This window comes from Mytilus edulis, chromosome 8 (assembly GCF_963676685.1).
Source record: "Mytilus edulis chromosome 8, xbMytEdul2.2, whole genome shotgun sequence".
Lineage (NCBI taxonomy): Eukaryota > Metazoa > Mollusca > Bivalvia > Mytilida > Mytilidae > Mytilus > Mytilus edulis.
This window is the reverse complement of record NC_092351.1, coordinates 38,476,962-38,613,511: the sequence shown is the minus strand read 5'-3', so window position 1 is coordinate 38,613,511 and position 136,550 is coordinate 38,476,962. Positions and strand designations below refer to the sequence as shown.

The following is a 136,550-nucleotide window of genomic DNA, read 5'->3' as shown; positions in this document are numbered from 1 at the left end:
TTTAAATTATGCAACAATATGCAATAGTGTATTTATTGTGCTACCACCGTACCTCAATAATGCACTATCAACAAGAAAAGAAACTTTTACGCCAATCAAAACTTATATAACCAAATGGAAAGATACCTTTATAGACAGACATAAAATCACAGTCCTTATTATAGACTGTACAATTTTCACACATATATTCAGTGAAGTTTAGCTCAAAATAGAAGAACTAGAAACGCTAACAAGAGGTATGTATCATTCAACTCAAATTGTAGGTGACTTTGATTGATTTATTTGAATGTTTGTGTGTAATTTTGCTTTCATTTATATCGTGTTTTTTCCAAGGTTTTAGTTCTTTTTTTGGTACTAAATGTATGGTATGTTCGTGGTGTATCTTTTATTTCTGAACTGATTAAATGAGCAGGGCTGAAACATGAAACAAAATAGTTTAATGTACTTTATATCAACGACCTGTAATGAACCAAGTCAGCGGTTGTCTTGTGTGATAACATGATGTGTTCGGATGTTTATTTATTTGGATAAATTGAGGTTGATGGCAGTTCTTGGATAAGTTTTTAATTACAACAAATCATGAGGACTTTGATTACTGTATAAATGGTCAACGGTCTTTTGTTAAAGACTGTATGTCGCCATCCAGATTTTTAATTTATTTGTTTCGTTGGGTTACTGTCTTAACGGGGTATCTCATTTTTTTTTTACAAATAAGCATAAAACTTATGATCTAATGGGTGTCATGTAGTACCACACATATTACCGTTCTCATGATTGCACACCAGTTTATACATCTAAAACAATTTATGAAAACTTCCTTTAAAAGTTCGATTTCAATTGTTTAATTGTTTTCCACCGGAAAAACAAAAAAATGGTATATGGTACTTAATAACATACTTGACAAAAAATATTAATACCCATTTTTTTTAATTCATCTAGATGCTTATACATCCCTTAACATGTCATGTGTCTCGTTTAAATGTCCTTAATTCAGGCCCATATCTCACTGTTTATAATATTAAACTGGATGTAAACAAAATGCAACAGAGCCCGAGAATTACCAATGATTACCTCTGACTGACACCATTTAAACATGTTAAAAGTATAAATGACAATAAAGCTGAACTCCACGGAAAGTCCTTTATCAAATGAAAAAGTGATAAGGTCAAACACGGCTAATGAAAAATTAGAAAAACAACTGTCATATTCCTGACTTGGTACTGTCATTTTCTTATTTAGAAAATTTTCGAATAAATTAATTTTTGAAAACTGCCTTAAAAAGTTCCTTTTTAATTGTTTTCAGCCGGAAAAATAAATAGTATTTCATCATTATTAATTTTTTTTTACATCACACCATTATCATAATTATTTATGACATAATACTTGATAACAAAATTGATAGAAAATGTGATACCCTTTTTATATTGAATTTGATGCCTGTACATCACTTCAAATCAAAGTATCCTTATTCCGTGTCACTATTTCACTGTTTACATGCTACAAAGGATCTTAACTTAAAGCAACAGAACATGAGATTTACACATGGATCAATGTCACCAATTTGCAACGTCGGGAAAAATTTCAGAACCTAAAGGGAAAATGAAAAATTATCAGTCACTTGACGAATTACATTTAATGAGTGAACATTTAAAATGTGGTGGATAAATAGTTTTTTGTGTGTCGTATTTTAGAAGAAAGAAGTATACATGGATATTCTTAGACCTATACATGATCATAGTCAATAAGAGTACGATACCATAATTCTTAAAGACGTAGCACTGTCTGCAGTATTATGAAGGAAGTGTTTGAAACAATACATTTTTATAAAATTTCTCCTTAGATGAGCGTCGAACTAAATTGGGAAGTGTTTTTTTCTCATCGTTTATCTGTATTACTAGTATATGCCTTACTAACAGCATTCATTACAGGTCACAATGATTGTTTTCTGTGGGATTATATTTGTACAAGTAACCATATATGAGGAACATAAATGCAGATATAGATTTAGACAAAACAACTATACATACATAACAAATATATAGCATTATTAAATTATAACATAGCTGGTGGTGTCAATTAATAAGGTGTAATTTAGTAACAGTGCAAACGAATACGAGTAATTAAATAAAGAAATTTTTGAAATCACGCAAATAGTCCCCTACTATCCAGGAAAAATCTATTTTACCGCTTGTCAGAGCTTTTAAGGATTCGTTTGTAGCATAAGTTTTTTTCTGAATCTCATTCTGTATAAACCTGTGCTGGTAAGGTGTCAAATTTTTGTCATGATAAACAATGAATAAGATCCCCTTGTTAATGCCAAATTGAAGCTTGCCATCATCAATGTTTAAAGTCTCTGGGATATCATAACCATCCTGAATATATACTGGGATCATTTCTCCAGAGTGCATTTCATAGTTGTATAGTTGATAACATTGAGATTTGTCGCCTCCTATTCCAAAAAAGCTTCCTTGTTTCCATTTAATTGTTTCCCTTCGTATGTAACTTTTCTTCTTTAGTTTCTTTTTGTCCACTAAAACAACAATTGACGAATTGAATTTGCATCCTTAATGTAAGAACAGTGATACAAAACAAGCTTATAACATGTACTGGTAACAATTCATTGGTGTCAATCTTAAACAATAAAACAGCATAATCTAAAGGTATGTTTTTGCGAGTAGTTACTAGTATATAGTTCTGTAATATTGTAATAATATCGGCAAAATGAAGGACAACAAAAGCAACGTATATACAGCATGGTTAAAAATAAAAAAAAAGATTTTATTAAAATAGGTAGCTTAATTGCACCAGCCAAGTTGTCAGCACGCCGGTGAATATCAATTCTATGGTCATTTTTATAAATTTCCTGTTGAAAAAAACTTTTTTTTTCGAAAATCTAAGGATTTTCTTATTCCAGGCATAGATTACCTTAGGCGTATGTGGCACAACTTTTGGATTTTTTGGTCCTCTATGCTCTTCAACTTTGTACTTTTTTGGCTTTACAACTATTTTGTTCTGAGCGTCACTGATGAGTCTTGTGTAGAAGAAGCGCGCGTATGGCGTACTGAATTATAATTCTGGTACTTTTGATAACTATTGAAACCCGTAAATATCCTTGTTTTTTTATGTATTTAATTAAACAATTACCAGAGTTTTGACCATATGTTTACACCACTTTAAATAAATCAATACTAAAATGAACAGACAAACAAACAAATATGATACATAAATAAATAAATGATACACACTTATCAATACTACTAAAATTGTATTGGTGTTTATATTTGTTTCTTTTTATTAAATTATCAATGATTAAAATTCGTCTTATTATTTTGACTTGAGAGTTTTGCATTTCTCTTTTTACTTCATAGTTTGGGAGAGATGGCATAATGCAATGACTTTAAGCTTGAACATTTTGATAAATCTAAAATCCATATAGAACAGGATTACATTCAAGGTGTCCTGAAGCGTGAGTAACATTCTCAAAACATGTTGTCTACTCTTTGGTCGAGTTGTTGTCTCTTTGGCATATTTCCCATTTCCATTTTCAATTTTATTATTAAACAAAAAACAAAAAAACTGAAATGTCCTGAACACTTACATATTTCAACTTCAAAATCTCTTCGTAGATGGCGAATATCGCTCTGAACATCAGCTACTTCGCCTTTCAGTTGAACTTCTTTACTAATTAATTCCTTCAAGTTATCAAGGTACGTTCGTTCTGTTTCAATATCCATACAACAAGTCTCTAGACTTTCTATCTGTGATACAAACTCATCTTTCCGTTTGCCGAGATATGTCTCAAGTCTACCTGCTATTTCCTTAAATCTGCACATATAAACTGATAATACGTCTTTATGTACGTCTGCATCTCCGCGATGTAATATTTCATTTCGTAATCGTCTTATGCGTTCTACATCATCACCAACTGTCAATTCAACCGGAGTAGGATCATTCTTGTCCCATCCTTGTGTTGGTTGAGGAACTAATTTCAAATTTCGGATCAATGTGTACATTAAAGGTATATCAAACCCGTTATATCCATTATTATTGGCAACCTGCTGTATTTTCAACTTATCTCCATCTCTTAATCTTCTTTTGAGATCATCGTTTTGCATCACGTGGCTTTGCAATAAATTTGGAGGTTCTTTGATAAGGAGAAGCTCGCGTAAAATATTTGGAAGTTCATTTTGAGCAGCTTGGCCGATTCTAGCATAATTTGTTTTTCTATTAGCGTGAACTGTAGCTGAAGCCATACCTCTTTGTTATGTTATTTGTATGAGATATCACCGCTGTTTGTTGAATACTCACTGGAGAAACATTTCTTTATACCTAAAAAAAAATGTTTGTAGTTCATTATTAAAGACTATTCAGTTCAATAAAATGAAAGAAAAAAAGAAAGGTTTTTGGAAGAAAGTGTGAAAGGCTTGGCAAAAAGGGGAAAGGTAGGTAGGGGTGATTATCGGGCACATATTGGAAAGTATTTGAATCAGAAAGGGAACATTGATTTGAAAGTTCAATCTTATATGTTGTGCTGATACACCACTGTCCTAGGTCATAGGGGTGGTTGAACGCTCACACACATGTTATTGGCAATTATATACCTATATAGAGTTATTTTCTTTCAGAACGATAGGTCATTCTTTTTCAGAATCAACCAGGACGATACCATGTTTCAATGAAATATGCTCCAAGGCACAAAATAATGACCTGTGTGAGGTCATTATTTTCCTATATAAAAATGCAATCTATAATTTACTTCAAAATTTTATTCGTCTGATAGTTTTTTGTTGCCGATTTGGAAATTTATTTTTTAAAGTTCAATCGATGATAGGTGTAAAAGAAACCGTCATTGTCCGCATTTTAATTTTAGAAACAAATAACGTGAAGTTTTGTTAATTTATCGTCACAATAAAGAAACATTATCATATATGTGAGATGAATTTTAATGTAGACTTTAATAAAAATAAGCCAGATTTAACATAATCGTGTGTAAGATTTTGAAAATCTTATTGAGTCACACTGAATAGGTTGATTGATTTTTGGTTGCTTGCTTAACGTCTAGTGGCAAATATTTCAAGCATGTTCAGGACGATACACACTGAATAGGAAATCATACTTTGATAAAAATGTATTGCTATTCAAAAGACAATCTTTCTGAATTTTTCATTCGATTCAATTAAAATTGTTAGAAAAAATAACCACTTTTCCGCGATAGAAATGACATTACAAATAGAAAAAAACACCATTAAAAACATACGCCCTCCCCCTTTTTCCATAATCTAAGTGGTACAATAAATTACTTACAATGTGTCTTGTATTTGTCATACACCGTTATCAGATTGTAACAATACATTTGTGTCTTACTTCATGCAGTTAGAGTAATATTTCTATTTTGTATGCATAATAAATTTTAAAAGTTTTATATCTAGATTAATTAGAGAGTTGTATTTCACATTCTACCTGAGCCGTAGGGCGTATTAAAACCTGAACGCATTAGAAAGGAATATCCCACTTTAGTGTTGTCGGTAAAAAAGAATATTAAATTTTGCAAATCTTCATCAAAAATAATATTTTTTTGACGGTATATAAGTCAGATAATGCATATTTTAAAGTTTTTCTTGTCGCAGAACACACCTCGGGGTGTCAGGATTGCTCAAAGAAAGACCTCCCTACGGTCGGTCTTTCATTTGATCAATCCTGTCACCCCTCGGTGTGTTCTACGACAAGAAAAAACTTAAAATATGCATTATGTATAACATAATAATTTTATTTGTGAATAATTGTACTAATTAATCAACATTCAAATATATTTGTTTGGCATATGTTGTTATTTATAGGCACTTATATTTAATAGTTTTTATTACGATAAAAACACAATTTTAATTATGTAAAGGCATACAGTTTAATTTGTTCATGGAGAAAATAACAAGGACAGAGGAGAATCAATAAATAAATGAATAATGATAATAAGAAATAAAATTCTTTTTTTAACGAAGAAAAAATATTTGAGAATAACATGTTAATCTTCACGAGGCCTTCAAAGACTATTACAGTGCTTATCCAGTGACCTTTCGTGTATCACAATAGCAATGGCTAAAACAGTTTACCAAATTGCAGTTTGATTTCTTCTCCCACAAACTGATCAACTGGTAAAATATTTTAGCAGACTGCCCAAGTGAAATATAACGGTACTTTTTTAGATACCAAAAAGAAACTTATTGATCAAGCACATAAATCGATGCATTTTATACATAGAATTGTTAAAAACGAAAACATTTCTATAGATTTGCAACTGAAATTATTTGATTCCATGATAGAACCCATTCTTTTATATGGTTCTGAAGTTTGGGGTTTCGAGAATTTGAAAATTATTGAACAGATGCATTTGGAATTTTGCAAAAGAATTTTAAAAGTTCGAAATACTACACCCAATTTTATGGTGTATGGAGAATTGGGAAGATTTCCTCTACACATTCGAGTTAAATGTAGAATGATTTCGTATTGGTGTAAAGTTGTAAACAATAGCAGTAAACTCAGTAGTTCTTTGTACAGGCTGATGTTATCATTGAAGAATCATGGTCATTATGTTTTCAAATGGATTGATTCTGTCGAATCAATATTTAACAACACTGGTCTAGGATATATTTTCATGAACCAAATTTGCTTTTGTGATAAAAATTATCTCGATCGTATATTGAGTGATCAGTTTATTACCTCATGGTTTGGCGATATAGAAAATTCATCCCGGGGACAATTGTATGGGACATTTAAAAAGGACTTTGGATTAGAAAAATATCTGATCAGACTATCTGAACAGAATAGGGGGTGGACATCGAACTTACGTATTCCAATCGAGACAGGCCGTTGGCAAAATATACCTAGACCAGAGAGAATATGTACTTTATGTCATAAATTTATTGGTGATGAATTTCACGTTTTATTTGTATGTCAACATGATTCTATTGTTAATTATAGAAACAAATACTTACCTAAATATTATACTATTTATCCGCAATATATTAAAATGGAAGGATTATTGTCCATATGTAATATAGAAGTCTACAAACGATTGTCATTTTTTATTAAGAAAATTGCTTGTTTATTCTAAAATATCTACAATTGTATTTCTATGTGTTTAGATAGTACTGCATGCTCATTTCGTCATTCAATTGTTTATGTATTATACTTTGACCTCATGTTACACATTTATGTGTCTGAGCGTTATCAATTAAATCTTGAAAAATCTTGAAATGTTGTTAGTATGAAGTGAGTGCTTTAAAATCAAAAGTAATACTTACCATCAAGATCCAGTTAGTTGATATCTTTGTCATTCTTTTCAAACAAACAAAAATGACTTGCTATAGTATGAGTCACTGAATAAGAAGGTCTAATTTTGACAAGGAAACTTCTATCATAAATAGATTTTATAAATAAATAGTTCAAACCATTGTTTTATAGCTTTGTCTTCTAAGACAAAGTTATTGTGTAATTATGATTCGTATAATATTTTCTATACAAATTACTGATCTGCTGGCATTAAAGGGAAATAATTTTTATTGAGTTATTGTGCACTAAAAATTAATCAATGATACCAGGCTTCTGGTTTTGCCTACAAAAAAATCATCAATACGACTTGAATAAAAAAAAAATGAATTGCCAAATTAGGAGGAAGTTGAAGGGCATTTAGGACACAAATTACAAAGGTTTTGCCAAATACTGCTTATAAGTTATCTTGTGCGCCATGGTAGAGAATCCTTAGTACTTTGAACAATGCAAAGTTTGGCAAAACAGCTGTTAATCTATAATTTTACCATATCAATAAAAATTCATGTCAAAATAAAATTACTGACTACTGGACTGGTGATACTTTCTTAATTTACAGGGGAATTTGTATGATTTATAGAACTTTGAATGTGTTCAATAATAGGTTTTTAACAGTTTTTATTTCAAAATTTTAATCATCTTAAAAATAAATGTCATTGTTCTGTTCAAAACAGAGGATAAAAGTTTAATAATCATAAAAGTAATGTTACAAACAAATTAAATGAGGGAAGTTGATATTTGTCAGACAAAAATTGTGACAACATTTTGCTGATTTTCAGTAAGGTAAATGTTTTCCCTTTAATGGTAGCAGATAAGTAATTGCTTTAGAAAAAAAATTCGAAATTACAATTATGCACTAACCTGTTGTATGAAAACGGAGCTATAAATTATAGACTTACAAAACAATGTTTTAAACTATTTATTTATTAAATCTATTTATGATTGAAGTTTCCTTGTCAAAATCCTTGTCAACTAACTGGATCTTGATGGTAAGTATTACTTTTGAATTTAAAGCACTCACTTCATACTAACAACAATTCACTTGAGCAATCTGCTAAAATATTTTTACCAGTTGACCAGTTAGTTGGAGAAGAAATCTAACTGCAATTTGGTGAACAGTTTGAGCCATTGCTATTGTGATACCCCAAAGGTCACTGGATAAGCACAGTAATACAAATAGAAAACAATCATGACAATAGTAAGCTTTGATTTTCCTTAATGAAATTGTACAACTTACAAATAATGACATATTTACCTAAAACAAAAAAGTTTACTCTATCTATATATATCATGATTGCAGATTAATATGTTTAGAAACTTACTACTTACGCATGTTATGTTATCATGTCTGTGTTCGCACGGTGACAATCAGATATTATAGGCATATAGGAACTCACCTAAAAATATCATCCACGAAAGAATGTATTACATGATAACGTTTAACAGGTCATGAGATAAAAACTAATTGGTCACAGAATCTTTGATACTAGCATATGAACTAATGCACCATGATTTAATAATTTGTTATTCATTTATCATGCTTTTCCAAAGTTTTAATAGCTAAAATACCGGATCCTAAATATTTGAATATTTCCTTTTTCATTAACCTTCGGTTTTAGTTATTTTCATTCAGGAAACTAAAAACACTTATTGGAACGACAAAAAAATGTATTTTCAACCGACAGAAATGTCATCTGACGGTATAACATAATTGACGAAAATATTTTATAATGATCCAGATACATATACCAGAGACATAGTTTACATGTCCCTACATATAGATAAACTCATCATATTTACCAGGATTAAATTGTGTATTTACGCCAGACGCGCTTTTCGTCTACAAAAGACTCATCAGTTGAAAAGACCAAATAAAGAAGGGAGTTGAAGAGCATTGAACACCAAAATTCCTAAAAGTTTTGCCAAATAGATTTCTTAAAAATTCCGAGTACTCGTGCATGTATCCTGATTCACCAATATCACCGGCTAGTCATGACATTACTCAGGATCTAAACTAAAAGCAAATGAACAATAATTGATTCTGATTGGCGTAAATCTTATTTGGAGCCCCTTTTTATTAAATTTAACTATGATTGATATCATCAGGAAATATGTTGGAGAATATAACAGGACATTTGTTCTATATACACAGTGTGGGAACGGAACTGTACGGTTTTCTAATAATTTGGTCATTCGGGAGACTGTCAAGCGGTGCTCCGACATTCGCAAAAAAACAAGTTGCTTGATGGAAACTTTGACGAACTCTTATGTTACTATATAACGTTTCTGCTTCAAAATTTGATAGCTAAAACATTCTTTATGTAAATATAAACCAATAAAATAATTAGAAAGATATATGCATCAAAACGTTTTCCTTAGAATTGTGGAGCTCCGTGTAAAACGATCAAAATTTTCACACAACAGCGATCAAAAATGTCAAATAAACATCGAAAAATCAATGTTTGCTACCTGAATTTTCAAATGTACCTTTTCTGATATATAGTCTTACCTGTCTGAAAGTTTCAAAGTCATTGTCCTAGTAGAAATCCAAATATATTCATTTTCCCCATGTCGGATATTTTTATTGACTGTACAATCGCTCGCAAGTTTACTGTAATATCACTCGGAGCCTTCCTGTACAATCGTTTGGAGCTATTCTTTTCATCGTTTGGCCAATTAGGCTACTCCGAAAGGAGAGTAACATACTTTACCTTGTTATGACTTTACGGTCCAGCTAGCAAGCAAGCTAGTCTGAGGTATTAGGGGGGGGGGGGAAGGGGGGGAGGCTATGGATTTTTTTTCTGGCAAACCTATTTTTTCGAATGCGTCGTAAAACAATCTATTATTTTCGCGACAAGTCGAAAATTATTCCTTCTTTCAATTTTAGTATTACATAGAGTGGCAGCTCAGAATCAAAAACAAATTATTTTTTTCTCCCAAAACTATAAACAAACTTTTTTTCTCCAAAAAAAATCCATAGCCCCCCCCCCCCCCCAAGAAAATCAAATGGTTGATGCCTTACTGCAATCCTAATACCACATATGTCTGGCATGATTTTTCTCTCCTTTTTCTGTTACGATTTAATAACAGTTAGTTAATTGGTATTGTTATCATTTTTGTCGAGCCTTCGACTTTAGTCGAAAAAGCGAGACATAGCGATCCTACATTCCGTCGGTGTCGTCGTCGGCGGGGTCCATAAATATTCACTCTGTGGTTAAAGTTTTTGAAATTTTAATAACTTTCTTAAACTGTACTGGATTTCTTCCAAACTTGGACAGAAGCTTGTTTATGATCATTAAATAGTATCATGAAGTAAATTTTGTAAAAATAAAATTCTATATTTTCCGTAAGTTTCCTATGAATGGACTTAGTTTTTCTGCCGGGAAACATTACATTCACTCTGTGGTTAAAGTTTTTCAAATTTTAATAACTTTCTTAAACTATCCTGGGTTTGTACCAAACTTGGACAGAAGCTTGTTTTTGATCATAAGATAGTATCCAGAAGTAAATCTTGAAACAAAATTAAGTCCATTTTTTTCGTGTTTTACTTTTGAATGGACTTAGATTTTCTGCCAGGAAACAACCCATTCACTCTGTGGTTAAAGTTTTTAAAATTTTAATAACTTTCTTATACTATACTAGTATTTGATTTGTACCAAACTTAGACAGATGCTTGTTTATGATCAAAAGCTAGTATCTAGAAGAACATTTTGTTAAAACTTTGTACCTGTGTATCTACATTTTACTTATAAATGGACTTAGTTTTTCTTCCAGTTAACATTATATAACAATCTGCAGTTAAAGTTTTTTTTACCTTTATTAGATTCATTAACTATCCTGGACGGAAGCTTCTTATTTACAATCAAAAGATAGTATCAAGAGGAATATTTTCATTGATTTGTTTCCTCTTTTTTGTTGAGCCTGCAATTAACAGCCAAAGTAGGCGAGACACTGGGTTCCGCGGAACCCTTACAAATTTTTTTAAACCTAGTAAATTACACACTCAAAAGTGTTAATGATGTTTGACGCTCAGTTTTATTTGAATGGATGCAGCCTGCATTAGCGGATCTGGTATGCGGGTAGAGGGAGTTTTGGTGGTTGAAACCCCATTTTTCCGATTTTTTTATATTGTGGACGTTTCATGGTGTTCCGTGGTTTGGTCTTTTTTGCAGAAAGGCGGGATCCGCACTTGGTCTGATATCGTCAATGATAGTATGATGATCCGATCATTCATCTGATTTTTTATAGTTTGGTCTTATGCTGTGCTAGTTTTGGAGAGAAATGAGCGCACACAGACATTTTTAACCCTGCCAAATTCTTTATGTACCTGTTTCAAGTCAAGAGTCGTTGTTTCATGTCTGTCAAATATGTTTTTGGTAAATTGTTTTATTATGAATTAGGCCGTCAGTTGAGTTCGAAAAGTATTGATTCTTATGTTTCATGTTGGGACTTTTTATAGCCGACTGTAATTGCTTAAATCCATTTATTTTTTGAACTTTGACAATCATATCACATCTCCTTATTTTAATATTGAAGATATAAATGTGGTTTGATAAACCAACTGTTTCGTTCATTTGTCGGATGCTATAGTTGGGAATATTGAAAAGTTCCTTAATCGTGACATTGATATAAAAAAAATATGTTGAAGGATTTTGTGTTTACTCTGTCTTTCAGATATCAAGTCCTCTCTCAACCTTGATAAAATTTAATTTTACTGGAGCTTTTTCTACCAGTAGCTATAACCTGTAATAAACAGACATCTCATTTAAAATTATACCACATCTTCTTATTCTAATATCATGTTAATTGACATATACGTGTCTTTTCTAGGATCAGTGGTTAGCTACCACCCTTCTACATTCGAATTCCTTGTTACAATATCCCGATCCTGTGATGAAAAATTCTTTTTGTTGTATAATTCTAACATGTATTTATAATTTTTTTTTAAATTGCTGGTAAATAATATATTAAGTAAAATTCAAAATATGATAATTACCCTTCCAGAGAATCTAGTCACCTTTTCGGAATACATAAATATTTATTTTGTACGAGGATTCTTTTCATTTTCATTTTAAATTAGATTCTTAACATATTTTGTACTGTCCTTTTATTTTTGTCTTGTATTATTACTTATTCAGTGGTTGTTTGTTTATGTGTTACATATTTGTTTTTCGTTCATTTTTGTACATAAAAAGTCGTTAGTTTTCTAGTTTTACATTGTTATTTCGGGACATTTTATAGCTGACTATGCGGTATGGGCTTTGATCATTGTTAACGACCGTACGGTGACCTATAGTTGGTAATTTCTGTGTCATTTTGGTCTCTTGCAGAGAGTTGCCTTTTTGGCAATCAAACCACACCTTCATTTTTATATCTATTGTACACATTTTATTTTTGTCTCTGATATAGTCACAATAAAAGGGTTCTTTGATAGAATCTTAATTGTCAAAATAACTGGTTATATGCTTATTTTCACTTCAAATACCATATATGAATATAATAGGACAGCAATAAACAACCAATGCAATGCATATACAATGAATTTAATAAATTTGGCCAAGCAATTCTACAGGAAAGCTCCGAGTGAGTGTACAGGAAGGCTCCGAGTGATATTACAGTAAACTTGCGAGCGATTGTACAGTCAATAAAAATATCCGACATGGAGAAAATGAATATATTAAGATTTCTACTGAGACAATGGCTTTGAAACTTTCAGACAGGTAAGACTATATATCAGAAAAGGTACATGTGAAAATTCAGGTAGCAAACATTGATTTTTCGATGTTTATTTGACATTTTTGATCGCTGTTGTGTGACAATTTTGATCGTTTTACACGGAGCTCCACAATTCTAAGGAAAACGTTTTGATGCATATATCTTTCTAATTATTTTATTGGTTCATATTTACATAAAGAATGTTTGAGCTATTAAATTTTGAAGCAGAAACGTTATATAGTAACATAAGAGTTCGTCAAAGTTTCCATCAAGCAACTTGTTTTTTTGCGAATGTCGGAGCACCGCTTGACAGTCTCCCGAATGACCAAATTATTAGAAAACTGTACAGTTCCGTTCCCACACTGTGATATAGCAAACTTTAATCGATGTATTAATTTGTCACTTTTATTCAACGATGAAGATGTTGTTATATGTGTGACTTCTTTCATCATTAGTACATAACTATTTTGGCAGATGTGAAATGCTAGTGAACACTCAGGGAATCTGATCGACAACTGAATAAACCGCTAAAGATATTTAGTAAATCTTAGATAATCATAATTCATTTAATTTCTAATCTACGTGAGTGTTCAATACGTGACGAAAACCCAACTGTCTACAAAAGTATAAATTTTTCGAAATACTAAGGATTTTCTTATGCAAGGAATAGATTACCTTAGCAGTATTTGGCACACACAACCGTTTTGTAATTTTGTAATTTTGGGTCCTCAATGCTCTTCAACCTTGAACTTGTTTGTCTGTATAACTATTTTGATCTGAGCGTCACTGGTGGGTCTTATGAAGACGAAACGCGTGTCTAGCTTAAATATTAAAAGCCTGGTACCGTTGATAACTATCCATACCAGTAACAGTCATCGTACGACTGTCTTAGTCTGTGGAAGACTGAAAATGACTGTCAAATCATTTCATAATAACTGTAAGGGTTGCGACAGTTTCCTTATTTGGTTGTAACTGTTAATTTATGTCTGTCCCAACACTTTTAAGGGTTGTGAAAAACAAACAAAAATGCAATCCACAGTCATTTGAGGACTGTTGCAGTGGTTTACGGCGTTGTCACAGTCAAAATATATTTATAACAGTCTTTTCAAAAGTTGTTCTAATGACCAACGAAACAGCTATGAATAACAAAGTATAGTCGATCCCTAGGCCTTTACTAAAGCGAACCCACCCAATATGAAACTGTATCAACAAAATTATCTATCATTGCCAAATGTCTACAAAAATGTTGTGTAACTGATATTCAAGTAGGAGGATTCTGAAAATCACCTTGTAGCTATCTGGAAACAAGAAATGCAGAAATTGATGAGAAATTATTTGACTTCTACAATTCAAGCAATAAAGACAACCAGATGCTTCACAGGGCACAGCTTTATACGACCGCAGAGGTTGAACCCTGAACGGTTGGGGCAAGTATGGACACAACATTCAAGCTGGCTTCAGCTCTAAATTTGGATTGTGATTAAATAGTTGACACAGCATAGGTTTCGGACACAGAATGAATGTGGTCTAATGAACTTAAAATATTTTTTTGCCTTTGAGCAATTTACTATGCTGTTGAATATTAATCCTCTCAAAAAAATGTTTGAAGAAATTTTCTTTATTTATGAAATCTGAAATGAGAAAAATTTAACCCCCCCCCCCCCATTTTTTTCACATCCCCTTTCCCTTTTCCAAAACTGATCTCAATTCAAATTTCTAATGGAGTTTGCAACAATAACTACTCATTTAAATACATCATAAAATATTAAAATGTAACAAAAGGTGCTTGTTATCACTGAATGGTAAAGATTGTTTTAATTTATCAGTTGGTAGTAAAGTGAATATACATTGTATATTGTATAAAACAATGATTTAAGTTGATTCAACTACTATTCTGGACAAAGAAAGATAACTCCAATCAATTGAAAATTTCTTGCTACTGCACAATATTGTGCAATTAGATATTTCTTGCTATTGCGCAATACTGTGCAATTGAAATATTTGCTATTGCACAATACTGTGCAATTGAAGATTTTTTGCTATTGCGCAATACTGTTCAATTGAAAATTTCTTGCTATTGCACAATACTTAATATAATAATTTTGGATCCTGATTTGAACCAACTTGAAAACTGGGCCCATAATCAAAAATCTAAGTACATGTTTAGATTCAGCATATCAAAAAAGCCCAAGAATTCAATTTTTGTTAAAATCAAACTTAGTTTAATTTTGGACCCTTTGGACTTTAATGTAGACCAATTTGAAAACGGGACTAAAAATTAAGAATCTACATACACAGTTAGATTTGGCATATCAAAGAACCCCAATTATTCAATTTTTGATGAAATCAAGCAAAGTTTAATTTTGGACCCTGATTTGGACCAACTTGAAAACTGGGCCAATAATAAAAAATCTAAGTACATTTTTAGATTCAGCATATCAAAGAACCCCAAGGATTCAATTTTCTTTAAAATCAAACTAAGTTTAATTTTGGACCCTTTGGACCTTAATGTAGAGCAATTTGAAAACGGGACCAAAAATTAAGAATCTACATACACAGTTAGATTCGGCATATCAAAGAACCCCAATTATTCAATTTTTGATGAAATCAAACAAAGTTTAATTTTGGACCCTTTGGGCCCCTTATTCCTAAACTGTTGGGACCAAAACTCCCAAAATCAAACCTAACCTTCCTTTTATGGTCATAAACCTTCTGTTTAAATTTCATAGATTTCAATTTACTTATACTAAAGTTATGGTGCGAAAACCAAGAATAGTGCTTACTTGGGCCCCTTTTTGGCCCCTAATTCCTAAACTGTTCAGACCTCAACTCCCAAAATCAATCCCAACCTTCCTTTTGTGGTCATAAACCTTGTGTTTAAATTTCATTGATTTCTATTAACTTATACTAAAGTTATTGTGCGAAAACCAAGAATAATGCTTATTTGGGCCCTTTTTTGGTCCCTAATTCCTAAACTGTTTGAACTAAAACTCCCAAAATCAATCCCAACCTTCCTTTTGTGGTCATAAACCTTGTGTCAAAATTTCATAGATTTCTATTTACTTAAACTAAAGTTATAGTGCGAAAACCAAGAAAATGCTTATTTGGGCCCTTTTTGGCCCCTAATTCCTAAAATGTTGGGACCAAAACTCCCAAAATCAATCCCAACCTTCCTTTTTTGGTCATAAACATTGTGTTAAAATTTCATAGATTTCTATTCACTTTTACTAAAGTTAGAGTGCGAAAACTAAAAATATTTGGATGACGACGAAGAAGCAGAAGACGACGCCAACGTCATACCAATATACGACCAAAAAATTTTCAATTTTTGCGGTTGTATAAAAATGGTTTCAATGACAAAAAAAGGTCAATCCGTGATAAAAAAAAAGTGTAGTTTTATTTAACACAACATGATGATAAGATATATTTATATAACATAAAAACTGTTATACCAGAGAACAGTTGATAATATGCTCGAAATTCTGAAGGACGTTTATACTGTGTTCGGTTGTATCCCTTAAAAGTAATAGCCAGTGCTATAGGTACCCTTCGTGTTCCTCTCTCTGTTGTATTTTGTTGTTGTTATTCCGTATGAATCAGAGAATTCGTACTTCCTTGAGCATAAGAAAAGAAGTTTGAGTGAACAATAAAAAAAGGAGATTTGGTATGATTGCCAATGAAACCACTATCAACCAAATTTGAATGAGTGGATGCTAGCAATTATAGGCAACTGCACGGTCTTCAGCAATTAAAACCTATACGGAATGGTTGATTATAGAAGTCGGACCTAATATTATAATAGAAAAAAAATAATGGCCTAATTTATAACAAAACAATTTACGAAAAAACAAATACGATAGACTTGAACCAACGCCAACCACTGAACAACATGTTCCTGGCTTGTGATAGATCTGTCCTTAGTCTGATGTAAGTAGATGTCGTCTGTTTATGTAGTTCATATGTGTTTCTCGTTTATATAGATTAGACCGTTGGTTTTCCCGTTTGAATGGTTTTACAATAGTAATTTTTGGGTCCCTTTATAGCTTGCTGTTCGATGTGAGCCAAGGCTCTGTGTTAAAGGCCATACCTTGACCCATAATGGTTTACTTTTATAAATAGCACACCCAACACCCTGTTGTAGCACCCAATTTCAAGACAGAAAAAAAATTAAAATCAATACTACATGACAAAAGCTGAAAGATAGGCTGCATAATTACTATAGAGGAATCTAATAGAGATTAATCTATATATGTTCTAAGTGATATGAATTAAGATTGTCACTAAGATCCCAAATTAACATTTAATATGTTGAACACATGTATGTATTAGTATAAGTTATCTCTGCATTATTTTATTAATTTAATTGTTCTCTGTATTCTGTCATATTAGTCATATTTCTAAAAATAAATTGACAGCTAATCACCTCAAGACAATACACCATTCCTTTATACACTGCTTTTAAATTATGTATTGTATTTAAGTCATTGTCCATTAACCAGAAATCTCTTGTTTTTACCCCTTTTTGCAACTAATTCCTAACCAGTTTGAGTCATAACCCCCAATGCTAATCCTAACCATCCCTTTGTGGTATGGAAACTTGTGGTATAATTTCAGAGATCCATACAGCATTCCACAAGTTATTGTCTAGAAACTTGAAAAATGCTTATTTGGACCCCCTTTTTCTAAACTGTTGAGAGCAAAACCCCCAACCTTCCTTTTGTGGTTATAAACCTTGTGTTTAAATTTCATAGATTTCTATTTACTTAAGTTATTGTCCGGAAACCAAATGTCTTCAGACGTCATGATGACCTGATACCAAAATATGACCACAAATTTTTGCTGTCGTATAAAAAGTTTAAAAGGCCAAATAAAGCTTGAATTTCAAGTGCATTGAGGACCTAAAGTTCCAAAAGGTTTTGCCTAAAAAAAATCATATCAAATGAAATAAAATCAAATTTGTTTAATCCCCAATTAAAATATAAAATACAGCTAACGTAATCTATAACTTGGATTGGTAATCCTGAGTATTTCAAAAAAAAAATTATCAGTTTTATAAACAGTTAATTTATATAGAAGTGCTGACTACTGGGCTGGTGATACTGTTCAGGGAGGAAACCTCTAATGAAATCGGTATTGATGGCAGTAGTCTGTATCTTGTAAGACTTGTGGTGTCTATTGTTGAACTGTATTTTGACCTGTTACATGTATTTGGTTTGATAAATACTCAACATAGATACCAGGATTAAAATTGTGTATGTCAGGTAAGTGTTACATATACAAAAGATTTAAACCCAATTAATATATAATTGTGAACCAACTTCTGTTTGCAGGTTCTTTTTGCTTGAGCCTTTTCTGTAAGACTTTATTTTTTGTGATTTTCTTAATTTCTTGATATATTTTATAAGTGAGAAATCCAGTTTTACATATTTGTATTATTGTTCTACTCACAATATAAAACGCCATGAAAAATTAATTGGTTTGCAATAAACCCCATATATTTTAATCATGTGAACTGTTTTTAATTCTGTGATTGAACTCGGAATATTATGCATGGCGTATTATGCCTCTTAATTCCAAAATGCATTCTCAATGCACTTAAAATCTTTCAAACTAAAAACTACAACACTAGATAAGTTTAAAAATTTTATTTGACTTTTTATTATAAAGTACAAAACAGGAATGAGATAATATGTACATACATTTATGGAGGGATTGATTAAACAATAATATGGTAACACAATAGGTGTTAGGCTACTTGATGCAAGTAGCTTTTGTAGACTCAATTATTTCCATGATTGAGGAAAACTCGTATTTTTCATGGATATTTGATTCCAGGGTTTTGCCAAATTTTACATATAAACAAACAGAAAACTTATACATCATTAAACATTCAAATTCTTGGTTTATTTTCATCAACAAAAACAATTTAAAGTTAATCAAATTGGTAAAAATCTTTGATGTTGATCAATTAAGGAGCAATTCTATTTGGTATAAGTGAAATTTAAAATGAACTTATTTGGTCTACCTTATAATTTTACTGTATATAATTCAAGAAAGTTTTAAAGAATTGTGTATTTTGAAAAAAACCTCTATCAGATCAAAATTGAATAGCATAAAATGTGTATCTCTGTCAATATTAGCTTAATTTACTTATTTCAGTGGATTTTTAAGAATTGTTTTTAACCATTATATTTTAGAAAAATTTCCCAACAAATCAATATTTTTTAAAATCAATTGAATCAAACCTTTATTGGAATATTTTCCATTTTTTTTAATAAAAATTTGACAAAAGAATATACAGCCGATAAAACAATAGGAAAACAGATATTTTATGAAAATGTACAACTAGAATGAAAATATGTGATTACTTCCCCTTGTAATATCTGAACAGAAAGACAGAGACTGAGTTGAACACATGAGACAATTTTGACATGTAGCACTTTTAGCACTGTGATTTCACTTTTATATAAGCAAACACTTATACTAACTATCATATGAAATCTATCCTAACCATGCATTTGAAAATATTTATCTTAAGTATGATATTTATTGATTATGATATAAAAATAATTTATTCCTTATTTACATTTTTTACATACTTGTAATTGTAGAGGAAGACGATTTGATAATGGAAGTGATTTTTGGATTAGCTTAACACTCTAACTACAAATGCACCTACATTCTATTCATTCCAAAATGAAATTAAAATCATATAAAAATAAATCAATGTAGATTGAAATGCCAAGGATAAAATGCCTATATATGTGGCCTAATTATTTTGAGATTTTTCATTTTTTAAATATTTTCGGTTGAATATTTTAATGAATTTGATAAATGTAAAAGGTTCATACATTTATGAATATGTTAACTTTGAATTGTTGTTTCACTTTGTGATTGATTCAAATTTACAATTGTTTGAAAATTGTTAAAAATTTGATGCAAATAAAGGATTTTACATTTTTTATCGGTCTTACAAAGTGATCCCAAACTTTCCTAATCATAATACTATTGTCATATCTTTATACTGACCAATAGAATTATTGACTAAATCATGTTTGTAAAACAAGAATGTGATGACCCTTAATTTTGTTGGTATTGACCATATTAGCATTTTTATGATTTTTGAAAATTTCTCTAAAATTACTTAAAACTGATATATTTTTTTTTACTAGAAAAGTTATTATCATATAATTAATAAGCTGGTATTGCAAATTTATATTTTTTTGTGGAGAAACAATTAGGCAAAAACAGGATCCTAAGTATACCAAATAAAAATATCCTACAAAAAATACCAAAAAACAAATTATAACTACTACTTTCAATTTGTGGAAATAATTTTTATATGATCATTAAACTACTTCATATAAAGAAATCTAACGCTAATTTATCTAAATACACACAGTTTTGGTAACTGGATATTTTTAAACCTTCGATGTTGAATGATATGATAAATAGAATTTGAGCGAATGGAAGATAAATATCAAATAGCACCAATATAAACATATTTATTTATTACTTTAAAAATTTTGAAACAAAATTCTCTTTACTCTTATTAAATTTTAAGTATTAAGATGAAAATAATTTTGGTAGCAAGGACTTGATTTTTAAAGTGATAAATTTCGAATAAAATTCAAATAAGTTGCGATCAATATTATTTCAGTCAGCATCAAAATGTAAGCTTAATCTTCTGTAACTTCAATATTACAAGTAAATATTCACTGGAGGAACTTTAAATGTCCGACTTGGACTATGTACAACCACTATTGAACTAAGATGATGAAACTTATAATTAGTTCATAATACACATAATGAAAACATGAATATCAACAACAAAACATACAAAAAGTCAAGTTTCTACCATGAAAAAACTTTTTATAACAATAAATCAGACTTTGGTCCCGACAATGTTGTGAGTTAGTTAAACTCTTGTCTAATGTATAAATTTCTATGAAAGGCACCATTATTTCAAAAGGCACTGTGAAAACACCAAAACTTATTTGATTATATTTCATTATTACCTTTAAAACAACTACTTTCTATCACACACACTAAACAAAATATAGCACTTATATAATAAAAAAAAGATTGCACAATAACATTTGCATTGATACTATAATCATAAAATAACTATGTCATTAGAAATATAATACTGTAAGAACATGCCCTTTAAAGGTAGTAATTAATTGTAACCCTTTACATGAAACTTTTTACTACTAGAATTGTAAGTTATACTGTATTATTCATGATTTTTTGTTGTAAAAAGGACAACTGATTTAAACAGGATAAAATAAGTTTTGTATAAAACTAAATATAGTCAAATGTTTGACATAGCATTTAATATCAAATAACACTTGGAAAAAAAATCTCAGGTTTCTATCATTTCCCCAAGGGAGATAACTCTAGAAACGTGTATCAGGTTTGGTATTTTATATTTAATTAACATAGAATGTACATTAGTCCCAAATCAATTACTAGTTTATAATTTGTTACTACTTGTAACTGAACAATCATACCAAACTAAAACTTAGTAAGAGGATATGTGTTGGTAATTTATAATGACTATAAATAGAATGCCCTTCTATATGTAAGTCGTAATTGGCAAAATAATTGGTAAATAAACAACAGGAGGTAAATTTGCCAGATCTGTCTTCATCCATGTTTACAAACAATGTTTTCTTGGTCTATTTGGATGTGTAACCTTTAGACTGACCATGGTGACAGTTTTATACCAAGACAAGTTCCTTCATATAGCATCTGTCTCTTTTAATCTGTTATGAGATTTGTGTTTTCGTCCTTTAAAAAATCCTGATGGCCACTTCTTGAGTGAAGATAATGACCATTTCCGCTCTAGTCATCTGTGAGGGACATGGACAACACAAGCACCTGCTCGTCCTGTACATAGTGGGGCCATCTGAAAAATAGAAAATAATATATATTTAATTCAAATTCTGTGTCCTTAATTTGAATGTTGAAATATTAAAAGAGAGTATATCTTGAATTTTTATGCTTTTGATAACTTTTCATGTGTTCTACAGTAAAAAAAATTCCCTGACACTTATTTTTAAATGGTTTTCATCTTAAAGTGCACTTTATTTAAAGAAGTAATTAATTAACCTGCACTAGTATGATGTCAAATTAAGTTATTCACTGATCTTTACCAAGGCCTTACAAATATATCTATATATATTTGGTTTCTGGTGGGGAGCTGATTCATTGGCAATCATACCACACCTTCTAATTTATTTTTATAATATGAATTTTGTATATATTCAATCAATAATCGTTTTATTTCTTTTTTTATTTTAGATGTCCAGGATTCAAGTAAAAATCACATGTATAAAGAATTCTAAATTTTATGGTGGATGTCCCACTTCTAAGGCTTAAATGCAAATAATGTGTCACATAATACTTTACAAATCTATTTAAAGAATAATCATTGATCTAACCTTATCCCATTCGTTATTGACAGGGTCATAACATTCAACATCCTGTAAATACTGTTGTCCATCGTAACCTCCAACAGCAAATATCTTATCTCCTAGCACACAAAGTCCTACTGCATCTCGTGGAGAACTTATCGGGGATATCATTGTCCACTGGTCACATGTGGGATCATATCTGTTCAAATATAAAATAATTTATAACATTCAGACAATTATGAACAATTTCAAAATATGAGTTTAAATTATTGCGATTTATAAACCTGTCACATTTTTTTGCAATACTAAAACATCGCAATAATTTCTGTATTTACAGTGTATATATTGTTTCATGGTAATGATTGAAAATCTCAAATAGTTTCTTATTTTTTTGTATAAAGTAAAATAGAAGCTGTATGGTGTGTTGACATGTTTGTTTTTTCATTGCATACAATATGAATATCTACAAATGAATTGAAATTGATCTTATAAATTTTTATGTGCTGTATTTTTTTATTTTATTTGATAATGACAATAAAATCAATTGTATTACAAGAAAAATTCTCAAATCACACAACAGAAGTTTGTGAATTTAAAAATCTGCTGTTTTTACAAAATGCTATTCAAGGATTTCATTGCACATCATCTGTTGTTCAGTAATATCATTACCTTAACAAGAGGCTCTCAAGAGCCTGAATCGCTCACCTGGTAAACAATGCCTTATTGAACATATTGAACCATGCCAGGCAAACATGTACAGCTAACAATTCTTCAATATTACAAATATATATGACTTACTGTTTATAAATAAAGAAAATGAGACCAAAACACAAACACTTAAAACTTAGCAATGGACTGTGAAAATGAGGTCAAGTTCAAATAAAATCTGCGTAACCGACATATAGATCATAAAATATTTTCATACACCAAATATAGTTGACCTAATGCATAAAGTATTAAAAAAATAGACCAAAACTAAAAAAGTTAACTTTGACCACTGAATTATGAAAATAAGGTCAAGGTTAGATGACACCTGTCAGCTAGACATGTACACCTTACAATCATTCTATACACCATTCTATACACCAATTAAAGTTAGCAAATATGATGAACAAATTGTGAAAAAATTGTCATTAAAGGACAATAACCCCTTAAGGGGTCAATTGACAATTTTGGTCATATTTAACTTATTTGTAGATCTTACTTTGCTGATCATTTTTGCTGTTTACAGTTTATCTTTATCTATAATGATATTCAAGATAATGACCAAAAACTGCAAAATTTCCTTAAAATTACCAATTAAGTGGCAGCAACCCAACAATGGTTTGTTTGATTCGTCTGAAAATCTTAGAGCTGATAGATCTTGACCTAATGAACATTTTTACCCCATGTCAGATTTGCTCTAAATGCTTTCGTTTTTGAGATATAAGCCAAAAACTGCATTTGACCCCTATGTTCTATTTAAAGTAAGGGCGGCCATGTTTTTTGACGGATCAAAAATCAAAGCACACACTTTGTGCAGGATAATCTAAGGAACTATCATGCTAAGTTTCATCCAAATCCATTCAGTAATTTCAGAGGAGAAGATTTTTTAAAGTTAGCAAATATGATGAACAAATTGTGAAAAATTGTCATTAAAGGACATATACCCCTTAAGGGGTCAATTGACAATTTTGGTCATATTAACCTATTTGTAGATCTTACTTTGCTGATCATTTTTGCTGTTTACAGTTTATCTTCATCTATAATAATATTCAAGATAATGACCAAAAACTGCAAAATTTCCTTAAAATTACCAATTAAGTGGCAGCAACCCAACAATGGTTTGTTTGATTCATCTGAAAATTTCTGGGCTGATAGATCTTGACCTAATGAACATATTTACCCCATGTCAGATTTGCTCTAAATGCTTCCGTTTTTGAGATATAAGCCAAAAACTGCATTTGACCCCTATGTTCTATTTTAAGTAACGGCGGCCATGTTTTTCGACGGATCAAAAATCGAAGCACACACTTTGTGCAGGATAATCTAAGGAACAATCATTTTAAGTTTCATTCAAATCCATTCAGTAGTTTCAGAGGAGAAGATTTTTGAAAAATTGTTAACGACGACGACGGACGCCAAGTGATGAGAAAAGCTCACATGGCCTTTTAGGCCAGGTGAGCTAAAAAGAGGCAATAAATTGCATCAAGATGTAGTATTGTCTATTACCTTTCTGCACATTCAAATCTACTACATGTTGGGTTGGTGGCAGGTGCTTCATGTCCACCTACAGCATACAGATAGCCACCACATGTGGCCACACCCACACCACCTCGTCTCTTAGACATAGATGTACAGGGTAACCATTTGTTAGTGTGAGGATCAAAACATTCAACTGTCTTTAGACAAGAGCTGCCATCTCTACCACCTACTGCATATAATCTGAAAAAGAAAAGAATATGTTTCCAATTATGGTGAACCCAATAATATCAAAATAACACTACTATAAATTCAGAAATTATTGCCATGTTTTTATTATAACATTTGTTATAATATCAATAATTTAATCTCGTATTTAGAATTTTTTTTATATGAATTAAACAGGATTTTTCTCAATATCGCAAAAATTTAAAATTGCATTTTAGTCTAAAACAACAAAATTGCAATAATAAATGCATGCAATAATTTCTGAATTTACAGTATCTTATATACAAAACTTTTTTTTTAACTTTTTATCTTTAAATTGACAAAATTGAAATGCATTTTCTGGTCTAATTTATTAATAAGTTGAAAAACATTTCGTGTCATACAACCTACATTCTTCCTATTGAATATTAGTTCAATTTTGTATTTTCATTTACATTTAAAGTAACCAAACATATTAATTTAATTCCTGGGCTAAATTATGTAAGGGAGACAACTTAAATGCCTATTGTTTGTAAAAAAACAATTATCTCCCTTATGTAAAATATTTTTTCATGTTTCACTTTGTAAATACAGCTGTTTCACAAAGAGTGCATCTTCTGGGGAGAAAGTTGATAGTCATAGATGTTTTGTCTGGTTCAAGATAAAATCTCTATGCTTTTTTTCTGAGAAATATTACTAGTATACATCGTAGGAAAGCAGTCAAAATATATACTCAGGAAGAGACTTTTTTCTTTAAATTAAGCTTAAACTCTAAGGATTTGGAGGCACACAAATAAATGATAATTAGTATATGTGAACTATCCATTCCAGTTAGTGTTTTTTTATGAAACTTTAGAGTACAAGTGGGCTAGTTTTAGGTGTAAAAGGAGTTCGTATGGAAAACTGCATTGTTGTTTTTACACACATGGATCTATCCCAGTTGATAACTGACCCAACGTTTTATGACATGTCATATTTTCGAACACTACTTATTTGGATTTCAATTTGTTTCTTACTTTCCAAACAGTACAGCTACTCCTACAGTACTTCTGGATGTAGACATAGGTGCTACATAGCTCCATTGTCTTGCCTGGGGATCCCATCTCTCTACTGTGTTAAGGTAGGACCATCCATCATGACCTCCTACAGCATACATTGGTCCCTCTAGTACACCTACACCTGGAAAAACATCAATCAGTGTTGGAATGTTAAATTTGTAACAATAGTACATGCTTTCACTTTTGAATTATTTCATGATGGTGAGAAAAATCCCAAATTATATATCAATCAAAGGTATTTAAATATTCCACTGTCTGTTATTTTAGTTGGAATGTTATTATCATTTTTTCGATTTTGAAATTTTGCAACGAAAAATAACATTATTGAACATTGGTAAGGATTGGTGAGGGAGAATAGGGAATCAGGAGGGTAGATGCCAAACACTACAGAAATAGGGACCATTTGTGAGAATTAAAAAGGGTGAAAAGGGCTTCCTTGGATTAGGGAGTGGAGAAATGGGACAACATGTCCTCCTGGCAATATCACATTGTTTCTTGATTTAAAATTAAAGAACAGTTCTCTTGAAATTGATTTGTTAAACTAAAATTAAATCAAATTTTTTGTCCATACCTAGTCCATGTCTGTGAGTTGACATTGGTGGCATCAGTGACCAGGATTTATTTTTAGGATTATAACATTCGACTGTATTTAGTGTTTTGAGACCATCCCTCCCTCCAACTATGTACAATTTATCATCTATCACAGCCACACCAAACTGAAGTCTTCTGCCATTCATATTGGCTACCTGAGTCCATGCATTGGTTCTGAGATCATATTTTTCAATTGTAGTTGCACCTGAAAAATAAACAAATAACAACATCAAAACATCGTCAAACCATTGAGAATGAAATAGTTGGCTTAAGGTTGTTTATAACTAAGCAGAGAAAAGAAGGCATTGGAAGAGATTAATATTAAGAGTGCAAAAAAATCTGAAACTAAATCGTAATCAATCATACATGTATAATTATGAAAAGTTTTAACAGTTGTCATCTAGAAAGGTAATTGAAACTTAGCATCATAGCATGAAAGTTGGATCAACTAAACTACAATTATGGACATAGGAAGATAACTCCAATTTTATATTGATATTTCTAGAGCAGATTGATTCTTGCACCATGTACGAGTAATGTAATTATATTGCCAAGTATGGTTATACACATACATATTATTTTGTAACTTGAATATCTGAGTATATATGTCATTGATAAATTTCATGGATAGGATACATAGTACGTTGTGATCAATACAGTATGGTTACTTTTTTCTCAAAAGTAGTGATATGCATGAATTCAATCTTTACTCCATAAATCATATATTTATACTGCATATGAATATATATAGTTAATAGTGCACTGAATATTTGATATCAATAATTCACCAACCTTTTGTACAATCTATTCCACCTACAGCATACATAATGCCGACAGTAGATTTTCTAGGTTTAGTTCTAGGACTTTGGAATGATGAGCGACGTTCAGGTAATAGATGGTATTTTAATGCTTCCATGATCAAAGCTTGACATTCTTTATCCTCATGGAGAACAGAGTTACTCTCCACATGATCAGCAATGAACTGTTAATACAAAGTTGTCATGTTTATAATACAAAAAGTTGTATGCATTAATGTGCTTTTTTTGGTTTTTTATGTTATGTGTTGCTGTCTTATTGACATTTACTTCACATCTGCTTACATTCACAATCTAACTTGCAAAATGATAGGTGGTAAAATAAAACTGACTGCAATTGTCAAACTTCTTGTCAATTTAATTATCTTTCATTTTGAAATAACACAACCGTTTTAAAATTGTTTTTGTTTTCAATTGCCTACATTACAGTTGGAGGCAATTTGTTGAAGTCATACAAACCATACCAGAATGCTGATTCATACCTGCCAACTTTTGAAAATGCCCATGGGGGTTTTAGCACGCCACAACAATTTCAAAGGTTTAAATTCTTTGCGACAACTATTTTGCGCGTGCTGTTTTGTAGTCTAGAAAAAGTGTCATATTTGCATGATTTGTAAGATGGACTTACATCCCTTTTTCTTAAGTTTATTTGCATGATTCTAGTTATTATATCAGCAGAAAATATGAACATGTAGCTGTAAGACCAGGAATTATTTTCATGTGTAAGGATACTAAATAGTTGTTGACTTTTCCAATTTAAAATTATACACAAAGAAGGACCTTTATCAGGTTGGGAACAACACATAGGGATCACCCCTCAATGTTTGGACATTAAAAACCACTTTTTAAGTACAAATGAGCACACATTCATATTATTTGAAGAAACTTTTCCCAAAGAACTATACATCTTATGATCTATCTGGTATTATATGGTCAACACATGTCCAAGAACTTTGATATGTTCTTGGCCTTATATCTTCTTTATTATTCAAAATAATAGGACTCTTCATTTAGAAAAGCTGTTCCAAATATAATGTCAGAATTTCCCATTTTTAAGTTAATAAATCTACATTTTTCTATTTTATTTTTTACAAGAGTGACCCCTTGACTAAGGGTAGTCCCTCATTTAAAGGATTCCTCATGTTGATGTGGGTGGGGGTGGGGGGTCCATGTGAAAAATAATGAATAGTACATTATACTTTAAATGATTGAATACATAAATAAAATTATGTTACAGCAAGTGTACATGTAATGTCAATAAATTAGTGAATAAACTACTATTTATTATATTCATGGTAGTACTGCATCATTGAAGTTTGTCAATCAGCCATGCTTTTATTCTTATTCTGTGTAAGAACCTCCTTGCAGTTGAAAAATCATTTGCCATGTTCACGTTTTTACAATTCTGACCAACAAACAGAGGAATACAACACAAGTTCAATATCTAGCATGTTAAAACAATCTTGAGAGAAAACGTTTTTGATTGGCTGATTAATTTGATCATGAGAAACACACAATTTGATTGGCTGAACACGATTTCCTCCATTGGACACAGTTCAAAATCGGGAACAACAATATTTTTCGTGTAGATTTTCACCAAATCGTGTTTTAGAGGGTTTTTCAGGAACACGATCGTGCAATCGTGACAAAGGGTCAAAATCGTGTAGTACACGCCTAAATCGTGAAAGTTGGCAGGTATGGCTGATTTAGATCAATAAACACTTTCACTATTGAAATCTTAAAATTATCACAAGAAAAAATATTTGACAAGGGTAGTTTTTTACGACCTTGACTTCCCATGAGGGTCTTGGCAATTGATAAAATATCAAAAAAACTTTTCCTTGACTTGTATGATTTACAGAGTGGTCTTCCTTCTGTAGTGAACTATTTGTTAAGTCTTAAAAAGAAGTAAACCCTTAAAATAGACAGTAATAAAAAACTTTTATGATCTAAGCATACCTGTGGAGACATTAGAGGTAGTTTTATATGTGACAGTAGTTTAGCTAGGTATTTTTTCCTGTTTGTATTGTCATGTTTGGTCCACATCATCAAAGCATGGAATATCGTCTCCTCATCTGGGACATTCAAGTCATCACTGGCAAGAAGACGACAAACTTCGTCAGAGGGTAACAACAAATATTCCTGATTCTGTATTACTTGTACAAAGTTTTCCTGGAAATAAACAAATTCATTTTGAGCAAGACAAGAATGGAATACATATATGAATATAATTTGGTCAATGTCAGAAAAATATCACTTTACGAATGAGGAACTGTGGAAAGGCAAGATTTAACAAGCCCTTTGTTCAGCAGTTTCTTGTCAAATGCAAAAGAATATCCCTTTATTTTTATATTTGGCAGATTAAAGACAATAAAAAGTGTTTCAGCTTCAGTATAATATCAAATTATAGAATGCCTTCGTACTATATACATCAAACCAAATGTTTTTTAATAATAAAATTTATAAGAAGGCATGATTTCATACATCAATATTTTGTCATGCTTGTATTGTTATATATTAGGTTATTTTGTAATAATCCTATTGTTTTGAAATTACATGTTTAAAATATTATCATTTTTTTTTAAATTATAGAGGTTTCAGTTCTTTTGGATACCCGTTTCTTTTGTGTAAAGAGGAAAAGGAGGGAAACAGTAGAATTTATACACCATGAAAAACATTGATCAAATTATTCAATGGTAAAAAAAAAAGTCACTTCTTGATATGGTATTAATTAGTTTTCCCTAGTTTTTACATTGTGCCTTTTTATAATTTAAAAAGTCCAACAACAAAAATGCATGTTTCTCTGCAGTATACCATTTAATACCTTTTAAGTATTCTCTATTAATCTAGATTAAATTGCTAAACTGTCACTTAAGAAGAAAATCAATAAAGATTTATTTATTAGATGTTATGTAATCACCAATAAAGCAACATGAGACCAATATAACACCAGAGACAATCATTGCTGTACTTGTAAAACATGGGGATGTTTTAATGATATATACAGAAAATCACCTATTTTATTGGGCAAAATTTATTATATAACTGTATGTAACAAATGACAGAAATTAAATGTCAATGTTACTACTGCTTCACATGAAGACAAGGAGAAAAGAAAGTGGGCGTATGTAATTGAAATCGTATTGGGATATTATGCACTATTGATGAGTAACCACAAGTCTGAATTTCAAAATTATTAAAATAGATCTAGCAACGTGGGCAATACTTTAAAAATAGGGAAATTCTGATATTTTTTTCATTGAGGATAATATAAAGGGCTTTATAGGTATGGAAAGTCAGTATATATAAACTTGTTACTTATGAATTTGAATCAGCAAGAAAACAACTAGAAAGATACAAAAAGAAATTAACATAAGAAATGAGATGGTCCATGCACAAAATCTTTTTGGTTCTCAGATTGATGAACCTTATAATAATTTGATTTTATATTGGTTTATCAAAAATGAAGGAAATTAATGATTTTTTTTCTTTTTTATTATTTCCTCAATAAATTTTGATCTCTGATATATGCCTAATGCCATATCTGTTCTTTTCTAATTAGTTAGAGAAAGCAAAAATTATAAATGAATCGTACAAAAGTGCACAAAAACTTGCAGATTTTGGCATATGGGAAGTGTCAAAATATAATGCATGCATAAGTGTTGTATATGTTCTTTTAATTTATGAACAGATTTGAAATTAGTGAGACCACACGATGGTGTAATTCAATGAAATACCTCCATTCACAAAACATCCTTAGGAATGGCACTATCTTGTGGAGTTATGAAATTGCAAAATTTGCAATATGCACATCATATAAAATGAATATGACATACGAGATAGGAATATGAGATAATGGCTTAATTTCCTGACTGACGTTTCATACACAGAATATTTTCATGTCATTTTTCTGACATTGGCTTTTACAGATAATGAAGTTCATTAGGCTGTCAACAATTAAGGCCTTCAAATGTTGCTTTTTTCTACGTCAGCAATGCTAGGTTAAATACCTTATTACATAATTCTCAAGTCTAGTACGTCTTTTGTTCGGTAGTAGTTCCATATGGTTAGTATGTGTCACAAAGAAAACAGTAAAAAGACAAAGACTGTCTGTACTTTCAGTTTCAGACACAAACTTCTTTATGTGTCACAAAGCAAATGATATAAAGACAAAGACTTTTTGTATTTTGAATTACAGACACAAAGTTCTTCTATATCAAACAGAATAAAAGGGGCTGTTAACTTGTGAGAAAGCAGGTTATAAAACGGAATGAGCATTTGGCACTAGTACAAAGCAGTACATTTTATGTATATTCATATCACAGTAATAACAATAATTATGTTCAAGAAATATATATATTGCATGTTAATCATAACCAACATTACATTTTTTAAATGACATAGAGAAGGCCATCTTTTTATTTTTGGTTATTGCACCTTATGGTCGGCCACTTAGTAAATTGATTAATGAAGTACAATAGTTTTGTCTAAAAGGCAATCCCCACACTGTTGTAAGTGGAGAAATATTTTTTTACAATGGTTGCAAGTGTTTACCCATGTTTCAGGTGATAATTTTTGTACGCAAACTTTCTTTACGCTTTTTTTAACTGGTCTTTTTTTTTATGTGAGATGTGTCTTCATGGAATGGTCATATACATGTATACTCAAAAGAGGGAAAAGACAAAAAACAAGAAATTTTGACAGCACACTTAAATTTTAACTAATGCAAATTGAAATCAATTAGGAAACAAAAAAGTTGAAATATCAACCATTCTAGGAATCATTAATCGATAAAATATTTACCATGACATAATTGTTGGCTACTTTGTATAAGTCTGTACATCCCTGAATTTCTGCAAACTGTCTGATACCAATACAGTTGGATGGGTGAAGTTGTTTCATCAGAAAGCTACAACAGGCTTCCACTACCTCTGACAACTGAAGCAGGCAGGCTGTGGACAATAGACTTTCTACTGTGTCTTCTTGTAAACCAATCTTTCCTGGAGGACAAAAAGATAAAAAGATGTATTAAGGAAGACAGCAACTAAATAATGAACAGATATCAGATGATGTGGTATGAGTGCCAATGAAACAACTCTCCATCCAATTCACAATTTGTAAAAGTAAATCATTATTGGTCAAAATACGGTCTTCAACACAGAGCCTTCTTGGCTCACACTGAACAGCAAGCTATAAAGGGCCCCAAAAATTACTAGTCAGTGTAAAACCATTCAAACAGGAAAACCAGAAACGAGAAACACTTATGAACCACATTAAAACAAAAGACAACTACTGAACATCAGAATGCCACCCAAAAACAAAATCCTTATGTTCACTCTTTTGTCTCAAAGAGTACTGAAGATTTAGACATACCAGCATGTTTCATTATTGTGTCTGAAGAGCATTGAACTTAAATTTAAATGAGTGATTTACAATTTTAGGGAAATGATTTCAAAATTAATGAATAAGTTTTTTGATTTTTGCCTAACGTTTCTTGTTGCAAAAATTTCTGAATTTACACAAGTCATGACAGTAATCTGTGACTGTGTGTGTTTGTCTTGTAATCATTTGCCATCCTTATACCTTTAAAACATCACTTACAGATAATTGGCCAGATAATCTGTCTAAGTCAGTTACTAAGTGTTATCATTACATAATGTACTTAAAATTTGATTTTCTTGTCCTTGTGGTTGACAAACCATCTTGGGATTTTTTGGGTACTTTATTTTTTACATGAAGTAGATTAGGCATTTTAATGTAAAATATTATGACATGGAGTAGCAATGAATATAAAACTCCTTTATACACACAAAAACCCCTGTAAAATATGTTGTCAGCAAAAAAGTACCTATGACACTATGAGGGTCTTGATCAGGCCAGTCTGCACCAAAAACTTTTACAAGACCAATATTTTGCCATTTTTTATATCTTAAAATAGTTTTGTAAATACTTGCTAGTCCGAATAAAACTTTACTAGTCTGGGGAATCAGACTAGTGGCTTATGGTGCAGACTGTTAGGATTAATGCATTCTTTAATAGCTCTTATAAATGCCATTTTCTTTTTTCTTTTTAATTGCTTGTCCATTAATCACCATTCCCCATAGCACCCCCTTATACCCTATAAGTCTATTCCAGTCCCCATCTAGACCATCCTCATTGTATTTATTGGGTGACAGATGACAGCTGACCTCACTCTTGTGTCACAATTGTTTGGTCCTTTCAATCATTCTGATGCACTGACAGCCAAACTTTGTCACTTATGGAGACCCTCCCAATATCATAAACACAAATATTGAGCTAGTTTACATATAAATATAAGGTAATGTAGGGTAGACATCAAATCCGACCTTGACTGTATAGCCAGTCAAGGTCGTAAAAAACTTCCATTTGTTGTAGAAATCAAATAGACAGCAACACCCAACTGCAAAAATAACGAGGGCACCACATAGTTTTGCTTTAAAATTGGGCAATAGTTTTAAACATTTCTAGAACTGATCAATCATGGAAAACAGTTAGTATAAACAAAGATGTATGATTGCCCATAAGACAATTCTCCATCAGAGACTAAATGACATACAAGTCAACAAATGTCCAGTTTAAAATACTAAATTCCATAGTTAGCCTTCTTCATTGTGCAAGTAAGTGCTTCATTTACATGAGAATGTGCTTTTCATATAAAAAAAAAATGTTACATAAAATTACAACACATTTATTGATTGATCAATTAGCTTGTAGACACCTTCTTCTTTGCACATTGATATTAGATTGATATACAATATTAGGTCAATGTCAGAAAAAAATAAACTTTTTTGTATGAGGCTGAGAAACTGGGGAAGGTACCTTGCCCTTCCCCAGTTTTGTGCCGAGTACAAAAAAGTTTATATTTTTATGACATTGACCTAATATTGTTTTTATACTGCAACTTAAATTAATACATTGATAGCTATTTAAATTGAAACACAAATTTCAAACTTATCTTCATCCCTTAATGAACCCCTGACTGTGGAAAAAGTGTTCCATGATGAAATTGACATTGCACAAAATATAGCTGTGTTACTATATTTAGGAAATAAACACAACTAGTTGCAGTATAAAATGAATTGCTTTGCTGAGCACAGCTAGATACAACCACAGAGGTCCACCCCTGAACAGTTGGGGCAAAAATGGACACAATATTCGCGCTTGATACATGTATGAATTTGAATTGTAATTAAATATTTGACACATAATAGGTTTCTAACACAGAATAACTGTAGTCAAAGAACTTAGAATTGGTAATACAATTTGAATTCATATATTTTGTTGCGAATTGACCCTCCTCCCAAAAAATCAATCCCAACCTTCCTTTCGTGGTATTTAACCTTCTGGTAAAATTTTATGGAGATCCATTTGCTTTAACTAAAGTTATTGTCCAGAAACTTAATGTGTCTACGGACTACAACGACATACTCATTATAGCAGTCGTATATAAATGTATTTTCTAAAAGGCTCATAGTTTATTATCACCTCTTTCATATTTTCCCCACTATAGAATTAGTTTTTTATGCCCCACCTACGATAGTAGAGGGGCAGTATGTTTTCTGGTCTGTGCGTCCGTCCGTCCGTTCGTTCGTCCATTTGTCCGTCTGTCCCGCTTCAGGTTAAAGTTTTTGGTCGAGGTAGTTTTTGATGAAGTTGAAGTCCAATCGACTTCAAACTTGGTACACATGTTCCCTATGATATGATCTTTCTAATTTTAATGCCAAATTAGAGATTTTACCCCAATTTCACAGTCCACTGAACATAGAAAAGGATAGTGCGAGTGGGGCATTCGTGTACTGAGGACACATTCTTGTTGGTCATGTATTTGGACACATATATAACATAAACACATTACTAGTATAAATTTGAATGCTCATAAATGCTGCATGAAATATACTTTATGAAATATATATTCTACATGAATATCCCAAACAAACAAGCGACACTTAGGTCCTGACCCACAACAACAGAGAGAGATTTATAAACAAAATATTTTTGTATATCGATTTGATGAACCAGACATATTTCTGTGTTTTATGGTAAAAAGAACATCAAAACTGATGCCAAACTAATCAATTACGAATATGTCAAAACAGTAAAGGGAATGATGAAAAAATCTATGAAAAACAGAAATTAGCTTATTGACCAATGTAATATGATTTATATTAATATAACAAATTATCTACAATTTCATGTTTTCTCAGATTCTCTCTAATAACATACTGACAGCCAGAGAAAAACTAAATCAATCAAAATTCCATAAAATATCATACATTATTGATAGGTTTGACAATGTAGTGATATATTATGAAATATAATTTTGTAAACTTCCTAGAAAACTCTAGTGCTTCTAAGATGAATAATATTCTTGGAAATTATAACTTCAAAATAACATTTTCAAACTAAACTTCTTGCCTTGCGGTTTTGAAACTTTGAGAAAGAGTATTCGTCTCTATCATAAGTTAGTCTTATTTCTTCTTTTTTTCCAACTCTGTATTCATATTAAATGTAAATAAACTTTCCCTCTGTTTAAGTCACTCTACTAGAAGATGCCAACAAAATCGTGGTACAATTGGGCAAGTGTAGAAACAAAAAGAAATTTAAATTTTGCTAGCAGTACGTGGACTTACAGAGCAAGCATGAAAATTTAAAAGACATGGATCCATAACCGTCTCTAAATTTGGATATTTTCTCAAAATTAAGGTTTTCTGTGGAAAAAAGATTGTTTCAAAGATCGACAACTTTAGGAAGTACAAAACACTTTATTCTTACATCAATTATATTACAAATATTTCCTACTTTGTATGGTTCCAGAGGAGTTGCAGCTCTTAAATTGTACTTCTTATAATTGTACTCCAAATGTTCCAGAATCATTTATGTCTTTGGTTGAACCCACCCACTTTTCTTCATAACAAATATATTCTTAAAAGTAATTTTCTTCCCCTTCATCTAATGAAAACTTGTCCTAATGAACATAATTCCCATCTTGGTCCTTGTAATCAGTCAATTTGTTTCATAGCCAGCCCATACAATCCTAAAATAATTTTCACACTCTGTGACTGTTGCTGAAATCATTCAATCTACAGTCTTGATGAGCTGACCGATATAAACTTGGCAATATTAGGCTTCATGTAAAAACAAGCTTAGAATGGTTCTACTAATAAAAGTAGATATATTGTGCACTTATAGATTTCTGATGCCCTTATAGAACCATCCCATCAGTGTGGATTTATTCTTCATTTTTTTTAAACTAAAAATCTTTTGCACTGCACATCTTTACTATATAACTTATAATTTTTGTCAATTATGTCATGTTTTGTTGTTTTCTATCAAATGCTCATGTAAATTTTGACATCAACATGCACATTTTTCAATTAAAACTTGTTCACAAATTTTTCTTATCTATAATTTTGTATATTTTTTCCATGTTCTATTGTTTTCTTTTGTCATTTTAATATGTTTTGGTGACATACAAAATGTTCTTTTGAGATTCTTGTCTCATGGCTTTCATGTTATTCAAATTCAAACTACATGTAAGTCTGTCATGTTTGTTTTATCATTTGCAACTATTAGTTACTAACAAAACAGTGGAGGATCAAAGTTGGGGCGATTCGTTCCCTACCCCATTGGTTGAAAAAAAAATGTTTTGCATAAAATTGAGGAATTTGGTTTGCTAGACTATTCTCCTCACAATTTCCCATAACAGACACCCTATTTCCATCAAACCTTGGATTTCCCTCTGTCAAGTTCTTACATACCCAGAAAAATATGTCATAAATAGCAGGTTTTTTTTTTAAACTGCCAGTTTTGTGAATTATATGGATGGTAATAAACAAAATTTCTTTAATCTACTGTACCTTAACCATTGTTAACTGTAATTTCATGCATGTAAACAAATACATGGCTATCATTAAGGGCTGTGAATAATAAGTAAACTTTTGATTCAATCTTAAAAGATGAATTTCGCTTTGAAATTTAAGTACAGAGTTTGAATCTTAGTAAGAGACAGAACTATTGATTTGGTAAGACGATTGACCAATCAAATATTCATGGACAATTATAAAAAAAAATATATTCTACTTCCACAAGTCTGACTTGATTATACTCTGTTTTGCGTGTTATTTCTGATACATGTATGATCACAAGAAAGACAAAAGTATTATTAAATAAAACTTTCATAAATCATTAGGGAAAATCATGATTCTTGACTGGTAAAATAATTCTTTATGAGGGTTCAAGAAAGGGGGGTTTCAGTTAATTTTTGAGTCGAAAGGATTAAATTTCTATATCTGTCTCTAGGTATCATTATTCTTGGCTTCACAAGTAAATGTGCTTTCACTAAGCTAACTATGCATTTTTGCATCACCTCTTCATGTGAAACTAAAATGATAATGTCCATACAATATATATAACATTTGATCATGAGGTTTTAAACAATACCTTTAATGAAAGCTTGTCATTTTAAAAATCCAAAATCCTTCAAATGTAATTTAAAATTGAAAATTCAAATCAATAAATTGACAGTTTTTATGTACTTTATATTGAAATATATGAATCACAATCTTGTAGCTTGTTGATATTTTGTTACATCTAGACAGGCCTCACTTATTTTCTTTTTCATTTTCTAAGAGTAATAATGGTTAACAATCTCTAAGAAACCTACAGACAAAATTTTCAAATTGCTTCCTTCTACTCAATCAAAATTTCCAAATGACATAATATTATTCCCATAAAACAGTTATATTTTCCTGTCTTTTAACACCAAACAATCATAATTCTTCTCTGACAAGAATGACTTTGACAGAGAAGTGAATGACTTCCTATTCCCATGTGAACTATTCTCAGAATCTCTAAAAACCATCTTCATTAAAACAAACTTGGTTACATGATAGAAATCTGGAGTGAAAAAAATTAGCAATCAACAGGGAATACCAGTGATCAACAATCACAAGTTAAAAAAATATTTTGTTAGAAAATATAGAACAAGAAATCTTAGAAGTAAAGAAATTAAAAGACCCCTTAAATCTAATAGTAACAATCATTGCAATACTGCGCTTACATACTGTTATAAAATTGTAATTCATGACAAATTTGGGGAATCTCCATGTCTGATGACTCACTTGATCCAATTTGAAAATCCAAGTACTAACTGGCCAAAAATCTTGAAGCAATTGCATTCAGGTTGAAAGGAAAGAAAATATTTGATATCGTTTAGTCTAGTTTACTCTTTTGCCCTGGGTCTGACTAGGTCCCGATCTTGTCAAAAGTTGCCGCGGACTATACAAGCGAACTAGACTTTTTCCTCGATATTTGGGGATGAAGAGGGGGTGCGGACTATACACAAATGCGGACAATACACGGCCGTATACGGTATAAAGTATATTTGAGTTAACCAACACCCTCTGTTACTAAATTTGGACTGATCTTTTGTATATTTTATCTTTTGTATTCAAAAGACATTTTTTCATAATTCATTTATACTCATTTATGTTAAGGAACATGTAAGGAATCTATCATAATTCACTGTTTCAGAATCTAATGCATTCTTGAAAATATTCTCAAAAGCTAGTACAATTAACCTACTAAATGTGACTGGTTAATATGTCCTTAACAATGACTGATTCGTTCATGTTTAACACCACTTTCAGGACAATTGGCTATTTTGTGTTGGTCAGTTTTTATTGGCAGATGAAGCTGAAGTACCCTGAGAGAAACTGACCAACTTTCCCCAGGAAAACTGACATTACATTGGTTGGAACACCCCCCCTTTTTTTTGGCTGATCAATGCATTTGAATGGGAGCATATAGTTGGAACCCCCCCTTTACTCTGGGTTGGGAATCCCCCCCTTTTTAAAATGGCTGGATCCGCCACTGCATTATAAACATTAAATAACCAACCAATGACATAACATCAATTTTATTTTAATGTATTAAGAAAACAAAAATTACTCACACCTCATATTATGAAAAGTTGAATGGACCACATAACATTAAAAGTTATGTTGAAGTAAATACATTTGGTATCTTACTATTCTCATCTATCCTCAGCCACTTATATGGCCTTAAAAAGATAAAAGATATAATATTGTCCATAAATTTACAAACAAAAAAAGTCTCTATAACAATATATATGGCCAATAAGTGCATACAACAACCAAAGTCTATAAAAAGTAAAAAGTTATTACCACCAAATCTTTTAATCTAAAAGATTCTGAAAAAAAATATTTATCATGTGGTCATTGACAGAAAAGTATTTGCAGATCTTCCGGAATTGTCTCGGACATTATTGTTTTTCTAAATGGAAATCAGCAGTAATATACTAATACAGACAAGATAATACCCTGTGATAAAGAATAAAAGGACACAGAAATTGTTTTCTACCAATTGAAAACTACTGTAGATGGCTTTATATTGAAAATGAATGTTCTTAGAGAGGATAAATGACGGAGGAAATTGCTCCAAGTTATTAGAATTGTTCTGAGCAGTGGACACTTGATGAATGATCTGATTTTAAATTGTTCCAAGAAAATGTATATGAATGAGTTCTGTAGTTGTAAAATAAGTCACATTATTTATTACATGCTTAAACTAATTACATTTTTTGTTTGCTGTTTGTCTTGATGCTTTAGATATAAATTACTAGAAAGTCTAGATTTGCATCTGCGATTGCAAATTGTGACAATGTGTCTCACAACAAGATTTTTTGATTCATTTTAAGCCTGCTATCTAAATGTAGACTTTTTAAGGCATTGCATCCCATGTGCTTCTGGAACCTAATTAATTATCATGATGAAAGCTATCAATATTTATAGAGCTCCAAAAAAATAATACTGCTATTTATGGAATTTTCTCTTTTTAATTTCAATATTTACGAAGACTGGAATTTCCACTATTTTTTTGTTTAATCATGTAGGTGTTACAGTGTGCAGTCATATGTAGAAGTTCTAATGACGATCTCTAATTTTCCGAATATAAAATTTGCTGTTCCAATGTATTTTCTCCAAGAATTCAATATTATTGATCAGAAATGTGCATTCATCATTGAAATTGCACACCTCAAAAGCAAACAACTGCATTTAAATGCTTCCACTTCACATTAAAACTTTTTAAAGATGGAAAATTTGAAATATGAATCATGTTTTAATAATGAGTTTCGGAACCATTATAAAACAATAGTTTCTGTCAGATCATACATTATATCAAAGTATTTATCTGAAATCACCAGACAGAATATTAGATTTTTCTACTGTCTCAATACAACACTGATGCAATCTACGTCATTTTCATTAATTCTTGATGACAATCTTTTACCTGACAATGTATCAAAAGGTTGTTTGTTCTGGAAGCTTTGATGTTTAAACAGTAATTTGCTAATTGAAGCTTTTCTTTAATGATTCTGTTGAGTTTCAGCTTCAATGAACAATTCAACAACAGAGAATTTCAATGCAAAATTTCAAATACATGTACAGAATATACACAAAGATATTCTGCTGACACAGACAAATGTCTTGCATGTGTGTTATTTGGATATCATAATGCAAATGTTGAAATTTAAACGGAAGCACTCAGATCTGTACTCTGTGTCATTTTTGTTGTTGGGCTGTACAAGTTCCCCGGCTGCATCAACTCTGTGTTTTTGAATCTTTTGTATGAATCTGATGAGTTAAGCCTTTTTCAACTGATATTGTTCATTTTATGTTGTACTGTTACACCACTCTCCCAGGTTAGAGGGAGGGTTGGAATCCAGTTAACATTTTTTATTTTCCAAATACTGGATGTATGGACCTGTCCTAAGTTACAGCAGCCTGTAATTCGGTAGTTTTCTTTTTTTTCTGTATTACATATTTGTTTTTTTAGTTCATTTTTTTGTACATAAATTAGTCAGTTAGTTTTCTGTTTTGAATTGTCTTACCTTTGACATTTCCAGACCATTTATAGCCCACTATGTGGTACGGGCTTTGCTCATCGACGAAGGCTGTATGGTGATCTATACCTTTAGTTGTTAATTTCTGTGTCATTTGGTCTCTTATGAAGAGTAGTCTCATTGGCAATCACACCTTTTTTTAAATTAATCACTGTACATTAAATATCCAAAGGCTTTACTGCTTGTTTGTTGAAATTTTAATCAAATTAGTAGTAAAATGATCAAATCAAATCACTTATCAAAGGGACACACAAACGATATATATTTGCACCTTTTTTTTTCATGACTATTATAAATAATTGCCACTGGACATTGTAAAAGCAACAAGCAATCTATCAAGACTATCCCTAACAAGCATTCAAACTTTCATATATCATTCCAGAGTATTGGTAATGACTAAGCATCTTATTTCACAATCAACAGATTGACTCACTTTTGTTGACGTTATTTTTTTTTGCAAAATGAGAGTCCAATTCTGTATTTGAATGATAAATGAGCGTTACGTCATCAATCAAACTATTAAATTGTACCCCCGTGACGGGAGGATGACTACAGATGTGCAACAGACATTTAATTATTGAAGGAACAATTTCCGTTATTTTCTTGAATTATGCAATCCGAGTAATTTCTGTGCAATTTGAGATGAATTAACAATGTAGCAAACTCGTGAGGGCTTTGATAGAAATTGATATCGTTGATCAATATCCTAAATTCAATTGGTTTCAAAATAATTATTGTAATATTAGAACATTAACTTTTTTCATGTCTACAATAAATGTAACACCAGGGAAATAATTTCAAATTACATACTTTTAATGAGTTTTCAAGCTTGAAATTTTACTATGTACAGTATATAACTTACTGAAAAATATCCCAAAATGTTATCCTGGGAATTGTTTTTATTTATCTTATTGCTTTTCTATTTAGCTGTAAAGATATTTAATTTACTGTTGTAGACTATCTATCAAGTTATTGTGTCTATACAATGACCATTTGATAATGTAATGATGAATAAAATGGCAATAAAGATACTGAAGTACAGGGCTCTTGGTCATAAAACTTTACACAGTTCTCAGCTGATGTAGAGTACAAAAGGAGTAGGTCCAGTAAGGACCGATTTTGGCCTCAAATTTCAGGTTCATCTAACGAAAGATTTTGACCACTTTTTAAGCACTTAAGTGTCTATTTTATTTGAATTAATAAGTTTATGTGAAAGATTTTAACAGATTTAGTCATTAAAAACGATCCGATTCAAGCTCAAATATGAAAAATATACCTAATTTGCCGAAAAATGTCACTTTTCAGATGGTTTTTGGTAAAAATGAAATTGGCCGCATCCGTGTTCATCCTCAACCTTTATATATGTTATGTGTCACCAGGCTAGTTTGGAATGTGGAAGAAAGGGACATTATGCAAGAATGTGTTTTGCTCGTATACCATCAGTGAAAGCAAAAGAACAACAAACAACAATAAAGAAAACCAAAGTGAAAAGTAAAAGAAGAACAGAACGGGATAGATCAAGATGGATTCAACATATGGACAGAAAACAGCCAATGTTTGAATTGCCATTTTCTAATATCAGAAATGCAGCCTTCGTAAGTGTTTTACAAACAAATCATTCAGTTAAAGTGGAACTAAAAAGAGTAAAAGAAAAATTAAAGGAGAAAAATATCAATGGTGAAAAAATTAAGGATCAACATAATATGAAAGATGAGGAAATAAGCAACCTAAAAGAACAATTGCATACAATGTGGGAAAGAGCTCAACTTTATGTTAAACAAAATGAGGAATTTCGAGAAGAATTGGATAAATTTAAATCAACACCAGACAACCTAAATATTAATGATCTTTATTGGCAAAATGAATTCTTAAGGACTGAAAATTTAAGGATAATTACAGTGAGTAATGATTTTAAGAAACAACAACATTTAGAGAAAAGCAAAATTGATATAGAGTACAATGAAATAGTGAAAAGACATCCGATATATTTAGAACTTCAACTAGATTATGATCAACTACAAAAAACATTAGATTTATTTAAAGATTCAACAATGGGCAGAAAAGAAGAAAGAGAAAAATATGAAATAAAGATAGTACAGCTTGAAATGCAGATAAGACAATTTCAACAACAACAACAAAACCAACAACAACCGCAACAGCAGATGTGGAATCAACCACAGAATGTTTACAATCAAAGACAATCTTTTAATTCTAATTATAACAGTAGGAACAATAGAGGACGTTTTTATTAACTTTAAGAAACACGAGGACGTGTTTTTTTGTTGAGGAGGAGCCATTTATGTAACCGAAGGGGTGTGGTTACGGGGTCATGATTTTATTTGTAAAATCATTAGAAAAACAATTACACTATGACAGTCACCAATATCTCAGGAACTAGTTGCTGCAGTTCACGAAAATCCAACACATTCAAGTTATAACATTTAATTCCAAGCCAAATACTAGTATAACATATACAAAGGATAACGTCAATATAATGTGACTCCTACTGTATCTAATGGATCTTACTATTTCTCTCGTTCTCAACTAAATTTACAAAGTTTACAATAAGTATTTATACTAGATATCAAAAATAGACAATACTCAATTAACATGACAATACTCAAATTAAAAATGACATTTCAAAACTTTAAGCTATAAGTGACAGCATTCACATTAATTAATACAAAAGATAATTATAATTTATAATACTCATATAATCTCATTCTTTCAATAATTTTCACACCTTTAGTATGAATTAATGTCTTTCATATTAATTTCTGTAACTCAATAAATCTGTCTCAAATATTTGAAAATCATATGTCACTAATTAACATTAACACATTATTTGTCTATACATGTAAACATTTAAATTTGTAAAACAATATATTTTCTAAAAGTCCAATTTCTAAATAAATGATAAAATCAAAATTAAGTCCAAACTAGCCTGGTGACATATGTATTATCATAAAATACAACTTACAGTTCTTGTCCATTCATTTTTGATGCGTTTTGTTATTTGATTTTGCCATGTGATTATGGACTTTCCGAATTGATTTTCCTCTGAGTTCAGTATTTTTGTGATTTTACTTTTTACATTTCAATATTAAGGATGAACACAAATGCGGCCACTTTCGTTTTACACGAAAACCGTCTAAAATTTAACTAAAATGCTAGAATTATGAGGATTTCAGTAATTTAGCATGACTTAATAGTGCTAGTACCGATATATGTGCATTGTATGGTCAAAAACAGCCCATATTTATGTAGCAGAAGCATTCTACTGTCCAATAAATAACTAAAGGTTTACATTTTAACAATTTTGTAAAACTGCTATATTTTGGGGCCAAAAAGGGGTCTTACTGAACCTACTCCTTTATGCTTGAAACACCAAATCCTGTATTTCTATAGGTTTAATTCCAAGTCTGAGTAAGATAATAGTATAACTATTCTTACAAAGTTTTATAAACGGTCTGCAGTCTTAAATACAAACAAGTATGAAATACTGTAAAGAGCTTTATTTTAGAGGACTTGAAATATTGCTGTTTCTAGTACTAGTGCAAAACCCATGTTACAGGATTTTATTTCACACATTTTTCTTGTATCTGATTCTATATATTATCAAACCGAAAAACAAAAGTATTCAAGGGACTTTTTCCATGTTTTTTTTTCTCAATCAGCAAAAATATCAATTCTTGAGAAAAATTTGTAATCTACAGAAAAATTCCAAATCAGTAAATATTGTGTCAGATACATCATCAAATTAGTAGTATTATATTTAATTTGAAGCAAACTGTTTTTTTCTTCTCAACCAATTCATCATTTTTTATGATAAAAGCACTCATTAAGAATACACAAATCCATAAAATGAACTTGAAATTAATGTTTCCTGTGCAAAAATTTTATGTTTTCTTCAACACATGCATAAAAAACGGAATTAATTAGTTTCCAAAGAGAAGAAGTGGACCATAATGTAAATAGAAAAACATATTTTGATATTTGTTTCTTGTAATGAGAAGTCTCATCTCTGTCAGTCTTGAAATAATTACAAGGTCGAAGAACTTTTGAAAGGTTTTTTTTACCGTTGATTTCCTTTATCCACAAACATCTTTCTAATATAAACCTTATTTTTACTTCAATTAAGTCATTCATAAAGATATAACATCTGTCCTACTAAACAGCCTCCAGAGTTATATTGCATGACCAAAACATCTTGAAAATTTTCGGCAATAATTGATAAAACCATTGAATACAACTCTAATTCATAAAATTATGGGAAAATATTTTGCAAAAAGTTTTTGAAGTTAGCACTGTTAATGGGTTCAAAATGCTTTAACTTCCTTGAACTAAGCTGAACTCTTTTCTTTGTTATTGATGACTAGTAATGTAAGAAATATCATTCAAAACTTTTGTTCATTTAAAACAGGATCACTTTAAGCTTGGCTCTGTAACTATTACATGCATTTATCTTTGGATATTTCAAAAGGAAGATATTTCTAAACTGAAATTCATCTTCTCTTTGCGAAAAAAACCACCCCAAGAATAGTGGTAAAAAAGAAAATCATTATTAGACATTGATTCCATAATATTATATATCCGGTTATTTTCGCATCACTTTTCATTTTAAATTTAGACCTTTGTAGGGACAACTTTATCTTAGCTCTGTTGCTATTTTTTGTTTTACACTGCATTGATATATACAATTTTGTGGTCAAAATCATACTGTCAACATGCTGTTAATTCAGAAATGATTGCAATTTTGTCATTGTCATTTGAGAGTCAAATGTGACTTTAATTTTTGCGATATTTAGAAAAATCATGTTTAATTCATAAAATTTCAAAATGAAAATTTTTGCAATTATAATTCCGTGGCATTTTTCACAATAAATTTCTGAATTTTCTGTGGTAAAATTTTCATGATCTTCAATAAACTCAATAACTAGCTATAGTTACCTGTATAAGAATAATTAACAATAGCTGCCAAAGATTCTGGATCTACATCCTTCATGACAATTTCCTCCATCTTTGCTTCCCTCACATCATTTGTGAACATCGCTGCAAAATAATCGGAAGCAGCACTCAGTACTAAACGGTGAGCCGGGATTCTCTTATTTCCAGCAATGATGACAACATCGCACAGCTGCCTTTTTCCAGCATACCCTTCAATCTTCTTCATCATCCTCTCGGCATGATTCATAGACAGGAAATGGTCCGGGATGTCTTCCATCCTGGTATTAGGATGGTGAGTTGCGGCATAAGTCTGCTGAACTAGGTACCTGCAATCACAAAAAAAATTCAATAAGACATGGAACTTCTAAATTCACTCCATGATTTTAGTTCTAATACTCACTTGTGGATTCATTATTGGTATCCAATTTTTGTCGGTTTCGTAGGTACAGGTGATCCAAACAATCAAATGTTCAACCAATAACAAAGTTTCAATAGGCTTTGCATGCAGAGATTGGCAAAACCATGAAAATCAAATATCAAGGAAAATGCATTTCAACAATCCATCAAAATTGAAATCCACAAAAATAAATGAATCCACAGTAAATCTTAAGATGAGCAAGTGTTTAAAAGTTGAAAAGTTCATTTAGTCACAAAAAAAAAAAAAAAAAAAATACATGTATTGAACTTAATTTGCACTGTTTATGTACCTTTGTGCAAAGGTTATCATTACAATCTTAAAGAAATCATCCACTTCTTTTCAAGTCTATGTGAACTTACATAACGCAACTGTTGGTGGACTGTCAGTTTGGCATGTGGAAGAAATGCCTTCTGATTAAACAGGGTAAAAAAGTCACTAAATGATTAATGATATTAGCGGTAAATAATTATTGAATCTTACCCTCCAGCAAACAACAAAGGTTTTTTGTGAAGGTGATACTGATTACTCTACAGATTTATTATTAATTATTTATCTCAGAGGAAAACTTGGTTCTAATTTGATGTGCGTTGGATCTTACAAAAAGATTTATCTTTAGTCTATTTTTCGATAATTACTAGGCCTTGAGGTTCTGAAGATTACTAATTAACATATATTTATTATACCAATTTTATCTAATGCTTGGATACATTAATAAAAGAGAGAATTTGTAAAATTTGAACAGTAGCCCAAACAGTCAAAGAATTAAGCTTATGACGTTTCCTTAAACATTGAATAACCTAAGCACTAAAATTTCGATTTTTAAACTTGTAAAGCAACATTTGAACAAAATTGCAAATTGTAACACTTATACAAAATGACCCTCTATTAATTAAGAAATGTAAACATTATACAGGATAAATATCATTAGTAACCATGAAACAGAATGATCCTTTGTAACCAAGAAGCAGAATGACCCTTGGTAATTAATAGCCAGAATGACCTTTGTAACCATGGAAGAATGACCCAATCAATATCATAAACCATAATGACCCTTGGTAACTAATAACCAGAATGACCCATCTTATAATTGCATGACCAGAATGACCCAATTATTACCATTAAGTCACAATGGCCCATTGTAAGCATTGAGCAGATCACCCATACATGATTATTCTTTGTAAGGACAAATCAACAGTACCTGTAGTAAATGATAACACAGAAACAATAAAAATCTAATTAGCAAAACAACCATAATATTGATCAAAGTATTTTTTGTCAAATGAAATTTGAAGCAAAAAGTAACATATTTTAAGCTGCTTTTCCGAACAAACCCTCCAGGGAAATCATATTTTTTTTCTAAAAAAGATGCAAATGAAAGCAGGCAGATTCATGTAATCAATTTTCATATTGTCATTCAATTTAACATAAACCCAACACCCCTTGTGATGTTTAAATATAATGTTACTTGTTATATGCTGTACATGATGAGGATTAGTCTCCATGCTTGTCATTCTCAGCACCTTCTATACATCAACAAAACAGGTTTCATATAGATGGTCATGTCAGATAAATCCATATTATTAGATTTAATTTCTTAGAATTGTGAAGCGTGACATCAGATAAAGACAATGGATCACTAAGGAACCTGTTGCTGTCAAATTTTCTCATTGGATGAAAAATTGTTTGTTGTAAATGAAAGATAAAGGCTCAAGGTGGTGTTCAGATTTCTCCCTTAAAATCTATTTTCTGCCACAGAAAAGTTTCCATTCTTAAGATAGAATATGAATTAAGCCAAGATTGAATATGAAAAGCAGTAACAACATAACATATAGGCAATCATGTCGCTTTCAAAATAAAAAAAAAAAGAAATTTGTCTAAAGGCAATGTAAATTCATTCTCTGATACAATCTTACTTTAAACTCTAGCTTTAAATCTTGTCCTATTGACTTCTACAGTCTCTGATCACAGAAAAACATGATAAGAATTTAAATGTAACATACTTGATTACATATTGTAAACTATGGTTTCATTATTACCCAAGCATTTTATTCCCTTCTTATCTTAATATTGTGTCAAAGGACAAAACCTGATACTGCAATCAAAGAACTAATGATACTCTTCATCGATTTAATAACAGCAGATTAAACTTAAAGTGCTTTTTCAGGTGAAAATCTCTGGAATTGATCTTATGGAGAATGTGACAATTGGAAAAAAGATGATTCATTCTACGGGAAAAGCTGTTGCATGAGCTGTGAAGATAAACAGGTTATTTTCTTCGCTGTCACCAGGCACAGCTATATTGATCATCTGTTGAATCTTATTTGTAGAATGTTTTTTCATGACTTGAATAATTTAACCATTTTCACATGCTGTTACCCAAGTATTAGACATACAATAAACATTCAAATTGACATCACCTTATATCTAATTCAATTGTAAATATTTTACAATAAAACTGTACTGTACTATCTTTTGTTATTACGTATTAGCAAATAGAAATTGCACACAGTATTATTCCATGAGATTTGCAAAATAAAATTATTAAAAAATTGTATAATTTTTGTGTTATAATGACAAAAATGATGTATGAGGTTTATAATATAATTCAATCATAGGCATATATCTCTATTTTTATATTCACACAACTCTGAAGGTTTTTAACACCAAATAAATGACATTGTCTCCTCCAAATTTTTTTTTTTATTAATTTATTATTTTGCAAACAGTTTTACTGTACATTAGAAAAGCACTTTTTTCTTCACATTCAATATGACAAGCATTCTGTATATATTGGGTATGCATAGAAAGAAATATGAGATATACTTCAATACACATGAATAAATCATTATATTTTCAATATCTTCACATAATGCATGTATATCAAATTATCCAATTAGTCAATTTCATAAATGATTCATTTAAAGATTCACAATAAAGCCAATTTTATTTTGTAATAATTCAAATAATAATAGAGCCACCTTACCTATGATAATATCTAGAAATGGTATATTTATCCATTATTTAAATAAAATCCAATAATTTTTGTCAATTGTGCACTGCATGTTATGTGTAAGCCATTATGATTGTCTAATATGTCATCACAAGAGTCAGACTGTGTAGCTGGATGACTTGCCCCATCACTCAGGTGGAGAGAGACTGACATTGAAGTCTTTACACACCAGCTGGTGCTAATAGTAATTCAAGTAGGTAAATAGCATTGATTTGCAATACATCATATGCAATATGGAAAAATATACTGAAACCTGTTTTCCCATAACCTATATTTGCATCTTACTGTATATCTTAAAATATTATTTTTTCAAATTGATTATTATTAAAAAAAAATATACAATTTTGTAATTTAAGGAATTGTTTACAATTTTGTAATATAAGGAATTGTTTACAATTTTGTAATATAAAGGATTTTTACAATTTTGTAATATTTAGGATTCTAAACTTGAAAAATAGTTTATACATCTACCTTCAAAAAGTAAAAATTGCATTTCATAAACTCTGACAGCATTTAACAGTAGCTTTAGTATTTAAGGTTCATCCTGCTGTGCACTAATTAATAACTCTGGAACAGTTCTTAATTTGTACAAATTAAGAAAAAGTACTATAGATTTCAAAATAGTTAAAGCAAAACAAAATTATTTTACTCTCTTTCATTTCTCTAATTTTTCAAGTTTATTAAATCAAAAAGGTTACATTGAAATTAAAACTGCTTTTAATCAAATGGAAACTGCCATACCTGTAATTTTTAGAAGTTCTTGAGAAAATATATTTTTCCATCACAATTTTGTGTTCACTAAAATCCCACTATAACTAATTATATTTCCTGACACAGACAAAACACTAATGTTATCACTTCTATGCCATTATTGCTTAATTTGTCAACTGTTGATTACATTGAATCCACACTTTAAGAGACAACTTCTGCATCCAATCACCAACCAGGTGTACCATACAATAATGGCAGATGTTTTACATAATATCAATTTTCAAAACTATTCTGTTGATATTAAAAAAAAAATATAATAGAACATTGATTGATTTCAAAAATCAATTATAATTAAAAATTATGTTTGAATGTTGATGAGAGAAAGGTCGTCCAAATGTAACTTAAATTTACCTCATTAAGACATTTTTGTTACAGTATAATTTAAATTATGCCAAAAACATTAAAATTCTTTTATGAGTACAAATATTAAATTAAAATTTTTAGTCAGTGACAAATCAAGAGGTAGGCTGAATATGTCCCAAGTATAGTTATTGATATGAGACCTTTTAACATGTTCTCTTGTAAACTTGACAATAACCTTTTTCTTAATCTTCTTCTGTGAGGCAGTAAAAAACCACCAACTTAAGGAGACTAGAAATTAAATTATTAGACTATATCATGGATACTTATTTTATACACCATGTCTAAAAATACCTTTGATTGATTGATTGATTTTTGCTACAATGTACAGTGGCAAATACTACTAATAATGTCTTTTCCAGATCATGAGAACACATTTACAACTATTAAAGAAGGAAGGGACATTTGGGTTACCACTTGAAAATGAGGGTATGTTTAAAAGGGTAAAAAAGTTGCTCTGTAACAGACCAGCTATCAACCCTAAAGAATTCAGAGTTTAAACCTTACAAATAAACAAACCAATAAATCAGCTGTAATGAACTTCCCATGAAAATTTTTAATTCATTGCTGTTCAAGCAATATGATTCAGACAATTTCCATTGTACAAGAACATTCAGTCTTCAATGGTTTCACACAATAAATGTCTTTTTGTAATATTCAAACTCTGTGACATCTAAACTTTCACAAAAGTTACACCTATTCTCAGCAAGGTTCCTGATAAGGATACACTATCAGTATAAAAATCATTTAAAAAATTTAGAAAAAAATTAAAAAACAAACCATTTAACAGTACAGAGTGTAAGAAATTCTCTTTTTCTTATCAATGATCAAATTGTAACCATGTGAAGTAAATCATTTTCCCACACAGGAATTTATTTATTTGAAGTAAAGTGGGCAAATAATCGGAAATGAACCAAGACCAAAAGTTACATCATTCTCGGAGTAAACAACATTTTATCACAGCCGGTATATATACTGGGAAGGTAAACTGATAGGTACAGAATACAGAATGACTGTCAGTACAAAGAAACCTTCAAACAAGTCTGTCAGTATTACAACCATCTATGTCTCAACTCAAAACTTCAGTGGTGCCAAAAGAACTGAATCTTGTATATATATTTTAAACACATTTATATAATCAAAGCCATGTTTGATGATTTTGAGATGTTTTGAAGATTTAAGTAATGTCATGATCCTTTTGATCACAAGACCTCCTCTGTTTTCTGAATTATTTGGCATTGTTGTCATTATGTGACAAATAAGGTTGATATATCCTTTGATTAACTACTTATACATGTACTACAGTGCACTTGCCATTAGTCTGAATCCAAATATCTTTTTTTATGCATGTCAAAGGGATTTTTTTGATGTTATATGCATTAAATCAATTCTTGTTTCTTGTAATCTTTTGAATTTATGTACCATCTTCATCATAGAAGGTTGACCTTAGACTAAAAGGAACAAGCTATTCTTTACAGGTCCCATTCTGGTAATGACTAGCTCCTTAAGTATTCAGGCATTATACATCATTGGCATTCAACGTTTTGGGTTTGAGGATTCCTAATGTGGGTTATGATATTCAAAAAAGGGTTTCAGAATTCAGACACACTTAAATTTTTTTTTAAAGCATTATCTCTTCATTTTTTTGCATTAGGTTTGATTGACTTTGTAATTTCATCCCCCAAGTGCATCAGCTCAATTAGTCAGTGATTTGGTGCTGACAAGATTTATAAGTTTCTTTTTGTAAATTTTTGAAGTCGTAACAAAAATCCTTTGCACAAATTGACTTTAGATTAAAGGGACTTCAAAGACAACTTATTTTATATAAGTATTATTTTAACTCTTTTATAATGATTTTCAATTGCCTCCTTGAATTTGTCTGTGCATTAATTCACTAATAAAATGCTCTCAGAAAGGTCATTTCGAAAAACTTTTCACTTCTCAGCCCAAAGACAGCTGGACAAAAAATGAAGCCTTTATTTTCAAATTGTTTGCAGTGCCCATTCACCAAAAGAAAATACCAGATCTTGACTTGTAGCTGATATTTTACAATATCAATATGCAGACAACCTGATAATCTGTACTTATTTACCTTTTTAAGCTTGTCTATTTATTCCTAATTTTATTCTTAGACATAAAACTAGGAATAATTTACTAGTATTACATCAAATAGCAATTTCAATCCTTAATTTATTTTAGTACATACATTCAAACACACTAAACAATATTAAAAATTTGCAAAATCAATTGGTTCAGAAATATTAAATGCATTGTACTAAATGTATCTATAAATTCTGAAGTTTTAATACAACTTGTGGTTCTTGAAGTGCTGGCATTGATACAAAAAGCTTAATTAGTATAAAATTTCAAACTGGGCCACAATATTTCAAACTGTTTCAACATTTGAGAAATAATTTTCAAATAAATCTTCTCATTTTTACTGACACCCATCAAAATTTTCATCCAAATTGGAGTGCACTTCAAAAGGCCTCCTTCAGAAGTCTGTTTATAGGTTAAAAATCATCAAATTCTCATTAGACTTCTAAAGAAACCTTTTAGAGACACTTATAAACCTATTATACAATTAAGCTACTTCTGCAGTCCAAAATTTAATTATAATAAGACAAGAGAAGTCATAATACAGTAGTAAGTCTTCTCAAGTGGCTAATGAGGGAAGCAAACTAGACAGCTTTGTTGCGATTACTATTAAAGAACAAGTTTAAGATATTTTTGTCTTTTATATATTGGTTTCCATCTGGGAAATGTCACATTTGTGACAAAGACTTGTGACACTGAGACCATAAATAGGTTATTTTCAGAATTAAGTGTTCTTGAAAATACAATTTACACTAATCTTACTGTAAAAATCAAATAAAAATCTTATTATGGAATATTCTAAAAAAATCATGTTTGAAAGACAGTATTTGCAAAAAAATCCAACAACAAATAACCAACTAAAATAAGGACTATTGTCACAAAAATTGATGATGATCAAGAGTTATCTCCCCATTACTCTAACAAAAACCTCTTTACCACAAGTTTAAATCATATAACAAACATTTGAAATATTTTTTGGAGGAAGAAAATAACCACTTTTGTCACAAATACCTACTGTATTGAAAAGCTAACATTTGTAGACACTTCAGAGGTTTTATGACTAACATATCAAATGAACTTCCCTCAGAAAATTACCTTATTGGCTCTTTATTAGAACTGAACTCATCACTAAGATACAACCTGACCGTGCGAGGGCTGAAAAGCCAGTCGAGGTCGTCAAACACTTCCATATATATAAGATACAACAATACAATTTTGTATGCCAGACATGATTATTCGTCTACAAAAGACTTATCAGTAACAATTGATTCAAAAAAGATAAATACACCAAATAAAGTATGAGTTAGAGGACAATTTTTTGTAACCTTAATTTTGTTTGTATTACAACATATAAAGTATTAGTACTATTTTCATGTATCTAAAGAGGTTTAAGATAGCATTTGCTTTGGTTTTTAGTTTATCAGAAGAAAACAATATAAAGATATTTCCTTATCAATCAAGGCTAATGTTTTCAGCCTTTGACCCTTTTCTAGAATTGTGACCATAAAATATAAGATGTTAAAAAAAATTAACAATTTCATGACACTCTCAATATCAGTGTATCTATCATGACTAAATGCACAATATGTATAAAATTGGAAGTTATATGAATTTTTGCCACGATTATAATGCACAAATATTTCTTTATATAATTTATAAATAAGATTCTTACTGTTCGAAGTAGACAATCAATATGGTTTATAAGTATAGGAAGTTTCTTATCCACACTGATTTATAATGTAAATTAAAAATGACAGCTCTAGTAATAGTTATAACAATGGGTGTTGACACACTTATTTGTACCCTCTAAGTACTATTGTTAATTGATTACAAGGGTGTTGACAATATCCTTGTCTGAGCTTAATGGTGACTAACACTCCCGACAAACTTCTTCAAGAAAATCAAGTGTCATCAGTTTACTCACTTAAAATACTACAATATTTATATTATTACAGTATGAAATATACTAGTATTGATACCATGTATGATAAAAACATGGAAATCCTTAAGGTCGGGACCCAGTAGCCTTGATATTGTAAGGTTGTGCAAAAACCAGCAAATTAAATGGGTAATAATTTCCCAAATTAGGGAAGTTTTCCAGGTATTATTTTATTTGGAATCAGTACTTTATACTTGATGCAACAATGAAATGTTAATAAGTTAAAAATCATTTAAACCCAATAAAAAATTCTGGGAAAACACATTTGTAGTTTAAAACTATGCAAAAAAAAATCCCCCTAAAAAACTGCTACCCTTAAAGCAACTGCCCCTTCATAGAAAGTAAGAATACTTGTACATAATGAACATCCAAGATCAAATGATAAATAAAATTTATTTCATGTCTTATTTATATTACATTTTTTAAGACCCTGGTAATTTTCGTTAGAATCTATCATTTTCAGGTATTTTCTCTGCATTGATACAGTATAAGAATGCATCTAACATATATTGCCTTAGTCCATATTACCAAAATACACTATTTAGGCTGATAATCATACACAATTTCAATATTGATAAGTAGAAAGTTGACCTATTAGTATTACTATAACTCACCAATTTGTTTACACTTTTCACTAGATTTATAAGTCCTTCACATTAACAATAGAGGACCAGATACTAAGTAGTGTGTTGCATTTATAAATAAATTTTATTTAAATCGTATTTAAATGAGAACAAAGACAAAGTAAATCTAATACACATACAAAGGTATATATACATATCAAAATACCTTTGAAAGTTTATCATACACAAACAGATAAAACAATACATAAACATGTAAACAAACAATTTTTACCTGTTGTTCATATCATGGCTTACTGATCTTGACAATCTCATCAAACGAATTCTGTGAGATGAAGGAATATTTAAATCATCTCCCATTTTGTTAAAAACTTTCTATATGATTTCAAGAACTCAAACAAATTCTAAAGTTAAAATAGGTCCACCATTGTTTTTACTAGTTTACTTCCCATATTAAGAAACTGGTCGCATACTTGAACGATTTTCACCTTTAATATTGGGTCACGACAGTTTAGTCACATGATCAGACATAACAATAAATTGCCTTGAGGTATAGGTAAATACTTTTGCACCTGCAAGTTTATTGATCTTACTATGTAATACACAAACTGTATTATCTCACCTTGAAAGGGGAGACAACTTATCAATAATCAATAATGTCTACTGCCCTGAAGACACAATGAGATAACTTGTATTGATAACTGATTGTTGATAATAAAAATCCTATCAACAGATCACTTATAATTCAATACACCAATAATTTATAGAAATAAAAAAAATGATTTTTAAAAAGATTTATACATCGTATATGCATTTGAATTTTAAGAATTATATATATATGTCAATAATTTTCCTTATAAAAACTTTTTTTAAGAATTTTTTTTTCCTTCAAAATTTTACACTTTATTCCTCAGCTGAACTTGTAGCTTACCTCAGGCTTCACAATGTAAATGGCCTTTTTACAAATTCAAACCCTGCTGTTTTCATAATTTACAAGTCCCTTACCATGGAATGAGTGTACTACATATTTCAAAATTCTTTCTCTAGTTTTAATCAGATTTATTGTATTTTGGAATACTTCAATGCAGTGATTAACAGAAAATTTTATGTTGTTGTTCAATGACGAAAAAAATTGTACCTGATAATAAATCTTTAATTTGTTGTACATTTTATGTGATTCAGATGCACAAAGGTAATTAATTGCTAATTTCATCTATCTGCATAAAAAAAGGTATCAATGTATACAATATATAACTGATAAAAATTGTAGCCTATGACTTATTCAGAATTAACCTTTATGTAGTGTCCAAAGAAACTTAATTTCCCTTATGGCACCTCTCTGTCCTTTTCTTGTCCTGCCCTATGGAACTCCAAGTTATTTACTGAAGAACATTTCCTTTTCTGTTTGGAAGACCCAAATCAATTAAGTCAGATTGAAATAATCATTATTTGCCTATAACACAAAGTGACATAGTGAATAATGAAAAGCATCTGCTAAGCAACACTATAAGATTTAATGAACATTGCCCATTTCTCTGTAGTATCCTTATAACTGTCCAAGAATTGATTTTCCAAAAGTTCAATATGTTAAAGACGTACTAATTGGTGCTGATTTGGTATGGGAATTGTAGGATTGTAGCATTATAATACAATTCTGACTCTGTACAATTGTATTAGGATTGGTCAAGCACCTGACTTATTTTCCTTAGATAATTTATAAAATAGAAAATATGGTAAAAGGGAGGTAACTCAAAAACATTTTTGAGACCTAAAGAATCATAGTTTTAAGTCATGACAGTAGTGCCTGTGTCTCTATGGGTAAATGAGGCTTAGCTATCATTTCATAGAAGCATTAGGAACAACTTATGTAGAAATGCTTTACACAAAATACCACAAGTCCCAGACTTCTGTTTCTATATGTTAGGAAAACTGGAAAATGGAAAGTACAGTAAGGCAATTTAAGCTTGAATTAACAATCGTGCTAAAATAGATGTCAGTTGCAGTAAACTTGAATTTGAAATAAGCATTATGAATTGCCGCTTTAAAATAATTAAAATCATTCTTGGTAGATTGATTATAATCCTAAAATATGGAATGAAACATGGTTAAAGGGATAAAAAGGAGATCACCGGTTAACGGTTAAATAAGACAGAAACCATATAGCATTAAGTAACCATAACAGACATAACTATTTCACCATATATATGTTAAATGAAACTGACAATTGCTCATACATAAAATTCATCCTTAGTTCTTACATTTTTTTTAGATTGTTCAGGATACTCAGATTCTACTTAAATAAATAAGTCTGAATTTATGCAAATTTTTTTTAAACTGACCCTCTGGCGCTACGGGTAAAAAGAGATAACAAACTTTTACAATATTTGCAAAGCACACAGCAAGATGGGTGTGTTTTCATTAGCTGATATCCAACAAGGCACACATCATTGAAAATTAAATAAAAATGAGTTTCTTCAAGGACATTACAGCTTATCTATGAGCAGCCATGTATATGTCTATCTCAGCAGGGAAATAATTTTCTAACATATCTTATGATCAAGATCACAAAATCATTATAAAATTTACAGCTGATAGTAGTTTTATTTGTTTATTTTAGCTGGCTGGTCAGTTGACATTTGGTACAATTAGGTCAATATATACAATCTCATCAAGGATTTGGATAAAATCCAGCATTCATTCTATCCTGTTTATTTTGAAGGAAGTTTTGATTTGTTATCTAAACACAAAATGACTGGTAGCTTAATGGGATATTAAAATATTAAGAATGTTTAGGTGGAACCAGTTCTGGAAAGATGTCAATTTACAAAGTAAACTTTACATATCTTTGCAAACAATTATTTTTAGCTCTTCAAGGCTCATTTATACTGCCAGATTATGATCTATAAAAAAGGAAGACAGTCATGAAAACACAAAATAGGTTATTTTTCAAAAAATCTTCTTTGAACATAAACATTGTATCAATCATCTTATATCGGTTTAACATGCTATGCATGAGTCTTAAAAATTTTCATATTAATCGTGTAAATTATGACCAAATGTAAACTGTGAGCCTGATCTTTTTGGCAAAAATGATTTAACAAGAATCATGTAAACCCATTTAATTTTTTCCTTTTAAAATTTCTTAGATATTTGTTTTTTTCAATCATTTATAACAAAATATTTTCCCAATAGATTGTGAGTATATACATCATGTACATGGTGCAGATTTACATAATGACCACATGTTAAAGTTTTTTTTTTCATTGCCACTTAGTCTATTGTCCTACCCTTAATTTTAAACTCCATCATTATCAAGTTATTGACTGGGTTCAAGTTAATTAATAGCCTTTTAATTTTTATTTGACTCTAAGACTAAACTGCTACCCCTTGCCAAATGTTGATCAGGGTCACTGTTTACATTTGATGGTCAAATATAAGTCTACTATTGTTTTGCTGTATCATTTTGTTTTGAGAAAAGAAAAAGCATTTGTAAATCTATGTTGAATTAATAATATCCCAATCAAACACGAGAAGGCAGTCAGATATTCTGCTTAACTAGCAGTCATAAGACTGTTGCCCTGGAACAGTCATTTTTATTCAGAAATTTATAAAACAGTCAAAATTCAAAATTGTATTTCTTAACTTGTATAGATATTGAATAATATATTATATAGAATTAACAACAGCCATGTCCAAAAGGTAGCTCATATCTTCATCTTTTAATCAGGCACATGTATATGAGCTAACAACAGAGAGACAAAAGACACTGTTGAATAAAATTGAGAAAGGAAATGGTGAATATGTCAAAGCGACAACCACCCGACCATAGAGCAAACAACAGCCGAAGGCAACCAATGGGTCTTCAATGTAGCGAGAATTCCCGCACCCGTAGGTGTCCTTCAGCTGGCCCCTAAAATATGCATAATAGTACAGTGATAATGGAAGCGACAATCAAAAATAAAATCATAAGTTGAAAACACACAACACAATGGCAAAATAAAAGCAGATGCTCCGCAGGGTGCAGCTTTATATGACCGCAAAGGTCGAACCCTAAACAGTTCGGGCAAGTATGGACACAACATTTAAGCTTGATTATGTAACATCTCTGAATTTGGATTGTGATTAAATAGTTGACACAACATAGGTTTCTGACACAGAATGAATGTGGTCTAAAAACTTAAAAACGTAAAAAAATTTAAATTGGACATTTACCTATTATGGTCCAAAATCCAAAATCTAAATACATGGTTGGATTCAGCATATCATAGAACCCCAAGAATTCAATTTTTGATGAAATCAAATAATGTTCAATTTTAGACCCTTTAGACCTCAATGTGGACCACTTTGATAACCAGGCCCCAATATTAAAAATCTAAATACATGCCATGGTCAGATTCAGCATATTGAAGAACCCCATATACCGGTATTCAATTTTTGTTGAAATCAAACAAAGTTTAATTTTGGACCCCAATTTGGACCAACTTGAAAACTGGGCCAATAATAAAACATCTACGTACATGTTTAGATTCAGCATATCAAAGAACCCCAAGAATTCAATTTTTGTTAAAATAAAACTAAGTTTAATTTTGGACCCTTTTGACCTTAATGTAGACCAATTTGAAAACAGGACCAAAAATTAAGAACCTAAATACACGGTTAGATTTTGCATATCAAAGAATCCCAATAATTCATTTTTTGATGAAATCAAACAAAGTTTAATTTTGGACCCTTTTGGCCCCTAATTCCTAAACTGTTCGGACCAAAACTCCCAAAATCAATCCCAACCTTTCTTTTGTGGTCATAAACCTTGTGTTATAATTTCATAGATTTCTGTTTACTTATACTAAAGTTATTGTGCGAAAACAAGAAAAATGCTTGTGTTGAGCCCTATTTTGGCCTGTTATTCCTAAACTGTTGAGACCAAAACTCGCAAAATCAATCCCATCCTTCCTTTTGAGGTCAAAAACATAAATGTTAAAATTTCATAGATTTCTGTTTACTTATACTAAAGTTCTTGTGTGTAACCAAGAAAAATGCTTATTTGGACCCTTTTTGGCCCCTAATTCCTAAACTGTTGGGACCAAAACTCCCAAAATCAATCCCAACCTTCCTTTTATGGTCCTAAACCTTGTGTTTAAATTTCATAGATTTCTATTTACTTATAATACTAAAGTTATAGTGCGAAAACCAAATGACTTCGGACGACGACGACGACGACGATTACAATGCCAACGTCATACCAATATACGACCAAAAAATTTTCAATTTTTGCGGTCGTATAAAAAAAAGATGAAAAAAACCCCCAACATACTACATGACCGCCACACAAAACTTGGTGTTGAACAAAATTTAGCAATAATTTATTGAAAAGTGTCAGGCTAGAAAATTTGACTGATATAAAAATTTGAAATATTCAAATGTCCCATAAGACTAAATTCTTGTACGAATCTAAATTAAAGAACTCTGTTAAATTACAGCACGGTTCATTAGCTATTAGTTTTTAAGTATGTATATAATGCAATATCAAAATGCATTTATTAACAGGCTGTCATAGAGCAGGAACATTATATGTTATTCAGGTCTCAGACAGGGTATATACTGTGACATTCCCGGCTTAGAGTTTATATCCCCTGAGCCGAAGGCGAAGGGGATATAAGCCCTAAGCCGGGAATGTCACAGTATATACCCTGTCTGAGACCTGAATTACACATATATTACGGATTACCCCTGACTTAATGTTATTTTCCAGTGCAGGTATTTGTTGACAACACATATATATTGAAAAACCCAACCTGATATGTTCGGCATACGTGAAGGATTTTCTAATTTGCTGTGAACATAATTTTATCGTGTATGTAATAATTTATAATAACACTTTTAACATTAAATTTAAGTATCAAAAGTGTAAAATGCGTGATTTTGTATCAAAAATGTATTATTGACTGAAGCACGTCATTATTTTCCCTCTGTGAGCTTCTGACAGTCTGATAGTTTTTGACTACGTCACATAGTAACCGGTGTTATGATGACGTTTTTGAGGTTCCAATTGGGGATAAAAACGTCGTATATACCCCGGCAGTTTCCTGAATATATACTGACATCTCTGTGTTGTTATCCAATCACAAACCTCGACACATTTGTAATCCGTAATATATATATATATTAGATATACTGATCCATGCAGCATAGAGCTACTTTTTGAATTTATGAAAAAGCTATCAAAACAATATAATCTACTTTAAATATTTACATACAGCATCAAAGCAATGTTAATTTTGATAATTCCAATGACCCAAAGAAAAAAAACACATTTTGAAGCTAAAACTTACCTACTTCAACAAGCATCCTGATTAAAATTATTTTTAAAGACCAGTTTTTAGTACCAATACAAGGTTAACACATCCATCAAGATGTACTGCTCACAAAAACTCACAAAAACATGATAAAATGCAAACTGTTGCCAAAAGATAAATGTAGCGATTCAGAAGTTTACCGTAGGACTCTATCAACAGAATCACAGGTGTTGGATGGGTAATTAGCTTTCATCAGAAGTACACGTACCTTGACCTACATATAAATTACAGAGAATGCCAGAAAAAATTCCTTATGTCCAGCCAATTTAAGGGAGGTAACTCAAGCTTATTTTTAACACATACCAAGCTATTATTTTTTCACCAGACGAGAATTGATTCAAGGAATCTTATCAGTTATCATGACAAAAACTGTTATATCATGTAATGCATGTCGACATGTTACTATTATCGGAAACATCTAGAGATAAAGATGGGAGAAAAAATAGAATGTAAAGTAGAGAATGAATAGAAGGGAAATGATTGATTGTTATTTACTTTATGTCCATTGCTAATTATTTCAAGACAGGGAATAAAAAATAATAAATAATAAATCAATAAACTAGGTTATGAAAATGTAGATATTCAGCATTGATAGGTGATGGAGATTTGAATGCAACTGGAAAATAGGATTCACTGAGAAAAGCCAGAAAGGATAACTTGAGACCCCTAAATAGTTGTTGCAAATACTCTTTTACTGAAGAGTTAAATGAGATAAATGCTCATTTTGAGTTGTTATTTGTTCCACCTCAAGTTGATCAAGCCAAAGACAATCATTAGCCTATCCAAATGAAAGGTTAATATCAACTTGGTTCTAATTGTGTCACAGTCTAAAGATCAACAAGTATTTCACAATTTTGGTGATTCCCAGGGCTTTTAGAAATTTTTATTTTTAATTTTTATTTTGGAGTTTACATGAAATTGTTAAGTTCATGATTTAGAGAAGTTGCAAGGATTAAAACAGATAAACAAAAAACAATTTTCCTCTAGATCTTGAGTAGCACATGGGTGGTCCTTTAGTAGCTTTTGTCCTGAAGATTGTAGGGTACATATGACATTTGCCAAAGAAAACAAAAGATTCATTGTTTTTCATTAAACCATGATTAGATAGAGTACAAGTAAAAACTGGTTGGCTCAGAATCAGATTTATGTCTTTTGCCAAGGAAACTTTCTTTGTGTGCAGCCAGACATTTACAAATGTAGAAAACCAAGCTCAGCATGCTGGTCTTGTACAAGGAAGGCTATATTTTAATACCTTTGATGGAACATCTCATTGTTCCTTCTAAATAAGTGAGGAACCTCATCTTAGTTAGCCTTGAACATTTATGATTGAAACTTCAATGCCCTTAACTAGTGAAATGTATTGATCAGTTCATTTCTTCATATAAAAGCACTTCAAAGGTTCATTCAATTCTTAAAATTTGTGTAATAAGTGTAAACATACTGAGCTATAAATCTGTCGCGTAAAAATTTCCTTATGAACCACTCTTTTTTTTAAATTTTTTTTTGTCTGAAAATGTAATAAATGAATGGGGAATGTGTCCATGCATGTGACACAGATGATACCCCTGCTTGCATATTAAATAACGTTAGAATGGTAAAAGTGACACTACCCAAATTTGTACTTGATTTGAGTTTTATGAAATTAAGCTTCATAACTCTAAAAAGTAAAAGTAAGGACACAAAATTTCTAACTTGATCTGTGTTTTGTGGTAATAAGCATTGCACATAAGTTTCATAACATTTGTTTAAGGCAAACTAAAAATATAGAGATTGGAAATGATAAATTCAGAAATTTTATTTGTAAAGAGGCATAACTCTAGAATGGTAAAATACTGATGCCACCTAAACTTACAGTAACACATGTATTGACAGACAAGGGTTAAACTAAATGCTCCATCTGCAAAAGCAGGGGCATAAAAAAATCTATGTAATGTTTCATATTCTAACATATAATTATGGTACAGCGAAAGTGAGAAAAGCAATCGAGTTGAGATGACCAATGATAATCTGTTTATCGCTATTTTACCTATGACGAAGTTGTCAATTTCATGTCAATTTTGTTAGCAACGCCACGTGGCCTCCTTAGTTTCTAGTGATAATTTTTCCATCTCAAGCGAGTAGCATGATATGAAAATTATCACAAAAAAAGATCAAAGGAAAAATGCAAAAAATAGCGATAATCTAAAATATCAAAACAGAACACTATTAAGTGTGGGTCTTATTGCTGATCATTGTTGAAGTTTCTGTTTAAAATAATATTAATTACATCTATTCTCTTGAGCATGATCTTTTTCATCAACAATCATATCAAATACTCTTATTCTATTTAGTAAATTACTGTAAACAAACTATAGTATTCTTATAACACATACCTGTTACAGATTATATGAACTTAGAATAAATAATCCCAACCTTATTCTTGTAATACATGTATACTATAACATGTACATTGACATCTGTGATAAAATGTTGGGTCACAATTCTATCAGGGCAAACCTTGACAATGACATGATATTGTGTATGTATGTTAGGGGTCCAAAGAAAGGCAACTTTAATAATGCACTTATAGTCTCATGCAAAACTGAAAAACTAATTTTCTAAATTTCAAAATTCTAAAATTAAAACAAAAATCAAAATGGTCATCCAATAGATTCAAAAGAAATAAGATGGTTAAATAGAATAGAGTGAATTATTTACATAAACATAACCCATTGTCTCCTAACAAAATATATCCTAATTGTTATATGACTATTATCATTATGTTAGTGACATTATATATCAAGTACTTCCATGTCTTACTACTTCAACTGAGTGTACTGCACTTTAATTAGTAGCTAAATTATTTTGCACAGTTTCCAAGCTATTCTTGTAATGTGAATCATATGCTTTCCCTTAAATTCTTCTCCAGTTGCAAAGTATCATTATTCTTAAAACTTCTTATCTCATTGGATCACAATAGTTTAAGGAAATCAGGGGCAGATCCAACAAGTTCAAGCCTCACTCTTAATAGCTGTATTATTTTACATACATTTTCCAGATTTTAGTGCGAAAATTATGGGTCTGCCTAATGGAATAAAACATGGGATTGAAAAAAAAAAACTAATGTAGCAAGTCTAATGCATAATATTTATTGAAAAAAGTAGATGGACAGTAAAGGGAGATAATTATAAAAAAACAAACAAAACCAAACACTATAAGTGCAAGAACTCAAATAGTATAACAGTTATAGTATTGTCAAAACCAAGGATATTCATGAGGTTATGTTATTGTTATGTTCAAGGGGAGCTAACTCAAGTATATTAATCATTACACCAATGACATTTGGCTGCATATCATTCCTTGCTGGAAGTTATTATGACAGAATAAGCAACTTTTGAGTAATGTGAGCCCAAATTATTTTTATTTAAAAAAATTAAAATAAACACACATTGTTTTTCAAAAGTATTTCAAGCTGTTAGCATATCTTTAGAAACACAAAGAAAACTGCCTTTTAAAAATTCCAAAAATTAATATTCTGACTTTTAATATACCGGTACTAGCAATTTTTTTTAATGACATAACCTATGTTTATCTATATATAAATGAGGAGATGCAGTATGATAGCCAATGAAACAACTAGCCATTGATGTTGAAATGAAGTAGATGAAAGAAATTGTAAGTCATAAATAAACATCTTGAAAAATAATGCAACATTGGATTGCAGAATGCAACTTAAAAAATCTAAACGAGAACAAAGTACAATGTTCTTACAGACAAAAATGACAGAAGAATACATTTCAGTTAATTTAATTCAAAGAAAATTAAAGAAATTTCTTTATCAGTTGCCAGTGCCATAAAAATATCTTTTTAAAAATTCAATGTTAAATGTTAAGCCCAATGGTAAATGACTCATTGTCTTGAGATGATATTTCTATATATCAAAAAAGGTAATGGACTGGGAAATCAATCTTGAAACAAATTTTTGAGAACAAGGTTGTAAATACTGAAATATTCATTATTGATGCAAAAAAATTATGAAATAACCACATGCCCAAATTCATTAACAGAAGAGACACTATTCTCTCCAATTAGTGAAATAATCCCACTTCAAGTCTTGAGATTCACAGACAAACTGAGTTTTCTGATGCCAAACAAAAAATACTGATATAGTTCACTCTCAGAATTTATAATCATTGGGATATAAATAAGATAAGCGACTGAAGGTTAGAGCCTAAAAATCACCAGTATACATTAAATGTGTGAGTCACTATACATCTTACAATCTTATATTGATCAAGTAAAAGATTTAGTATGTTTTGATGAACCTCCAACTGATAGTCATTATTACTCATACATTAGTTTCTTACATAAATAGTTTATAAGTTATTTGACTGTAATAATGAGTTTTAGTGATAGTTTATAGCTATCTATCTTATCTAAGACCATCCTGACCAGATAGAGCAATCTTTTTGAAGTGAGTGTTGGAAAATTTCGGCAGGTCAAAATATCCTTAATGTGTTAGATTCCTATGAAGAATTTATTATGCTATTACATGAATTGCTATGATGGTACACATCAACATGATGCCAGCTGGGAAGATTAAAAGACAATATAAAAGACTTTTTTAAAACCAGTATGAGTATTATTGAAGACTCTACTCACTGACATCTGAACACAAGAAGTTAGACAAGATATTCACCTTTTTCACAATCAAAGTGGGGAATTTAAAATTTGGTTTGATCATTTGCCATGTTACTGACTATGTATAATGTAATATGTCAAAAATTTCCCACATTGTTTACAATTTACAATGTGTCAAACATTTATTACATTGTTTATAATGTACAATGTGTCAAACATTTACCACATTATTCACAATGTACAATGTGTCAAACATTTACCACATTATTTACAATGTACAATGTGTCAAACATTTCCCACATTGTTTACAATGAACAGTGTGTCAAACATTTACCACATTGTTTACAATGTACAATGTGTCAAACATTTACCACATTATTTACAATGTACAATGTGTCAAACATTTCCCACATTGTTTACAATGTGTAAAACATTTCCCACATTGTTTACAATGTGTAAAACATTTACAACATTATTTACAATGAACAGTGTGTCAAACATTTACCACATTGTTTACAATGTACAATGTGTCAAACCATGGAAGTATTATATTGACATTTATCAAATTGTTTGCAATGTACAATGTGTCAAACATTTACCACATTGTCTACACATTGACAATGTGTAAAACATTTACCACATTGTGAACAATGGCTACAATTCAATTTGGCTTTAATTGGATTCAACGAATATTCTTATTGTCAATCTTCTTATTCAATCAAAATGTCAGTCTTTTGCCTTGATACTAACATCTCTGAAATACAGTGTTGGTCCTTTGTAAGTTACTATTTTTTTCAATAGGCCACTGTGTCAGTGACACCTTTGCCCTTAACTATTTCTGTTAGAAACCAATGACCCTGACATAAATACTGCTATTCTATGCAACTGACCTCACTTAATAACAGGATAATTAATCCAATTACAGAGTACAGCCAGGTAGATAGTTCTAAGGTGTTTTTCATTAGCTACAGGTTACACTCAGTTCACACCTATACTGGGCATCAATCCAGTAAACCACCCTCATTATCCAGTCTCTTATTTGTTAATCAAAGGTGTTTGTTTCCATTATTTGACAGAAATTTTGGCTCTAATTTAATAGTTACTGCTAACCATGGCTAACAACTAAGAAATGCAAGTTTTGAAACAAAACTTGATAGACATCAACATTCAATTCCTGGACTAATATTTGCAAATTTTATTAGGTACTTCTGCTGTAGAAATAACTGGACCAATATTTGTAACATATACGATCCTCCGACTTTCCCAAAATCTTTTGTCCAAAAACCTACTCTTAAACCTGGTAAGACATTCATAAACCCTGCTTCAGGGTTTAATACAGTAACATTAGGTTCTACTTTCAAAACAAATAGTCTTACACAGAAATCAAAGTTTACAATTCTTAAGTTCCAGTACAATACATTTATTTATGTGGGTAAACTCATCATAGATACCAGGACTAAATTTTGTATATACGCCAGACGCGCGTTTCGTATATAAAAGACTCATCAGTGACGCTTGAATCCAAAAAGTTAAAAAGGTCAAATAAAGGATGAAGTTAAAGAGCATTAAGGACTAAAGTTCCTAAAACTTTTGCGAAATAAAGCTGAGGTAATCTATGTCTGAGGTAGAAAAGCTAATAGTATTTCAAAAATTCTAAATTTTGTAAACAGGTAATTTATAAATATAACTGTTCCGGACCATATGAGTATTTGGACCATACGCGTATGGTCATGACCATATGCGTATACTCATATGGTCGGACCATATGAGTATAATACTCATTTGGTCATTAACGGGCTGGACTATATGAGTATTTGGACCATATACGTATTTTTTTTTAAATTACATTATGAAAGTTTCAATAATATCAAAACTTTATCTAAAAAGCAATGATGGTTACATGACAATGTATTATTTTTATAATTCAAATAATTCGTAACAAGAGGCTGTCACAACGACAGCAAACCGGATTTATTAACATTTATTTGTGTCCTGGCAATATCACAAGAACCATAACTGATGAATGCTGAAAGTGAAAATCGTCAATATCAAATTTGACCTCCATTTTGTAGTCAGTATCAACATATTAAAATTTGAAAAGCTTAGATTGAATGGTTCATTAGTAAATGCAACAACGTGAATGGAAACGCCATTTTACGATCTTTCAAGAACCATAACTCCTGAACGGTAAAAGTCAAAATCGTCATTATTGAACTTGACCTCTATTTTGTCATCAGTAACAACATATAAAAATTTGAAAAGCTTTGGTTGAATGGTTTATGAGAAAATGCACGGACACGACTGGAAACACCATTTTTCGATCTTTCAAGAACCATAACTCTTGAACCATAAAAGTCAAAATCGTCATTATTGAACTTGACCTTCATTTTGTCATCGGTAACAACATATTAATATTAAAATTTGGGAAGCTTTGGTAGAACAGTTCATGCGTAAATGCATGGACACAATTGGAAACTCCATTTTTCAATCTTTCAAGAACCATAACTCCTGAACGGTAAAAGTCAAAATCGCCATTATTGAACTTGACCTTCATTTAGTTGTCAGTAACAACATATTAAAATTTTAAAAGCTTTGGTTGAAAGGTTCATGAGTTAATGCACGGACAACATTTGATTGCCGCCCGGCCGCCCGCCGTACATCCCCAAATCAATAACCGACATTTTTGTCACAAAAATCCGGTTAAAAATTAAATATTGATGCCATAGCTAGTTTTAATCGCTTATTACATTGTTGCATGTAGGCTTGGGGTGACATTTACTTCCATATGGTATCATAATTTTTTTGCATTTGCAAGTCTTGGTTATGCACGATTCTTTTCATTAACATGATTAACACTTTTTGTTTGCGACTGAAAAGCCTTTTTGTAGCTGTGTACAGTGATACCGAGGTCTTGGGCCATTCCGATATTTCTACAGTGTTTTTAAGAAGCTCTAGATCTAAAATATCATAAAATGATTGCAATACCCCATATTCACATGGCAACTTGAATTAACTATGTTACTTTCCAATGACTTCTTGTGTAACAGTTCATTAACATGATTTAGAAATTTTTGGAATTTATTTTTTAAGTCGAAATATTGCCATTCACTCGTAATAACAAATCGGTAAAAACTTCTAATTTTTATTTAGCTAAACTTTTTTTATTACAATATAATAATAAAATTACATATATGATAGGTCTTTTTAATGAATGGTTGTACCATACGAAGAGTTTAGAAGTATCAAAAGTAAACTGAAACAGAATGTTAATTACCCCGACCATACGCGTACAGTCGGACCATACGCATATGGTCATGACCAAACGTGTATGGTCCAAATACTCATATGCTCCGGAATATAACCATATCAATGATAATTCATGTCAGCACAAAAAAATAAATTTTGTATATACGCCAGACGCTCGTTTCGTCTACAAAAGACTCATCAGTGACGCTTGAATCCAAAAAAGTTAAAAAGGTCAAATAAAGTACGATAAATATTAATATGACAGTATTAATGTTTTCCTAAATGAACATGATCAACAACGATGAACAATATGTATTTTCCTAAAGACTCAAAAATGAAAAAGTCAACTTAAAACTTTAGTACAAACTCATTGAACCAAATTGCATTGGACTATAATTCCCACCTAATCTGCATTTAATGAACTTTATAAGAATCAAATATGTCAAATGATGCAGACATTGTTTCCAAAGTTTCATGTTTGTGTTTTAGAGATTGTTTTGGTGCCAACAGACTGAGGCAGTTTTCAATGCATTCATCATGACCTGAACTACTTAGCAGTTCTATATAAAAACTTTCTAAATTATTATGATTATAGTTGAAATTAGAATACAATTATAGCTACATCTAAATGATTGTAAGTTAACCTTGTTAACAACTTTTTTACTTTAAGGTTTAAAGAACATTTTGATAAAACTAAAGCAACCGTCTTACATAAGTGAAATCCAGGATACTTCATAGAAAGCAACCAGTACAAAGACTTCTGAGATAGGTTAAAGCCCGAACGAAAACCCTTTTTAAACGAAAAGGAGTAGGTCCAGTAAGACCACTTTTTGGCCCCAAAATATAGCAGTTTTACAAAATTGTTAAAATATATACTTTTAGTTATTTATTGGACAGTAGAATGCTTCTGCTACATAAATATGGGCCGTTTTTGACAATACGATATACATATACCGGGTACAAGCACCATTAAGTCATGCTAAATTACTGAAATCTTCACAATTCTTGCATTTTGGTTAAATTTTAGATGGTTTCCGTGTAAAACGAAAGTGGCCGCATTCGTGTTCATCCAAAATATTGAAATGTAAGTTGTATTTAATGATAATACATAACATATATAAAGGTTGAGGATGAACAAGGATGCGGCCACTTTCATTTTTGACAAAAACCATCTTAAAAGTGACATTTTTTGGCATACTTGGTAGATTTTTCATATTTGAGCTTGAATCGGTGCGCTTTTAATGACTAAATTGGTTAAAATCTTTCACATCAATTAATTAAATCAAATGAAATAGACACTTGAGTGTTTAAAAAGTGGTCAACATCTTTCGTCAGATGAACCTGAAATTTGAGGCCAAAATCAGTCCTTACCGGACCTACTCCTTTATGTATGTTGATTTCAATATATATATCTTTTCGTCAAATTGAGAAAATTTTGTACCAGGCATTATATACCATCAAAACATAGTACATCAAATCTAGTTTGATGTTAAAAAAGGGTAAACAAATATTTTCCCTAACATTTGACTGTTGTTAAGAATGTTAAACCCTGCATATTATTGAAGAATTTGTTTTCTGGGTCATAAATAGATATCTTATTTGTGTTTCAAAGTTCCACTCTTTTTTTAATTTGGTGTCTTTATGAAATATTTAAAAAAAAAATTGAGTTGACAAGGTTATTCAAGTTTGTAAACAGGAAAAAGGGGGGAGTTGATTGGTATACTTCTATCATGATGGCTATTTCCTTGTATGTATTGACATGGTGTGAGAAAATTTTAATTTAGTACTGGACAGGAAAAAGCTTTATTCATGTCAAGTTTTTTCTTTATTGGAAACAAGATCATTACCTTTTAAAACAAAAATCAAAATTAACAGATACAATAACATTTTTTTTTGTTGCAAGCATCAAGCATCCACAAGCAACACAGCTTTAAGATATCAAAACTTACCATGCTTTTTTATTGACTGACTTTCTAGGTACAGTAGCAAAGTTCATTCTGTTATACAGTGGTACTTTTACAGTGCCCACAGGGTCTTCCCACATCCTCTTGTAATCTCCCATGATTCCGAAGGGTTCCAGTATCCTTTGTAAAACTTTTTTCACTTTAAAGTACTTCCAAGTTTTTGTTTGTTTTCAAATCACTTTTTCATAGTAGATAAGTTAAATGAACATATTTTCAAACACAGGAAGTGTTAAACTTCTCACAGTCAACAAAAAAACAAACACCACAAAATCAACGTTTTTAAAACTTCCTTCAATCTCTCAGTTTTCACAAAATAATATCACAATAAATATCTAAATATAAAACATGATCACACCATATCTGAAGATGTCAGACAAAGAAAAAATTACATGTGATACCATCTAACTTATCACTATATCAGATCTGATGAAAAAATTCCACAATGTTGAGAAATTTTTGTGTAATCAGGTTCTAACAGGAGCCTGATACATCAATCATTGTTTGTTTTCCTTCTACATAAGTGTAGCATTTCTCCACAAATATATATTAATCAATGACAAGTCAATTTGGAGATATGCACACACCACACATGTATAGAAAGGTTGATGTACTGTTCACCAATTATCTGATTCCAGATCACATGCTCCTTGTACTACAACACCTCTAAACACCTCTGCATGCGGCTGTTCTGACAGTGGCAGGTGTTGGTCAGAGCTATGAATTTCAAATTCACCTTTTCACTATGGCTTTATAAGATGATGTAATAATTACAGAATGTTGAAATTTAATCTTTCGTCTTAATTAATTTTTCAAATAAATCAAAAACTACCGGTACTTTGTTATTTGCACTTTTCTAATGGAGAAATCTATCAACTTGTTAAAAAGTTAACAAGTTATGCCACTTAAATCCATAAAACTGTTCAAAACTCTAAAACGTTATTGAAACGTGTTCAGTAAAAATAAAAATTGATATTAAAACAATCCTCTAAGTCTCTTCCATCAAATAAATTATCCAAACATTTAGCATCAGTTTATAAAACTGACGTTTACATCTGGCACTTGTTGCATGTAACACTCATCTAATAATAGCCTCCCTCTCTAATATTCATAAAAGTATATATGAAAATGACTTGCAACTTGTATTTAGTGCCCAAGTTAATTGGTAGCCTCATCAATATTTATCATAGATTTCTGCTATTAATCCTGTGTCAGTTGGCATTCCTTTGTGTCCATTATGAAATCAATTATCTGGAACTAAATCTATTTCATGGTCTTACTAATTGTCCAATTAGCAGAATAATTAATCAAAGTGTTGAAACTAAAAAAAATGGGTATTGTAATATTAGGTTCTAGTTTTACAATTTTCATTATTTAACAAAGGTGAATGCCCTTCCAAAAATATTGTTGTCAATGAATTTCTGGAAATATATGTCTGGTTGTTTATTTTCATTCATTTCTATAGGCATAAATTGACCTTATTAACTGTTTACAATATGTTTCTTATCTCATGAGGCACCATAGAGTGGACAGTGGCGGATCCAGAACTTTGCCTAAAGGGGGGGGGGCCCGCTGACTGACCTAAGGGGGGCCCGCTACAGTCATGCTTCAGTGATTCCCTTTATAATCAACCAAATTTTTCCCACTAAAGCCCCCCCCCCCCCCCCCCCCTGGATCCACCTATGGTGGAGCCTTGTATAGTTTTCTGACAAACTCTATGTAAACAGAATTTGGCATATCAAAGCAATGCCATGGTCAGTTTTTGTTTAATTTGTAAATTAATATCCTATATTACTTTTCAAGTTGGCATATTTTTGGACAGTTAATCAGTATTCTTATCAATAGAACATTCCAAAGACAAGCTATCATTAGTTAATTCTGTAATTTTCTCATTACTCACAAATCTGTATAGATAGTCTTATCTTAAAAACTATCTTGAAAGCATATTTATAAAAACAACTGGAATTTTTGTTTCTTAGGAAATCAACAACTATTTCTTATCAATATATTGTTATCTTCTAACATCCAACATTCAAAAGGAAAAATCAATAAAACTGCCCTAAATACTAAATTTTGTCTGAACTAGTATATCTGCAGTTAAAATTATGGTACAATACTTTAAATTTCCGATGCCTACAGTTTTTCTATAACTGCATGTAAATTCAGAAATGATTACGAGCATTTATTATTGCCATTTTGTCATTTACACCAAAAGCAAGATGTGATATTGAGTAATTCTGTTTAATTAAAATTTCAAAAAATTTAAATGCAAGTTGAAATTTTGGGTGATTATTATTATTATTATTAAACCCAGTCGATTTTTATGCAATAATTAAAGCATTGCAACAATTTTTGAATTTACAGTATTTAATAATATCTGAGCAGTCAGATCTATCTTCATCAGGTAAGCCATGAAAAATACTGAATCTAAATTTTAGGTAGGACAATCAAATCATTCAATAAATATAACATTGAAATTAAAGGTTACTGAATTGTAGTACAAAATAATTTCCCTGCAAATGTCAAACATTGTATTATGAAAGACTGGTAGTCATATAGTCTACAAGTAATAATAGTTCTATTATGCAACTAATTGAAATATCTGATTTAATCTTGAAAACAGGAATCAGATAATAATTGCTCAACAAATGTCTGATTATTCAAAGATGAAGTTTTAGAATTTATACCTCAGAGAAAATCAAACATCTTGTATTGTATTGATTGTGCAATAAAGCTAACTGTAAATCTTCTATCATGTATTGTGAGGGTTTAATGTGCCCAGAGATAAACAGTGTCAGCCTACGAAATCTTAACTTTGACAGACATATAGCCAAGTAATTATGTATTTTCAAATGCAAATTTATTCATCCTGATTCATAAAATTACTGAAGGGGACTGACTAAAATCAATATATAAGAATGTAATAATTTTATTCTTAATTCTGGCATTTATATATATATATATATATATATAGAATAATACATTGCAAATTCCGTATCACATGCTGTATCACCACTAGAAACCAATATCAGTCCTGAGGGCGAAAGGTCCCGAGGGCTGATCTAAGTCCAGTGGTACTGATACAGCATGTGATACAGATTTTGCAATGTATTGATCTGTTTATCATATATTTTACCATATTGTAAACAATCAACAAAGAAGCATGGATATTGAGGTTAATATTACATACAATAAGATAATAGTTTATAGTTATAGTTTAACCATAATCTATCATAAGTAAAGTATTAGGTCTCCTAAGTGACCTTACCTTAACCCTATCATGCCTATATGAAACCATAATTATTAGCATGAAGAACTTGGTCCCCTGAAGTAAATGTATGTCATGAGTTCTGAGTGAGTGAGTGAGTGAGTGCTTTTCTGGAATGATTTTATTAAACACTCCTGGATTCCCCTTTTAAAAATATTTTTGAAAATTTTCTGGATATGCATCTTGAACATTTATCTTTTTAAGAAAGTGAACCTTCATTTTTCTCTTTTTCGTTGTACTACCATTCAATGATGAATGTTAAATATTATCTTATTTTCTTATATATTGACTCAGCATTGTTTATAATTAACCATGAAAACATCTCAGCTGGTTATAGTACAAGGTAAAAAATATCTACAGCTGTTTATCATCAATATCCTGGGGTGAATTAGTCATTGGAAAGAAGATTATCTATCCCCATGATATTGGTGTATAATTATAAAATCAACTGTTGTTTTATTATTAAATTGTTTATCTTTTCAATATTTCTTAAGGTTCTATATGGAGCATGTACCATGTATACCAAATACCCTAAGGTATATGTTGCAAAAAACTTATGGTTCTCCAACTGTGTAAAGTTTAAACATCTGCCTAGCTGTATTTGAGGAGTTCATATAAAAAAGATGTGGTATGATTGCCATTGAGACAACTCCCCACAAGAGACCAAATGACACAGACATTAACAACTATAGGTCACTGTATGGCCTTCAATAATGAGCAAAGCCCATGCTGCATAGTCAGCTATAAAAGCCGATGTAAAAAAATTCAAACAAGAAAACTTACAGCCTAATTTATGTACAAAAATTGAGCGAAAAACAAAGTGAGTTTACCACATATCGTAATATTGAAGCCAGTGTTTTTGATTATTGGCTTTCCCTTCACCTATATCCCCCTGCTCAGTCGCTCTGTATTTCTCTCATATCACAGCTTTGAGATGTGAGCAGGCATTATCAGCGACGTCACAAGGTCTGAGGAGAAGTTATCAGTGATGTCACAATTTGAGAAGAGACATTATCAAGCATGCTTTCGTCAAGTGTAAAAGACACAGGCACTTGTTTCTATCCATTGGAAGACCCACTATCAACGTATATTTATGTTTACGTAAATATACGTTGATAGTGGGTCTTCCAATGGATAGAAACAAGTGCCTGTGGTAAAAGACCAGTAATAGAACAATAAACAGATAAGGATTTCTTAGAATAGATATCATAAAATATCGCACCAAAAAGGTTCACATTGTGGCTTGCAGCTGATATTTTTATTAAAACACTGAGTAGAAAACCTGATAATCTATACTTATCTGTCCTTTTACATGTTTAACATTGTATTCTTTTCTGCACATCCTCAACAGTGTAAACTTTCACCTTTTACCCTTGAATTATTTTTATTTATGAATCAGTAGGATGTTTACACATATATACATGTATAAAACCACCTCCAACTAATAACTACAGGTTAATTAATGATCACTGAACCAAGAAATGTAGGTCATATCATTCAATTTGCATTCATCATGTACAAATGTATGTATTTATACCACAATAAGTTTTAGTGAATGAAGTCTAAAATAGAAAGCAGATGTATTTTAAACAGCCAAATGTCTTTTATGCATTAACCTAATGCTTAATGAAAAAGCTAAAAACATTGAATGCAAAATGATGCATTTTCAAGATGTCATACAAATAATGTTGATAAATTATTAATAAGACTACCGTAAATCAAGCGGATAGAGCATTCAGTTAATGCAACTATCTGACACCCAGTTTCAGGAGCCTCTATTACATCATTTTACTTTAACAATGATGAGCTGTGTATCATTAACATCAAAGCTTTTTTAATAGCCATCTAACTTTTAGATCACTTTTAAATCAAAGTATAAGAAGGTGCAACTATACACCCAGCTGTTAAATACATTTATAGGAGTTTGCTCCTGAGAAACACTGAATTTTTGTTAAAATGTTAATTTGTTAAAAGCTCGTCATGTAAGCATTATGTATGACTGTAAATATGACCATGTTATTACAGTGGCGGATCCAGAACTTTTCCTAAGAGGGGGCCGCTCCAGTCATGCTTCAATGATTCCCAATATAATCAACCAAATTTTTCTCACAAAAGGGGGCCCGGGCCCCCCAGGGCCCCCCTGGATCCGCCTATGTATTATGTATGATCAGTAATTTTGACTTACTACACCTAAACATAACATCTACTGGGATTATATATTTTTAAATTTATTTGCACTAATTACCCAAGACTGAACAAAATTATGTTGTTTTTGGTGTTTATATTTTGCTATTATCTAACAAACCTACTTATGGTGGGAAATTGTAAACAGTTACAGGTTGTACAAAGTATACACGATTGGTAACAAGAATGTGTCCATAGTACACGGATGCCCCACTCCCACTATCATTTTCTATGTTCAGTGGACCGTGAAATTGGGGTCAAAACTTTAATTTGGAATTAAAATTAAAAAGATCATATCATAGGGAACATGTGTACTAAGTTTCAAGTTGATGTAACTTTAACTTCATCAAAAACTACCTTGACCAAAAACTTGAACCTGAACTTTGCACTATCATTTTCTATGTTCAGTGGACATGAAAATGGGGTCAAAACTATAATTTGTCACTAAAATTAGAAAGATCATATCATGGGGAACATGTGTATTAAGTTTCAAGTTGATTGGACTTCAGCTTCATCAAAAACTACCTCGACCAAAAACTTTAACCAGATGGACGAACGGAGGCACAGACGGACGGATGGACGGACGGACAGTCGAACGGAGGCACAGACCAGAAAACATAATGCCCCTCTACTATCGTAGGTGGGGCATAAAAATAATGTCAAACAGTTCTGAAAATCACTAACACTCTACATTATGAAGTTTTCAGAATACATATCAAATCATTTCTTAATACAGAAGCTGATTAATATTACAGAAATTATGGACGCTACTTGGAGTACTGGTGTATATGCCAACTAATAAAGGGAGCAGTTTTCAGGCTTAACAAGACCACCAGTCCAGGCATGTAAAAGTCTTCTCTATACCAGCCAACAGAATCCAACTAACATTTTTATAAATTGAGGTTCAGGCTTGTGGATTCAAAAGTTTATTGATCAACTTTAAGTTCAAGCAACTGGCTAATGCTATCAGTTAAATAGTTGTTATCCTAAATACTTTTGTTTAAAAAAAATTACAATCCTTTAGACAATATTTAAAAAATTGATGTTCCTTTTTCTGTCAGTCACTACAGTGTTTTTTAACATTTTTAAAACATATTTAAAATCCCTTACTATTTAGCTATTGATATACATATTTTCACTGTCAAATCATGAATTGGAATGATGTTTCAAGTACAATAACACTAACAAGTTCAATTCATAATGCATTCACATGTAAAACATACATGTGTTATGTTGTAATCACAGAGAATAATGAAATGTAATGGTATGGCCTTGACAATACATTGCTGAACTTTGTAAACCCTCGGTAAACCATGTAAAAGTTTAAGTATTTGGCAATGAGAATATATCTAACTGAGCTGGTGGTAATGTAAATAACTGACAATCTAGACAAAACATGTCTATACTGAATAATATATTACATACATGTACCAAATTCTCCAACCTGTAGACTATTAAAATGAAAGATGCCAACACTCACTTATCATTTATATCACTGACACTGAAATAACCTGTATACATGTACTTCTGAGTTTTATTTACTGTAAATTCAGAAATTATGGCGAGGTTTTTATTAATGCGAATAATGTGACTAAATCAGTATTGCAATAATAACTTGCATACTTATATCTGATACATATAACTGTATGCAGATTTTCCTGAATTCACAATAATCAATCTCCCATTTAAGTCCATTCTAAACATTCACAAAAATAAAGGCAATCAATAATTTCTGAATTTACAGTAATACTGTTTCAGTAACATACAAAATCTAGAAGGAATCACAAGTTTCAATTTTTCTTCATGGTCCTTTACAAAAACGAGCTCTATTTTTAGACCCCTTTGTACAGGTACTATGGATTTATTAATACCAAGTTACTAATTTTTCACAGATTTTGGGAAAACCATGAAACTTGATACTTGAGAGAATATAAAAATAATTTAATAAAGACTACTTCGATAGAAGCAAACGAGTAAACGTCAGGGAGATGGATTTATATAAGTTTTTCCAAATTTGTTTCCAAATCCCATATTTGAACTTCATGTAACAGTCTAATATTTTATCTTGTAATTTTTCATTAAAAAAATACTGTATAAACTAAACGAGTAAACCACAAAATTACATACCCTGGATATAGAAAATTTTTCTGGCAAAAAAAAAAATCAATCCTCAGTGTAAATCTATATGCACGTATAGTTCACTTGTAAAATATTCAGGCTAGCAAAGTTCCTTGTCAACCAATTGCAGTTGAGTGTATTTTTTGGTGTTTTTTTGCTAAATTTACATTTGCTTCAGCTTTATATAGAACATAACTGTAAGCTATATTTATTGGTCATTAATGAAACCCCCACTACTCATATTTATTAATAAGGAAGTTGATAAATGATTGATATGAAAATACATCAGATGGTATAACATGCTCATATGAAGCTTCATACCAAATTTCAGGAAGTCCTAATTCAGTTTCTCAGTTTACAAAAAATGGTTAACAGTGTAATGCGATCTATCATGTTTGATTGATAAATTTATCAGTTAAAAATAATTCTTAAAAACTTTGTACTCATGTTAAAATTATTCCCCAATAAAACTGGTATTTACAAGTTATCTCCAAATAAAAAAATGAATGTGTTTGAGGACACAATTGCCCCTGCTCAGATTTTGAAATTTTCCAAGTTATAAAGGGGGCATAATTGTAGAACCTTAAGCAACTCACTACCTTAGTTCCAACTCTGTGAGTTTTGCTTGTAGCATTGTGTACCTATTTCTAAAAATGTGGATGAGTGAAACTTAAGTTAGAGTGCACAAATGTACAAAATTCCAATTTTCCAAGTTATAATGGGGCATAGTAATAAGCAATTACTTCCCTAATTCAAACTCTGTCTGTGAATTTAGAATCTTACCATTGTGTATGAGTTTCATAAAATTTGCATGAGGCAAACTTAATTTAGATTGTAGAAACTAAATGGGACAGAACTTCAGAAGGTCCGACAGAAGACATATTGTCAAGGGTCACACTTAACGCCTCTTTTGTAAAGTCAGTTGTGATCAAGTATTGGACTGCTACCAAACCCATCCAGAGAATAGGAGACGAACTCTACCAATCCAGTTCAGTTATTCAGGAGAATTATCAGTTCAAGAGACTCAAACTCAACATTCAACCAATCTTTGGACTTATGGTGATAGCGAAACATTAGGTGGAATTATTTTAATTGAACTTTAACTTTGGACATTTAAAACTTTCAACTTTAACTATGGATTAGTGACTTTATAGATATATAGAACATTTAGATTTTTAAATATTTGTTTATTGTTTTGGAATTATTATCATCATTTGGATCTGTTATTATATAAAACTGTTAAATTTTCTGCTTGCTTTATAGTTATGCCTGCAATCGCTTAAGTCTTTTGAAAGATTGACCCTCTGTCCCATGAGTTGGTGCATGTTCAATAGTCCCCATTCATGACATGCGCTGGCCCCTGGTGACACAAGTCTCAAAGTCTTTGTTAGTGTTTTATGAACAACCACAAGGTTTGCACTAATATGAGACTGCTTATAAATCCAGCTCCATTGAACTGGGAAATTTTGCTGTCTCAGCAACCAAGATAAAACCACAAATGTATACTTGTCTTTAGTTGATTGCGAAGGATAAAAAATGTTACAAGGTTTGGACCTTAAAATCTCAAAAGTTATATCTGACAAAAATATTACTCTTTACATTAGCATCGATTAAGAAAAAAAAGCAAAGTTAAATTAAGAGGAATTTGTTTTTTCTCTTAAGCTGGGGTCATACATTCACGATTTTTACTGCCGTCCTTGACAGGACCATTCCCGATTAAAATTTGTCAAAAGTCTGATCAAGATCCTGTGAATCGTGGATGGAAATCCGATTTGTATCTTTCGCCAGGTAAAATTCGACTGAGTCTGTCACTACTGCGTCCCGATTCTACCGAATGTAATCCGACAGAGATCAGATAGTGACAAGACAGTGAACCGACGCTGACGGAAGATATCTGTTCGAAAACTGTCGGCATACTCGGGATGATCAGGTACTGTCGGAACGTAATCCTATCACGGTCCGCTCTATCGCATTGCAAACGGCTTTGTCTGGTCTCAGATGTATTGTATTCTGTTATTGTCGGGACTTCTCCAGATCATTCCCGTTCCACAGGACACCGTCCCGAATACACAGAACATTGTTAGGAATTCGATCCGATACAGCAGAATCTGTCACGACATAGGCACGATTGTAATCCGACTAGACAAAATCTGCTGAATTTCCCCGAATGTTACGGGACGCACCTAACTGTCGGGGTGCTTTGCCGAACTATTCGGACCCTTCCCGACCAGTAGGAATCTGTTACGAACTAAAACGACTGCGTTCAGACAATAATAGGACATTCCAGATAACTGAGGATACTAATCCGACTTTTTCACTTTTCGTGTCGTATCGCTGTCTGATCTCAAACGGGAGCAATAATCGGCAATGTGTGAACCCCGCATCAAGTTCCACATCAATTATATAGCTTCTCAATAATTCAAATATTTACACTTCCTTGGGTTATATGCAGGAGTTTGAGAATTCCTGATGTAGAAAGCACTTCTGAGGCACATTATTTATCAAGTGTTTTTTTCATCTACAGTTTTTATATTTACACATGAACTTATATGTCTCTATGTATATTATCATAAGTGTATATAATACTGATAGAATTTTCAAAACAATATGACAATTAATACTAAATGTGCAAATACCACTTACCTGGCTAATCTTGAAATAAACACCTATTTTTGTTTGCCTTTATTCTTATTTTGTAACACAAATAAATATCTTTCTGCTTTTCTCATTTTTCATGCCATCAGTCTGACTACCTGCCTCATTACCTGAAAATAAATGTAATGATATGTAATAAAAATTCTTTGATGTCAAAACAAATCATACTACAATGCATATAAACCATGTACAAAACACCTGTGTGCATCCATCAATGGATAACTGTATGAAATGCAGAATAAACTCAAACAAGTGGTTCAGTCTAACATAAACCAACTAATTCATAATGTAACCAAGAATGAATAAAACAAAATATGCAGTGTTCATTTAGTGTAAAATATTATAGGTAAACAAGAGTTATCTCCCATATTTTCAATTTTCATTGTTAAGCAAAATTTTTGTGTATACATGTATGAGATACCTCATCTTGATAATATAAACAATGACATGCTTTACAGAAACACAGTTTAACTTCTCAATGATTATGTTCTTATGTCATCTTTACATGATGTGGAGTAGCTCTGACATTCATAAACAATAATGTGTGCATATAAAAAAAGAAGATGTGGTATTATTGCCAATGAGACAACTCTCCACAAGAGACCAAAATGACACAGAAATTAACAACTATAGGTCAACGTACGGCCTTCAACAATGAGCAAAGCCCATCCCGCATAGTCAGCTATAAAAGGCCCCGAAATGACAATGTAAAACAGTTCAAACAACAAAACTAACGGCCTTATTTATGTACAAAAAATTTGTAAGGGTTCCACGGAACCCAGTGTCTCGCCTACTTTTGCTGTTAATCGTAGACTCAACAAAAATGAGAAAAAACATCAATAAAAATTTCCCTCTCGATACTGTCTTTTGATTGAAAGAAGCTTCCAAGTTTGGTAAAAAAATCCAGGATAGTTTATGAATCTAATAAATGTTTTATAAACTTTAACTGCAGATAGACTATATGTAATGTTAACTGGAAGAAAAACTAAGTCCATTTATAAGTAAAATACGGAAAAAGTGAATTTTTTTTTTACAAAATTTACTTCTGAATAATATCTTATGATCAGAAACAAGCTTTTGTCTAAGTTTGGTAGAAATCCAGGATAATTTAAGAACATTATAAAAATTTTAAAAACTTAAACCACAGAGTTTCTGGCAAAAAAACTAAGTCAATTTATAAGAAAAATACGGAAAAGTGGAAATTTATTTTTACAAAATTTTCTTCTTGATACTATCTTATGATCATAAACAAGCTTCTGTCCAAGTTTGGTACAAATCAAGGATAGTTTATGAAAGTTATTAAAATTTTAAAAACTTTAACCACAGAGTGAATGTAATGTTTCCTCGCAGAAAAACTAAGTCCATTTATAAGTTAAATACGGAAAAAATGGAATTTTATTTTTACAAAATTTACTTCTGGATACTTTCTTATGATCATAAACAAGCTTCTGTCCAAGTTTGGTAGAAATTCAGTATAGTTTAAGAAAGTTATTAAAATTTCAAAAACTTTAACCACAGAGTGAATATTTGTGGAAGCCGCTGCTGACGACGACGGAATGTAGGATCGCTTAGTCTCGCTTTTTCAACTAAAGTCAAAGGCTCGACAAAAATGAATGAAAAACAAGTGAAGTGTGTATCACATAAACAAGAAAAACAACAACCACTGAAATACAGGCTCCTGGACTTGGGACACTGATGCACCACTCACACTATTTCTTATTCAATGTACAGCAAAACTCTTAATGTCTTATTTGGCATTAAAATGAGAAACATCATATCATTCAAATTTAATTTTGACGAACTACAACTCTGTATTGACTACATTCACTGTAGATAATGCTAGAAGTAGGCCCATTCAACATCACAATTTTAAGGAAGTATAAACTCAGGAATATTTTGCTAGACATGAACATTATTAAATTTGATCTTAACTAAACATAGTAAGTGCTTGTAGCAGGCCGATATTTATCGCTTGGCAATATGAAAACAGTGTTGATATATCATTCAAAATTTAAATGAGTCTACCGGTACCTTAAAGGGGAATGCTAATGCGCCTGTCCCAAGTCAGGAGCCTCTGGCCTTTGTTAGTCTTGTATGATTTTTAATTTTAGTTTCTAGTGTATAATTCAGAGTTTAGTATTATATCCATTACCACTGAGTTAGTATACATATTTGTTTAGGGGCCAGCTGAAGGATGCCTCGGATGCGAGAGTTTCTCGCAACATTGAAGACCCATTGGTGGCCTTCGGCTGTTATTGCTTTGACACATTCCCCATTTCAATTCTTATTCTGTTACACCGTTCCGTAATTTATACAGTTCGTTTGATTATATTCTTAATCTATTTATGTGTTCCAGTCTAGGAGGATTATTCATCTTTAACCTCATAAGAACATTAAAACATCGTATCATCGCTACCTTTCCCCTGCTCACACGGATCTCAAACCGAACATTGCAAGGTCATACCAGTTCTGGAGAACTTTTCAAAGGACAAACGTCATCTAGGACACAATTCGTGGCTAACCACAGAGTGAGTTAACTTTACAACATTGTTTCTGAAGCCTTCAAATTACTCTATACATATTTGAACATTCTCTCCGTGAAACACTGGAAATTAACTGCTCTTGAAAGTACAACATTTTCTTGGATTCAACGGACTGTGCTATCTATTACCTTTGACATTTCGTTTTAATAACATTAATTGAACACATTGTAAAATTGTATTTTATTTGTTTTTCAGCTTTTTACCATATGTCAGATTGGTTCATAATTAAAGTATCAGCACCTGATAGTCTTTTCTCCTTGAGCCCAATCGTCGGTTATACTTAATGGTCAGGCCATTACAGTAAAAAGTCTGTGGTTAGCCACGAATTGTGTCCTAGATGACGTTTGTCCTTTGAAAAGTTCTCCAGAACTGGTATGACCTTGCAATGTTCGGTTTGAGATCCGTGTGAGCAGGGGAAAGGTCGAAATTAAAGCTGCTATGAACATTCTAGAAGCACAAAGAGAAGCTGCAGCCGCAGAAGCCGAGGCTCGTGTCCTAGAATACGACGGCAGCCAAGCATTTAGCGATCTTCCTGATGAAAAGGAAGACCCGCTCCAGCGTGTGCAAGATTTCGTCAATAAACTTCCTGTATCAACTGTTGTAAAGGAAGTAACAGGACCTCAAAAGAAAAAACAAATTCCTGTTAAGATCGAGCTGAGTCACGAAGCACCAGCGTTCGTGCCATCCGTGGCACTGAACTTACTGTCACAGACATCTGCTGTCATGCCTTCCGATACTAAGTCACCGGAAGTGACCTCTATCCCAGATCTGGGATTAGTAACCGGCATACAGAAACTAGGCCTTTCAGATGAGATCCCTGCTGAACACCAAAAACAGGGTGTTAAAGAAGCGATCCCTGTCTTACGCACAAAACAAGACGTTATAGAAGAGATCCCTGTTTCACACCAAAAACAAGGCGTAATAGAAGAGATCCCTGTTGCACACCAGCAACAAATCAACTCAACATCGGAGATTACTAGATTTCTCTTGCGCAAGGACCTGCTTTTCTCCCGATTAACAAGCTTTAACGATCGGGCAGAATCCTTCCATACATGGAAAGCAAGCTTTAAAAACGTGACAGACGAGTTACAAGTATCTGACTCGGAACAGATTGATTTATTGATCAAGTGGCTCGGTCCAGAGTCTGCTAAACATGCCATAAGCATAAGAGCGTCGAACGCCAATAATCCTACAATAGGTATACAAAGATTATGGAAAAGGCTTGACGAGCGGTATGGTGCTCCAGAAATGTTGGAAGCCTCTCTCAGGAGTAAACTTGACAAATTCCCAACATTGACGAATAAGGACAACGCACGTCTTTATGAACTATCTGACATTCTATCAGAAATAGAATACCACAAGGAAAATCCCAAGCTGGGATGTCTGCTAGCTTATTTTGATTCACCGACCGGAATAAACCCTGTCATTGAAAAACTACCATATGGACTTCAGGAAAAGTGGATTACAAGGGCGTCTAGATACAAATCTAACCACGGCGTTGCCTTTCCTCCCTTTACAGAGTTATCTGCTTTCATCAGTGAAATCAGTAGAATTAAAAACGATCCTGGATTCATCTTTGGTTCAAAGGTCACACCAAATACAAAAGGTGCTGCGCCAAGGTTCACGTCTTACCCCAAGACTAAAGTTGGTACTCATAAAACAGCGGTTGAGCAGCAATCCGGAGACGCCAGCAAACAAGGTCTCTGTATTCTGCACAATACAAAGCATTCCTTAAATGAATGTCGAGCGTTCCGAGCCAAATCAATAGAGGAACGCAAAGGTCTTTTGAAAGAAAACAATGTCTGTTACAAGTGTTGTGATTCTACCAAACACAGAAGCCGGGAGTGCAATGCACGCATAAGTTGTAAAGAATGTGGAAGTAAACAACACACTACCGCACTACACATCACTAGACCACAGCAACCTGTAAGTTCTCAGTCTAGCTCACCTAAGCAAGCCTACGGCGGGGAGCCAACAGAATCGGCTGAAACTAAGTCAACCTCAGTTAACTCTATCTGTACTGAGATCTGCAAAGATACATATAGCGGGAAATCGTGTGCTAAAATACTTCCTGTGAATGTTTATCACAAAGATAACAAGTACAAAGTTATTCGCATGTACGCCATCATTGATGACCAAAGCAACCGGTCACTAGCATCACCTGAATTCTTCAATCTTTTCGACGTAAAAGATAAACCGGAGAACTATACTCTATCAACATGCTCCGGCAAAGTAGTCACTTCCGGGAAAAGAGGAAGAGGTTTCGTCATGGAATCAATCAATGGTAATGACAAGTTTGATCTTCCTGTACTGATTGAATGTGATCATGTTCCCAATAATAGGGACGAAATACCTACTCCTGAAGTTACAATGCATCACCCTCATTTAAGAGAACTTAGGGCTAGCATTCCACCAATAGAGGAAAATTGTCAAATTCTTCTCTTAATTGGCAGAGACCTTATAGAGGCACACCATGTCCTTGACCAGCGCATAGGACCACCCAGAACTCCATATGCACAACAATTGAAACTGGGTTGGGTAGTGATAGGAGAAACTTGCATTAACAAGCAGCATGTGCCTCTTGAGTTAAATGTCAAAATAACTAACATTTTACCTACAGGACAACCTTCAAAGTTTCAACCATGTACAAGCAAATTTGACATTCGGGAAAACTACACAGACCCCGTTAAGAAAGATTTACAATCGCCACTCTTTGAAAAAACAATGGACGATGATAAGCCTGGAATGTCATATGAAGACAAAATGTTCATGAAACAGATGGACAACGAATTTGTCAGAGACTCGGAAAGAAGTTGGGTAGCACCGTTACCGTTCCGAGTGCCAAGACAGCCATTACCAAGCAACAAACCACAGGCTCTTCATCGTGCTAACATGTTAGACGCCAGTCTGAATAGAAACCCAGTAAAGCGGGAACATTTTCTTACGTTTATGAGTAAAATCTTAGATAATAATCATGCAGAGCTCGCACCACCGTTGGGCGAACATGAAGAGTGCTGGTATTTACCATTGTTTGGTGTTTATCACCCGAAGAAACCCGATCAGATTAGGGGTGTGTTTGATTCTTCCGCCAAATGTAATGGAGTTTCACTCAACAGCGTCCTGCTAACAGGTCCAGACTTGACCAATGATCTCTTGGGAGTACTGCTGCGTTTCCGGAAAGAAATGGTCGCAGTAACTGCAGACGTTCAACACATGTTTCACTGCTTTGTAGTGAGAAAAGACCACCGAAATTATCTGAGATTTTTATGGCATAAAAACAACGACCTACAAGAGAACCTTGTCGAGTTCCGCATGAGAGTTCATGTTTTTGGAAATAGTCCGTCACCTGCCGTTGCTACGCTTGGACTCAGAAAAGCAGCTCAGGCATCAAAACAAGAGTTCGGCAGTCACGTGACTAGCTTTGTTACAAGAGACTTCTACGTTGACGACGGTCTTACGTCATGTCCTACCAAAGAGGAAGCTGTTAAGCTCATGAAGGACACACAGCAAGCATTAGCAAAATATGGAAACTTACGCCTTCACAAGTTTGCCTCTAATTGTGCGGAAGTTATGTCTGCATTTCATGCCAGTGATTTGGCTTCAAATCTTAAAGATCTAGACTTAGAATGCGACAGTAAACCCTTACAACGTAGCCTTGGACTCAGTTGGGATGTAAACACTGACAATTTCTTATTTCAATTATCATCTGAAAACAAACCAATAACTCGGAGAGGAATTTTATCGACGATAAACAGTCTCTACGATCCTCTTGGATTTTTGGCTCCTGTGATTATAAAAGGGAAACTACTATTAAGGAAAATAGTATCAGAAACCGTCGATTGGGACCAACCTCTCTCTGATGAAACAGCAACGGAGTGGAAATCTTGGAGAGATACTCTAATTGCTATCGAAACATTACGCATTCCACGTACCTACGTACCGTATCTCAGCAAAACAGCCACAAAGGAGTTGCACGTCTTCTCTGATGCATCAGAAAAAGCCATAGCAGCTGTTGCATATCTACGCACGACCGACAGTAGTGGTGAACCTAACATAGGGTTCATTCTTGGGAAAGCTAAAGTTGCACCAACGAGTGGTCACACTATTCCACGACTTGAATTATCTGCTGCTGTATTAGCAGTTGAGATTACACAAACCATTGTGGATAATTTAGATTTACATATAGACACCGTGAAATTCTACACAGACAGTAAAGTTGTCTTAGGTTACATCAGTAATGAGACAAGAAGGTTCTTTATCTATGTCGCCAATAGAGTAGAGAAAATAAGGAAATTTAGCTCTCCAAGTCAATGGAATTACGTACCAACTAACCGTAATCCAGCAGATTCGGGAACAAGGTCCGTACCAGCCCACGAAATTCATAGCAGTGAATGGTTATTGGGACAAAGACAACTTCTTTCCTCAGAACAGAAGAATTCTGAGGACATATATCAGCTAATAGATCCAGAGGAAGATGGAGAAATTCGTGCAACTGTTAATGTTGCAAAAACATTTGCCACACTTGAACATAAAGGTATCGGAACTGAAAGATTCAACAGATTCTCAAACTGGACATCACTTGTGCGAGCGATAGCCTTTTTAGAACGTTTCTCCCGTTTACACGGGTCAAAACAAGCAGCACCAGTGAATTCTCTGGAAGGATTTTCGAATGCCGAAAATTTCATCTTAATATCTGCTCAATTGGAAGTTTACGGAGAAGAAATAGATTGCATTAAACGTCGGGAACAAATTCATAAGCGGAGCCCGATAGCTAACTTAAATCCGTTTTTGGACGAACGAGGACTATTACGAGTAGGAGGTCGTATTGCTAAATCTGACTTAAACCTCCGTCTTGAACCGTCACCTCCGTTTACCAACGTTGGAATAGACACATTTGGACCCTGGACAATTGTTTCACGTAAAACACGTGGTGGATACGCAAACTCAAAACGTTGGGCAATTCTTTTCACATGCTTAGTGACTAGAGCTGTTCACATCGAACTAATCGAGGAAATGAGCTCTTCAGCCTTCATAAACGCCGTCAGAAGATTCGCCGCTATAAGAGGTCAAGTTAAAATTTTCCGATCCGACCGTGGAACAAACTTTATTGGCGCAATCGACGATCTAAAGATTGACTCAATCAACGTTGAAGATGGACCCTTCAAGAACTTTCTGTACAATTCTGGTACAACTTGGATCTTCAATCCACCGCATTCGTCCCACATGGGTGGAGCCTGGGAAAGAATGATTGGTATCACCAGGAGAATTCTTGATTCTATGCTTCTAAATACAGCCGGAAGAAGCCTAACGCATGACGTGCTCAACACACTAATGGCAGAAGTTTCAGCAATAGTGAACTCTAGACCTCTGGTACCGGTATCAACAGATCCAGAAAATCCGTTAATATTAACTCCGGCTATGTTATTGACACAGAAAACCGACTACGTATTCACCTCAGATCATCTCGGAGAATTCGATAAACGAGATCTATGTCTTGCCGAATGGAGACGAGTACAGGCTCTTGCCAGTGTTTTCTGGTCCCGTTGGAGGAAAGAGTACCTGCCGTTACTACAACAACGACGAAAATGGACCGAAGATCGCCGTGATCTCATCGAAGGAGACGTCATTCTTCTAAAGGACAAAAACATTTGCCGTACCCAATGGCCCGTTGGAATCATAGTGAACTCATTTAAAAGTTCAGACGAACATGTCCGAAAAGCAGAAGTGCGAGTAATCGTTAATGAGAAAGCCACAACCTACACACGCCCTATCGTGGACATGATTCTTCTCGTAGAGAACAACTCTGTGTAATTATTTGTATATATTTTGGATTTATATAGTGACATTCACATGTGGAATACTTATGGAATAGTGATATCAGATAGACATCAGAAGGGGAGTATTCTGTTACACCGTTCCGTAATTTATACAGTTCGTTTGATTATATTCTTAATCTATTTATGTGTTCCAGTCTAGGAGGATTATTCATCTTTAACCTCATAAGAACATTAAAACATCGTATCATCGCTACCTTTCCCCTGCTCACACGGATCTCAAACCGAACATTGCAAGGTCATACCAGTTCTGGAGAACTTTTCAAAGGACAAACGTCATCTAGGACACAATTCGTGGCTAACCACAGAGTGAGTTAACTTTACAACATTGTTTCTGAAGCCTTCAAATTACTCTATACATATTTGAACATTCTCTCCGTGAAACACTGGAAATTAACTGCTCTTGAAAGTACAACATTTTCTTGGATTCAACGGACTGTGCTATCTATTACCTTTGACATTTCGTTTTAATAACATTAATTGAACACATTGTAAAATTGTATTTTATTTGTTTTTCAGCTTTTTACCATATGTCAGATTGGTTCATAATTAAAGTATCAGCACCTGATAGTCTTTTCTCCTTGAGCCCAATCGTCGGTTATACTTAATGGTCAGGCCATTACAATTCTCAATTTTTATTTTAAATAGCTAGACTTAAATGATTTGCATGCTAATTTAAAAAAAAATTGGACCATTTAATGCAGAAAATATTATTTTTTCAGTTTTCAGTCATAGTAGAATTAAAAGAAGTGCTACATAGTACTTATAGACAATTCATGAATGCAAACTATTCAGAATTCTTTCAAATAGGAAATATCATGGTAAATTGAAGTTGAACACATAAGTAACACAATTTTGTGAGACCGAATTTACTTAAAATTGTTAAAAATCTGCTCTTCTGGTCTGAGCAGAAACAAACTTCTCCATTTAATACTTTGTCATCATCATACTCAAAACAGTATCAACAGTGAACAGAAGGATACAGCACTGGGCTTTACAAATTAAATGTCTCACACAGCTAAGTTAGCATCTGGTAATGAGGTGTTAGTCATGAGGTGTTATACACCAGCATGTACGACATCAAGTGACCTCCCGATTAAAATCATCTAAATTACATGCAAGGTCAGTCTCGTATGTCTCAAACAAATTTTTGATTTGTTCATTGGTCATATTTCCTACAACACCAGGAAGTAGATACTTTGCAAAGAAGCAATTTTTTGATGATATCAAACACAACTTGAGTTCATCATTTAAAAAAGCGACAAGATATTAACCTTCCCTTCAAATTTTAAACAGTGTTTTCATATTTTATTTTGGACCTTTATTTCAGCATGCAGATGTACACACATGTCGGCGTATAGGGAGCTAAGAGCCTGGCTAACTACTACCCAAACTGAGTATCAGTTTCATGGTGTTTCATCTGAGTACAGTACTGTATTTCTGTAGCTTTATATGAAGTTTTTCATACTCAAAGTCTTTCAATATATATATTAAAAAAGTCAGTGGCTACTTAGACTTTACAAATAACAAACATATGTTATTACAGATTTAGAAAATTTAAGGATTGAAGAGTTGACAACTCATGAAAGTATCTGTAATAATATGTGTATGCAAGTTGTTTTCTGTTATAACCCTGACTGTCCTTTTGGTACATTCTTTAGGCATGCAGAAGGAAGATGCTGCCAATAGATGTATTTACACTTGTATTCAAATTTGTCTGACATTATGTAAAATCACATAGGTTTCTATATAAACTTTGACATATCACAATTTAATAATTTGATGTCACAATTAAAAAGTGATTGTTGCTTCAATGAAGTCATAAGGTTATTAGGAGACAAAATTGTAAATATACATGTATGTAAACATGAACTGCACATTTATATAAAAATAAGGAGATGTGGTATGTTTTTTGAGCATACATATCACTTATACAAAATTGCAGATACATGTATAAACATTATATTCAACTTTCATAGAATAGACATGATCGATCAATGCTGACAATAGATTAACAGGCAATATCAGTATTTCTTTAATCATTTTTAATTCATCATCTTGTCTTGAAAATGAAACCATTTCAGAGCGGGTTTCTTTGAGTTCATCCCCTATCACCAGCCTGTCATCAAACGCTGACTTAAGTGTCATTAAAAAAATTAATTTCACATAGTCTGAAGAAAAATCTGAAATAAGACTGGCAAAGTAGGGGTCGGTCTTTTCACAACCGAAAACCCCAAAAGACCACTAACCACTAACCCTTAAGAATTACAGTTATGTTACACAATAAACAAATAATATCGATTAAATTACGTAAAATTTATTCCTATTCTCAAGTTTTTAACATTTTTATGTGCATTTGTAATACAGTTGAGAATCAAAATTATAAAAAAAAAAAACACTTCCTGATCCAGCAATACTTTTTTCCAGATTTACATTGTCTGTATTTCATTGATATTATCTACTGAACATCCGATATTATATTAGGCAAAAAAAAAATATAAGTCTGTTTAAGGTTACATCATCAAAATAAATAGGGAAGGTAGGTCGGTATATATCCATTTTAATATTTTTTTCCATTTTATTTTTTTGCGCCATGATTTTGAGTTGTGCGGTTCGTCTTGCCGTGGTCCGAGTTGTCCATGGGCTAGGTTTACCCGTATTTTTAATGATTGGTTTATTTCCCTTGGTTATTGGTTGGAAAAAAATGGCGGCAAAATTTTTATTTCATTACACGAGTAGTGAGTTTCTTTAAAACAGCTGTCATATTCATGATGGTGAACATTGGGATATATCAGGCAATTGCAGGGGCGGATCCAGCCATTTTAAAAAAGGGGGTTCCCGACCCAGGACAAAGGGGGGGGGGTTCCAACTATATGTCCCCATTCAAATGCATTGATTGGCCAAAAAAAAGGGGGGTTCCAAACCCCGGAATCCCCCCCCCCCCCCCTGGATCCGCCAATGAATTGATTAAAAATATTGGCAACCCTTATTTCACTTTTGACACATGTTCTATTAATTTTTTACGACGGAAATAAAATGGCTTAGGGTCGGCACTCAAATTAGGGTCGGTCGGGTAACCATACAATGTAAACAGAAATATATATTTATTGGCCTTATGGTCTTTACTTTCAATAGGGCTCTTCACGGTTAGTTGGGTCATATTGGATAAGGGGAAGATTTTTTTGAGAGGTGGAAATAGTATGAAAGTATGGGAAATCCTATGCATGTTTCCAAGCAACTGCTCTGTTTTAATGATGTTTTCCCGTATTTTTCACACCATTTTTACCTCTATTATGAAAATCTGCCCCCTATCCAATATGGCTGAACTAACCGTGAAGAGCCCTAGTATTCAAAATAAATTGTTCAAATAAGGTAAAACATTTTATTTAAGGTGAAATTATCACAAGAATAATATATATTTAAAAAAATGTAAGGACCTGAATGTGTACTTTTCTGACAACAGTCCTGAAAGACTGTTCTTTTGTTATTAATTTGTGTATATAACTTTAAGCATATATTCAGAATCCTTTAGATAAAGATGAAAGAATATATATTTCGGTGTGTTACATGGTATTTTAATGTATTCAATGGTATTCGGTGGAGTGCTGTGCTGTTCGGTGGTGAAAAGACTTGCTGGGCAAAATAGTAATCCGGGTCCGTTAGCGCCCATTCATGTTCGCACCCACTCATGTTCGCCCCCTTTCACTTTCGCACCCTACATGTTTGCGCCCAATTTTAATTGGTTTTGTGTTTAATAACTTTGTAATCAAGTTTTGGCAAGTGTATTCTTATAAGTATATTAATATTGGTGTCATTGTCTCAAAATAAAGTGAGACAGCATTTTTTTTTTGTGTTGAATAAATCTTTATCATGTTTTGGATAGTGTATTGTTAAAAAAAATAATTATCCTTTCTAAAGTGGGATTCTGTCAACGTTTTATTTTGTGTTGAATAACTCTTAATCATGTTTTGTTTAGTGTATTACTATAACTTTGTTTCATTGACTTGTTTCAAAATAAAGTGAATTTCTGACTATGTTTTTTTTGTGTGTTGATATTTTTTATGTCATGTTTTGGTTATAATAGTGTATTGCTATATTTTATTGTTTCATTGTTTCAGATCAAACATGTCAAAAGGACCAAACTGTTAAAAACAATTATCTTTTGTGTTTTTCATTAAAAATCCTCATACCAAGCTAAATACATTCAGTTAAAGCAATTTAAAACAACAATCATGATTTTCCAATTATTCAACTGGAATTTGAATTAAAATTGGGCGCGAACGTGTAGAGTGCGAACATGCGAGGTGTGAACGTGTAGGGTGCGAAAGTGTATTGGGCGCGAACGGACTTGATACCGCAAAATAGCATGACTCTATATAAATCATTATTTTGTCGGAGCCTGCAAATTAGCGCAAAGGAGGCTATTTTGCCAGAGCATGTAAAATAGCACCGAACAATGCCGAAGAGACTATTATGCCAGAGCCTTAGAAAATGTATATTTAAGTAAGAAGTTTGGATTGAAAGTAAGAAATTTGACAGTACGAATTACATAGTTTGACCATGGTTTGACAGTAAGAATTTTTTTTTGACAAGTTAGTAGTGGCCTGTGGCTGTGGGTTGTTACAAACATAAATATGCATAAACTATGCTATTTCAAATATATATTATTCTTTCTTTTTCACACGTAACACCTGCCTCATATAGTTAAAATACCAAATGTGAAAAGAATAGGTACCCGACACCCAACTAGTCCTTTGTCCTTTTGCTTTTCGTCTGCTTATCTTGTCTGGATACTTATCTTCGTTTTAAACTAAAAAAGTTAAGAAAGAAACAAGGAACCAGAACAAATTTCTTTCGTAACGTGCTGATAAATTTTTATCACAATATACTTTAAATCATCCTCTTTACATGTAAATATCATAGTTTTTTAAACGCAAATATCCATGCTTTGTCTCCACATTAATTTTTCAAAGGACCATAGTTTTACCTATTTTCACTAAATGTTTACCCTAAAATATGAAATCAACACATTAAAATAGTATACAGTCTGGTTCCCTGATTGTGATTTTGTCCTCCATGGGTTAAAACTACACAACTTGTAACTTGTAACTTGTATTGCATAACTTCCTCCAATAAAGGAGCACCTCAATCAATGAGTATTCCACCACCAAAAAGTACATATATCTTAATCTTTAAAATATAAAAGTCACACAGGTAGATAACTATCATCATTAAAAGGAATGTTTAAAATGTTTTGTATATACACATGTATCGGCATAAAAATATGAGCTAGTTCAACGTCATTAAATTTAAAATTTAAAATACTTCCTCGATATTTACAGTTTATTTACATGTATATATATATATATGATCAGCATAAATCGTTCTTCTGCGTGTTTGCTGATTTTATTTAGGATAGTTAACCTTTATCTGTATACAGTGTAGTGTGGCCACGTACCCACGCTTACTGCTTCATAGGACTTTATTGGGCTGAGTTGTAGTGTTATAGTTTCATTAAAGTGTGGCGAGATCCACGCTTATTCTCTGATAACGATATATATTTAGCATCTTCAGTAAAGTGTGGCGAGATCCACGCTTTAGAAGGCATTATAGGCTATGGTTGAGTTAACTAGTGTGGCGAAAACCACGCTCATTTTGTATTAATGTCGAGATTCCTTTATCGATGTGTCTGTATACAGTGTAGTGTGGCCACGTACCCACGCTTACTGCTTCATAGGACTTTATTGGGCTGAGTTGTAGTATTATAGTTTCATTAAAGTGTGGCGAGATCCACGCTTATTCTCTGTTAACGATATATATTTAGCATCTTCAGTAAAGTGTGGCGAGATCCACGCTTTAGAAGGCATTATAGGCTATGGTTGAGTTAAAAAGTGTGGCGAAGACCACGCTCATTTTGTATTAATGTCGAGATTCCTTTATCGATGTGTCCGTAGAGTGTGGCGTAACCCACGCTCACGGTGTCTTTTAAGCTAACTTGATGTTGGATCGATATCATTGAGAATTCTCGACCTGCTTGTGTGTAGTAGAAAGCATAGTCTCCTTGATTGAAATTCTATGTCCATTAGGATTGAATTGTCACAACTGGGTTCCAGTAATCCAATTGTGCTTGAATCAATTATCACTTGGATAAGGTCTACTTCGCTACCGTTGTGTTTGAATTGAATACTGAGCTTTTCATGTAGCAGTTGGATATTGCTTAAGATTGATTTTCTCTGGTTCGACAGTGCAGGACAGAGTAGTAAGAAATGTTCCAAGGTTTCATCTGATGTTTGACACAAAGGACACGTTGCCAATAGTCCTTTGTTTTTTGAATGCCTTGTTCTGTCAGCCATGAGTATATAACTTCCTGTTGCTATTCTTAATTTTACGGGTATTCTCATAGCTTCTTGCATGGAATTACTAGCAGATAGGTTTACTAATACATGTGTCTTTCCTGGTATATATTGACTATTTAAATACTTTAGTGAGGGGTACAGCTTACAATGACCCTCTATAAAATGTTTCCAATACTTTGATACTTCTTTATTTACCATGGTCTTCCATTTTAATTTTTGAATTTGACTGTCTAATAGATATAAGGCGGATGGTAAGTTGTATTTCGCTAGAATCGTTTTAACAGTAATAAACCAGCTGTTACTATCATCTGTTTTCATAAGTAGTTGTCTATATGCAATTTGTTTTTCTAAACTATTTTGTGGTTGTCTAGATATATTTCCAAATAATGATAAAATCTTTTTATGTATTTGGCCCTCTATTGGTAGTTGTCCAGAAAGAATATATATGGCGGGCGTAGCTGTACTTGTTGGTAAAGAAAGTAATTGTTTAATGCATTTTTTGTGGAATATGTCAATAATATCCAAGTTTTTTCCTGTAGGAGTTACTAATTCCAGGCCGTACAGAAGTACAGGAATGACATAGATGTTAAATATATGTAGTAAGGATTGTATGTCCAGTCCATTCTTCCCATGCAAACCAGCTGGCATTAAACTGTACATGGCTCGTCTAGCTTTTTTCACGTTTTCATACAACGGATTAGGATCATCTGGTTTTGATGTGCGTAAGACCCCCATATGAGTTGTTTGGCTAACTATTGGCATTATTGAGTTACCTATACTCCATGGAAAGGAAGGTTCTTGTTGTTTTCTACGATTTGGATAGACTGGCAGAATAACACTCTTCACTGGTTGAAGCTTATATCTCTCCCTTTGACTGTAGTTGTATGCCATGTTAATAAGTACCTGTAGTTCCTCAGGGTTGTCGCTCATTAGTGCCACATCATCTGCACAAGTCGGAGCTGCGCAACAAATGGATCCTATTTTTGCTCCCAATCCTGAGTGCTCGATATCTGTTAGGAGATTATTGATGTACAGCTTGTATAGGTCGGCGCTCAGTATACCACCTTGTTTTACGCCTTGACATATTGAGAATGGTTCAGATATTAGACCATTAAATTTGACTACACTGCTAGAGTCCATGTGAAGACTATGTATAAGTTTCCATAGTAGCCCCTCTACCCCTGCTATGTATAGCTTTCTTAGGATACTCTCATGCGTTACCACATCAAATGCCGATTTAGCATCTAGAAGCGCTATATATATTATTTTACCAGCATCCCTGCACTCTCTGATAAATTCTTCTATAAAGAAGGAGCAGTTCATTGGAGCTGAGTTCACAGTAAATCCTCTTTGTAGTCTATTTTGTTCATTCAATATTTTAGGTTGGACCTTAGCCTTTGCTACAGACTCAATTAGTTTCAGCAGTATTGGCATGATAGTTATCCCTCTATAGTTAGTGGCGTTCTTGTTACTTCCTTTGTTCTTGAATACAGGAGTGAGGAGACCCATTTTGAGTATTTCAGGTATTACTCCTAATTTGAATGATGATACTATCATATTTTTTATAACTGTTTGCAGCTTATCACCACCATATTTGATATTTTCAGAGGATATGCTGTAAATGTCTGGAGATTTGTTTATTTTCAACCCATTTATGGCATCTTGAACATCTTTTTCAGTTACAGAGATGGTATTAGTTTGATTGTTACATATATCAATTATATTGTCTAGATCTAATGCTAGCTGTTTGTAATATTCGTCGTCATATTCAGGATCATTTGCTGGTTGAGCTAATTTATTGAAATGCTGTTTCCATCCAACTATGATTTCATTGTCAGATTTATATATATTATCTTGTACATTAAGTTCGGATATACAATTCTTCAGCTTTCCTTTTTTTTTACCAAGCAACTTGTAAAATACTTGATCATGTTTAGTTCTAGCATCTAGAATTTCTTGTCTATCGTTGAGTACTTTTATCGCTATCTCTATTCTACATGTTTTTCGAAGTTCGTATTTCGCAAATTTCATATCACAGTATATTTTGTTGTTCGGTGATGTTGGTCTTTCATTTGCTTTCCATTTTGCAAAAGCTTCTTTACATCTTTTACTCGCTTGATTTGTTTTAAAGGATCTTATCTTAGGTTTTTGTTTCTTTCGGTTGTATACCTTGGCTCTAGGTGCTGATTCTATTGCTGCATTTTTCATAATGGTATTAACTTGTGTTATAACTTTAGTTAGCTCCTGACCCGATTGAATCTCACTTGAAATAGCTGTTAGTGACTTGTTAACATTTTCCTCATATAGATTCACGTCAATAGTACTCCATTTAATTTTCCTATTAGTAGGCAATATTTTTGTACTTTGTTGCCTATGTTCTATTTTGACATTTAGTCTGCAGGTTATAGGATAATGATCAGAGACTAAAGAACTACAGGAGTCAAGTTTAAGATAACTGGAATTGTTCTCAAACAGCTCTTTATCTAGAAATATGTAGTCAATTGAGGATATTTCTTCATGCTTATAGTTTATGAATGTTCGGCCCAGATCTTTTGTATATAAGCAGTGGTCATCCATTAATGTTCTGACTGCCTCGTAGCGTTTTGATTCACTTTTATCAATTATATTTTCATTTATATCGCCACCTATAACAATATGATGTGTATTATTGTATTGAGAGCAGAGCGAGTGAAGTTGTTCAGTACAATCTAGAAATTCAATCAATTTTTCAACTCTATTATCCTTGCATGGCATATAAACGCAAATCACCAGAATGTCTTTACCACATGTATTTGTTATTTCAATACATTGAATTCTGTTATTAGTACAGTCTACCTTAGTGATTTTGTGATCGATGGTCTTTTTCCATAATATACAAACCCCCCCGTATCCTCTTGGTAAGTGGGTAGGTGGTAGCGGATCATCAGAATCAACTGCTTTTCCAATACCATTAAAATCAATATGAACATTATCTAAAAGTGGTAGCTGACAGTCGAATAGCCAGTGTTCTTGCAGCAACACAATATCATAGTTAAAAAGAATTTCAGAGAATAATGGATCACAGGTTTTGATATTTTTACAGTTAAAAGATAAAATGTTTAAGTGGTAAACTTTAAAATCGCTATTTACATTTCTCATTATTGCTGGTGTTAACTTCCGTTGTGTAAGAGTCTTTCCTGATGAAAAAAATTTTGGTCCCTATAATTGTTTAATCCTGGCCTGGGCATCTCGGTAGGTGTGTATAAAATTGGACAACCATGAACAAGTTTCGTTCTGTCTTGCAAGTTTATCATACCCGAGGTAAACATATTCGAGTTGTTCATTAAAGAGGGTGGATGTTGTTGCATTGCATTCCCTTCTTTATTACTTGCTGTGTAATATTGATATTGCGATGGTTGAGATACACGACTCAGAGGAGGCTGATGTACAACATTTATTGCTGGAGGTGGATGAGAGACATGATACTGCGGAGGCTGATGTGCGCCATTTATTGTCGGTGGTGGATGAGAGACATGATACTGTGGAGACTGATGTATGACATTCATTGCCAGAGGAATAGCCTCAGAATTTCTAACAGTGCCTCTATGTTCTGTACTTGTGTTGGTATACACATGTTCCTTTACAAGTGTTTCATTTGTATTACCTTTTGGCAGCATATCGTTTGATACGGTTGACTGTATAGGTATTTGTTCACTTTCAAGTTGGTTTATTTGAGCATCCACCTTCTGCAGTATTAACTTTGTCATTCTTTCACGCATAGCTAGTAGCAAATCATCTGTTTCAGTGACACATTTCTGGTGACAGCAGTTTTGTACTGGTGAGTTGGCATCTGTTCTTTTGGATTCAGACTCAGTATCTTCTAGTACAACTATTTTTCTGTTAAGAATTCTTATTGAGTTTTCCAATTCTTTTATTTTAGTTTCTTGCATGAGCATGGTGGATTGAAGGCGGATATTTTCAGCGTTAAGTTCTGAATTTCTCATTTCCTTCAATCGGATGTCATCTTCTCGTTTCTTCAGCTTTAACTCAAGTTGTCTTAAATCTTTAAATTTTATTTGTGCGTCATCAGTTGTTTTGCTCTGGTTTATACACACATCTTCTGTTTTGTTATTAGATCTTGTACTTTGTTCAACAATTGTGCCGTCTTGAGGTTTGCTGTTTGTATTTAAGTTCTTTTTTGATTTTTTTGTTCTTGAAATATTTTCTACTTGTTCTTTTTCTACTGTCATTTTATTGTCAATACAGATTGATGAAGTTTCAGTTTGTACAACATATGGTGTTTTCATGATTGTATCGTCATGATCATTATCAAGTTCTTTTGATGTATCATAGCTTGAGGCTTTCTCAACTTGTTGATCTTGTATTTCTAGGCCAAAGCATGCTTGACATTTTTGTGTTGTGCAGTTTGTAGCTATGCATGTTAAGTGTACAACATTGTTACAGCTATCACAAACAGTTTCATCAGATTCTTGTATATCATTGTCACAATTAGAGCATATTTGCATGGATCTTTCTTCATTCAGCAGTATCTCTGCACTAGTTGGCATTTGAGTATTTACCAAGGCTAGACATTTTTGTGTTGTATTTATCATGCTAGCGCTAATGTTGTCAATTTCACGACTGTTGATTTGGGGTGATGTACTTGAACAAATGTTTTCAATAGCAGTGCTAGTTGGATTTGGACAGGATGAACATGTGTATGACGTATTGTTATTACTTTCAATTTTGTCAATATCAATCGGCCTAAGACCTTCACACCTGTAGTGCACCCACATTTGGCAACTGTTGCACTGTACAGCCCTTGAGATAACATTTCTATTGCATTTTCTACATCTAGCTTTCATGTTGTTATTGGTTGATCTGTTATCCAATATGTATTGCAATTGTTCTTCCAGCAATTTATTAATAGTGCTAGTATTCATTTGTTGGTTATTTACATAGGTATTGCATATCATGCCGTGGATTGTTGGTAATTCATTTTCAATAAAATGAGTTATAGATTTTCCATTAATCAGTAAGGTAGCTTTTGTTGTATAGGCATTTATGGTATAGGATTGGCTGCTTTTTAGTTGAACCTTAAATGTTTTTTGAACTAATACACCTCTTCTATCATGTTCAGATTGAAATGTAATTTCACCTGCTGAAAGTGGATAACATTGATAATAGCTGGATATTGCAGCAATAAATAACTCAAATGTTGCTAGATCTAATGTAACAGTGAGCCCTCCACTAGTCATTTTATATGAGATTTCAGTCCTCTTTGCTGATTCTAGTTTATTTTGTAGTACTTTATCTATATCAAGAGAGTATGTTTTAGTTTTAGTTTGATTTTGTACTTGATTGACATGGTTGTTATCCTTTGCGTTATCCTGTATAGTTTTTGGATCAACAATTATTTTTTCACTGCTATTTGTAACTAAGGCCATTCTGATAATTCACTTATTTCAAAGTAGAGTAATTTGATTCAGTTAAGTGTGGCGTAACCCACGCTTACTATATGTTGTTGTTTTGTTGTTGTTGGTTTTTTTTTGTTGTTGCACCAGTTCTATTGTTTTGCAGTATAGTGTAGTGAAACCTACGCTCACTGCTCTAAAGTGTTAATAGGGAATATAATTCCAGGTAATTCATAGCATTGCATATAGCTTACAGCAAAAGTATCTATTGGCCAAACTCCTGTTGGTAAATTAAAAACTATGTACAGCAAAAGTATCTATTGGCCAAACTCCTGTTGGTAGATTAAAAACTATGTACACATATATATATATAGCGCTAATATCATTCAAGTGTAGATGCAGATGTTAATTTCAGTTTTGAACGTGTACCAATTTAGTGTGGCGTAACCCACGCTTGCTATAGATAAATAAACAGCTTAACTAATTGTTGTATTTATTGGTTGTATCTAAAATATATTATACAGCATAGTGTGGCGTAACCCACGCTTACTGTATTGTACAATGTAGGTACGCAGGTTGTTCAATTAGAAGTTTCCCAACAGTCCTTAATTATTTGTTGTTCAATTTTTCTTAGCCAAACTTTCGACAGTAGCTGTCTTGGGTGTACACCATCAAAGTACAGTTCAAACCTATGCTGCACCCGTCTTGTCACTCTGTGGCGATCACCTTTCCTGTGCTTTTGTATTAATGTAAGATCAGAGCTAAACTTTGGAGAGTAGGAGATATTGCTTGTGTTAACTTCTCTGATTTTTCTGTTAACACTGACTATTTGTTCTTCTAAGTCTTTGTTGTGTTGATAAAAACTTTGAATCTGATTTTTACTTATTCCTGCAGCCCAATTCCAATTGACAATGGAATATAAAGGTATTTCTAGTATCGTCACTTTAGACCCTGGGTGTGCTTCGATGCATTGAGTAATTAGATTAGTTTCGGCTATTATATCATCTACAACTGAATCGTCATGGGTTCTTAAAGATATGTATCGCCCGTTTTTTATAGTAAAGTCACAAGTACCAGCCCATACATATACCCATATGTTGCCCTCTTCTTGTATTAGGGTTTCTATGGAGCTCTCCAGCCACTCTCTACACTCTCTAATTCTAGCACCTTTTCTACAGAACCAAGTTATATCACGCTCAGTTGTTGTTGATGCTTGGGATTCTAGGTTATACCCCTTACTGTCAGTGATTATAATGGGAGTATATTTTTTTGTCCCATGGGGGGTAAGCCTGCTCCTTTGCAGAAATTTGGTTAATTTTCTTTGAATTAACATGTATGTTGAGATATGATATGGAATATATATGTTTCTGTTTATGGTATTGTAATCAAAGTATGAAGTATCTTAAAAGTTTGTTTTGAAGTTCGCAGACAGGAAGTGCACGGACCCCGCGAAAGTCAAATTGGGTTTTGTGATATTCGTCTCAACTGCTTCTATTTCAGATAAAAAGTGTTTATATATTGGCTTGTTTTGTAGTTTTTCATAAATGTCATAGAAATGTTTTTTTATATGTTCAATTGCACACTATACAACACAAAAATCATTGAATTTTCCCTGCACCAAAAAATGTGTCAACCACCACCGGAAGTCACGTGAAATCAACCCTCAATCTGGAATCAGACAATCGAGCTGATGATGGCTTCAGGTGTGGTGGTGAAGACGAAAAGAAAAGGGAAATTTGCTGGTAATTGAGTTTAAATGATCAAATCCCTTTGTTTGTTATTAGATAGATAACTCATCTTATGAGAGAAACGAGAGAGAAATCCATACTCAGCTTACCAAATAAAGTCGCCACAATTTAGACAGGCACTATAAATTTATTTTATGAACAAAATTCTTGATAAAATTGTCTATTTCTTCCTTGGTGTATACACACCACTACCACTAAGATGACATCTATATGTGAGGGTAGTAATGCCTTTAACGTCAGGCGTCAAACGGCCATTTTTGGCTACCGTTAGCGTCAAATTGATTAAGATTTTACCGTGATTTGGCAAAAATCATTATTGTGATTCGTCAGAGATCTCAAATAATTATCATTACCAGTATTTTTGGAAAAAAATTAACGTGATTTGTATAAATCATTCGATTTTTTTATCGTCTAAAAGAAAGTGTATATTTTATTGTCATGCACCAAAAATAACTGTTAACGTCGTTTGGCAAGAACTTTTACTGTTATTCGTCATGAAGGTACCCCCGTTACCATCCTCATATATACTTTAAGGCCATGGAAAATTAATTGTTGGTTTCCCCTAACATGGGAAAATTTTAAAGACCTGGCAGGCAGGTTTTTTTTTTTGTAACCATGTGTAATTTTATATCTATATGTTTTGTTTCTATAGCGGAACTATAATCATGCATATTTCTAGCTGCAGAACTGTAGCTCTTAGGTCCTTATGTTATTTTTTGACTATTTGCGGACCATAAAGCTACAGATTTTTCCTATTTCATTTTGTTAGATATTTTTCTAGGATATGACGTACCTATTAATACTTGAATATTCATTTCCTTAACACTATTATCCAATTATATTTATTTGTATACATTCTCCTCCTATTTTGTTCATCCATATTGAATCTCGTGTGACGTCACGAAAAACAAAAAATATCTAACGAAACAAACTATATATATTGACAAGCTTTACATGGATTTTAAACGATAAATTTTTGGGAAATAAAGCGACCTGAACCTGGGTCGCAATTCCGAATGTTTTGAAATAGGAAAAATCCGTTGCTCTATGGTCCGCAAATAGTAAAAAAATAACATAAGGACCTAAGAGCTACGGGTCCGCAGTTAGCATATTTCCAACACTTTTAGTTGTTTCTGCACTTCACATTTTTTTGGGGGAGATTTAAAAATGTTTTGATCTCCATCACTGATGAATCTTAAATAACATGAGTAAAGTGCACTATGTTTTGTCTTAAAAAGGGAATCACCTCCCACCAGCCATTAACAGCTGGAAGGCGTTGACTGCATGGGTATTAGCAGCCCTACATGCATTTTCAATGCATGGTTCAACCTCATTATCTGTGCATTGAAATTCAATGAACTTGTGCCCAAAATTAACAACATCTCCAACACACGTCCCTCCTTCAACTTGGAATGGTTGAATGGTTGCAACTCAAGACTCACTTATTTCAAACTGCTTTTACGGATTTCTTGTAGATTTTATATAATTTAAATTAAACTGTAATGTTTATTTTTATGGTACATGCATTAATCATTTTTTTGTTGTTGACAAAATAATTAAATGACCCGGCGGTTAAAATATGACCCAGTCTTGTTAGGGGAAACCATCAATTATTTTTCCATGGCCTATACTTTGATTTTTCTCTTTATGATACACAAATCAGGATATGGATGAAAGTTTTATATCAGTTTTTCATTAAGTCTTGTGTTATATTTTGTTTTTTTATTGAGACTGGTGGGGGTTCCCAGTCTATGCCAAATATTTATTAATACAAATGTTACCTAGTAACATATGTGAAAGAGGACGAAGTCTGTTGTGAAGAAATGAAATTAATATTTTATTTCTCTAGTGTGTAAATTTTCCAGAAGGTAATACCTTTTTCAATTATTTTCAAAAATTCATCTGATTGAGTATAAAATTGCACACAAGAGTACATCTTAAAATTGAATTATTCTAACCTTAATGTCAGACAATTTGCAAAGCATAGTTTATTTTGGTTATAGAATATGGTTATTTTATTCATACATGAAATATAAGGGGAGATAATTGTTTTGATTGATGAGCATCTACATATATAATTATATTCTGATATTACAGCATAAGACATTCAATTTTTTCTTCTAATAAAGAGGGTATTTCATTTTTAAACATATTAAATACATGTACATTTAAGTTGGGACTGAGTACACCCCCTTGTATTTTACTGACTTCAAATATGAACAACCTGGTCCTTTTCTGATCTATTTTGATTCATAATTTATTAGATTTATACATAGAATTCAATATATTGCAATCCTTAATGGGGGAGCACTTCTTTAAATCTTACAGATTGATTGCCTTAATCTGAATTCTTTTAGATCCACATTTTTTCAAAACAAAATAGGGTGGCCGCCCTCCAATGGTTGAGCTGATTTTATTCATCTAATGAAAAAAGTATGTATAATATTTTGATCTCTGGTGAAGAGTTGTATCATAAGCAATCATACCACATTATATAAACTGTATTATCTTAAGTTTTCCATTTTTGTTTATTTTTCATTGCAGATAACGCTGTGAGATATAATGAAATGAGTCTTCGTCAAAATGGGGCCATATTGGATTATTGTAGGACGTCAATGTCATCATTATCAGGTGCTGCAGCAGGAATTCTTGGATTGACAGGAGTACAAGGCTTTGCATTTTATTTTGTTACAGCATTCTTATTGTCGGTTAGTAATATCAAATTTGTTAAAATTTCATGTACTTCGCTCATCAATTTCCTGTTTACCGAATACTGATTGTAAAAATAATTAGGGCTAATGTTGATTGAAAGAGGAAATTCCATTTTAAACCGTAGAAAACCATGGAAAAACGTTGATGACGTTACGGTCACATGACTAAATTATGTCTATGGGCTCATAACAAAATAACGTCAGCCAATCAGAAGACGCGTTACATCCAGAATTAAATTATAATAAAATAAACAACATTTTATAGATACATTATAAATAAGAAGATATGGTACAAGTGCTAATGAGACAACCCTATATTCAAGTCATAATGTTACATTTGTATAAAAAATTAAAATGTAAAAAATTATACATGCAGGACATAATATTTTTTTTATATTTCCAGGTGATGTTAATGTTCAAGGCTGGTGGATCATGGAATAAATATTTTGTAACGAGAAGAGATCTTTTTATAAGTGGACTGTTTGGAGGAATATTTGTATCCTTTTATTCAATGAAATTAATTGCATTATTGAAAAAATATAACTATTAAATACTGGCGAAAAAATTGGTCCTTTAAAAGTTTTGAATTGTTAATTTTTTAGAGATAGGAATAAGATGCATAATTAGTAATGATAAATTTGACATGAATTTACTGAAAAAAGGGGAATTGACATCATCTTGCAAGAGGGTACTTGTTATTCATATTATACTTACAAATTGAAACTACATATTATGGATAAATCTTGCTATGAACCAGTTTTTGATCCATTAAAATACTTCTTTTTTTTTTATATATATTTAGAAAATGGTAATTTGTATCCTGTTGCCTGGACAACAAGGAATTCTGATATAATCTAAATGCTTCATAAGATCAAAAACTGCATATTTAAAGATATGCATTTGTACTTTGCACAAAATATATGAAATGAGGGTCATTTCAAATGACCCTCATTTGCTCATTATAGTGCAGATAATTCAAAATTTATATGGCTTGAACCAAAAAAGTAAAAATATTTTTGTTGTGAGTTTTGTTTACCTTCACTGTCTGTAAAGCAGGTTACTGTTAATTCAGAAATTATTGCGTGCATTTTTTATTGCGATTTTTTCATTTTAGCTTAAAATGCAATTCTTATTTTTGCGATATTGAGGAAAATCAGGTCCAATTCCTGTAGAAAAAAATAAAAATTCAGGTTTAAATTATTGCGTTTATAATCCTTTCGCACTTTTTGCAATATTATAAACATAGCAATAATTTGTGAATTACAGTATAATCATTGGTATATTGAGAATTGAACATCATGACATAGAATATTTGTTTTGGAATTGATATTCTTGTTTATGCTTAGAACTTAATCAAGCATATAAGCTGTGTTGAATAGAAATTGACCTTTTGCAAATGCACATAGACATGTACATGTACCTGTATATAACTTTGATTGAATTTTGAACACTCATATAGGACATTGTATAAAAGATGAATTTTAGACTGTTTTGTAGGGTTCTTATATTTACAACAACTCAGTTTTCAATCTTTTACATACTTTTCATAAACATGTTTTTCAACATAGAATAGGTTAATTGACGTATTGATATTCATTAGCATAAGGTGGATATCTATGTGAAGCAGCTCATATGTAATAACACTAAAAAGCTGTAAACATTTGAACTCTTATAAAATTATGTTATTTATACTCATTATATGATTGATATGATTTGTTTTCCTTAACTTCTTTTTTCAGACATATATTTTATTTTGGACGTATCCTTTTGATGTACCTAAACTGTAAACAAGTGTTCAAAGCCAAGTCAATTGTCTGTTCAGCTACAATCAATTCACTGGTGTCTGTTATCATTGAATAATTTGTACAGTGACACTAATTATTCCAGCCCATGTTTACATTATAGTTTTAAAGTAAAAGTTGGCCATTATTGTTATCCTATACTTGAACGGGGAGCCTAGACATGGAAATAATGGCTATTGGTCCGTCTGGTCTTGTCTACATTCTCATTCCTAAGTCTTTTTAATTATGGATTTGTATCCCAGCATAATCTATTACCAATTTGAAAATCAGTGCAGATATACTACTTTATCATGATATATTAGCCTTAAATTTTCAATTATTTGAAATATTGCATTGTAAAAGCTCTCTCGCTTGCATTTCTTTTTGGAAATAAAAAAAATATATATATTAGTATATCAAAGGTTTACATCGAAGCAATGACTTGTACAAGTTCAAACATCAGTTCCAATCAAATAATTATATGGGAGTTACATGCCCTTGGAAATATATTTTATGGAAATTTACATTTGTAAGCACTTTTAAGTATACCCATACTTTTCTTTTTACACATATTTATGATATTAAATATTTTAAGCTTGATTCAGCTATGTCACAAACAAATTTGAATATCAGTGCAGATAAGTGATTTTTTTTTATAGTAATGATCCTTAGAAATGTAAATTTGTTAAAAATGTATTGTAAGAACTACAATGTATCATGTCTACCAGTGGCGGATCAAGAATTTTTCATAAGGGGAACCTGCTGGCTGACCTGAAAAGGGGGTGACTCTAGTCATGCATCAGTGATTCCCTATATAATCAACCATATTTTTACCACAAAAGGGGATCCCCTAGATCCACCTATGTCTACATTGTTTTGCGTTGTTGTTGTCTGTATCGTGGTCGTCCAAAGACACATTTGGTTTCCAGACAATTACTGGAGTTAAAGTAAATGAATCTCTTTGAAATTTTACAAGAAGATTCAATACCACAAAAGGAAGGTTGTGATTGATTTTGAGGGTTATGGTAATATGGTACCAACAGTTGAGAAATAAGGGGCACAAATCAAGCATTTTTAGCTCTCCTGGCCCAAAGGCCAAGTGAGCTTTTCTCATCACTTGGCGTCCGTTTTCATCTTCATCGTCGTCGGCGTAAACTTTTTACATTTTGAACTTCTTCTAGAGAACCACTGAATAGAACGAAACCAAACATGGCATGAATGTTCATTATGAGGTGCTGACCAAGTGTTGTTACTTTGTAGTCAATCCATCATCCGAGATGGCTGCCAGCAGGGGACTTAGTTTAACATAGGACCCTACGGGATATGCATACAAATGACTTCTTTTAGAAAACCAATGAATGGTATGAAACCAAACATGGCATGAATGTTCCTTATGAGGTGTTGACCAAGTGTTATTACTTGGTGGCCAATCCATCATCCAAGATGTCCGCCAGCGGGGGACTAAGTTAAACATAGAACCCTATGGGAAATGCATATAAATGACTTCTTTTAGAGAACCACTGAATGGAATGAAACCAAACATAGTACATTGTAGTATGAATGTTCCTTATCAGGTGCTGACCAAGTGTTGTTATTTTGTAGCTGATCCATCATCCAAGATGGCAACCTGTGGGGGACTTAGTTTAACATAGGACCCAATGGGAAATACATATAAATGTCTTCTTTTAAAGAACCACTGAATGGAATGAAATCAAACATAGCATGAATGTTCCTTATGAGATGCTCACCAAGTGTTGTAACTTTGTAGCAGATCCAACATTCAAGATGGCTGTAGTGGGGTGACTTGGTTTAAAATAGGACCCTATTGGAAATATATACAAATGTCTTCTTTTAGAGAACCACTAAATAAAATGAAACCTTACATACATGTAGCATGAATGTTCCTAAGGAGATGCTTACCAAGTGTTGTTACTTTGTCGCCAATCCAACGTCCAAGATGGCTGCCAGTGGGGGGACTTAGTTCAGTCAAGGGTCTAACTTAAATAAGTTATTAGAGAAAAATAACACACATGTTGTTATTGTGGGCTAAAATATAAAAAAAACTGTGATAACATATGTATGTTACATGTTTCAAAGGGAAAATATAATACAACCTTTATTTTGTTAAATTTTTCTCTATTTCTATTGATATTATAATTCTTTTTATATATATATAATCTTTGCCAAGATATAACAGCTCATAGTTTACCAATCATGCATAGCACACCTATGTTATTACAGAAAATACATTCCTGCAATAACCGAAGGGTGTTATTACAGCTTCTCTATATCTCTTTAAAGGCTTTGCTCTGGCTTGCATAACAATTTATTTCAATTCATTGTAAGAAATGATGATCAGAGCTTGTAATGAGGCACTGGACAAGATTCCAAGTGTCTCATTTACTCTCATATAGTAAGTTACATGCTTGTAATAACTAAGCCTTGTTATTACAGCTTAGTTTGCCCATAAAGGCCTTGTCTGATTGATTTACCATGGTTGGTCAAAATTGTAATTAGAAAATTTGTTATGAGGGTAATATATTGACTACTGGGTAAAGTTTTAAGAACTCTTAAGTGCCCATTAAAGATAAAATAATTATAATATATTTAACTGATAACAAACATGTTATTACAGATTAAGGAAAAAAGAGTAGACAACTCTTGAAAGTGTCTGTAATAACACATGCATGTTATTTTTCTCTGATAACTTCTTTAAGTTAGACCCTTGACTGTAGTTTAACATAGGACTCTATGGGAAATACATACAAATGTCTTCTTTTAGAGAACCACTAAATGGAATGAAACCAAACATAGCATGAATTCTCCTTTCCTAATCAGGTGCTGGCCAAGTGTTGTTAATTTGTAGCCAAATTTTATCTTTTTTTATATGTTTTCAAAAACCCAAGTAGAGTCAGGTGAGCAATACAGGCTCTTGAGAGCCTCAAATTGTAGTTTCCTAACAATTACCTGTGTGTTAGTGTATGGATCTCTCTGACATTGTACCACAAAGTTCCATACCACAATAAGTAGGCAGGAATTGAGTTTGGGGGTAATTGCCCCAAACATGCAGGAATTAGGGGCAAAAAGGAGCCAAAAACAAGCATTATCTAGTTCAACTTGGCTTACTCCAAAATTGTACTACTAGGTTCCATACTTCAAAGGGATGGCTGGGATTGAGTTTGGGAGCTCCAAGAGTGAAGGGGGCCCAACCTCTGGGGTCGTATGAGGCTGAGGTCAACAAAGCATTTTTGGTTTTGTATATTTCTCAGCTCAGCAATAAGGCATATATATTCTGTTAATTGATTGCAATTTGTTCATGTCTGACTTGCAGGTTCCATCTGACCTTGTCTTCATTTTCCTGGTTCATTGATTAATGTTAATTTTTCATGGTAATGTCAGTTATCTGATACTAAAAGCGATATGTCAACTTTATTTGTTGTATAGAATGAATGTACGGTGTAAATATCTGACTTGCAGGTTTCAAATGACTGTTCATGGCTCATTTAACAATATTTAGTTTTTGCAGTTTTGTCTATTTTTTCAGATACATGTACCATATTGGCAATAGGACCTCTATATTTATACTAAGGAATGATTATAAGGTGTACATTTAGGACTTGTAAGTTCATGTGATCTTGACCTCATTTTTATGGTTCATTGGTCAATGATAAGTTTTTGTGTTTTTTTCCAGTCTATCAGACACTGTAAGCAGTAGATTAACTATGCTTGGTGGTTTGGAATGAATGTATGCATGTCAACTATATTTCATTTATGAAATTAATATAAGATGTGTCTGTCTGGCAGGGTTCATCTGTTTTCATTTTCATAATTCATTGGTTGATGTGTTTTTTGTAGTTTTGGTCTGTTTTCGAGTATTATATAAGAATAAAAACCACTATATTTGGTGTGTGGAAAGATTGTAAGGTGTACAGCCATTGAGACATTTCATTGTTTAATTTATTTATAACTATTTGTAGACTAAGGGTGAATCAGAGCTTGACATAATATAAACAACTGCCTTTTTTAAGGTTATTTGTATTGTTGTCTCATTCATTTACACATTATATCTCCTTTTATTCAAGGCATAAGAATTTGTAGATTTATTAAAAAAAATCCTTAATATTTGTAAAGATTTTTATATGGAATGGTGCATGTGTATTAACATTCATGGGAAAAAAGATTCAAGTATAGTCAGAAACATCATTGATGGAACCAGTTTCATATTTATGGAATCCTAGAAGAGACAAATTGGAAGGAAAATATCAAAGACTACCAGCATCCCTTAATATCACATGTTTATTGTGGATAATGAGATTCTAAGACATTCTTTATTTGATATTTATATATTTTTAACAACTGTGTATTTTTACAAAAGCTAATACAGTTGTTTTCCTGAATTTTAAACATTTCTATCAGGACTGTGAATACACTTATTTAATTCATTGTATTTTTTTCATAATGATAAATGCTTTCAAATTTAAGGCCTTCTAGCCAGGACAATAGAAATTATGTTTCCATATGATCAAATTGTTTTTTGGTCTAAAATTGTTGTAACTATGTTGTTAAATATTTGAAATAAATTTAGTATAAAATGCTGCAGTTCTGTAATTGAAAGAAAATAAATGCCTCGTTCACACGTACATATAATTCGAATCGAATGCGAATCGAATTCGCTAATCGCGTCCACACACTCTTCTTTTTTTAATTCTAATTGATTCGAATTGGCTAATTCGAATTAACTAATTCGCATTAGAAATACGTTTTTGTTAACACCAATTAAAAGTTAACGTCGTTAGGACAGTAAAGCGAATTTGAGGCGCATTGCAATTCGAATTAGAATTTACGTTAGGACGTTAAACGTTTCGAATGCGAATTAAACTAATTCGAATTAGTTAATGCGAATCAAATTCGAATTACGTGTGAACTCAGCATCAAACTATTGAAATTCAGCCAGAGGAAATATTTTACTATTAAATCTTATAGTTATGCAATGTTTTTTAATGGCAAGAATGGTACAGGCTGAACATCACGATAGGTTTGTGTGCCTAAATAAGTGGTTTAACCTACCCATATTGTGTACTAGAACCAAGTAAGGGAGCTACCATTAGATTGTTAAGGGGGAGGAGCTAGGATGAAATTATTTGAAAAAAGGCACGACAGGAGTTTTGATTTGAAAAAAAGCAGGATGAACAACTTGGCAGAAAACAAAAGGCAGGATGACAATTTGTGTAAAAAATTCAGGATAAACTAATAAAAAAAAGGCAGGACCAAATAGAGTGGAAACTAAAAACTCAGGACAGCTAACAACTTTAAAAAAAATTCAGGACAACGTTTTTCATCAGAACCAACATGTTTGCAGGCATGTTAACCCTCTCCTAACTTGGGACAGTTGTGTAAAAGCACAACACTATAAAAATCAGTTCAAAGGGGTATAACTCTTCAGATCGATACAAGGCAAAAGCACAAAAGACAAAAAGTATATATCCGAGATGGTCTTTTCCAAGTTCAACTTTTTGCAACGTACTTGAGTATTTTATCGGTGATGACCACTTCATGGCTGGTTGTTACAGCTTTCTTATTCATTACAGGCAGTATTCCACAGTTACTAATGTGTAAAGAAATCCTGAACTTTCGGTTTACCGTAAATTAAATCCTGATTTTTTTTACACATAATGAATTGGTGTAAAATATTTGCCAGATTAATCCCAGGATCTACAAATTGGTGCACCCTGCAATGTTATGAGCATGACATTTGTTATACCGTGTGATAGGTCTTTCACATCCATTGCCGTTCAACTTCTTGTCATGTATAGTGAGCAACAGCTACAAGTTACATTTGATTTAGGGTTTTGTGCCTCGCCTGCAACAATTTCGCAGACATAGAGTCAACAATCAGGCATGGTGACAACTATTTGTATGATGCTTTATTTTACGAAGTTTCCGTCTGTCATATGTCCTCTGTCCTTGACCTCATTTTCATGGTTCAGTGACAACTTGAAATTTGATATTTTTTGTCATGTCAAATACTCGCTTATTATGAATAATATTATAGGATAACTATACTTGATGTATGGGATCCTTTCAAATACTGAGTTTGCATATGTTTGTCAGACAGGGTTCACCTGACATCGATCTCATTTCATGGATCAGTGATCAAGGTTAAGTTTTCTTGGCCAATATGAATAAGATGTATTTGGTGTATGGAATGATTGTAATGTGTACATGACCGACTGGCATGTCTCATCTGAACATGCAAATATTTTCAGGTTTCATTGGACAATATTATGTTGGCACTAAATTTGGTATATATAATGATTGTAAGGTCTACATATCTGTTTGACAGTTTTCATATGAACTTAAGCTCATTTTCATGGTTTATTTGTCAATTAAAATTTTTCATGGTATGTCGTGTATCCTTTATTTTAAGTCTGATGGGATATTTACGGAGTCAACATAGTCACCAAACTTTGAATAATTTAATGGGATGGCCAATCGATAATATATGTATATATAGGGGAACACTAAGTTAAACCGCAAGAATGCTAGCTTCTTTTATTCTTTCCTGATAAGCTCCTATATGAAGTCGAAATGTATGTAATATAAAAAAAGAAGATGTGGTATGATTGCCAATGAGACAACTATCCACAAAAGACCAAAATGACACAGACATTAACAACTATAGGTCAACTGTACGGCCTTCAACAATGAGCAAAGCCCATACCGCATAGTCAGCTATAAAAGGCCCCGATAAGACAATGTAAAACAATTCAAACGAGAACACTAACGGCCTTATTTATGTAAAAAAAAATGAACGAAAATCAAATATGTAACACATAAACAAACGACAACCACTGAATTACTGAACCTCCTGACTTGGGACAGGCACATACATAAATAATGTGGCGGGGTTAAACATGTTAGCGGGATCCCAACCCTCCCCTAAACTGGGACAGTGGTATAACAGGACATAGGAAAGAACTATAAAAATCAGTTGAAAAAGGCTTAACTCATCAGATGGACAAACATACAAGTGGACGTCGCCCGGTACTTATACATCCCGACACAAAAAGACACAATGAACAGATCTGAGTGTACTCGCAGTTATCTGACAGCTAGTTCAAAGCCGTTAACAACTAATAAAAAAATCATGCATCCAAGACTAAACTATCAATCCGTACACATCCAACATCCAATGGATTTAGTGTAAAGACGTCATTAACAGCCAGAGAAAAACATGACCTTGTGCAATGCCAAGTTACAGGTATAAACAGATTGTAGATCCATGAATATGTATATTCATATAACATACTAGTAATATTTAGTTAGCTTTTAATTGACTGATAACAAAATCAATATTTATACCAATAAAAACAATATTCAATGATAAGCATTTCTAAAGAGAATTAGTAGCTAACTAAACATCACTAATGTTGCCACCTTTTTGATTTCCGTGTAGCTACATTTTATCAGTGTCTGCATACATTTGACTTGTATATCCAATAATAAACTCATCATAGATACATGTAGTATGATTGGAATTTTATATAAACGACAATTTAAGGCGTGCGCTTTATATCATGATTTTCGAGACAATGAACAAAATTTATGGGTTCCTAAATACAAGGACGAAGTTACTCCTTTGGAAGTAAACTTAGATATTCGTAGTCCCTTTTCACAAGTGAGTGGTATCTTATTTTTGTAACATTATAATCAAGTTCCATTTATTAGCATTATGGCTACCAAAAATCGAAAGAACAAACAAAAAGGAAAATGCCTTACGAACGTCCTCCAGAGTCAATTTTGAAAATAACCGTCCCACAGATAACCACGGACATGTACCGCGTCAGAGGAGGGACGACAGCCTATGTGCCGTGTGCAAAGCTTTTCAGGTTACTAGGTACTATTTCAGATTCCGTTTTGGCAATTTTTAATATTGAAAAAGATCGATTTGTTCATGTTAATAAAATGTAAGTAGTTCTACTGCATTCATAAAAAAAATATGGCAAGTTCCCCGATTATTGATGATCGAAAATGACTTTTGCATAAAATGTTTAATGGGTTTTTACTTCTTTTCGGAAATTATATCATTAAAGATTAAGTCCTTTAATGGCGGGAATGAGTATTTGATCTCTATATCTTCAAGGCACACATTTTTGTTAATATTTCGTTAGAACGCATGTAAAATCATTAAAATTTTAAAGCAGTTAAATACTGTTCATACAACCTTGAACATAAAAGTTCTACTTAGGTCTCCATCCGTTGCTGGATAGTAAAATGGCCAAATAGGTTTATCAATTTTGGTCCTGAATAAAAACTGAAAATCAATTAAATGAATTCAATAAACGATTATTCAATTAATTAAGAAATAATTCATGGGGGCTTGAATATATCGTTATTTTACCACGGGTTGTCCCTTTATGACAAATATTTTACCCTGAGCGATATCGTGGTAAAGATATCAAGATATATTCAAGCCCCCATGAATTATTTCGATTCTAATAGGACAAATACGGCAATTGTTTTGGATCGAAGCGCTCTAGGTAAAGGCATTATTTGCCGTTCTCATAAATAAACGTACTGTAAAACTGACGTAAAAGAAAGGAGCGGCAAACTGAATAAGTGGCAGCTAAAACTATTTACAATAACATATTTAGATGGGTTTGGAGGAATTTATATAAGTATATTATATGTATTTATATGTCTTATGTGTATACAAAACATGGCTTATATAACACATTTTAGCATCGTTTGTGTGCGTTTTCTTGTTGTGATGACGTTATCGTTCTATGACGTCGAGTAGCTCATTCATAAAAAAGCATATGACGCGGGAGTACGATCGGAACAGCCCAAACAATATTCATATTTTACCACGGGTGGGTACTCAAAGCATTTGAAGGACGTCATGTTAGAATGATCTTTATTAAATGTACATAAAGGCAACAGTAGTATACCGCTGTTCAATAGTCATAATTCGATTAAGCAAAAACAAATCAGATAACAAATTTAACCCGAGAGAAACGCATCTGACAGGGATGATGTAGTTTTTAACTCAAATAATAAATAAATGATGTTTATATGAATTTTGTCAAAACATTTCAAAATACTGTAAATTTGTATACTACTACATCTATTACAATGTCGCAAGTGGAACATTTAGTTGATTAAAAAGAATGGTCATTAACGCCGTTGTTCTTTCAGCATCGAACTCTGGAGGGTCAACAGTAAGGAAGTCATCCAGTAAATGTAGAATATGTTTGACTTTGTATAATTATGTTCTGCTATAAAACAATCGCTGTAGAAATATTGTCATATTTTGGACTACTGCGGCATCAGAATGACAATCGCAAACACAAATGATAAAGAGATTCCCGTTTAAAACACAAAAAATAGCCATTGATTCGGTAGCACTGGACATATTTTTAAATGCATTTTGAATATCAAACTTACAGAGTTTTGTCCCTTTACCGTATTTAGTAATGAGACAAATTGCGTAATCTATCTTGACATACGACATAGAGCACACATCTTTGTCTACAAGGTGGTTGATGCTTACGTGTTTATCCATGTGTGGTGCGGACAAGTCTAGAATAAGTCGCTTTTTGAAAGAACATTTACCCTCCATAACTCCCAATGAACTTACTCGATAATCATTAAAAGGTAAATTTTCAAACGTACCATAAACGAAACCGTTACATAGTTCTTTTTGAATAAGATCTGAAACTGAATTTTTCTGTGACCTCTTCTGTGCTTAAAATTTCTTACATTCCGTTGTTTTAATGTTATAATATTTAACCATAGCATCAATAAAATTGAACATGGAAATGGGGAATGTGCCAAAGAGACAACAACCCGACCATAGAGCAGACAACAGCAGAAGGTCACCAACAGGTCTTCAATGCAACGAGAAATACCCGAACCTGGAGGCGTCCTATAGCTGGCCCCTAAACAAATATATACTAGTTCAGTGATAATGAACGCCACACTAGACTCCAAATTGTACACAAGAAACTAAAAGTTAAAATAATACAAGACTAACAAGGGCCAGAAGCTCCTGACTTGGGACAGGCGCAAAAATGCGGCGGGGTTAAACATGTTTGTGAGATCTCAACCCTCCCCTTATACCTCTAGCCAATTCAGAAAAGTAAATTTTCTGCATTGGCATCAAAGCCATTTTGTAACCCATTACATAAATAGTCAACGAAATGTGTTACGGGGTGATTCATTAATTCACTTTTAAGCTGTTTGACATTGACCTGGGTTGTATCGTGCATGTGAAATTAAGTTAGTCACATTTTGCGAGATGTCTTTGGAGTTTTTTGGTCAAGCAGATGTGTCTGATTGGATAAAAACGTTGCTGATGGGCGTTTCACGCAAAGAGCCTGTGAATGTTCTGGCGAACGGCATTTGGTCCAAACATGTGAGGAAGAACAGGTGCGTTTAGTACACGTGCCTCTAACGCTATTAAAGTTATGACAAGTTTCTTTACCGTTCGGAAAATACTTTGGCCGGCCGTACTTATCGCTACGATCATCATTTCTGAATCTATTAACATCTTGATGATTTACTTTGTTTCTCAGCTGCAGTGGAGAAAATTCTATAGTGTGATCGCTCATGTGTCATAATTTACATACGCTGATTTGAATCCCTGACGCTACGAGGGTGAATAATTCACAGTCACGTTAAAACTTTACTCCAATCTACTTTAACGTGATGTTCTCTAAGTAGTGTCGACGCTTTGGCTGAACACATTTTATAGTAATCATAATATTTAGACTCGTAAAATTAGTTAAAATACTAATATCAATAATGTCTTCTTCATACGCATCTAGTTCGGCGCGTTTACTGGATAAGCTTTTGATAAATTCCTTAATGGTCAGTGTACGGTTTAATCTATGTCGGGTTTCCCAGGGATATTAATTTCAATGCTGTCAGCGATTACGTTTGGAATAAGTAAGGCAGCAATATTAACATCCCTACCGTCAAAAATCTGTCGCTGCAGTGATGAATTGAAATGATCTGATCTGGCTCCCTTGTTGATGTCTATGGATACACAATTCTTCTGTATTCCGGAATGAGAAATAGTAGCGTTTTCAACGGTACTAGACAAGTTGTACCAATTTTGTAGGGTAAATCCGTATTTCATTGTGTTTTGCTGCCTTTCTCCGGGATTTCTCAAAAGAAGTTGGGTAACAGTACTTTGTAAACCAGAAAAGCAGTGGGACATTGAGACGAACGCATTACACATGTTACTCATCGGAATAGACCCCGGCTTTGGGTTGAAGACTGGGCGTTGCTCCGGGGTGGATTGTTGGGTTCCGATATCTGGATTAACTTCTGCTTCATTTTTAGTTACGGTTGCCTCCTTTAGTTTTGGATTTAATGTTACTGTTGAATAGTTGTAAGATGATGGACTTATTAAGATCGACAGAAACTTCTATATCAATCCCCTTTTATTCCTGGAATAGTTTTGTCTTATTCCACGTGGATGGGTCCTCGCTAGTGTCTACAGGCTGACGTTCGTAAAGGCATTTTCCTTTTTGTTTGTTCTTTCGATTTCTGGTAGCCATAATGTTAATAAATGGAATTTGATTATAATGTTACAAAAATAAGATACCGCTCACGTGTGAAAAAGTTTACTTAAAATTAAGGATGGAAACTAAAATCAAAGCTTAAAGTTCCAATCTAGATGACGGTTGATATGTAAAATCTCTCAATCGTAGAAAAAAGGAACAATACTGTTATGGTATAGCACAAATAAAGAAAAGATTTGCTCCACAATATAAAATAGCGTCCCTCTTTCCAAACAGAATTATCAAAGATGAATTCTGCCACGTGTATCTCTTCTAAATAAGGAACAACTAATAAGAGTAGCACATGCAGACACAAGCTTCTTTACACGAATAAACCACGCCTAAATTATATGCAAGCTAATATATATACTAAATTTGTAAAACATCAATAATATAAAAAAGAATTGGTGAAAACATTTCCATTCATAGTACTGTTGACAAAAATAAATTGCGAAATAAAACAGCGGAGCAAATACATACATTTTAACTACGCCAATGATCCAATGTTTATCGATCCCTTATTCGAATGATAAATTCATAAATTTCGCATAACGTGTGTATGAAAAGTAGCAAAACCAAACCAATCATTAAGCTTGCGATGAAGATGGCTAGTTTTACTCTACTGTCTACAGCGACAAAAGAGCGAATTCCGTAGTAAAACAAAGACTTGGTAGTAGAGAAAACTGCCTTCAACATGTTGAACCAATCTTCAAAGTACATAACTGAATCATTGGGTTCCGGTGTCAATATCTGAAATGATACAGGATTTAAAAACAAAGAAAAGAAATGCTAAAACATTGTGAAAAGACAATTCGAAAAAAAACACTGAGATCCTTATTATTGTCACATTAACGATTACGTGCTTTATCTGTATGCCGTATATTTTTTGTTGTTGTCATATTTGTTTATTTATATAGTGATCAAGATTATATATGACACAATAGTGATTGCTGTACCCCCCCTTTTTTTTTGTTACATTTCTACCTATTTTGTCTAATTGTTTTGTCCACCAATTGTTGTCAAAATGCAATATAGTGGAGTGTTATGCGACTGTCACCTATCTGAGTGTTCATCCAGCTTTATAACCGGTTTAACCCACCGTTTTTTTCTTTTAAAATGTCTTTAACCAAGTCAGGAATATGGCAGTTGTTATACAAAAGGTCAATTTCTTTGTATGTTGGCGTTTGTTTTGTAGAAGTTCAGTAGTTATGTTGTACCGTTGTTTTCTCTAGTAGTTGACGTGTTTCACTCGGTTTTGGTTTGTGACTGAGATTTATTTTCGCTGAATCGATTAATGACTATTGAAAAGCGGTATATACAAGCCCAATAGTCAGCACAGGAATAAGATAGTTCTTTTCAATTCGTTCCGTTGGTTGAAATAGCCTATTGTTTTGATTTTGTCACGTTTTATGGACTTCATCCTGTTTTAATCAACCTGAGAGTTCGGTATTTTTGTAAATATTTTTTTTGTAAAACAGATGACAAAGTTCTCAAAGCTCAATATTAAATTATCTACATGATCAGAAGAAAACACACACATCACAACACACATACAAAACCATTTAGACCAATACGCACACACAGAGTCACACATGCACAAACTCACACCCACTCATTATTAATTTAGAATAATTCTTAAACTATGAAGTGTTAATATGTTGATCATGAACAAACATCTCTCTCTCTCTTTTATCTTTTTGATTTGCTTTGTTTAAGTTTTTTCGTATTTTGTTTACTTGTTTTGTTTTGTTTAAGCTATTGCGAATTTTGTTTTGATTTTTCATGGGGTAGGAAGGAAGTTACAGAAAACTATATTCTATTCCGTAATTTTAATAAATATTTGATGTACTTAACGATCAGGATAAAAAAGAATGGTTCTCTCCATACATTAGTGCTTGATTTGGCGTTTTTCTTGGAAAACTTTATCTTACTTTTTTCTTAATTTGCAGCCTATCATGTGTATTATTAAATATTTGTTGATTTATAGGTTACATTATACACCATTTCTCCTCATCTGTCATGATTCCTTAACTTCACGAACACCAACATAATACACAACCCCTCGGAATTATTTCGTAACGTGATAGCAATTACAAGTCTGAAACACAATTTGGGTTCTTGTATCCTGTGGTTGTAACCGCAATTAAAACACAAACGGTTGCATTTAAAAATTAAACTTTTGGGGCAATACCTGTCTCAAAAGTCTCAGAACAGGTACATCAACAGCTGGTAATAGAGTATCCTCAAATGATCGATCAGGATCCACAGCTGAGCAGTAGTTAATTACATTTGCCAATCTATTCCCAGGTAAACCAAGGTATTCTCTAAACAGTTTCTCCCTTTCTTGTACTCTGTTACCATATTTTTCTCTACATACATCAGCATGTGTCATTACACCATAAAATGTTACGTCTACAAAATTCGATATAAAAACAATCATTTATTTAGACTGGCTCATTCGAGTGTTATTGTTTATGCAATACTGGAACTCTGCACATTTCTGAACCATTTCCTTTTCTTACTGCTAATAACGATAATTTGATCGTATAGCTAAACGCTAGTAGTGAAGACTTTAAAATAAATTCTTGAAATTGCAATGACTATGTTTGATCTTTGTTTGATATTAAATCCAGTTATATATGTATTATGCAATGTGCCTGGATGATTGATTAAAACACTTGATTGAAGTAAAATTTCAATATTTCAATTCATTTGCAAAATGATCTCCTGCAATTTATTAATGTATTCTGTATTCCATTGATTAATGTCATTAAAATCAAACAGTCAACGGACCAAATGGCAGAATTAATGGCGATATAGTTCGTGTTGCTTAGTCTTTAGATTTCTATGGTGTGTCTTGTGTACCATTAGTTGTCTGTTTGTCTTCTTCTTTTTTGCATGGCGTTTTCAGTTTATTTTCGATCTATGAGTTTGACTGTCCCTCTGGTATCTTTCGCCCCTCTTTTATAGTTATAGTAAACCACATCAAATTATAGTAGGCTTCATTTAATTTTTCCAGCTTCTGATGTATCCATCAACTTTGGATTTTAATTCGTAATTCATCAGATCTTAATCAACATTTATCTAAACTCGACCAAGAAGAGAGAAGCAAATCAAGGTTGCAAACAGAAACCGAGGAAATTGCATGAATTTATAAGAATCGAGAAAAGTGTTTCGTTTTTTTGCACTCATCTTTCACAATGAGAATCCACACTCTGTCAACATTTCACAAAGTTAAAATGTTTCGAGCACAATCGCACATATTAAAGATCAAACGTTTATACTAATATACATATATCTTAGATCTATCTTCAATCAATTGATGATTGCTTTAAAAACATGGCTAATTATGTACAACGTATATCTTACAGGAATCACCAAAAATCTTTTAACAAACTAAAATAAATCAAAGTATATCTATGTTAATATTACGTGAAGCTTTAAATTTCATCATTATATAAAAACAAAGTAGTATCAATATAATTCACGAATAAGTTTCAAATGTGATATCTAATATCGGTATTACCTAATTCATTGGCAACATTAATCACGGTTTTTAATAGTGCAGTAGGCATAGCAGAATCTGGATTTGACGAACACACAATGATGATCCTATCTATTGGTCTGTATGAAAATAATCGAGTTCTATACATCGCTCTCATTGCTGAAATTCCATTCAATCTTCCGTATGTCACAATGTCATTTAACGCCTCCTTTTCTTTGACTTTTCCACAGAAGACAAGATATAAGAGTTCTTCAGTTATTACTGAATCATCATTTTCAAATCCAGTCATATCTGTAAATGTAGGTAAAATACATTGATCGTTCTGTCTATAATATTCTTCTTTTGTGAAGCTGAAATATTATAGAAAGCAAATAGTGAAGGGGACATCAAATTGATTAGCTTTAATCCCTTAAGTGACCTGAGAACAAGACTTGCAATATAAATGTTTTACGAATTAATTCACACCGGCAAAGACTAAAAAGATTCATATGTTGACATATATTTATCTTATCTTTTTTTTGTAGAGATAAGATGTTCCATTTGTATATAAGGTTGTTTGTCTGTTATAGTAAAAAAAGACTAATTTTTTATCAGATTATTATATAATTATTTAGAAAAAAGTTAAAAACATAATATATAAATCGGGTTCTCTCAGGTTCTCTCATGAGAGCAAACATGTAAAAGGATATGGAAAATATTAACCCTATGTAAAATGAAAGTCTATCATTTACTAAAAAGTATCCCAACAAAAAAGTTAATACTGATTCTAATATTCATTACCTACAACAACAAGAAGTTTGATATGCTGACATATTGTTGACTTAAACTTACAAGAGTTATGGCAGATATAATAAGCTTTTTGTCAAACTTTAAATATTTAAAAAAGAGAACATAAATTAATTGATATGCAGATCCAAAATTTAAATTTAAATTTAGTTAAAAAAGATTACCTTCTCAGACGTCTTGTAACTTGCATACCCATGACACCTTCATGGTTTCCGAATTTACCACTTTTAGCATATTCGTACCAGCGATCACTGTTTAGACTAGCAAACAGAGTATTAAGGAACGACGATTTACCACATCCTGGTGGTCCAATGACAGCAACGTTCAATGGCTTTTTGGCACTTTCGGTTAAATGCTTGCAGTCATGAAGAAGTTCTTGTTTCCGTCCATAACAAGAATCCTCTTCTTCTCCTGTTAAATCTTGATTTACCTCATTTGCATCTACAAAAAAAATATCTTCATAATGAGAATTCAATTTATTCCCTCTGGTTGAAAAATTGAAGTTGAGTTAGTTATTCGCTGTCATTGTTGATCACCAATTAATACAAAACATTCTCTCATAATTGATCTTTTTGTCAAATGTGATTACACACGGTCGAAAAACATATTGTGTAAACATTTCTTGAAATTAAACCTAATATCGGTCAAATTAAGTTTGTTTTAAATAAACCATTCGTGAGAGAACGATCCCTGAGCGACCATTAAACAAACCCCCTATATCCTTTGTCAGTCGCTCAGTTTTTACTGATGTGGCATTGAGTTAAGAATCGGCATTCATTGATTTTATTTTGAAAACCTCCTTGAATGGTTAACGTGGAGATGTAACACATTTTGTAATGTATTTAAGCCATATTTTAACATTGACATCTAAGCGGGAGGTGTGGCTATCCATAAAACCAGATTCAACCCACCATATTTGCCTAAAATTTTCTGCAAGAAGTCAGAAATATGACAGTTATTATCAAATAGTTCGTTTCTATGTATGTTGGGGTGTTTTCGTAACAGCTCAATAGTTCTGTTGTGTCGTTTTTTCCTCTTATAGTTGATGTGTTTCCCTCTGTTTTGGTTTATAACCCTGATTTTTTTTAGTAAAATTGATTTATTTCTATTGAATAGCGATGTACTACTATTGCCTTTATTTTATTTAAACTCGATAAGTTCTATATATGCTATGCCATTACCCTTTGATATATGATTATAAACTCATCATAAATACCATGATAGAAACTTAAAATTTGCGCCAGACTCGCATTTCGTCTGCAAAAGACTCATCAGTGACGCTCGAATAAAAAAGCGTTAAAGGCCAAAGAAAGTATGGAGTTGAAACGTTTTCCAAATACAACAAGCATGCAGCTAAGGTAATCTATTTCTGAGGTAGAAAAGCCTTAGTGCTTCAAAAATTTAAATTTGTAAACAGTTAATTTATAATTATGACCACATCAATGATAATTCATGACAACATAGATGAATTTACTACTTGGATGGCGATATGAAAATCATTCGAATCAAATTCTGAATATGCCAGCAAATTGTGTTGACCAAGGTGCATATTTTTAAAAACAAAGGAAAAAATTGGAGTAAAACTTAAAATAGAATTTGGAAATTACCAAAATGTACTTATTATATAACGAAAGTTGTATCGAAATATTTATTCAATGATTGAACAACAGTGATGCAGACAGCGTGAATGTAGACAATCTAACACATGCATAGATGAATAAACACATTGATTACCTATCAAACAGTTCATTTCATAACATTTCGTTTTTTTCTATTCTATACTGTATTGTTTATAGATATAGGAAGATGTAGTTTGAGTGCCAATGAGACAACTCTCCATCCAAATAACAATTTATAAAAGTAAACCATTATAGGTCAACGTACGGCCTTCAACACGGAGCCTTGGCTCACACCGAACAACAAGCTATAAAGGGCCCCATATTACTAGTGTAAAAAGTAAAATCACAAAAATACTGAACTTAGAGGAAGATCAATTGGGATAATACTAGTGTAAAACCATTCAAACGGGAAAACCAATCTATTTTACAAATGGCAAAATGATAATGACATAAACAAAAATGTATAGACAATTTTAATGAACAGGTTCTCAAATCGTTGTTTTAACTTTGTTTTTCTAGAAATAAATTGCTTGTGTACAAGATAAGAGTTTTATGTCTACTTTAGAAAAGGTTCAACTAAATGAAATTGTGTGTGAACAAACTTATTCGATTAGTCAATTCAATATATTGTTCTTATTAAATGAAAAGGTTGTGGTAATCATCTGTAAATCCTTATTTGTAATAAACACCTACTATAAGTATGTTTTCAATTCTAAAATCCTTGGTTGGGAGAAAGGGATAATTATGAACCTATATTGGACCTTTTTCCCATTACACATCCTCATTCATTAAACGTATTTCCCCATTTAAGATTTCAAACGGAAGGACATTTAAAATTGTCAAATTCATTATAGTTCCACTACTGATGCAATGATATAATTATGTTCCTACCAAACCTCGGCAAAAAATGTTATTGAAAGAAAATATATCAAAAAAGGAATAGTATGTACTAGTATTCAGTTTGTGTTTTTTGAAAAATATTTTGTTATTCAAATTTACATGACACTGCATTGCAATGATCTCGAATTCATTTTTTAAAAACAGATATTTGGAGCAATACATTCCAGTCTTTTGTTATACAACCTAATTTATAAGTTTGTGTTATTACAATACTCCTTCTCACTTGATTTGTGTAAAATCTCTGAATTACATTAATAAGTATTGAGAACCTCGTTCGTGAATTAGATCTCCGACGGAGTTTTCTTCATACGATTCATCCTCAACCATGTCTTACTACTCTTTTCACTAGACGTTCTTGTTGAATAAGCAGACTTTTGTTTTTGGAACGATCCTTTGTGCACACATATACATACTTGACAAATAAAATGATACATACGAATTAGTTTATATGAATTTTGAAACATATCTAATTCGAATCAAAGTTTTGGATTCACCTTTATAGAAACTTCTCATAATCATATCTAATTACAAATATTTCATACTCGATTATACACTTGTAATGAGACATCTCATTAATAAATAAATAAATTTCTACTTACAATGTAAGTTCTTCCTATGATGTATTTTGTCACAATACCACTCCCATGGTTTCTGTAAACATAGGATACTTCATGCATTAATGACGCTACTTTCACTTTTCATTTTCATAGAATATACGTATTTGGTCAGGCCTAGTGAAGTAATTCTATTAAAACATGGTAGTATGCATAATTAAAATATCGAGTTACACATGTATAACTGAACTTCAGAGGATCAATCGGGAAATATTGGAATCAACTGGAGCATGGAACTGAATAAGAAAACCGAGAAAACATTTTTTTTTAAAACTTGTGGGCTTTTCAAGATATACCTTTCTATATTTCATGAAAAGTGCAATTATGTAAAATACAGTAAAAATTTTAGTATAAATATTCCTTTGTTGAAACAATATTCAAGAGTTTTCTTTTCCTATTACAATTTATTTTTTTATATATTTTTATATATCAAGAGTTTCAAGTGGCTATGGCGAAGTTATAAAGTCATTCATTTGAGAGAAAACATATACAGACAGCACCACGAGTTGGTTGAATATTACTAATCTATTTCACAGATAAAGAAGATGATCCAATTGTTACAATTGTTACGATAACCGAGTTCTATTTTTTTCGAACGTTTCATTCCAAATTTGACTGATAAAAATTGTGTATTTGTACATGTGCAACACGACGGTGTAGCATGTGAATTAGTATCTCACTTGAACAATCTTTTGACATCTTCCGACTCTCTTTTAGGAATGTTTGGTCCTCAATGCTCTTCAACTTTATACTTTATTTGCCCTTTGAACATTTTTTGATTCGGGCGTCACTGATGAGTCTTGAAAACAAAACGCGCGTCTGGCGTAAATATAAAATTCTAATCCTGGTATCTATGATGAGTTTATGTCTTAAACTAGTATTTTCATAAATTATTAAATATTCTTCTTCTAAATATTATTGTCGTACTTACCGAAAAAAATGTTTTAGGTATCAAAAATATGTATATGTGGTTCCTTTAGAATCGACAATTTTATATTTTCATTCATGGTCTAAAAGTCAAATCTTACTTACATTGTGTATGTTTGAGCGGATGATATGATTCCTACTGTCTTCAAACCATTACACTATTTTTGTCATACTATATCGTTGATAATCTAAACGAGATTGTTATTTTTTTAAAGGCAATCGAGTTGAAATGACCAATGATAATCTTTTTATCGCTATTTTACCGATGACGACGTTGGCAATTTCGTTAGCAACGCCACGTGACTCCTTAGTTTCTAGCGATAATTTTCCATCTCAAGCGAGTAGAATGATATGAAAAATATCACAAAAAATGATCATAGGAAAAATGCACAAAATAGCGATAATTATAGTTTATTCTTATGTACTGTTATATCACTGTCCCAGGTTATGGGATGGTTAGGATTCCGCTAATATGTTTAACTCAGGCACATTACGTATGTATATATGTGCCTGTTCCAAGTCAGGAGCCTGTAATTGAGTTGTCGTCGTTTGTTGATGTGTTACATATTTGTTTTTTGTTCATTTTTGTACATAAATCATCAGGACATTAGTTTTCTCGTTTGAATGCTTTACATTTGTCATTTTGGGGCCATTCATGGATGATTATGCGGTATGAGATTTGCTCATTGTTGAAGGCCATACAGCATTGTAAATTCACACATAGTTGTTAATTTTTTTGTCATTTGGGTTCTTGTGGGAAGATATCTCTTTGGCAATCATACCACATCTTCTTTCTTTATATAGATATTCAAACTGACAACGTTATTGCGAAACAATAGTCTATCGAAGCTAAAATTAAACGCTAAAGACTTAGTATCCTGAAGTTAACCAAAGATAATCCGGAATGTTAAGCAGGTCCTGTAAAGTCCGTGTCGATGTTTAGTATCCATACCTGTCTATTGGCGGAACTAAGGTGGCAGGTACCAGTTTTGGTGTAACAGAACATGTGTCCCACGCAGAAATTTTGTTATAGTTAAGTATTGAGGTATATAATTGCATCATGTGGACTGAAAAAATAAATGAATGTAAATTCTAGCTTACTGTACTACACAAGTAAGTAGTTGCATACACAGGTTGGGGATTTCCTTCACATATCGGTCCAATCAGATGTCAAAATTGTGGTCTCCTCACTTGACGGCATCCAATCAAAGTGGGAAAAAAATTCAGTTTTATGTAAACAAAAATATCTTGAGATTTTGATGGTAAGGATAGGTTCGGACAAGGCTCTAATTCACTGAACATCCTTTCTCTCTTGAATTTTGGCTAAAATTCTTGTCGGCTTTTAGCAGGATTCTGCAGGTGAGGATTAGATTGGTATCAAAGCATCACATTTTTTGCCTTATTTGCAATGCATTTATAAATTTTCAAATCTCCATGCTGGACAGACACCCAAATTTAAAGGTTTTCTATATATTTACATAAGCACGCACACATCTTAGTTCTTTGAAACCATACATTTTATTTGTATATAAGCTTGAATGAATTTTCAAGAAAATAAAATCATAAATCCATGAAATTCTAAAGATTTATTGTAAAATAACTGGTTTCTGCCACCTAAATACTGAAAAACATTTAAGAAAATATACACATGCATTTATTTATATCTGACATTTGAATAAGTGTTATTTGATTATCAAACAACAAGAAAGAAAAAGATAACCTAGTGATAATGACAATTATTGACCTTGCACTTGTGACGTGGCAAATGATTTCAACTAACAGTGTTGTAAATAAAGAAATGATCAATATTGAAAAAAGTTTAAAATTGGTTGTTATCTGAGAAGGATTGGAGATGCTTCGCTTACTGCCCATGCAGAATGAAGAGATAGACGTAAGTATTTCAAAAAGATAACAATGATTTTCAAATTTCGTTTACAGATTGCCGCCTCAGTTATTCTTGTAGGCTGAAATGACTTCCTGTGCGCTGTTACATATGAGGTAGCACGTTAAATATCTAGCATCTGGTGTATCACTGAACTATATCTAAATAGGATTTTGATATTTTTCACTGTAGTAAATATTTGAACTCTGCAAATGGTATGTATGACTATCCTTTGCAGGTATTGATTACATAAGTAGTTATTAATCTTTACACTGAAACGTCTGAATTAACAACCTTAAAATCAGTCATTGTTACCAAATGATAGACCGAATTTTTTGCATTGTCCTAAAATGATATGTTCTTTTAACAAATATTTTATTTCTCGTTACGATTTACTTTTGTACATTTACTTGGTAGATTTTATAAACGAATCTTTATTCCCAAAAACAAAGGTCTGACAATAAAGGACCAGAAGGAGGAAATACTTTAAATTTATAATATATGTTTTGAGATTGGCATAAGTTAGTACAAAGCTCAATTGGTGAAAGTGAAATATATACTAGTATCAAGTAATGATTGAAACCATTTCTTGTTTTTCGTTTGATAATTCTCTTTTTCATTTTAGAAATAAAGTATTGGATCAAGTGGTTGGTTATCGATATGTCGTCTTCTCGTAAATAGCTTTCGTATTATTATGGTTAAACGATTTATTGATAAAAAGTATATATACATACAGTCAACAAATAAAGTGTAATATAATAATTTTATCAATACCTGCAGACAGCTTACTGTTTAAAATGAAGTAAAAATGTTAAATACTGGGTATATAAAATACAAAGTAATATTATGGCATTCAAAACCAGAACAAAACACACTCTTCACTGCAACTGTAATATCCTTGATATGTTTGATATCCAAGTGATCTTTACGTCAGACTATAGAGGTTATACGGTTATCTGGACCCTTTGTTCTTTAAATTAATACAATGACTTGACAATTTAAATTACCCCATTATAAACATTTTCAGTAGTAATCTGCATCGTCGAATAGCCCTTACTTTTTAGCAGTTGTGTGCATATTTAAATTATACGTACTTAATCTAAAGTTGGGCACTTTTAACGAAAAACTATAACAGCAATAGAAATTAGTTGATCGAAACGGAAACGCTGTGTCTATGACTCAACTCCATAAAGACATGTTTTGTGTTTATATCACAAGGAACTGTAAACGTCGTATCTATAAATTTTCCGATTATTTCATACATGTAGTATTCCCTATTATTACATTTGCACTATGTTTGCTTTACAAAGCAGGTGCTGCTTGCATAATTTAAGGGGGTTACCCTAGCGAGATTCATTATCTTACACTTTTGTATTGACATGTTTTATTATAATATTTTTGTCACATTTATGAATGCAGTGTTTACAAAGCTTTGGATTGTTCGAAATGTTAAGGATTTTCTATCTTAGGAGTAAATAATTTTGCAAAACCATTCGTAATTTTGGGTCCCCAAACCACTTCATCCAATACTTTATTTAGCCATTTGAGTTTTGGATTTGATCACTGATGAGTATTAGTAGTCTGAAGCATGAACAAATCTTGCAATTCAAAACATACATACAGACAGGTAATCACATGTATGATGTTGGCTTCTCTTAATACTTGTTAAGTTCTCTTAGGTATGATGTCAAAAAGATAACACATTAAACGCATGTCGACATTACCTACCAGCAAAACTATGACAAATATGACTAACCTGAGTGACATAATGTAATTTGTTTAACAATGACATTTTTTCGGTTACAGATTAACATAATTGTTTGTTTTTGTGCAGTTGAAATCATATAGTGAAATGGATAGCTCATATGGACAAGCTTCAATTGGTAAAATATTTTCTTAATTTCTAGAATAGAAAATAAGTTAGAAAATATCAAATTAATTTAATATCCAAATACTTTAATAAAGCAATTACCGGCACATCAAGGTCATGATATATATAATGGACAAAAGTAAAAATACAACAATGATAATGAATATGATTATATGGATTTACCTAGAGTGATTGCTTTCTTATTAACAACTTAAAGTTATATCTTTTCATATTTATAAGAAAGAAGCCAAATAAATGTGTTTTCTGTATTTGGGTGTTTAGAATTTTTTTCATGTTTTTAAAACGGAATTGAACATAACTTGTCATTGTTGTTCCAATGTAGAATATTGCATCAGAAAATGAATTTTGTTTTCACAAGCATCTAAAGAAAAAACTTTTCGCATTCTTTTCTCATTGTCAATCTTTCATTAAACGAACCTGCTCAATACCTAATTTATGTAGTTTATTGACTGTCCCTCTGGTATCTTTCGTTCCACTTTTATTTGCACTAAAGCTACTTTTTGTCGAATGTTTAACAATAGTAATATTAGTCTCTGTATTGAAAATATCGTTTAATTTGAAATAAGTTCGTTATTTACCTTTTTCACTGTAGCATTATGTATAAATTTGCAACCGAACTATATTAAATAGCATTTCATTAATATAGTGTTTCATGTATTTATGTAAATATAAAAATAACTACTTAGATTGCATATCTATCGTGGTATTGTATGATGTTATTGCCAAATTTGATGTTTAACCATGATAAATGGATGTTAATCAATGTTTAAAGCATTCATTATATTCAAATTGTAGAAAGCCTGAAACAACAGGCATCTGAAGCAGAGAAAAGGGGAAACCATAAGGAGGCTCTTGATATTTACTCAAATGCTTTAAAAGTTGCGACTCAAAGTAAACTTGACAATAGTGAAATTGCAAACCTGCATTGTTGGAGATCAAAAGCATATCATAATCTTGGAAAGTACACGAAAAGCATAGAGGAAGCGACTGAATGTATAAAACGGTCTCCAAGATGGGCAATGGTAAGTCATAAGTGAAACTAAATTAATAATGATTTGTAAATGGTGGAAGATATTTTTATAACTCTTAACTCTCTTAATGAATGCAAGAGAAACGACCATCAGTTTCACCAATTTGTCAAAAAAAAACAAAAAAAAACATTTTTTTTTTATTATTCTAAGTTATTTTCTTAGTTAGTGTACTTTATTGACATGCATAACAGGACGACTTGTCATAGAAGCATACCATGACAATTTATTATAGTATCAAATAACCGTATGATATTCTATGAATAAAAATCAAAGTTTTTGTCAATGTTCTTATTGGTTGCTTAAATTGCAGTGAGTATAATTAATAGTTTGGAATATGTTGTTGGCAATATACTTGATGCTTTTTTTTTTAATTTGACAGGGATATTACAGAGAAGGAATGGCCCAAAAGATGCTAAAGAAATTTGTTACTGCAATACAGTGTTTTATAAAAAGCATAGAAATCTCACACCAAACAGATAAAAGAACATCTCACCAAGCCTATTTTTATGCAGAAATAATTAATATCGTATGTGAAACGGAAGGTAATAAGTAAACATATGATTTGTATACATCATACAAAATAAATCGTTTCAACATCACGTTATATAAACCAAAAGATTAGGAGTATTCGTCTTATAATAGATTATGAGTCGCATTCGTTAAAGTCAAAATCGGAAAGAGGAGAACGAGATTGTCATTACAGTTCTGATATAGCCGTGGAAATTAATTATTACATACGATAACCATGATATGATACATAAAGCATAGGAATATCATATTAACGGAGATAAATATATTGAAAGATTTCAGCATCTTTTCCATCTTAAGTGAATGTAAATAAAAATAAAAAAGAGGAAGTCTATAAAAAATTACAAAATCCAACGCTACCAATCAACAGAATATATCCGTTATATTGACAATATTGGGTGAGCAACAAGAGAATGCTATCCGATCATGATTTCCATTACAGAGGGTCACTACTTACAATGAAGCTATTAAACCAAGAGTTCCTAATGGTGAAGTTGCAATAATCCCTTTCAAAATTTTACAGACGCCATAACGAGCTGGTTGACTGCTATGGAATATCTATTTCACACATAACGACATATATGAATCAATTGTTGTAATCACAATGCCGTCCTCTTTTCCTCGAATATGACCTACCGAATAAGATGTTTTACCGGAATTGTTATTACATGAGCAACACAACATGTGCCACAGAATCTGCCTACCTTTTCAGAGCAACCGTTATCACTCCAGTATTTGGTTGGATTCGTGTTTCTGAGTTTTTAATTTTCGATGTTGTGTTTTTCGAACTGATGTTTGTCTCTCGGTAGTTTTTCGTTTTTTGTCATGGCATTATCAGTTTTTTTTAGACTGATCAGTTTTGTCGGGGCTAAATTGACTATTGTAATATAGAATCATAACACAACTATACTGTTTAATGTAACGTCATGTATATTTTTCGAGTGCTTACACTACGTCCCGCACTCAGATATAATAGGCAAACCACGACGACTTAACACTCGAGGTATTTTATACAAGTTTGAAATATCTCACCTATCCTTAGCGTACAAAAATGACCTATAAAACTGTTCAACAAAGAATATGAAGTTCTTCATAATTTTAAATGTAGTTGTATAAGTTTTACTATTGTAATAACGCAATTGACCACATGAAGTATGATCCACGAAAGACTTATCCAAAATATTGCTCAAGATCAGAGGTAATTTAACGTTGCTGATGTGCCCATAAGTGAATTAAAAGCAGTAAAAACAATAATTTGAAATGACAGTTCAGATCAATATGTGACATGTATCATTGCATTTCCAAATGTAAAGGCAGGATTTTTGTTATCTTAATTTGATATAATTTTCGTTACTTTCTAAGCGGTTTTCAGAAACAGAAATAGGGATCAATATATTATAAACTCATGTCCCACGTGACTTTATAAATTCTATTTTTCATAATATACTTATTCTAACAAATGTCAGCAATCGATCACCCAATTTGAATTTCTAGTAACTTTTTTGTTTAAGTATATCCTGAAGTTGTGTAATAGTGGATTTGTTTTGTAATCATAGATTTGGAGGAGTCAATTGATATAGATCATTTGGTGCAAAAACCGGAATCTGATAGATTGAAAGAAGCCATACTACAACAATTATCAACTACACAAAATTGGAATGGTGTTTGTTATGCTATCATTGGAAATATGAAAGGAACTGACACAGAGTTTGCCGGTCTTTTCTCAAAATGTTGTTGTCGTAAAATTAATGTTTGTGATTTACTTAAAAATACAGCGACAAGGCAAAAGAAAGAATGGGGATTGAGATTGTCGATAGAACTATTGAAAAATGGAGCTTTACTGGACAATTTTGAAAGTGAAATGCAACAGAGTCGTATTCATTATGGAATCCAGATATCACTCGAGACAGGTCAGATGTATTCGTTGTTTCAATTGGTTAAAAAGGATAAAATCATGAAAATATTAATGAAATGAAAATGCAAATGAAAAAAAAGAAAGAATGGAAATCCCGATTTGCACAGCACTGTTAAATGGTAACGTGAAAACAACTTAAGTAATCACCGAAACATTGGTATCATTAATGAGCATCTTTGAGTTAAAAGTTGATAAATTTAAACTGTAAGACTATGTATAACAAATTAGTTGAGACTAATGCAATGCAAATAATTATCCATATTTATTATTCGACGTTTTGCTTTCTATTTAATCAGGGAAAGTGGAGTTTTTAAAATACATATTGTCAACTAGCTCAAGCTCCCAGAGAAATAATGTTGACATAAAAGGAGATACAGGATTGCATTTAATAGTGAAAAGCAAGGATATTTTGGTCACTACTCTCGGCGATACTCTCCTTAGATTGCTGGTCAATCATGAATGTGACGTTAATCTAAAAGATAGATCTGGGAAGATTCCAATTGAATATGTGAAGAGCACTGATACAGCTTGTAAGTCGGGTTAAAATAAAAACTATAAAAAAGCATCCCAGGAAAACGAAACGGTTAAAAGCATAGAGGCCATGTAGATAGTATAGTGATGTATATAAGATAACTACTCTAACAGCATTCAGATTATTATATAAAATTAAAATCTGAAATTATAGAATTTCTAAAAGAGGAACGAAAGATACCAGAGGGACAGTCAAACTCATAAATCGAAAATAAACTGACAACGCCATGGCTAAAAATGAAAAAGACAAACAGACAAACAATTGTACACATGACATAACATAGAAAACTAATCTAACTCGGCATGTACTTAAAGATAGGGATGACAAGGGGAAATGGCATTGGTTTCCTGTCGTTCTTGCCATTGGTGTGTTAAAAGGGAAGTTTGATGAGCACATTCAATAGAACTGAGTAATAAACAATAAATAATTAAGATCACTGGAGTCGGAACTTTTCATTCTGAAGTATTGAAACATATAATTTAGCGAAATGTTCATTTAGCCGTAAGTGATAGTTATACGAATGCATGTTCTGCAAATAATACGAAAGTATGTTATACGAATTAGTTTTTGAAAAATGGAAAAAGAGTTTTGAATGTTTTTCGATAGTATTGTAAAATATTTTTTTTTCTCGATTTAGATGCTGTTCTTCTGCCAAAGAGTGAAAAAAAAGTTATTGTACCTGAAAAATTGAAAACTAAAACT

At 32.1% G+C, this 136,550-nt stretch overlaps 6 protein-coding genes across 16 annotated transcripts in view; 3 read left to right on the top strand and 3 right to left on the bottom strand.

The window, feature by feature from the left end:
* Window positions 1-2,094: 2,094 nt before the first annotated feature.
* LOC139486816 (uncharacterized) lies at window positions 2,095-8,888 on the bottom strand. Of its 2 annotated transcripts, none has more exons than XM_071271798.1 (3): window positions 8,653-8,888; window positions 3,599-4,329; window positions 2,095-2,530 (listed from the first exon to the last, which is right to left on the bottom strand). In XM_071271798.1, the coding sequence occupies exons 2-3, from the start codon at window positions 4,251-4,253 to the stop codon at window positions 2,121-2,123; spliced, it is 1,065 nt and encodes a 354-aa protein (XP_071127899.1). In that variant the 5' UTR covers window positions 4,254-4,329; window positions 8,653-8,888; the 3' UTR covers window positions 2,095-2,120. The 2 variants fall into 2 exon arrangements, with proteins under 2 accessions (XP_071127899.1, XP_071127898.1); XM_071271797.1 differs by lacking the exon at window positions 8,653-8,888 and adding an exon at window positions 5,305-5,416.
* Window positions 8,889-18,668: 9,780 nt separating this feature from the next.
* LOC139486812 (kelch-like protein 5) lies at window positions 18,669-94,990 on the bottom strand. 10 transcript variants are annotated; one of them, XM_071271791.1, is made up of 11 exons: window positions 94,895-94,990; window positions 81,771-81,892; window positions 46,205-46,527; window positions 32,113-32,309; window positions 29,269-29,481; window positions 27,287-27,476; window positions 26,475-26,699; window positions 25,862-26,024; window positions 24,669-24,881; window positions 22,485-22,656; window positions 18,669-21,949 (listed from the first exon to the last, which is right to left on the bottom strand). In XM_071271791.1, exons 3-11 carry the CDS (start codon window positions 46,476-46,478, stop codon window positions 21,890-21,892), a joined length of 1,707 nt encoding a protein of 568 aa, XP_071127892.1. In that variant the 5' UTR covers window positions 46,479-46,527; window positions 81,771-81,892; window positions 94,895-94,990; the 3' UTR covers window positions 18,669-21,889. The 10 variants fall into 10 exon arrangements, with proteins under 10 accessions (XP_071127892.1, XP_071127891.1, XP_071127887.1 ...); XM_071271790.1 differs by having other exon boundaries at window positions 94,855-94,971; XM_071271786.1 differs by lacking the exons at window positions 81,771-81,892; window positions 94,895-94,990 and adding an exon at window positions 71,546-72,969.
* LOC139484075 (uncharacterized) lies at window positions 84,764-89,051 on the top strand. Its single transcript, XM_071267798.1, has 2 exons — window positions 84,764-88,969; window positions 89,034-89,051. Exons 1-2 carry the CDS (start codon window positions 84,764-84,766, stop codon window positions 89,049-89,051), a joined length of 4,224 nt encoding a protein of 1,407 aa, XP_071123899.1.
* A 245-nt stretch (window positions 94,991-95,235) lies between the features above and the next one.
* On the top strand, window positions 95,236-112,744 carry LOC139486815 (ER membrane protein complex subunit 6-like). Its single transcript, XM_071271796.1, has 6 exons — window positions 95,236-95,256; window positions 103,579-103,650; window positions 106,201-106,364; window positions 106,771-106,863; window positions 108,107-108,126; window positions 112,280-112,744. The coding sequence occupies exons 2-6, from the start codon at window positions 103,599-103,601 to the stop codon at window positions 112,308-112,310; spliced, it is 360 nt and encodes a 119-aa protein (XP_071127897.1). The 5' UTR covers window positions 95,236-95,256; window positions 103,579-103,598; the 3' UTR covers window positions 112,311-112,744.
* A 7,322-nt stretch (window positions 112,745-120,066) lies between these two features.
* LOC139486811 (uncharacterized) lies at window positions 120,067-127,212 on the bottom strand. Its single transcript, XM_071271785.1, has 6 exons — window positions 127,128-127,212; window positions 126,798-126,940; window positions 124,174-124,450; window positions 123,245-123,573; window positions 121,910-122,130; window positions 120,067-120,468 (listed from the first exon to the last, which is right to left on the bottom strand). The coding sequence occupies exons 2-6, from the start codon at window positions 126,853-126,855 to the stop codon at window positions 120,226-120,228; spliced, it is 1,128 nt and encodes a 375-aa protein (XP_071127886.1). The 5' UTR covers window positions 126,856-126,940; window positions 127,128-127,212; the 3' UTR covers window positions 120,067-120,225.
* A 2,657-nt stretch (window positions 127,213-129,869) lies between these two features.
* Window positions 129,870-136,550, top strand: part of LOC139486803 (TPR and ankyrin repeat-containing protein 1-like) — a 32,202-nt gene continuing 25,521 nt past the window's right edge. Inside the window, exons 1-7 of the mRNA XM_071271776.1 lie at window positions 129,870-129,960; window positions 131,786-131,834; window positions 132,638-132,864; window positions 133,253-133,415; window positions 134,958-135,311; window positions 135,613-135,846; window positions 136,486-136,550. The exon at window positions 136,486-136,550 is cut by the window's right edge and continues 250 nt beyond it. Of these exons, the coding sequence (XP_071127877.1) occupies window positions 129,922-129,960; window positions 131,786-131,834; window positions 132,638-132,864; window positions 133,253-133,415; window positions 134,958-135,311; window positions 135,613-135,846; window positions 136,486-136,550 (1,131 nt within the window). The 5' untranslated portion in view covers window positions 129,870-129,921. The remainder of the gene's footprint in view (window positions 129,961-131,785; window positions 131,835-132,637; window positions 132,865-133,252; window positions 133,416-134,957; window positions 135,312-135,612; window positions 135,847-136,485) is intronic.

Excerpts from the sequence above, each read along its gene's own strand:
- LOC139486812 (XM_071271786.1), bottom strand. The coding sequence starts at position 71,658 with ATGGGAGATTACAAGAGGATGTGGGAAGACCCTGTGGGCACTGTAAAA. Across the intron at positions 32,310-46,204 it reads TGTTAATTATTCTTATACAG|GAAAGATTGGTTTACAAGAA; the intron begins GTAACTATAGCT and ends TTTGTCCTCCAG. Across the intron at positions 22,657-24,668 it reads AGATTTGAATGTGCAGAAAG|ATATGATCCCACATGTGACC; the intron begins GTAATAGACAAT and ends ATATTTGAACAG.
- LOC139486816 (XM_071271798.1), bottom strand. The coding sequence starts at position 4,253 with ATGGCTTCAGCTACAGTTCACGCTAATAGAAAAACAAATTATGCTAGA. Across the intron at positions 2,531-3,598 it reads AGATTTTGAAGTTGAAATAT|TGGACAAAAAGAAACTAAAG; the intron begins GTAAGTGTTCAG and ends TTGTTGTTTTAG.
- LOC139486811 (XM_071271785.1), bottom strand. The coding sequence starts at position 126,855 with ATGGTTGAGGATGAATCGTATGAAGAAAACTCCGTCGGAGATCTAATT. Across the intron at positions 124,451-126,797 it reads AGATCTAATTCACGAACGAG|ATGCAAATGAGGTAAATCAA; the intron begins GTTCTCAATACT and ends TTTTTTTTGTAG. Across the intron at positions 120,469-121,909 it reads TTCTGAGACTTTTGAGACAG|ATATTGACACCGGAACCCAA; the intron begins GTATTGCCCCAA and ends GTATCATTTCAG.
- LOC139486815 (XM_071271796.1), top strand. The coding sequence starts at position 103,599 with ATGATGGCTTCAGGTGTGGTGGTGAAGACGAAAAGAAAAGGGAAATTT. Across the intron at positions 106,864-108,106 it reads GACTGTTTGGAGGAATATTT|ACATATATTTTATTTTGGAC; the intron begins GTATCCTTTTAT and ends TTCTTTTTTCAG. Across the intron at positions 108,127-112,279 it reads ACATATATTTTATTTTGGAC|ATTTTTATATGGAATGGTGC; the intron begins GTATCCTTTTGA and ends ATATTTGTAAAG.
- LOC139484075 (XM_071267798.1), top strand. The coding sequence starts at position 84,764 with ATGAACATTCTAGAAGCACAAAGAGAAGCTGCAGCCGCAGAAGCCGAG.